The sequence below is a fragment of the Peromyscus eremicus genome, chromosome 18 (genome assembly GCF_949786415.1).
Source record: "Peromyscus eremicus chromosome 18, PerEre_H2_v1, whole genome shotgun sequence".
Taxonomy (NCBI): domain Eukaryota; kingdom Metazoa; phylum Chordata; class Mammalia; order Rodentia; family Cricetidae; genus Peromyscus; species Peromyscus eremicus.
In genome coordinates, this window is record NC_081434.1 from 15,839,688 (window position 1) to 15,963,972 (window position 124,285).

At 36.0% G+C, this 124,285-nt stretch overlaps 1 protein-coding gene across 1 annotated transcript; it reads left to right on the plus strand.

Annotated features, from left to right (window-relative positions):
- Positions 1–20,352: 20,352 nt before the first annotated feature.
- On the plus strand, positions 20,353–110,468 carry LOC131895366 (serine/arginine repetitive matrix protein 2-like). Its single transcript, XM_059245800.1, has 2 exons — positions 20,353–20,551; positions 109,573–110,468. Exons 1-2 carry the CDS (start codon positions 20,353–20,355, stop codon positions 110,466–110,468), a joined length of 1,095 nt encoding a protein of 364 aa, XP_059101783.1.
- Positions 110,469–124,285: the final 13,817 nt, after the last annotated feature.

The following is a 124,285-nucleotide window of genomic DNA, read 5'->3' on the forward strand; positions in this document are numbered from 1 at the left end:
CAAGAAACTCCAAAGTGTCGAATTTACTGGACTGAAGTGGATGCTCATGTATTATTTCAGAATGTGGTAGTAGAAGATTATGTGATCAACATCTGAAAAGTTAATACACAAACTAAGAGAATGCACTTGTATTCACAATACATATTTATAATTAGTTTTGATAAAACAAAATTTTTTACTTATTGAAAAAAACTCTTTTATTCTCTCCAATTGCCCCACAGTGCAAAAAACATTGTCCTCCACTCTCATTTTACTTTAAACTTTTCATTCTGTATTGGAGCACCGTGCTCCTTTACACTTACACAAACATTTACAGACCTTCCTTACCCTGCCGGTGGATGTTCACCAGGGCTTCTCTGCTTGACAACAACACAAATTATTGATTTTTCTTTCTCTCTTTTAAGAAGCTGCTCAAAGTTCATCATAATTTCACCGTTTTGTTTTCCATTTATTTGAAGGTCATAACTTAAGAGATATAGAGATCATGGGTCTAATTTCTGTCCTATTCTCTTTCTTATGTTGGCCCTTAGCATCCTTGTTTACCTTGGTTGCTTCAATTCCCAAGTCAATATAGCATTGATACCTGTTCTCAAGAGGCATGTAATACTTTTCAACGTTTTTTGCTTTTTTCTTTTGATTGTAGTACATAATGCCATGTTTTTAACCAAGCCTTTCTCATCAATCATGTAAACAATTAAAACACTCTAATCTGATAATTGTGCTCTTGTGTCTACTTTACAATTACTCATTTCATTACTTATACTTTTCATCTTTAAATTCTTCATCTTTTCCCCTGCAAAAGAGCATGATAGTGGAAAGCATATTTGATAATATAGTTACACATGTATTGACTTTTAGTGATAATAAAATTATATTTATCTACTTTTAATGTTCTCTATTCTTTAAATACAGCACACTTAAATTTAGTGACAATACGTTAAATAGATGGAATAGTCAAAAGCACCAACCTGTGACAGCCATACCCCATTATAGCACCCAATGACTCTGTCCCCTAGTATTCCTCTTCTTGGATCGTCTTCCACTTTTAAATTTGAAGTGCACTTTGCCTCCAGCTTCTAAAGAACAGAATAAAACAGAAATAATAAATGTGTAATGGAAACTGTTCCAAAAAATCTGTTTGTCTTTCCAGGATCCTTCCTGAGATTGCTTACTAACAGGGAGCTAACTGCCACATTGTAGACATCACTGGAGAGATTTTGGGATGTTTTATTCCAAGCAAGTGGACATGGGCATGGCCTGTTGGGTAGTGAATTTTCATGTGACCACAGATTTGAAATTTTGTCTGTACCCTCAAGAAAATTACTAAACCAGAACCATGGAGTTTTAATGCCCACAGGTTTCATACCCTAAAACAAAAACAAACTCTTCTGAAATAATGAGTGCTTTCTCCTAAAATTTCAATTTTAAAGATAATTTATTATGTAATATATATATATATATATATATAAAATATATAGCAAACACAACATAAAATAGTCTTATATATGTTAATGGACTTAATTGTACAATAATGTGCAGAGATCTATCACATCTCTTCTGCTGAGAAAGAACTGAAAGTTCTCAGAAGAGGTTAAGGGACATCCAGTCTAGAATGTTTTTACCCAGTCTATTTAATCGCTGCATCTCCTATCAAGTAAAAGGAAAGACAACTGAAGGTAGGAAGGTAGATGTCAGGAGACAGTTGAGGCATCCTTAAGTCATTTTAATAGACCAGTTGTCTTTGTAGCTAAAAGTTTTCCTGTGTCCTATCTGGTCTGCAGCCGCTCAGACCCAAGTAAACAACCAGAGGCTTATATTAATTAAAACTGCTCAGCCACTAGCTCAGGCTAACTACTGACTAGCTCTTATATTTAAACTCAGCCCACTTCTGTTAATCTATATGTTGCCACATGTTCTGTGATTTTACCTGTGTGCTGTTACATGCTGCTCCCTGGATGGTGGGCTGACATCTCCTGACTCAGCCTTCTTCTTCCCAGAATTCTCCTTGTCCTTATCCTGTCCATACTTCCTGCCTGGCTACCGGTCAATCAGCATTTTACTAAAACAGTGTACAAAAGCATTATCCCACAGCATGTCTTAGTCACTGTTCTGTTGCTGTGTAGAGACACTATGACCAAAAGCAACGTAACTCTTATAAAAGAAAACATTTAGTTGGGGGCTTGCTTACAGTTTTAGAGAGCACTGGGGTAGTAGCTGGGAGCTTTACATTCTGAATCATTGGAAGCATACAGGGAAAAAGAGACTTAGGGCCTGGCCTGGAATTTTGAAATCTCAAAGCCCACCTCCAACAACAAACTTCCTCTAAGAAGAACATACCTACTCCAACAAAGTCACACTTGCTAATCCTTCCCAAACAGTTCCACTAACTGGATTCAAGTATTCAAACAGAAAAGTCTACAGGGGCATTTCTCATCCAAACCACCACATTAATCAAAAAATGTGCTAGCAGCACTCAACATCTAGCAGCTATGAGAATTCTTAACTTGTAAATCACTGTATTGATCATTTATTACAGAAGGACTTAGAAACTGCTTTTCAATATCCAGAGCTATACACAGGAACAAGATTTTATAGAATATGCATATTCAAAAATTACACTGTGAAAGAACATTCTTGATTTATCACAGAATTAAATGTAGATATAATAAGTTGTATTTGCATACAAAAAACAGCTTATTTTCATAAATGTATGAACACAAGAAATCATATTTATCCATATCTTTAAATTATGAATTCTGAACATTCATATAAATGTGAGCTAGTGCAAATCAATCAAATTCTCTTTGGGATGGCCATTCACTTGTAAAATGAAAGACCAGCCATGTAAATATACATAAAGAGTTATAAATCAGAGAGAAGCAGAACTTGCATGAATATGCAAATTGACAAAGAAACTTGAAACTCACACTATTCCACTAATCCAATTACCAAGAAGCTGATTGCCAATCTGATTCAAGCATGTGAGGATGGCGGCTTCATTAAGGCTAATGGCTCCCGCTGGCTAGAAATGAGTGGGATTACCAACTGTTAAATTTTGGTAGCCCAATTAAAAGCTTGCTAGCAGCCGTCTAAACATAAAACCCATTAGAAATCCAAGGATGATGAATAATTCTTTCCTATAACTAAGGTTCTGGAATGGAAGTTAGAAGGATAAGAAAATAGACTCTCTGAGGGGCAATAAATAGTATCAAAATATCTTCTGGCAGAAAAGGATAACAGGTAGAATATAAGACATCTTTATTTCATTGAACTACATGAAGCTGAGAAAAACTAAAGCTGAATGAAAGAGCAGGAAGGCATTTCCCATTTTTTTTTTTCAGTTTTTCAACGAATCTCTGATTTTTAGTGACTGTTATGGTGGATAGGATATAAAAATACAAATAGAAGAATAAGTATTCAATAAAACTGGCCAATCTTATAACATGCTTATTATTTTAAAATTGGTAACAGATCTTCTTAAGCTCCTGAAAATATTTACAAAACACAAACAATATTTCATGAAATAACGTTTAATAGCACAGCCATCCTTGTCAAAATGTTGGTATAATTTGGTGAATTAATTAAGTCTGTGTTCATTGAGATATCTGGGGAAAAGCTCACTTCATCTCATTCTTTTTCATTTAACTAACAGTTCTGTCTAAAACTACAAATAATGGGATGAGAATATCATGTTCAAGTACCACACAGGCCAAAATTATCCCTTCAAAATTCCAAGTACCATGTTACTATTTCAATTAGATGCATACAAATGACAAAGAAACACATAACCATCCAGGATATTTGCGGAGAGTATTTAGCTCTTTGGCTTCGTGTGGCATGTACGCAGCAAAGCAGTCCATGGATCTTTGTTTTCCAGTGACTACTTTGGACTCTGACTTTGAAAAGTTGTATAAAAACTATTAAGACAGAAAAATCTGTTTCAACCCTGTTGAATGCAGTGTGTTTGCTTAAGACCCCCCCCATCTCCCTCTCTCTCTTTCTCTCTCTGGCTCTTTAAATTAACATTTGTTGACTCAAACAATCAAGATGAAGTAAACAATAATTTTGTACTCTGGTGAGCAAAGCAGTTAAGGAGTCCACTGGTTTCAGTGACAGGAAAATTGCTGGGGTTCTGACAAACATATTACTAGAAAAAAAAGAGTTAAACTAAATTTTACATCAAAGCTCAAGTCAAAAAACACATTTTTATGTTAGGCTTTGATTGAGAGATGAAACCTTAAAAAATCAATAACCTGTTTGGAAGAGTAAAAGATATGTTTCTAAAGTGATACTTGGTATAGAAATGAATCCTGAGAATTTCATCTCACAAACAAGAAAAAGTTAGTCTGTAATTTTTTCATTTCTATGGTTTTCAGATTTTCATGTCATCATTAAAAACAGAATCTATGAATAGATCAGAAATGTGAAACTTTCTAATTTGAATTTTTTATACTAAAAGTTAATAGATATGTAGCAGAGCATTCACTGCATGCCTGCTTATCTTCCTAGTTTCTGATGGAGACATGAAGGAATGGAGACACCCTTAAACTGTACGTTCGTCTTGAAAAATCTACTATATTTCTTACGTGATTTTGTTCATAAATGTAAAAGTTAAAGGCAAAATAATTCATGCAATTATCTTATAAGAAAAGACCCACAAAACAGCATAAATAACAGAATCCGTTCTGGAAATAAACCAATATGGAATAGAACATTTTAGTTCATTTCTGTGTGGGCCACATCGATGGCTTTTCAATTACTGGTTTAGAAGGAAGGCTTGTAACCCAAACACCTGTGCAAAATTGGTGCTTTAGATCCTTAATTTGCTGTGCATGACATCCTTCGGAACAGATGCAGGGGGACAGAAGTCAGTAAAATCATTCTTCTGATAGCTGATGAAAGGCTGACATAATCAAGGAGTCAAGACAGAGGAGCATAGGTAAGAGCTACTACTCACTGTGGCAGTAGTCCATCAACAGCTACGATGTTCAGCACACAGTTCAAGAATCTTAGCAGTCTTGATATCTTCATGACTCCATGTTACAAATGAAATTCCAGCTGCACTATATTCTCCGGTGCTATCTATGGAGCAACATCAATTAAACTAAACCCACTATGTATTATAAATAGGAATTGCTTTATGAGATAACATTCAGTGTTGATCCATCTATATATCAGAATCAGCCTACTGTATTATCTTGTAATTTATTTCAGTAAGCAGTGTGATATAAGATTCCAAATTTAAGGCAGAGTGGGGAGAAATTAGTTTTTTAGAATCAGAGAGCTAAAAGTAGAGTATATATTCAATAATCTAAAAGTCAGAGATTCCATCAAGAGGTCTGCCATTATTCATGTTCAGTTCTTTATAAGACTCCCATTAAATTCCTGAAACCCTTTATAACATACACACACACACACAAACACACACACACACACACACACAAGTTTACATTATAAATAATTGGTAACATATTACCAATAATAATAGTAAATAGAAGCAATTATAACAATGTACTTCTAATAACATGCAAATATGGATCATCACCTTATGACATGTTTATACCTGGGGTCTTAATTAACAAATCGTGTCAACTCTGCATGGCATGTAGCAGTAGCCCCTTCATTAGGTGGATGTGGTTTCTCCAGTATGTAGTACTTTCCAATCAAATGGTGTTTATCCATCTGCTTGCCTTCTCAGATTTCTACCCACAGATTTAATGTATTTTCATTGTAACTAAGGACTTATCTTGCCCTGTGTCTATAATTTTTACACTGTGGGGTGCAAAAGCATACGCTTAGTTTTTTTCCTTCATTATAATTTCACAGATGGAAGATTTAGTGCTCATCAAGATCTTAGGTTCTGAATTGTCTTCGGCAGGTCTAAATTGCAGACTTCATGTCTCATGTATGAAATTTTCTATGTAATGTTTTGGGGCTGTAGTTGACCATTGTTAGCTGAAACTTGGAAATGAAATTTGTGGTAAGGTGGAAATAGTATGTAAATATTACATCTGCAATTGATTTTCTGACAATATTAAATCTAGCGTGGTATTCCAACATTTACTGAACAATTAGAAACCTTTACTTTAGACAATTTAATGCAGCCTGTGTTCAGTGTGTCCAACCACTCAAGAAGGGACAGGACAACCGCACTTCAGTGCACAGTGACTTTGTCACTAGAGATAAAAAGAAAAAAATAAAAAGGTGTCATATCAGTTCCCAATGTTTTTAAATCATCCTTTATCTAACTCAATTATGCTAACAAAAAGCAAATTTTATGATAGGAAAAATTGACAGTTTCTCTTAAAATGTGTTCACATTCATTAAGATGATTAGTGCATTTTATTTTCATTTACTAAAAAAAAAATGCTTTGACGATTTACACATAAAAATAATACCAAGTAGATAAGTATAAAAATATTCTCATTTGATCTGGAATTCTAAAGTTTAAATTGTCTGGAAGTTATTGGTGAAAGGCAGCCATGATTTACATGTCGCACATAATGATATCAATTGTACTTCTTACTGAGAAAGAAAAATAATTGTACTGCAGCACACAGTCTGTCAGAAAAAAACACTTGTCTATCCTTAGAACTGTTCAGAAAATTTAGTTAAGGAGGAGAAGTCTTTCAGCTACTGTTTACCTGATAGAAGTCGACTCTGGTGATGGGTAAGGTTATTGGTAGTTGTAATTTTTTATCTTACCCTGGTGAGAACTGATTCTGCAGTGTTCCACATATATAGCCCTCATCAATCAACCCTTTGGTTTGCATTAACTCTTCCGTTGGAAGATTTGTTTGTTTGTTTCTATTATTTGCAAGAACACGTGAGAAAAGCCTGGCATCCCTTAATCTGAATGCTGAGTTATAATTCAAATATAATTGTATTGGGAAAATATAATTTCTTAGTTTTGAATGACCTATTATCAATAAGATCTAACATGTGTAAATATCAAAGAAATAAAGATAAATTTTGTAACTAGAGAACGCAAGTCTTTTGAATGAATTTAAAATAAATACTTGAAGCATGGACTACCCTTCATTTATCTAAGTTCTATTTTGTGTATGCTTTGTAATTGATAGTAGTTTACAGGTATAAATAATATTTAATCATATATAATTTTATAAGTATAAGTAATATATGAGCACATATGTTTATATAAATAATAAACATATATAATCATAGTCTTGACTGATACATAGATGCAATGAAATGTTTAGATCTGTCACCTGTACCACAGATCTGTGAAAGCATAGTTGGTTTTTTTTTGGACTTTACCCACAAGGCTCTACCCTTCTGTCTAAGCTTAGCCCCACCCTTGCTATGATCATAACCACGTCAGTTCCTCCAGTATACCACACACCATTGGCGACGCTCAGACTTTGTGCCAACAGGTAATACTGTAATGAATCAGAATAAATTTCCCTTTGCTTTACTGAAACTGGTCTATAGCTTTAAAGACTTGATTTATATGAATTGAAAATTTATGAAAAATATTAGCATATTGAAAGAATGGTTTGCTGTCCTGTTGTCAAAACCAGTAATATATGTATGTATGCATATATAAATATGCATAGGCATACACATGTGCACAGAATTTCCAAGAATTGAAAATACTCAAAGTCCAACAAAATAAATATAATATACTATGTAATAAAAACTAATAAACATGAACAAAAATGTCATGGAAGTTTTATGAATCAACAAGACAAAATATAAAGCCAGATTATGCTTATAATCATTAAAAAGTTCACTTATGACAAAGGCAGTTTTTTTTTGTCTGGATATTTTACTTCCAGCATCTTAGTAATAGACTATATTGTGATTTACCTGATACATAATACAGTTACAGGATACCTGCTCCAGGCTCCTTTACAATGTTATGACCAGATTAATGAGTTGTATGAAATGACATAGTGATTATGCAGTTTAAGAGTAAAATTCTTATGAATAAATCACCCCTGCTGAATGCCTCTCAAGTAACCCTGTGCTATAACTTGAAGGTGGTTGTACTGTACAAATGTGAACTAAAAGAGCAATGGAAGAACACAACCTAAAACACTTATTTGACCTCATAATTTCTATCTCCAAAATCATTTATGATCTCTGATTCTGAAAAAAAAAATGTGTTGTACCTTTTAAATGGTCAGTATGGTTTAAGGCACAATTGCTATGTACGAGTAATACAAAGTGTATTTTGAATTCTTATGCATAACTAGTATTTAATAAAAGAATTGCAACAAAACTTAATGTTAGAGGTTTTGATTTTTATTCCAATACTATATTTTCTGACAATGGATTATTTATGCTCTGGAAAATGGTAAACTTTTGTTTTATTTTGTGTTTTGGAAAATAGGAAAGGATAGATAGATTCATATATATATGAATTTATTTTATTTCATATATATAGTGATAATTATATGAAATCAAATAAATCAAATTATGTCCTGAGGCTTGGAAATACATTGTTCCATTACTTTATATGCTCATATTATTAATATCAAATTATTTCCTATACTCTTAATATAAATTAAAGCTGTTATCATAAAACATGTGATATATGCTAGATCAGTGATGTTCTGAGAATTTGAACAACTGGTTGTTAACCTGCTGTATAGTTTATCCAACTGTTTATACTCAATAGTACCATCTGATTGACTTTATAATTAATAAAGAAGATTCAGAAGCCATGGCATGTGAACAGAACATTATGAATTTCTACAATATCACAAAACAGTCCTGCTGTTTCTAATTTAAGGAAATAAAAAACCACTTGTTGTTTTCTTGTATAATATGGAGACATCAAGTCACCCCTTTATCCACTTTTTGAAATGAAGAAATAATGACTTTTTCTAAAGACTCTTTAGTACTGATTGTTTTGTTTTGTTTTTTTACACAAACCATGCACACAGTATTTTTGTTTATAGTTTTGGTAAATAATTGCAGTAGATAAACTAAAGCTACTTTACAGTTTACAAAATAAATTGTTATGGCTGTAGAGATGGATAAACAGTTAAGAGCAATTACTGCTTTTGTAGAGAGTCTGGGTTTGGTTCTTAGCATCCACGTGGTAGTTCACAACATCCTGTAACTACAGTCCCAGAGGATCTAACACCCAATTCTAACCTTCATTGGAACTGCATGCATCTGATGCATTTATATACATCAGATACACACACACACACACACACACACACACACACACACACACACACACACGTGAGCATGCTATATAGAAGATTTGAAAAAGATTTCAAAATTAAAGCATTTAACAAGATGCAAAATACTGTAAAATTAGACCACAGTCAATTGATAGCCCTTGTTCAAACACTAGGAAATTTATATGAAGGATGAAATATTTTAATTCCCAATCAACGTGTGTAGAAATATGTGCTTTAGTTTTAAGACAGAAATGTTTTTAAATGGCAATATATTTTAATTATATTGATTTTCTTTGATAATACGTTCATCCCAAGAGATATTTACCTATTTATATACTAAACAGGGTGTTTGTGGACTCTTACTAACTTATTTCTCTCAAAAGAAGTGTTATTTTGAGATGATAGTAGGGCTCTTGATATAACTCTATAGTAGAGTACTTAGCCAGCATGTAAAAAGCCCTGGTTCCAAGCACAGAACTGAAAAAAAAAAACAAAAACAAAAAACAGAGTGCATCTACTGTATCTCTCATGTCTGCAAATTCTTTACAGTTGATTGAAATGAAAAGGAAGGGTAGTTCTCTTTTAAGTATCTAAGTAAGAGTCGTTAATTTAAAATTCCCATGCCCCTGATTTATCAACAAGTGGCTAATTCTGCATTACCTCATTGTTTGATGTGAACTGGAGTGGCTTGATGTCCAGATCTGGTTGTAAAAGTTGTTTACAACTACTGAACTGCAAAACTGTTTTATATAAAATTTGCTGTGGCCTGGGATGTGGACAAATCCTAATCTAGAAACATCTATGATTTTTTTGTTTTGTTTTATTTTGTTGTTTGTTTGTTTTTGCATACACCTATGCTGGTTTGCATTATCTATGGCTTCTTTGCATTTTCATCAAAGCTACAAGGTAGAGAAGAGAGTTTCACATATTATGAAAGAAAACTTCCTGTTTGCTGTAAGGTACTTATATGGACTGAATGTATTAATCAGGAAATTGAGAAAAGATTTATTCATCACAGCAAATAAAAGAACTCAGAAATAACTTAAATTGTCTTATATTGGATAGGTATATTGTACAGTGATGTGTTAAGAGTATTAGCAGACAAAGTCAAGATGAAACTCAAAACTCAAAAAAATCATTGTTTGTGTTAGCCTCTAGCACTATGAAGGAAAAATGTCAGCCTCACAGATGTTTGACAATAGTTTCTATGTAATACTATTGATACAAAATGTACTTTAAAACATCCATAGATTAATGTGTCCATTTCTTTTTACTTTCTGTAACATTTGAGAAATTGCATATTCTTTGTCTTCCCCCCTTTTTTCAGTCTTCTTTACCAACGTCAAGTGAAATAGACAATACAATAGTATATATTTAAGATATACATCATGATGTTTTCATTATATACTCTAAAAGAATTATGCCTCTGTCAAAGTCTTTTCTAATGGCATTGCCTTTTTTATTTTTATTTTTATTTTTTTTATTTATTTATTTATTTATTTATTTATTTATTTATTTATTTATTTATTGGTTTTTCGAGACAGGGTTTCTCTGTGTAGCTTTGCGCCTTTCCTGGAACTCACTTGGTAGCCCAGGCTGGCCTCAAACTCACAGAGATCCACCTGGCTCTGCCTCCCGAGTGCTGGGACTAAAGGCGTGCGCCACCACCGCCCGGCTTGCCTTTTTTTTAAATTTAACTTTTTTGTTTAGCTGAGAATACTTAAGATCTACTCTCTATTTTTGACTCATTTGACTTATATGAATATTCACGTAAGAGTCTCTCTTTTTCTCTCTCTCTTTCTCTCTCTCCCTCCCTCCTTTTCTCTCTATCTAGAGAGAGAGAAAGAGAGAGAGATAGATAGAGAGAGAGAGAGAGAGAGAGAGAGAGAGAGAGAGAGAGAGAGAGAGAGAGAGAGAGATCTGTGTTTGTATGTGTGCATATGCCACAGGAGTATGGGTGCCCATTGAGACTAGAAGTCACTAGATGTCCTGTAACTGGATTAAGGGGCAGTCCTGACCCTCTGATGTGAGTTCTAAGAACTGAACTCAGCCCCTCGGGAAGATCAGTGAGTGCTCTTAAGCCCTGAGGCATCTCTTTTCACATTCTTTTGTTCCTGTTTACTATAGAAACAGCCGTTCTGCTCTACATGGTTTACAGAACTGCCTATTTATTCCCTAAAGAGAAATGTGTGGCTTCCAATCAACATCTGCCCACTTCCGCCTGGCACTGTCCAGCTAACATCCTTACCTTTGTTTCTCAGAGCTCAACTTTTTATATTCAGTTTTTGTTCTCATCTCCGTGTGGATGATTGTATTCATCACACCCTTCATGTTCAACCTTATTGTAGGAAATCACATGATCCCCTTAACTTATAGTGTATATGTACGACATATAATGTTATATTTAACATATATAATGCTTGTATATACATATATATTTATATGTATAGATATAAAATACATGTGTATGTAACATTTTCAGCATGTTTTCATTTTTTATAAGCAAGTCCTTTTCCTATCCTGGATATTATGTGTAATGTTGCAACAAGGAGTACAGATATATCTTCTAGATGATGGTTATATTTTTGAGATGTATAGCCATTATGATCATATGATAATTATTTTCAGGGAATCAGCATGGTACTTCCTACAACGGATATACTAACTTTCATTTCTGCCAGCAGTTTCTTGCTGTGGATATCGCTCTGTATTCTGTGTATGTGTTGCTCTGGTTGGTTGATAAATAAAATGCTGATTGGCCAGTAGCCAGGCAGGAAGTATAGGCAGGATAAGAGGAGAAGGAGAATTGTGGGAAGAGGAAGGCTGAGTTAGTAGACACCAGCCCCCTCTCCGCCCTCCCCCTCTCCCCCCACCCCACCCCCCATCCAGGGAGCAGCATGTAACATGGCACACAGGTAAAGCCATAGAACACGTGGTAACATATAGATTAACAGAAATGGGCTGAGTTTAAATGTAAGAGCTAGTCAGTGGTAGGCCTGAGCTAATGGCCAAGCAGTTTTAATTAATATAAGCTTCTGAGTGATAGTTTTATAAGTGGCTGCAGGGCCCTTGGGGCTGTGCAGAACCAGAGAAAACTTCAGCTACAGTTTCTTCCCCATTCCTCACCAGCATTTGTTATCACTTAACTATAGTTGCTGATATGTGTAAAGTGGTTAGTCGTTGTGGTTCTGGCTTTCATTTTCCTGGTGATTTAAAGAGGCTGAACATAAGTCTTTTGTACCTGTCCTCCATGTGTATGTTTCCTCAGGAAATGCTGTTTAGGCATTTTGTATATTTTAATCCAGTTATTATTAATATCAGTTACTGAATATTTGTGTTCCTTACTTACTTTTCATATTATCTGTTTACAGGTTTTATGATTTACAAATATCTAATATCATTCCACATAACCTTTCCCATTTTCTTTGATTCTTTAAAAAAAATTAGCTGTGCAGAAAAAATCTAATTTGATGCAGTGCCTTGTGGTTTTTTTTTAATTACCTATGCTTTGGCATTATATCTGAACAATCACTTCAATATTACAGAACTTCCTTCCTGTTTGCCTTTGATGAAGATTAGTTAATTCTATGATCTATGTTTTTTTGTTGTTGTTGTTGTTTTTTATTTGTTTGTTTGTTTTTTGTCATGCTAGTAGCATGTTGCTTTGATTAATGTAGCAGGCAATCAAACTTGATGCCAGAGAATATGATGCATCAGAATTTCTTCTTTATTAAGCTTGCTTAACTAGCCAATGTCTTTCATCATTCTATATAATATTTAAAATTATTTTTCTCTATTTTTGTGATAGATATTTCAGCAAATCCATTGACTTAATTTAATGCTAAGGATTTGGACAATGTTGTCCCCTATTACACAGGAATTGTGCCTTCTTCAATTTTTCTCCCTGAGGATCTCTTTCTCTGGGTAGAATCTTTTCTCTCCCTTGGCAAGACTCACTCCTAAATAGTTGTTTTTATGGATGCTATCAAAAATGATCTAGTTTTGTTGTTTTAATGTTGGATAAACTGCTACTGCTATAGATAAATTCAGTTCTTTGTTTGAGATTTTTTTTTTGCTTGTTTGTTTTACACAGCTAGCTTAATATATTCATGTATAAGTTCTGGTAGTATTTGTAGTAAAGTCACTTGACATGTCAACATATAATATCATGTTACCTTTAAAAAAACACTTTACAGGAGTTGGAGAGATGGCTCAGCAGTTCAAAGCCCTGGCTACTCTTCCAAGGTTAAATGCGCCTCACAGAAATGACAGCTAACAGCCACCTGTAACTCCAGTACAAGAGGATCTGAGGTCCTCTTCTAAATTGTGAGGGTACCAGAGATGCATATGTTCTATAATCACACATGTAATAAGAATACCCATAGACATAATTAATGAAAATAAATAAAAAATTTACTTCATTGTATTTTAGGGTACATTTTATATATCTTTGCCAGCTAATGGTTCTGAATAGGATTTCAAACATTATGTTGAATAGAATATCTAGAGTAGATTTTCTGGATCTTTCTTAATATGTAAGCTAGACTTTGAAGTTCTCAGTATTACTAAGATGGTAGCATTGTGCTTGACATAGTTCTAAGAGCAATTTGTTTAGAGTTATTTTTGTCCTGAAGGGATGTTAGAATTGGCAAAAATTATTATTTTCATGCCACTATTAAAATTATCATGATTTTCTCATTTCTGTTATAATAGTGTGATACATTGATTAATTGTGTAGGTTAAACCATCTTGCATGCCAAGAGAGAGCTGGTTTGAAAGTGATGTATGATAGTTTTTACATACTAATGTTCAGATACTATGCGCTACTTTATTGTTGGGGACATTTGAATGAATGGTCAAAGGATATTGGTCTCAGTTACTTATTTGATTCTTGTAATATCGTTGTCTGATTTTGGTATTGTGTTAAGATTGGACTCACAGAGTGAACTAAAAGGAATGTGTTACTTTTTTCATTTTTTTGGGACAATTTGTAAAGTACTGCTGATGATTTTCTTTAAATAATAGGTAGAATTGATCCTTGATGCCATAGTATCCTGATTTTGTTTGTTTAGTGGAGTATGAGCAATTACTGATTATTGATGTAGTCTTACTACCCATTTAAGCATATTCATACGTCTGATACCTTCATTGTCTTTTATAGGTTGTTTCCAAGAATTTATCTGGTTTTTTTTCTAGGTTATTTGATTTGGTGATATGTTGCTATTTATAGTATTCTTTTACAATCCTTCATATTTCTGTGATATTATTTGCAAATCTACACTCTTATTTCTAATTGCATTTATTGATTATTTTATTATTCTTGAATTAAATAGTTAAGGGTGGAGAAATTTAACCCTAAAGAAAACCATTTTTATTGTTTATTTTTGTTTTCTTGTCTGTTTTACTTATTTCTCCAAGAAACACTATTATTTCTATGACTTACTAAGTTTGAGCTTAATTTAATGTTTTTCTTTCAGCTGCAGGTTAATGGGGTAATTATTTAATATTATTATTTTATAAGACTTTATTCTATTGTTAATCCTCTGTGTGTGTGTGTGTGTGTGTGTGTGCGCGCGCGCGCGCACATGAATTGGAATATGTACTTGAGTATAGGTTCCTTCAGCAATCTGAAAATGACATTGAATTTCCTGAAGCTGGAGTTACAGGCATTTGTTAGTTTTCCAACATTAGTGTCATTTTCAAGATCAGAACATATTCTTAACCATTTGGCTATTTCTCCATCCCAGTAGTCTTTTTCTTTGGGTATACATTCATCATTAATAGCATCCCACTTACAACTGGTTTTATTAAGCCCATGCATTTTTTGAATTTATTTATTTTTTTAAAAAGCCGTTTTTTTTTTTCATTTTACATACCAATCCCAGTACCCCATCCCTCCCATTCTTCCTCCCACCCCATCTTCCCCATCCTAACCCCTATCTACTCTTCAGAGAGGGTAAGGCCTCCCTTGGGGAGTCAACTAAGTCTGGCATACTAAGTTGAAGCAGGACCAAGCCCCCTCCTGCTGTGTCAAGGCTGAGCAAGTTATCCCACCCTAGAGAATGTGTTCCAAGAAGCCATTTCATGCATCTAGGCTAAGTCCTAGTCTAACTGTCATTAGGGAGTTAGGGAGAAACCTGGTGCTAAGGAAATCCCCAGGAATCCAAAAGGATGACACCAACTATGACTCTTAGCGATAATAGAGAGGGTATAAATTCCTAAGGTTATAAAGGTCCACTCAGATTAACAAAAGCTTACTTAGAGATGTATGTCTAACCACTTATGTTTTTTCTAAGTGTGTTAAACATCAAGCTTCTTGAAAAATCATAGAGAAGAAACAACAAATGTTTGATAAATAAAGTATGTTTGATAGAAGTTCCTAAGGTCTGCTCAGGTTAACAATAATTGACTTGAAGATGTATGTCTAGCCTTTTGGTCCTTGCTAACTTTGGTAAGCTTTAGCTGTTTGAATAAACTGAGTCATACAAGAAAAAAAAATAGAGAGGGTGCCTGAACCTACCTTCCCCTATAATCAATCAGATTAGTGACTTCCCCTAATTTTCACCACAGAGCCCATGCATTTTTAAGGAATGTTTTCTTATGTGTTTTCACAAGGTTTATTTGACTCATCAGTTGTTAAGGCATATGTTTTTTGATATACATGTGTGTGTTTGTGTATGTAAAAATATATAATTATTTTTTTCATTTTTTGATATTACTTATTTTTAATTTCATACATCTATGGTCAGAGAAATACTTAGTGCCGTGAAAACTTTTACATGAGTTAAGACTTGCTTGTGGCCTTCCTTTTGATCTATTGTAGAGACTTGTCCATGTGTAAGTGATGAATATGTATGTCACTACAGTTCAATAGCAGGTCCACTATATGTTCACAAAGGCCACATACTTTCAGGTTCATCTTTGAAATTTGTGGCAAAGATAACAATATGCTATCCAAGATTTGTATTTTGTATTCATATTGTTAATTAACAGCCTTCGACATCCATAGCTTCAATAAAGTGCAGTTCATAAAATATTTGATAGCAAATGCATCTGTCCTATTACATGGATACAATAATTTATTGCCTAAAGAAAATAACCTAAAACAATTGTCACCTACGTTGTATTACAATTCTAAGAAATCTAGGTATGGTTTACAATATGCAATAGGAAGCTCATGAGTTACATGAAAATCCTATGTTATTTTACTTAAACACACAGCTTTAAATGTGTATATCCAATCTAGATGGTTCTGCTGTCTCTCATCTTTCTTTACTTAATGCATTATTCAGAGGTCAAATTTGTTTGTGCCTCTCTCACATTTTTAAGGCACTATATATCTCTGAAATATTTATTATTCATCATAGATTTGTTTCTTGTTAAAAACAGTCATCGATTTTGGCCAGTGTCAGCTTATGTACACACTGCATACACGTGTTCACACACACTTTATTTTTTCTATAATCTCATACTTTATGATAAAGCCCTTGTTGTAAATATCTATGTTAATTTACCAAGGTATAGGCTTCATTTAAAATTTGACATAGTTACAGGTGCTGTATCTTTCTAACTTTCATTTCTCTGTCATCTTTGATTTGGGGTTTTCCTAAGTATTCCTTCTTAAAGAGACTCTGTATCTTAGAGTTTCTTCATCACAATCTGTGATATCACCCATAATTTTTTATTTATTTTTTTGTACAGTAGAAAATGTGGCAGAGAGGAAGAAGCCCAGAGTCTTTGGATTAAATATTATTATGTTAAAGAAACCCTCTCACAATTTGAAGATGAAGGCATTCCTGGAAATTAAACCCACAGAAACTTACATTTGACATATTCTCCGGGATTTCTTCATGTGTAACCTAAACTCCAGAAACAACCTGAAATAGTTCTTACACACACTTTCCTATTTTTCTCTCTAGTGTCTTGTGTCACTGGCATCTGCTCAGGTGATCACATCTCTACCATGTTTCCGGTTGAAGGTATTGTTACAGATTTTTACCTGTCCTTGGTCTAGATAGGCTTAATGATTTTAAACTTTCCATCTTTATTTTCTTTCATTTTTTTAAGTTTCATTTCTAATTTTATTTTATGGGCAAGGGTGTTTGGTCTGCATTTATGTCTGTGCACCCTGTCAATGCTTGGTGCTCAAAGAGGAAAGAATAGGGCATTGGATGCCCCAGAACTGGAATTAAAGATGGTTGTTAGCCTCCATGTGGGTGCTGGAAATCACACCCTGGACTCCTGGAAGAGTAGCCAGTGCTGTAAACTGCTCAGCCACACACCTATTTTTTTTTTCTTGTAATGATAAAGACGCAAGTTTACACATTCATTCCATGTCAGATCTGAATCTGGAAAGATTCCTTAGAAAACTTAAAATATTTTCATTTTACCACAAGATCTACTTGTAGATTATAGTGGAAAAATCCCATTTTACCAAATACCAAACAATCCATTAAGATACTTTTTTTAATGTACAAAGCTTTAGATATCACTTTGAAATGTATTTAATAAGATGATATTCTTAGCTTAGCAGCTATCGATGGATTCTCAATCCTTGTTATCTTACTGTGGTCCTCAACTGAATGTACATGGGTCATGTGCCTGCTCCTGAGTGGCTGAAGTAATTGGATAACACAGACTAAAGCTGTTTACTTTTTTCCTCCAGATCTAGAGCCCCATCTCTGACAAAAAAAAAAAAAAGAAAAGAAAAGAAAGAAAGAAAGAAAGACCAGACAAATAACAAAAATGGGAAGAATTCAGTATTTTGTGAGTTTTCTAGATACTTAACATTTTTATAAGGCAATATGTAGTTGCTTGCCTTTATAATTCACACATTCTGGAGAATGAACAAAAGGATGACAAGAAAAGTGAATCTGGTCTGCATAGTAAGTTTGAGGCCAACCTAAGCTACACTGGAAGCCTCTAACTAGAAAATTAAAGCCCATATTATGAAACCATTGGCCTATACTTGCAATTTCTGCTCCAGAAAGTCTTATAAACTCCTAGATATTTTTTAATCCTATTGATGGGTTAGCAAAGGCAAGGCAGATTTTATAGTTGCTTTTCCTTCCAAATGCTAATCATGACATTTGCTTCTCTTCTACAGACATATTTAGTGATAAATATGATATTTTTTGCAGAGAGCATTTTGAGTTCCTTGTGAAATTTTTCATGATGTTATCGGTGTTATTTCAGTTCAGTCATAAAGCAAGACTCTGCCTGGCTTAAGATTCGAAAGCAGTTCTCTTAGAAGTCAGTAGTGAAAAAAGTTAAGGAGGAGAAATATTAATTTGGAAATGTGTGTTTGCCATAATATAGAAAATTAAATACTTTAGTAAAGCAAGATGATACATGATGTTCTTTAGTAGTAATGAGAGGTGACTGCTTATGGCAATACAGAGATGCAGCAGGAAACAGCAATACCAACAACCCAAGTTGGCCATGTTAGAGAGGAGATGGTGTGTTCTTCTGGTTGCGTACTTATGAATCTAGTTAGCGTCTTTGCAAACACTTCCCAGACCAGTCACTTGTTCTTTTAGCTATGGAGGACTCAAAGAGCAGGAACTCATCAGACACTGAATCCCTAGTGTCTCAGTATTAGAAATCCTGCTCTTCAGAACTGTGAGCCATAATGCCTCTTAAAAAAAAGAATGTAAGATATACAATTTATGGTATTTTGCTTTAGCCACCATGTGGACTGTGATGGGAGATAACACATTTAAATTTTGTAAAAAATGGGAAATAGAGTGATCAAGTTTAGTATTTTATAAATGGGTAGTGGTTACCTATGGCATATTTGATAGCAATAGCATAGTACTTATAGTAAAGCCTGTGAGCATCACTGGTAGGAAACAACTAAGGAAAAAAAAACTCAACAAGCATCAGTATTTAAGCCATAGAAAAAGAGGAACCCAGGGACAAGGGAATAATCTTGTCTAAATGGATGAGAAATCAGGACAAATAGTGTCATAGATCCCCAGGAGCCAACTTAATTTTTTATTTAAAAATAAGTTATAGGATAGCATACAAAGTAATGGATTTAATTATGACATTTTAATACCCATGTGCTGATATCCTTGTTCTTATTCATCCCCTTCCTCGTTACCTCAGCTTTCTTATTGCAGGCCATTTTCTCTCTCAAATGTACAATCTTTCCAATTTTATATCACATGTAGACCTTTACACTTTCCTGCATTATTCCTTACCATCTTAAAGTCTGTCAATTCTCTTGTTCCTTATTTTAGCTAATGACCAACAAACACAAACATGTAAATGTACACACACACACACACACACACATATATATATATATACATATATATATATACATATATATATATGTATAAATATATATGTATATATATATGCAGTTTTCAGATCCAAGGTTGATGAGATAGAATAGGAGAAGAAAGTGCTAAATACCAAGACACTTCTACAGACTTGCTAACTGGTTAGCTCTGTGTGCATCGGCACTATAGAAGGTTAATTGAATTTCAAATGTCATACTCAGTAATTTCATATCTTTCTTGTCCTAAATTCGAAGTAGAATTTCCAGGGTCTTCATTTTCATCTGCAAATAGTTGGAGGTGTTTGTCAGAGTAGCATTAGTCTTCATCCTTTACATAAGGATGTTGTTAGTACCCATCCATGATATATATTGTTTTATTTGTTTTGAGACAGGATTTTACTCAGCTAGGCTGGTCTCAAGCTTGCTAAACAGTAAGGATGACTTTGAACTTCTGATCTGCCTACATCCATCTCTAAGTGCTAAGATCAGAGGGGTGTAGCACTGTTTTCAGTTATTATGGTTATAAGGATATATCCCATGGCTTCATGCATCCTAGATGGGCACTCTATACACTGAGCCATATCCCCAGCCCTAAAATCAAATTTAAAACAAACAACAAAAGGAGACCTGTGTTCTCATGTGTAGTCTATTGAAAATAAATCCTGTATCCTTTGGAACAATATGATACATTTGGGAACTACAACACTTTTTTGCAACTAGACACACATGAGCTTTTTGAATAACTTAATCTGGGAAATGCTCATAATTTTTGGTTGTAAAGAGACAGGGCATAATCTCCCTGGAACATAAGTTTTCGTATTTCCTGTGCTCTCTATTTCTTCTCCCCCATCTAGTCTAGACTCAGGTAAATGGCTGCAGCTGCTCTGGATGAGCCACAGCAGCATGGGCACAAGCACTTCTTACCCATTGCGAGTGAAATTGACTGGAATCACACAATCTTCATCAATTTCCCACTTGGTAGAAATCGGTCCTTCTAGGCAAGGGGCCTGCACCACATTTGTTTTGCAGCTGGCCGTCCCTTGGAGTCGAGATGCAGGGACAGGAGGAGACGACCCGCTGCTAGTGAATGAATGTGCCCCGGGTAGGTGTGCTCACCTGATTTTCTGATTTTGAGATTGAAATCTGCCTCCTGCTTACTGAGAGAGCAGTGGAGGATCCGGCTAAACTGCAGAAAATGAGGAGTTTCTTGTGTGAAGCCTCAAGCTCCAGTCTAACTCGTAACTAACGAAGGAGCATCACGCACAGCGGTATCCTCTTCCACAGGCAGCAATTATATAAGAATAGCATTCCAAACGTGGTCGTTCTGTGACTGGCTGGCATACAGGCTGTTAGTGTGGGAAGAAGATTTTCACGCAGATGTTAGCTAGAAAATAGATGGGGAAAGTGACTGTGACTTACTGGGATCACAATAGCAGAGGACAAAGTTTTAAAGTAAAAAAAAAAAATCTTTAAATGAACTCACCAGATGATTCATACTTAAGATTTTATTTTTTGCTTCTTGTGAGACTGCGAAATGAGTGGATTCAGCTAAATGCACAAATCGGAGTAATCTTATTAACCAGCCAGGGTGTAGTTTCCCAATAACCTGAATAAGAATTCCCTGTGAAACTTAAGCCAAAGCAACACTCTCTACCTCTGTGATCTCTGACAGTAATTATGGGTGAGGAACCAGAGTCAGGCATTTGTAAGAGCTCCCAGGAGATGCTCATGCACAATAAAGTTTAAGAACTCCCAGCATGCACTGACCTTGGTAAGTGGCAGTTAGATAACATCACTACAAATGTGGAATTTAAAGCATTTTCAGTTCCAATTTTATCTCTCTTTTTAGATATAGAACCAGTTAAAATTTAATGTGAGGGAAGAAAGAGAAAAATTGCACGGATAAAGAACAACTACCTAATTTAGCTGTCCTTTAATACAGGAATTGAGTTTCTTTTTCCGTCGATGATGTAATTGAGCCAAGTGTTTGAAGATATTTGTAATTTAAACAAAACTCAGGTTCTAGAGGAACATGACAAGCATGAACATAAGAGAAGGCTCAAGAGAGCTATGGGATAACGCTCTTATACACTGTGAGGATGTATTACTCCCATTGGTTTAGTAAAACGCTGACTGGCCAGTAGCCAGCCAGGAAGTGTAGGCAGGGTGACCAGATTAGGAGAAGGCTGGGAAAGGGAAAGGCAGAGACAGAGTTGCCAGCCAGATGCAGAGGAAGTAAGATGAGAATATTGAACTGAGAAAAGGTACCAAGCCAGGTGGCTAAACAATGACAAGAATTATGGATTAATTTAAGTGTAAGAGCTAGTTAGTCATAAGCCTGACCAATAGGCCAAACAGTTTATAATGAATATAAGCCTTTGTGTGTTTATTTGGGACTGAATGGCCATGGGACCTGGCAGGACAGAAGCTTCCATCTACACAAGAGTCCTCTGAAACTATGGAGCTACCCTACCTTTTGTGGACTCACATCTTATGTCATTAGTTCAGCAACATGGCAAATTAATTATTTATCCATTAATTATTCTTTCATGTAATGGATTAATGGTATCTGCTTAATTATACTGTGTACCTACTCTCCACCCAGTTTCTAACAGTGTCTCAGAATCAATGTTAACATCACTTCAATTTCCTGTTACCCAACTGACAACTGCTATAATTTGAATGCATCCCCAAATTCATGTGGTAAGAACTTCATTCCGAATACAATAGTGTTGGAGAGTAGGGCCTAATCACTGATGATTAAGTCAGGGGGGAAGATGTGATGGTGTGGAACCCTATCCCTACCTGCAGTCCTAATGAATGAAGGAAGAGTTTATATGTTTGTAATACATTAATATTGTCCTGTCCTTAGTCAACTTTCTGAAGTGATAAGCAGGATACTCATGGGTAACTAAGCCACTAGAAATCAAGCTTTCTTTTTTAAGGTTTTTGGTTTTTTTCTTTTTTTTTTTTTTTTTTTTTGATATCCAATACTTGCAAGTCTCATCCAGCATCCTCTTCCTGCTTTCTCATGATCAGAATCCTTCTGTTCTCACTGGAGTGGTTTAGGCTTTGGAGCATGTGCTATATCGTAAAATTGAGTTAAGCCTTTCTTCCTCTTTCGCTCTTTATAACTGGCCTTCTTTTCTTCATCATGAGAGACATACATTCTTGTCATTGTCAGATACCAGTGCTCTGCCCCTGAGCTTCTCACACGACAGATCTGTGAGCAAAAGAATAAATTTCTATTCAACGTAAGTGTTCAACTATGCCATATCCTATTACAGCAGCATTAAATGACTACAGCACCAGATAACCACAGTTCAATAAACATTCTTCTGAAAATGTTTTTCATTTTGGGTTATGAATATGTATTAAATAAAATAATAGTTAATGTTCCAAAGCAGAATTTGATACAATAGAAAGACAATAACCTTTATTGACCTAATTTGCAAAAGTTAGATGTAGCCTAATATCTTGTCTTATAGAATAGGGATACCTATGCCCTTTTCTCTATTACCTTATAAGTAAAAAGTTTATGATTTTAATATGTTATATATATATATATATATATATATTCATGGAAGCAAGGATAGTGTCAAAACTATATCCATTGTTTCAATTTCTAGAAAATTGATTCATCAAAGTTATTCAGCAATATTGAGTATAAGATTTATAATCTAATCAATTTAAGAGAGTTGTTGGAATTTAATTAGCCTTGCTAGAAAAATAATACATGATAAGAGTTTACCTTTAAGATATTCATATATGTGTTGGTTTACTAATACTGCTTTATTGAAGACTGTATTTCGATGCTCATTCTAAGTATAGCACACTTTAACTAAGTTTGCTATGTTCTTCTCAAACTTTCTGTATCACTGAACAGGAAAACAATGTGTAAATAATGAATTAGTCATCACTCTTTCTTTTTTAGGGAACATTTTATTGATATGACATATTGCAAATATTTGCATGCCATGTACATAATAGATTCATTGTGAGCATAGAAAGATAGAGAAGTTTTTCATGTACTGTTTTTATGCCTTGTGAAACTGCTAGCCTAATTTACATATCCCTGAAGGCCTCAGGAGCAGAAAATATGAAATCAAATGAAAAAGAAGTAACAAAGATAGTATCTTAATTCATTTTTTACACTTAAATTAAAATTTTTTAGCCCTAAAGTAAGTACAAGTTTTCTAAATGAAGAAACCATATTCCATGATACTGTTGTATGTTGAAGGCTCTGTAAGGATTCAGACTTTACCAAGGTTGAGCCGTCCTCCACCTTCCAACCTAGTTTCTTATTACTGTTCAACATTTGTACAATAGCATGTGCACACTTGTACTTTACTACCCAGTGCTTATTTCATTGAGAATCAAATTTTGTTTCTTTGTCATCCTCCTTGGCTAAAGCACAGTTTGTTTGGGTTTTTTGTTTGTTTGTTTTTTATAAATCAGACACATCACAAAATTTTTCTTGAAGGAATAACAATGATTTGAAAAGATACTGAATATCAACATGGCATATACCTTCCGAACAATATATATGTTAAGCTCTAAGCAAGGTTCTCCAGAAGAACTGTACTGATAGACCATGTATGGGAGTGATTTATTGGACTGGCCACGTGATAGCTAATAAATAGGTTAGCAATGTATGTCCACACACCAAAAAGACTGACAACCCGGTAGAGACCCGGTCTACAATGCAGATTCCTTGGAATTCAAGGAACCTTGGGATTCAATCACTGCAATTCTAGAAGATTTCCTGAAAAGTAGTATGAGGTGTACTGTGTATTGCTGTGTATTGTTCATATGTGAAGGCCAACGAAGCTAGAGTCACAGATGAGTGGAGAAGGGCAGCAGCAGTCAGGGATGCATACTGTCACATAGGAAAACCTGAAAATGGAGAGGTGCAATGGCTTTTCTGTAGATCTATGGATATCTGGTGCCAACTTTTCTGAGGACTGATTTTCTCGATCAGTTAACCCACTCTAAAAACATCCTCAGAAGCAAGCATCACTTATGTCTCCATCGTGAGACAAATAATCTTTCCTTTAGCTGTGCTCTGTGTGGACTGTGATGAATCTGCACTTGCTTCACTTACCATGAGCCTTTCTGTAGCTAGTTATTTGCATCCAAATTAAAGGGCATTAATGGGTGGATAATTTTAATTAAAAACACAAATATTATCAAAGGAATTGTAACTTATTAAGACTACAGGAATAATTTGAAGTTTAGTATTTGTTTGGGAGCTACTAAGAAGAGGAGACAAGAAGTCCACTAAAGTGAAAATATCAGTTCAGAAATTTTTCTAGGTGAGGGATATATTTCTTAATAGGAAATACTGTTCACCGTTGCTATCTAGGTCTCAAAAAATACTTTCAAAGAGTTCCAACATTTTTTAAAGTTCTTTGAACAAGAGGCAGACAAGATAAAAAACAAACATGGATGTAACTTGACTTCAGTGTGCAGTCTTTTCTACGTTAGTTTGGAAATGCACTTGCCTCCCAGTTTAACACCAGATAACTCCCATTAATCCTACTCAGCCATTATCAGACCTGAAAGAGTGCCATGCCAAGTTTTAGTCTATGAATTTTTTTTTATTTTAGCTCATCACTGTATCACTTAAATTTTTCATGGTGGAGGTGAGATTTTTGGATATCTGCTCATTCCCGAGGCTTGCATTCCCCATCTCGGCAGCCTCACCTGCCTCACATTAAAATTACAGAAAAGAATGGATCCTGTAGTGATGAAAGGAATCAGCCAAGCATTTTCTGGTGACCTAAAATAGAAAAAGGATGCTGTGTTCAGTCTAACGGGAGGATACTCTATTTTTTTTAGAAGAAGAATTTTACTTGCAATAAAACACCAATTTCAAGTTTTGCTTCTTTCACCGATTATGATCAAAGAATTAGAAGCAGGAATAATTAAGTCTATATAAAGCTATTCTACACAAAGAATAATTCATAAAGAGACAGTTTACCTTCAAAAAGAAAAATGCATCAAGGGCTAAGGTGACCATTTTCTCATGTAAGAGTGAAAATAAATGATGTAGTAAAGTTGCTGGGGTGAGTGTGACACAGAAGTCCTTTGCTTCTTGTCATTGCTTGAGAATGTACATTTATTTAGTGGGACTTATGAAACTGAAACTTGCATGAACTTCCCTACTAGGAAAAGACAGCAACTGAGGGTTTTATGGCTGTGAATGGGGCCAGAAAATGAAACCACATCTTAAAATTTTCCTCAGGAGGAGGTGGGTGGGATGGGACAAGAGTTTAGTGGGTAAGCGAGACTGAAGTTTGGATCCTCAGCACTCACCCAAATGCCGTACATGCTGAGCAGATATGCCAGCCTGCTACAATTCCAGGACCCTGGAGTCTGGTATCTGAGATCCCCTGAGGAAAGTGAATAGCTAGACTAGCATAATTAGCTAGACAAGACTCTAGGTTCATGTGAATGACCCTGGCTCCAAATGTACACTGGGAAGCGATTGCGGGAAAAAAAGACACACGTGTTCACACTCACACTAGCAAGTCTGCACACACACACACACACACACACACATACACACACACACATGCACACACTCACACACGGTGAAGACATACTCTATACACATACATGTGCAAAAATAAAAGTAAAACATTTAACAGAGAAGCTTTGAGGTTTTAGAACAGATGATGAACGACATTTTAGTAAAGTAGTCTGGGTAATCAAGTTGCCAATTAATTGTGGGATTTTAACCTACCAAACAAGATGGGCCCATTATTCTGAACAGTAGTAGCCAGGAAGATGAAAGGAAAGGGCTCAACAGGAAGTGATCACAGTGTTCTAAGCCATCCTTATTTTGTCTGAGAGATGGATGAATGTGCTGATGAGACAAAGATTTTTCTCTAAATTTGCTTTATCTCTATCACCTACTACCTCAACACTGTGGCTTAAAACAGTGTATATCTACTAGGTCTTGTGACTCTAGGAATATACTGAGAATGCATCTTCTAGGTAGGTTTGACAGGATGTAGAAAGCGGACTTTCTCCTTCATAAGTCTAGAGCCACATCAGTGTGAAAGCTTGCCTCATACCCCAGAATGTAAGTACTTTTCAAGTCTTTCTGGTAATTCACTTATTATAATAAAAAGACCCCCAAACTTATTCTTTATCAACTTGTGTCACTGCTTAAGAGATTCTATAGAAATGAACCAGAAAATGAAGATCGCTCACTAGTAAAAATTACAATTAAAAAATAGTAATATACTTTTTAACCAATTGATTATAATATAACAAACAAAATAAGATCTCAAATATATCTTTCATACAAATTGGGGGAGAAATGGCAAAAATAACAATACTCCTTTAAATTAAAAAATATGGAAAGAATATTAAGGAAAAAGGAATGGAAAAAGAATGCACAAAAATCACACATATTATTTCAAAGGCATTGCACTCAAGTGTAAATATTTTGTCATTTGGATTTAATGTTATTGGATTAAAAGAATTTTTTTTTCTTTCCAGAGAACCATATATCATATATCATGATATGCTTGCAATTTAGAACTAGAAAGTTTACAACAAGCATTGACATAAAAGATACAAGTTTGTTAGTACCATGTTCAGCAAATCAGATGTTAGATAAGTTCTTTAATAATGCACAGAGAGTTCATATACATGGTGGCAAATGAAAGGCTATGTTCCAACAGCAGTAATAAAGCAATATCTAAAGCCACAATAGCTAAAGCCACGAAAGCAAACAAAACTCTCTGATTACATGAGGCTAATTTAGGATGCTAATATCTGATCACAGAACAAAACAAAGGCTCCCAAAAACCTAGCACACCAGGTAGAAACAAAAATAAAGCAATGCTATAAAGATTTTAAGAAAAATAAATCAATGAATTGATTAAAATCAGGCAAGTGTAGCCCACGGATGGCAGTGTCAATACACCAACTGCTAAACACCCTGTGGAATAAACGGGGAAAATTGGAGAGTCGTTATCCCATGAGATAGGTAATAGTGATGCCAGGAAAATCCTAGCTTCAGCAACAGAAAGGGAATTAGAAGTTTGGGCAGAAAAACAGAAGGGAAAAGAGTCCAAGTGCTGTCCCAGAGCTCCCAAGCCTGTTCTCAGTGCAGAGTAAGGAAAACTGCCATGGGTTGGAGCCAATGCCTAGGACAAGACAAGGGCCTCTGAAAATGTAAATTATGCTCTCAATATGGATAGGACAGACTGACAGGGAGAGAGTGAGAGGGGAGGAGAAAGGGGAGAAATGTCCCTTGGTAGTGTATGAGTCAGCACAGGGAGGGGTGGAGACCAATAGGAAAAAGGAAAAACAGGTTCAAAATCACAGCCAACAGTGAGTCCATCACTGTGCAGATGCTGGCATTCCACATAGGCACTACAGAAATCATTCATTCCTGTTTGCATCAGCAAACAGACCTTTAAAAATATCTCTTATGATTCAGCTACAAAGTGACTTCAAGAGGTGAACTTTCCTCTGCACTCAACCTACTCAGAAAACCCAGTTCAAGCAGCAGAGGACTATCTCTGTGTCCTGACTTCGATGTTCTGTCTGGATTTCTTGATGCTTTCACATTGCACAACAACATTGAAACAGCACAATCAAGTTATAAATAATAATAATGAATAATAGTAATAATAATAAATCACCAAACAATCTCTTAATACTTTAAGCAGCCTTAACATTTTTATGTTGGGCTGAATTTTGACCTACTCTGGACACATGCATATATATAGGTATAATATTCAAATAAAACATATAAAAGAAAAATCAGAGGAATATCAAAGATCTTAGAAAAACAAGATTTAAACAAACACCAAACCAGAAAATGGCAATAATAAAGATCAATGCAGAAATTAATAAAATTAAAATGAATAGAACAATTCAAAGAACTAACTAAACACAGATTTTTGGTTCTTTGAAAAGAAAAATAAATTGGTAAATGCTTAGGTGAAATATCCAAAAGAAAGACAGAGAGGACCCATATTTATAAAATAAATGTTGAGAAGGAAGATGTTCCACCAGACACCAAATGATGTTTAAGGGATCATTAATGTAAACCTTGAAAACCTATAGTCCAATAGATAGGAAAAATCTAGTGGAAAAAGATACATTTCTAGACACATGAGGAACCAAAATTTAATCAAAAGACTATAAACACAGGTAATTAATCGGTAACAAGCCGTGATGCTGAAGTAAATGATAATCCCCAAACAAAAATATTCTAGCCCATATGGATTTCTTTCCGAATTCTATCAGAGCTTTAACGAACTATGACTTATTTTATAGCTAGAAAGTGAAAGAGTACTCCAGATCTATTATTTGAGGCCACAGATTTCCCTGATACTAAAACCAGAAAAAGACACAACACAAAAGTGCAGGCCAATCTCTTGGAGGAACATGTGTGCAAAACTTTCAAGTCTTACAACTAGAATTCAACAATATATCACTTATGTCATGAACCATGTTCAAGTGTGCTTCATTCCATCAATAAAAGGATTATTCAATATAAAGAAATTAATAAATGCAATGTATTACATTAATGATTCTACTATATAAACTACATAAGGCATCTTTGACAGAGTCCAACATCCCTTCATGTTAAAAATCTCTGAAAAAAATGGAAGAAGAATCAACACACATTTATATAATCAAGGGGGTAAATGACAAATTCATAGTAAACATCCTATTAAATGCAGAAAACGCATAGTATTTCTCCTAAAATGAGGAATAAGATAAGGGTGTCTACTCCTTCATTCTTAAGCTTTGTAGTCCTCAAAGTCTTACTTACTACAAGATAAAAAATATTATAAATTGGAAAATAAGTCAAAATAATCCATTTCAGGTGATATGTTCCTGTATATAAGAAACACTAAAGAGTGCAATCCCATACACACACACACACACACACACACACACACACACACACACACAATTTTTACATCTAACCCTTACAATGTAGTAGTAGAATTCAAACTGAACATACAGCAACTTTCTTATAGGCCTTCAAAAATGTGCTGAAGAATTAACATGGAAAATAATCCCTTTAACAACAGCCTCAAGAAATAAAATAAAAACATCTTGCTATTCAAGAAGGTGTATGATCTCTACAATAAATATTTTTTAAACACTGAAAAAAGAAAAAAGAAAGACAATAGGTGGTGGAAAGGTCTTTCATCCTCAAAGATCAGACAAAGTTAAATGTAAGAAAACTGTTTATACTATCTACTGAAATCTATAGATTCATCTCAATCTCAGCAGTTGCAGTCTTGATATCTTTAACACTCACTCTGTGATCATGTGTATGAAACTTTAACCTGAGAAAAGATGTCAGTAATTAATGAACTAATTATATCCCTATGAATAATTGTACTCTCCATTGAGGATGTGGTAAAAACAATCAACCTTGAGTTGGAACCACATATCAAATTGTAGGTGGCTGTCAGATTTCATAAAGTATTTTTTCTTTTTTCTGAAAATTGAGCTGATAATTGCAATGTTGTTTGCAGGCTCATAGGATTCCCAGTAACACATGAATTACAGTAATTATCTCTAATAGGAATGGTAGGAGAAGAAGCATGCAGTAGTTCAGAAATAATTTTTAGTGCATGAATAAACTTGTTCCTTTGGTTCACACCAACAGGTCTCCTATTATACAACCATTTACAAAATGAACTGAAAATGGGAATTGTCACTTCTAGAAAGTTTCTATCATGAAAAACCTTCAAATTTTCATTATGTTAACCTGATTTTGTCTGAAACACATCCTTATTAGTTGAAGTCTGAGCATGTATAAAAATAGTTATTTTAAATAAAAAGTGATACAAATTAATATTTTATTTTATGGTTAAATAATCACTGTTTACTGAGTATTTATGGACAGGATAAATTAAGGATAAATTAATCTTTTCTTTACATGAATTAACCACTTTAACTTTTCATTCAAATAAGAATATTCATAGTTCAATAATATTTGTAAGGTCTTTCACTAACATAATTTTTTTCCTCTTTTCCTCTCTCAAAATAAAGTGACCTGTATTTAAATATAACATTTCATCTCAGTTTGTACCTAAGTGGTTTCTGATTTCAAAACCTTAGGATTGTTGGAAAGTTAAAATTTTGTGTCTTATTACTTACAATGTCAAATGGTAAAGCCATATTGAAAAACAACATAGTAGATTCTCCAAATGTTAAGCACAGAACTTTCACATGACCTGGTGATTTCAATTCAAGATATTATCTAAGAAATAAAAAGGTATACTCTCACAACATATGGTGCATGGATGCTCACAGCAGTGGTACTCATAATAGTGCAGAAGTAAAAACAGAGTTAAACCAAACAATGGGGTATCATGTAGCAGTGAAATCTAATGAAATCATAAGCATTCTTCAATGTCTATGACCTTTAAAGGTGACTTTCACTTGAGATATTTACAAAGAACCACCTTTTGTAGGATTCTACTTTATGAAATAAACCGAATAAGTAAATATTCACAGAAAATGGGCTGTTAGTTGTCAGAGGTATCTGAGGAACAGTTGGAGAGCGTGAGGGGGTACATGCTGTTGAGAACAGGGTTTCATGTTGAAGTGAAGATAATTTTCCAAAATTACATAGTTAGGCTGTTTGAACAACTGTGATTATAGGAAGAATAGTATTCTGTGCTTTCAATGATATATTTAGTACATGTAGGTTACATCTTAATAGAACTGCCATCAGAAAGTATCCTGCTGAGTACGTACACTAATTTGTGTGAAACTGGTCGTTTCTGTTATGAAATCTAAGCAGCCCTAAATATGTAGGGCTCTACATTCAGAAAGCCCTCCTTAGTTTTCTCAGGTTTTAGTTGTTGATGATATATAGTATGTGCAAACTGTTACATGTCAACCTGAATATCATCCTCATTTTGACACTATTTAAAAATGAGAATTTCTTCTAATACTTGCCTCTCTTTGCTACTAACACATAGAGCATGTTTTATGATTCAATCATACTAATTTACCTATACACCTTAGGGGATTTTACATTTATCATGTATTATTTTATTTATTCCCCACTTTCCACAAGACAGTCCTGTTTGAAGAACACGGACAATTTTACAGTTGCTTTTCTAGTCACTAAACTCCTTTTACTCTCCGTTTCCATGCATGGGCATGATAATCCAGGGTAAGGCTGAGGAAGTCATATTTGCCTTGGTGCCAAGTGTCAGGGAAAACATTTGACTTTCTACCCTGACTGTAACACAATCTATTCTTCATAAGTGTTCTTTATTACATCTATTGTATTAATTAACTTTCGAATAATAAATTACATAACAAATCACTGTTTGTTAAATGCTTCTTGTATTTTCTTAACTTCCTTCTTCTCTCTCTTTTTTTAAGTCTGTTTTTGTTTTATGACACAGTATCATTCAGCAAGTTTAGCCTCAAACTCTATATAAAAGAGGCTGACTTTCTCCACTTGATCATCCTGCCTTCAATTGCTAAGTTCTGGGACTGCAGTAGTCAGCTACAAAGCTCAACATTTTTTTTTTTTTTTTTGTGTGTGTGTGTGTGTGTGTATCTGACTTTATTTTTTATTTTTACTTTTATTTTTTGGTCTGTTCTAAGTCTGTGAGGAGACACCATGACCAAGGCAGCTCTTATAAATGTACACATTTAATTGGGGGGTGTTGCTTAGAGTTTCAGAGGCTTTGTCCACCATCATCATGCTAGGGAACATGGTAGCCAGCAGTTCTGCTTCTGGAGAAGTAGCCGAAAGTTTCATCTCAGTCCACAGACACTGAAAGAGACTGGACCTAGCACTGGCTTTTGAGACTTTAAAGTCCACCCCCAGTGACACACTTCTTCCAACAAAGCCACATCTCCTAGTCCTTCTAATCCTATGGAACAGTTCCACTCCCTGGTGACAAAGCATTCAAATATATGAGTCTATGGAGGCGATTATTATTCAAACCAACATAATCTTAAAAAGAAAGGTTTTGGTTTTTGACTTCTCATATTTTCAGTGGCTTACTCTTTCCTTAGTCATTTTGTATTATGTTTTTTGTGATAAGCAAATTCATTTACTTTCACACTTCCTCTTTAATTCCTTTCCAATTAAACACTATGCTTTTTCAAATTGTGTATTATACTGTATGATTCCTGCATTCTGTAGAATGAATGTCTCATGATCTTCAAAATATAACCATTATTATCACCAAAATACAAGTACCTAGACTCTCTTTTTTAATAGTTTTGGGAAATTACATATATGAGTGAAGTATAATTTCCCTCTTTTTCCTCTCTTCAACTCTTCCTTTTCCTACCTGCACCCAATACATGTCTTGTCTTCTCAGATTTATGGCCTCTTATTCTTCTTATTTATAAGCTGCTGAGTTCATTTAGTGTTGAACATATATGATTAGGGCTGATTGAATGGGGTTGGATAACACATCAGAGGCCTCATGCCCAGAGAAGACTGATTCTCCCTCTCTCAGCAACCAATAATTGCCTGAAACCCTTAATCTAGGCTCAGAGCCTTTGGGGAACCCTTCCAATCATATATATTTTTAATTAATTACTTTTTAATTCATTTATTTTGTGTGAATCTGTACATATACCAAGGCACCAGTAGTGCATGAAAGTTTCTTCTTTCACACAACTTTGTTAACCTTATCTTCTGTTTTTATATATATATATATATATATATATATATATATATATATATAATAAACACCTTAAGCAATGTGAAAAACCATTCTCTCTCTCTCTCTCTCTCTCTCTCTCATGTGTGTGTATGTGTGTGTGTGTGTGTGTGTGTGTGTGTGTGTGTGTATGTATGTATGTAAAAGAGAGAGAGGAGAAAGAGAAAAAGAGGTAGAGAATTTTGTATGTGTCAGTTCAATTTAGCAAACATGAGCACTTTGGATTTTTACCTGACTTTTAACTGATTTCATTTCTGTTAGTAACAGTTTGATTGAGATATATGAGTTTTAAAAGGTTTTCATTTCTTTTTATTTTCTTCTCATATTGTCCTTTTCTGTTTGCACTATGATTTTTAAAAATCAGTTTAAGCAGTGATCCATCTATTAGTTTTCATTTTGACTATGAAAATATATATTTTGCCATGTTACCAAAGATTAAAAAGACAGCACCACGTGTTTGCACTTAGTTTTATCCTGTCTACATCATTGTAAACTCCTAGTATGTTCATATAATTTTTGTTTGAGAGGATACTAATAGAAGGAAAAGGTAAAGTATTTCTTGTTAGCCCACACATTTAATATTATATTTTCTCATGATCTCACATCGACATTTTTACAATAATAAAAATAAAAGAAAATCCTAGGAAGCAGTAATCATATACATTGTGAAAATACTCTGTAAATTTGAAGTCACCATAAGAAATTTAAAACAAAAATAAATTACAAATACTAAGCACGGAAGGGCTGGCCTGGTAGTATTTATACTATTGTGGCCAGGTGGTCAGATGTGGGAAAATAACTCTTATGTTGTGCTTGATTTCCCCTTAGCCTATAGTGCAAAAGTCTCTGGCTCAAAGGTCTGTCTCTCATAGTAGAAAACATAGCAATTCTAAAGGAGTATAAAGTCTGTGTTAAAGGAGTATAAAGTCTGTGTGGTGTATGATGACACTTACCTGGAGTCTCAGAACTTGGAATATATTGTCAAGAAGATCAGGAATTTAAGGGCTTGCTCAACTACAGGCCTAGCCAGTCTTGGCTACATGAGGTCTTGCCTCCTAAAATCAAACACAAAACTAAACAAACAAATGAATAAAGCGAATTTTAAAATGTAATACTAAAGCAGATCTTATGAAAGACTCATAAATTAATATATTTTATTTATTGTTTTGCTTTTTTCTTAAACTTTCTTTAATTTGGAGAACTTAGTGTGTGGTTTGTCTGCACATTTAGTTGTCTTTGTGTGTATGGTATGTGTGGGTGTATCTGTACATGGATTATACATTCCTCTGTATGATTGCAGTAACATATGTCGATATCAGAGAGTAGATTACAGAGACTTGTTGCCATGGCTGGCTTTAGGATGTGTTCTAGGGATTCAGATTCAGTTCTCCAGGCTCACACCAGAGCTTTGAACACTGGGATACATCGGCGACAACGTATGGCTTTAAGCTTGTTATTCATTTGAAATGCAAATTTTCTAGTTCTTTAGGGAAAAAAACCACAAGTCTCTCATTAGAATTTCATATATAATGTTAATAGAATCTTGAAATACCAGATGGTGGGGGCGTCCCTGAAGACTTTCTAGACAAAAGGGAAGCAGTCCACAAAGAGACAAGAATGAAACTCAGTTCAGCCCAACTTTATACTGGTGCTGGACCAAAACTCAGGGAGTCTACCAGTTCATTTCTTTTAGCCATAATTAAGCACAAGGCATAATTTTGGAAAAAGGTTTTCTGATAACAATTAACTCAGTCCTAAGAGTACAACAAAGCTTAAGACAAGTTTACATTGAAGCTCTTTACAATAAACACATGTACATATGGCTTCATCTGATAATATGAGTTCTGTTGACTTAGCTACAATGCTCAAAATAAGGGTCTAGGGAGAATGACTGATATAAACATAATGCTTGTGGGAGTCAGAATTTGCCTGCCGGGCAATGAGATATCATGGATGTCACTTAGGCTATTAAAAAAAACATGTTACATCACTCCAAAGGGTGAGCTTTGTGGCATAGAAGAAATCCTCAAGGATTTAGGGGAAGGGAGTCTGGGATAAACAAACATAATATCCTGGGGGTTATAGGCAGAGCCTGGCCCAAAAAGGGGCAAAGGATTACAGGGTTGTAAACTGCGTTCATCCCCAGCATTCCAGTAGGAAGACAGGTTAAACATACCCTCCCGTTGGGGATGCCTCTGTTCTATTTTCCTGGATTCTCCAGTGCTTATCTATGTGCACAAGCTCTTTCACATTGCTCCCTCTTTGAACTACTTAGGAAACTCAGTTTGTTATTAAACTTAAGGCCTTTGCACCTAGTTACAGTTTGACAGCTTTTCTCAGTGAAAGACAATGCAGAAGTGTTCATTTAAGCCAGTTAATGATAATAGAAAGGAAGTAATTAAAAAAGCAATGGGAGAAGTTTTTGGAAACCATGTCTATTTCCATGTATTTTTATTTTAGGACTTACCAACTTCAGCTACCCCTTAACACTTCATCTATTTGAAATGATGTAATACAGTCTTTGAAACCATTTCCTGCTGTCTCGTAACGGAAGCCCTAGGTAATAGTTTATAAATTCAGTGGAAGCAATATGTACGATGAAATTATGCTTATGGACATAGTATCTTATGTAGCATTTATATAAGATCTGGGTTACTGATAAAGTATTTTATTTCCTTTATTATATAAATCAAGGTAATTTTGAGTCCTATTGAGTTTGCAAAAATATTATCTCATTCTTAAAAATATAATTTAGAAATAAACGAAAGGCATTATGTACACAGGTTTTCAGAAACTTAAAGTTCAGATAAATTAGATACATAAGAAAATAAATGATAAATTAGATACATAAGAAAATAATAGTGACTGCTATGTGAATAGACAAAAGATGGATGGATAGATAGATAGATAGATAGATAGATAAATACATACATACATAAATACATACATACATACATACATACATACATGGAGAGAGACAGAGATATGATAGATAACAAACAATATATCTATTATCTATGTATGTTACTTTTTTAAAAGCAAAGTTATTATTTTTTTCTCAAATTCCCTAATAATATAACATATTTTTATGTTTTTATTTGAATTTTATTCAAACATATCTTATTTGAATCTCTTGACTTATGTTTTCATGTAATAAATAATAAAATGATCCTAGTGTAATCTGAAGTTAAGAGGTTAAACATCATGTTTTATTTTCATTCTCTTATCTCTACAACTTAACCTGATATATTATTTACAAATAAACATGATAAACTTTAATAACAGTTAAAATGATCTTTCACTTTAGCTCTGGAATGGAGGTTTAAGAAGCTACATACACTGTGTATAGTGGCTGATGCCTGCCCCAGCATTACAGAGCCTGAGTAAGAGAATGAAATATTCTGAGTCATTCTTGGCTGTATAGCAAGTTTAATGATAGACTGATGTACATAAGGAGTTAAGGTAAGTCAGAGTAATGAAGTGAGACCCTTGTAAAATACCAATAACTAAAGAGAGTTACCTAATTGCTTTTACCCTCTAAATGATCATGGACCACTTTCCTTCACACTGGCATTTTCAAGTAGTTTTCTGTTCAAAATCTTATAGATTTTTCCACTTGTGAAGATACTGTCATAACTATACAACAGTGGCTTAAAGATTCAGAAAATGGGTTGTCATATACTTTCTGTATATTTAAAGTCATAAAAATTTGGGCATGGCATCAATTCATCACAATCTTTTGATGCTCTCATATTTAATGTCATAAAATATAAGATGAGGTGGTTATTAACATGTATACTTTGACTCATAAATCTTCCTAAAATGAGATAAAAATATTAAAATTTATCTAAAATTATTTCAAGTCACTATAGAATTTGGATGTTTTCATTGTGAATTTATCAATCTATTTTGACATTGGGTTGACATAGCCTTAGGCTGTTTTCTCATTTTTCTTATAAGCTGGATACAAGGCTGCAGTAGAAGAATACAACTGAGTTTTTTTTTTTTTAGTTCCATGTATAAAGATAAATTACTTTGCACAGTTGAATGCATTTTGTTCCTCCAGAACCCACAGAGTCCTACAATCTACCCCACAATAATTTTATTACTAGCTGAAAAGATAAAATATAATTGAGAGCTAGGCCTTTATATGGCATGCCTGCAGCAACCTTCATGAAAATTTCATTTGTTAAGAATGACTTACATAAACAGGGAGTCACGTGAGATAAAGACACATTGCATTGGTGTCCTGAAATATCAAGATTTCGCCCATCAGTTCCTCACTCCTAGAAAAAGATTGTAGCTGCTGATAAATCATGGGAAGCTGGTTAATCTTAGAAATCGGCTCCATTTTTGTTCTCCTGTCTTTACCCTGAATCTGTACCTTCATCCTTAGAGTCCTTTGTTTCTTGAGAAAAACTTCCACATTCATATCTCTAGTCCTGACAACAAATGTGTGACTGGCATGAGCTAAGGTTGTCACCACTTAGAGGCTATGCTTGTCATCTGAGACTCAGAATATGCAAAATTTAAATTCTCCACATCATTGCCCAAAGTGCATTCACTTTCTAGCTAACCCAATTCTGTCACTAAGATTTTTCTAGATGACTTTCTAGAGTCCCTGTTCATAATACTGTGACTTTTATTAGATATATCCATTTATTAAATGTTATTTACGTGACTGAATCATTTAATTTTTTTTCAAATAAGTTGAAATTTGATTTGTCTCTATGTCTGCCAGAGGTATGACTAGCAATTCCTTCTACTTCATCATAGCAGACTAAAATTTATTTCTTCTCTTTTATTTTAATTGTGTTAATAATGTATTCAATACATAATAGCTATAACAAATCATCAGAGCCAAACAATGATTTCGAAAGAAATAAAATTCTCGATGATTTAAACAGTCATTAAAGAAATACCCACTTTTGGCTTGGAGAGGTGAATCAGTGGGTTGTTCTGTCTGTGCAAGCATGAGGATCAAAATTCAGTTCTCCACTATAATTCTAGCATTCCTTTGGTGAGTCGGCAAGAAGAGGCAGGATCATCTCAAGAAGCTTGAAGGCAATATATTTTACCACACTCAAGAGTGCAAAAGAAGCTGCTTAAACAAGGTAAAACATGGCAACAGACACCCAAGTTTGTCCTCTGACCACCAAGTTACGATTCATGAAGCCTGCATGTAATTACTCACACATGTACACTTACACACATCATATTTCATATCATATTTTGTGCCATCATGCCCAAAATCTGTTCAAGCCCAAGTCAGACTAAATTCAGCATAGAAATTGGAGTTAGGCTGGGTGGTGGTGGTGGTGGCGCATGCCTTTAATCCCAGCACTCAGGAGGCAGAGGCAGGCAGATCTCTGTGAGTTCGAGGCCAGCCTGGGCTACAGAGTGTGATCCAGGAAAGGTGCAAAGCTACAAAGAGAAACCCTGTCTGGAAAAAACAAAAAAAAAAAAAAATTGGAGTTGTTAGCTACAGAAAGAGGAAGAAACTTTTTTAATCTCAGAGTGTAGGTCCTAGCAATTGACAATACTCAGGTGTAAGACTCCACATCCAAGAATGCATGAGCAAAAGAAATTGGTCTTAAACGGTAAAACACAAAAAGCAAAAGCAAATTAACAAAAGGACACAAAGCAAGGAAGGTAGAGAAGTGAGCTGGATCTGGGAAGAGTTGAGAGACAGGGGTGAACATCATCAAAACTGGTTTTAGGTGACTCAAGAAACTAATACGAATTTCTAAAAAATATTAAGTAGTGAAGTATTGTAACGTTTAACTCACTCTAATAATTCTTAAAACTATAATATGTACAAAGAGAAAATATTACATGATAAAAATCAGTATCTGTTTAAATATATGAACAACTTAAATATTTATAATTGGGAATGTTACTCTTACTACAGTGTTAAAGCAGCACCAATGGGAAATGATCTTCAGTTATTATATGGCACTCATTAATATCTGGGCATAGTTTGACTAAATATAATGTATTGGCTTCATTTTCTTTGCCTAAGCAATTTAAATAGAAATTCCCATTTCATATAACATTAAGGATCATGACTTGGTAATTATTCCTGTGAAATTCAACCTCAGCCATTTGTAAGTGATATTACTATTTCTATTGTTTTTAGGAGATAATTATTGTCCAATTGTGGTGATTTGAAGATGGCCCCATAGGTATATATATTTTAATGCTTGGTCCCAAGGTGGTAGAACTGTTTTAGAAAGAATTAGGAGATGTGGCTTTGTTGGAGGAGGTGTATAACTGGGGGTGGGTTTTGAGGCTTCATAAGCCAATTCTTGGACCAGTCTCTCTCTCTCTCTCTCTCTCTCTCTCTCTCTCTCTCTCTCTCTCTCTCTCTCTCTCTCTCTCTCTCCCTCCCTCCCTCTTCCTCTGCATCTCTCTCTGTCTCTCTATCTCTTTCTCCCTCTGTGTATGTGTGTGTGTGTCTGTCTGTGTGTGTGTCTATCTGTCTGTCTGTTTCCACATTTTAGATAAGGTGTGAGCTCTCATCTCCAGGGTCAGGCCTATCTATCTATCTGCTGCCGTGAATCCTGTCATGATGATCATGGATTTAACCTCTGAAACTGTAAGCAAGTCACCAGTTAAATGCTTTCCTTTTCTTACACTTTTTATACTTCTTGCATATATTACAACCATAGTTTCTCCCCACTCATCCCCCAGTCTCTCTTTCCCCCACCTCCCCTCTCAACCCAAATCCACTCCCCTTCCATCTTTCCTCAGAAAAGAGCTGAACTCCCTAAGACAACAACCAAACATGACATAACATACTATAAAAATACCAAGCACATACCATCATATCAAGGCTGGATCAGAGGAACCAGGGGGGACAAAGACACAATGAGAACACAACCCACAGAATCAAATGCCTTCTTTCATAAACTGCCTGAGTTATGGTATCTCTTCATAGCAATAGAACCATAATCCAATCAACCCAAATTATATAACCTATATCCACATGCTTTATGAAACACCTCTCTTCTGAACTTCTTATTCTCTGCTTGTGAATCTCTTCTTTGCTCACTTCTATCATATTTTGAGTTCCTGTGCTCTAGAGAATGGCATTGTACAAATAAACCTTAGACTCTTCGTGGTTGATGTATTGTGCACACCAATAAACTTATCTGGGGGTCAGAGAACAGAACAGCCACTGTATTAAACATAGAGGTTAGGCAGTGGTAGCACACGCCTTTAATCCTAGCCTTCCAAAGGCAGAGATCCATCTGGATCTCTGTGAGTTCAAGGCCACACTGAAAACAACCAGGCATGGTGACACACACCTTTAATCCCCAGAAGTGATGGCAGGAAGCAAAAAGGATATAAGGCATAAGGACTAGAAACTAGAGGCTTTCAGTCTGAAGAAACAGGATCAGCTGATAAGTTGGCAAGACCATTTAAGATTCATGTTATAACTCTTTGGTTCAAGATTTCCGGAAGTCCAGACCAATTCCTTCTTATTCTAACAATCTTCTAGTCATCACTCCTCATCATTGCTAGACGCTGCCTCTCAGTTTCAGGTTATTTTCTAAGCTGGAGCTGTGACACCTGGAAGATACTCTGGCATGTGGAATTCACTAATTCCAGAGCTCAAGTTCCTGCTTGCTGTTCTTATAAATCTCTTCCTGCAGTTTGTGAGTCCATTTTTTTTTCAAGTGATAGAATCTCCAGAATTATTTATAAGTGTTTATCTTTGGTTTGTGATTGCTTTAAATGACAACTTTCATGTTCTTGTTCATTCGAAGTTTGCAGTGCATACTGACTACTGAGTGAAATCGAATAATGCAAGGAATTTCCACTTCTGCAAATTTCTATTAAGTGTAATGCCATTTATTCTAGTATAGATCCTGATTTTTACTGTAAATAACTTCATTCTCATCTTTTATAGTCAATTCACATAAAGTTAAATCATTACCTTATCTTGACCAGATCCTCTCAATATATATTCACATCAAATGTTTTGATTTGAATGTAAAACGTCCCCAGAGGTCCCTGGGTTCAAACCTTGGTTTCAAGTTTGTAGCACTGTTCAGGAAGCCTTTGCAGCCATTAGCAGGTGGGTCCTGAGGGACTGAAGCAGGTCACTATGGGCAGAGCCTTTGAGGACTGTACTCAGTGCTGACTTAGTTCTGAGTGCACTCCTCCTTGATCTGCTTCAAGGTGAGGAGCCCTAGCTATATGCTTATTCTTCTGTGAATGCTAGAATACCTTCTACACTATGGGGGATGAACATTTTCTCTGACTTGCAGCCAAACTAAATCTCTGTTCAGTGAAGTTGTTTCTGGCAGGTGTTTTGGTCACAGAGACAAACAAGTGGCTAGCACGTGATTGCACACATATTCATGTTTAACCATGTAAGCTAAAATGATTTAATTCATGGCAAAATACTATAGTTTGAAAAAAAAACCTGTTATCTAACTCAAAGAACTACTGGTGATTAATGCTTTTTTCCCCTCCTTCTACTCTTGCCAATGCTCTCAAAAAAAGCATCAGCTAAAGCATCCCAGCCTTTTGTTCAAAATCATTCAGTCAGTGCTCATTTCCACTTCAACGTTCAAATTAAAGCACAAGATTCAGCCACTTCACATCTCTAGTTTTCACTCCTTTCTCCTACTCATTGACTCTGGCATCAGAACCAGTTTTACAGGACTGCTGAAATTCATGTCTGGTGCTGAAGAATACTCTGTTCATGTTTAATTTTCTCTTGTCAGATTCTTTCAAAACAACGTGTGTATTTATATAAATCATATAACCTCTCCTTATGCATTTACTTATATAACTTATATAATGTATTCCTTTAACATGGCCATATCAGTCCTTCTGATCTTAAAGAACTCTTTCGTTGTTGTTTTAGTTTTATTGTTTGTTTTATTTTTTGAGCAAAATTTCCATAAAGTTTAGGCTGGTCTAGACTTTACTATGTAATCCAGGCTAGGCTTGAATGCCTGATCTTCTTGCTTCAGTATCCCAAGAGATGGGATGATAGGAGTGAGCCACTATGCTGGGATCTGAGTTCTCTACTGATTTTCCTGTTTCCTTTTTGTTTTGCTTTTTGAGTATTTTATTCCTGTCAATTTCTTACTTTTTATTTCCTTCAAATTACAATTCTTACATGAACAATTGATTTAAAAAAAAAAAACATTGGTCCATCACTACCAGCCACTTAGTATTTCAAATTCTTTCTTAATCTGCCTTAATATCATTACTTAATAATTTATGTTCATCACGGCTTTGTTTTGCTTTTCCAAATATATGCATATCTTCCAGTTGCTAATCTGTAAACTCCATGAAGGCAGAGAACTTGCTTTGTGCACTGGTGCATATTTACCTGTAGACAAGTACATGATATTGCTAGAAATGCAGTAGATCTTTGCAAGATAAATTAATCTATCAGTCCACTTACTAGGATTTAGCTTCTGTGAGTTGGCTCATACATATCATGTACCCATAACTTCATAATTTCTCACTTCAAAATTTACTAGTATTCGGTGCTGTTTTCCTGCTTGGAATCTCCTTAATCAAATGAATTAGATCCTTCTAAAAATTAAAGCATCTCACTAAATTTGAGAAAAACACTCACCTAATTGTTATTCAAAACATTACAATGCAACATTAAGCTTTGTAATCTGACATAAATTAAAAGCAAATGACAAAATATTCAAAACATACTCATATTTTTTAGTGTTTGTATAACTGTGAAAAAGCATGTTTTAATGAATCCTTACCTTCCCTATTCTTTATACGAGGAATAATATGGTATAAATGTGGAGCTAGTTTGCCAAGGTTTCATTTTACCTGACATACTGAAAAGTTGTTTCTAATATTTGGTTTCTTTATTAATGTGAGTTGGAGATGATAATGATGCCTCTTTATAGTGTTTTTAAAGACCAAAGGGTTCATCAATATGGCAACCATTGAATGTACATGCCAAACATATATTAAATTGGAAAATACTGAACAACACTTGACAGAAATATGCTAGCATTACATGAAAAGTGGTGACATTGTATATAATATACTCATTTGGTCTTTGTCACATCAAACAGTAGAACTCAAACTAAAATTATGCAAAAACACACAGAATTATTTCTCTATGTATTCACTGCTCTGGGTGAAATGAACACTTGCCAAATGATTTTGAAGAAAAGGATAGAATGTTTTAGCTGATGCTTTTTTTTTGAGAACATTGGCAAGAGTAGAAGGAGAAAAAAATTAATCACCAGTAATTCTTTAATTTGGATAACATCTTTTTAAACTATAGTATTTTGCCATGAATGAAATCATTTTAGCTTACATGGTTAAACATGAATGTGCATGCAGTCATGCTTGTTTGTCTCTGTGTCCAAAATACCTGCCAGAAACAACTTCACTGACGAATACCATTGCGCAATAGTATTTCTTACGGAAACATAATCTTGGAATTAAGAAACATGTCTTTACTACATTTTCTTTCTTTTTTTCTATGTCATTTATGTTTATCTCTAAACATGTTTGATGCCTCTTTACTAGAAGGATAAGAAATGATTAAACTGTGGTTTCTATCATGCAAGATAATAAATAAGGTCATTGTTAAAAACACAAATCAGGCAAAGAAGATTATAGGTTGGATATTGGTAAATTTAGAAATAAGATCCAAGTTTGGTTAAGAAATATGATTCACTATAATAACGTGTATAAACATTGCCATCATGGTGGTATGCACAAGAGCATTTGTTAGAATTGGTAATGAAAAGAACCTCCTAAACTTCACATTATGGAGATGTTTGTCAATACAGACTATTTAATTTTAAGACAGCGTTTACTCTAATCTTTCCACTTTCTTCTTTGTTTTTCCTTTTTCTTTGCATTTCTAGTAACACTCATCATCAAACATTTAATTGCAACTTATTCACTGTTTTTTTTTGGATCTAGAAATTTAACTTTTCCCAAGATCTCAGTGCTGTGAACATGCTGACTGATAACTGAGCACAGAATTAAGAAGAAAATCCCCTTAGTTACTCTTCCAAAGAGTCTGCTTCTATGACTTTATGTGGCTGTGGGAACTTATAAAGTATCAAGACAAACACTAAAAATGAAATTCCATCAAGAGAATGGAGAATCATCAGAAATTAAATTTCTGAAATCAGGTTGCTGACATACACATTCTCACATTTCCTAAGAATCAAGACAGTTCCAACTTTGCTAAATACCCATCTGCCTCACATGAGACGGAAAAAAACTTGTTTTAAGTTCAGCTTAATTCACAGCTGTAGAATACTAACATCTGATTGGCCATAAACAGAAAGTTACTTGGAAACTAAGCCATGGAAATAATTCTAATCTGAATGGATCCAGATTTCACAGGAGAAGAACAAGTCAAGCAGATCTAAACCAGAAGAAATGGTGATTTTGCTGTTCTTTTTTTTTTTTTTTTTTTTTTGGTTTTTCGAGACAGGGTTTCTCTGTGTAGCTTTGCGCCTTTCCTGGAACTCACTTGGTAGCCCAGGCTGGCCTCGAACTCACAGAGATCCGCCTGGCTCTGCCTCCCGAGTGCTGGGATTAAAGGCGTGCGCCACCACCGCCCGGCTGATTTTGCTGTTCTTGTTGTTTGTGTTTTAGTTTTATTTTATCTGTGTATTACTCAGGATTCTCTACAGCAACAGAATTTGTAGAATGTTTATATATACATATGTGAGTGCATGTGCATGCACGTGTGTGTATAGAATTTATTATATATGTGTAATACATAATATATAATGTAATGTAATATATGATGTAATATATGTTATATAATATATAAAGAGATTTATTAGAACGATTTACAGGCTGCAGTCCAGCTAATCCAAGAATATGTGTGAACAGAAAGTCCAAGAATCTAGTAATTGCTCAGTCCACGAGGCTGGATGTCTCAGCTGGTCAGTACATGCTGGAATACTAAAAAGTAGATTCAAATGCCAGTGAAGGAATGGACTTGTTAGCAAGGCAAGAACAAACAGGCAAGGAGCAAAAGCTTCCTTCTTCCATGGCCATATATAGACTTACAGCAGAAGGTACGGCCCAGTTTAGAAGTGTATCTTCCTGTCTCAAGACAGGGATTGGAAGTAGGTCTTCCTATTTCAAATTAAGCAAAAAATCTCTAATTGGTATGACTTCCATTCGGGAATTTTATTTAATTCAAGATGTAGTTAAGTGGACAAGGAGGAATAGCCATCACACTCTATCCCTCTTCATCTCTCGTTATCTTTTTCTATCTTTCTCTTTTTCTTTCTGTGTGTCTTTCTCTGTCTCCATCTCTCTTTGTGTCTCTGTGAATGTGTGAGTCTTTCTCTCTCTCAATTTCTCTCTCTCTCACTAGTGTGTGTAGGATGGTTAGATCTGGTGTTCTCCTCTTCTGGAAGACAAAGAGATGTGTGCTCACCATAAGCATCTCACTAATCAACTTTACAATTAACATGCAGATATGTTTAACCACGACACATCATCTGTGTATCCTAAATGGGACTTTGGAAATGAGCACTGTTTGACTCCCTGTTCTGCACCCTTTGTTTATCCACCTTGTGAACTTTATCTAGGGCAGAAAACTGGTTTAAAACCAAGGGTTCTACCAGTTATTCACAGATAAATGTCTAGTATCATATGACATAATGGAACCTAATTTATATATTTTTTTATAAATCAATAATCAGTTGTATTTAATACACAAAATAAAACAGAAATAAACTATGTTTAATTAATCTAAAGACATATGAAAAATAAGGAAGACATTCACTACTCTGCACTACTACTTGTGTATAACTGATGTTTTGACAAGAATTTTTTTTTCTTTTTTTTTTTTAATTTTTATTTTGCAATACAATTCAGTTCTACATATCAGCCACGGATTCCCTTGTTCTTCCCCCTCCAGCCCCCCTCACCTTCCCCTCAGCCCACCCCCCATTCCCATCTTCTCCAGGGCAAAGCCTTCCCCGCAGACTGAGATCAACCTGGTAGACTCAGTCCAGGTAGGCCCAGTCCCCTCCTCCCAGGCCGAGCCAAGTGACCATGCATAGGCCCCAGGTTTCAAACAGCCGACTCATGCAATGAGCACAGGACCCGGTGCCACTGCCTGGATGCCTCCCAAACAGATCAGGCCAATCAACTGTCTCACCCACTCAGAGGGCCTGATACAGTTGGTGACCCCTCAGCCATTGGTTCATATTTCATGTGTTTCGGTTCGTTTGGCTATTTGTCTCTGTGCTTTATCCAACCTTGGTCTCAACAATTCTCGCTCATATAAACCCTCCTCATTCTCGCTAATTGAACTCCCAGAGATCCACCCGGGGCCTAGTCATGGATCTCTGCATCCAGATCCCTCAGTAGTTGGATGAGGTTTCTAGCTTGACAATTAGGGTGTTTGGCCATCCCATCACCAGAGTAGGTCAGTTCGGGCTGTCTCTCGACCATTGCCAGCAGTCTGTTGTGGGGGTATCTTTGTGGATTTTTGTGGGCCTCTCTAGCACTTTGCTTCTTCCTCATGTGGTCTTCATTTACCATGGTCTCCTATTCCTTGTTCTCCCTCTCTGTTCTTGATCCAGCTGGGATCTCCCGCTCCCCCAAGCTCTCTTTCCCTCGACCCTCGCCCTTCACTATCCCCACTCATGTCCAGGCTGTTCATGTAGATCTCATTCCATTTCTCTGTCATTGGGCGATCCCCGTGTCTTTCTTAGGGTCCTGTTTTCCAGGTAGCCTCCCTGGTGATGTGAGTAGCAGTCCAGTCATCCTTGTTCCACATCTAGTATCCTGCTATGAGTGAGTACATACCATGTTTGTCTTTCTGAGTCTGGGTTACCTCACTCAGGATGATTTTTTTCTAGATCCATCCATTTGTCTGCAAACCTCATGATGTCATTGTTTTTCTCTGCTGAGTAGTATTCCATTGTGTATATGTACCACATTTTGTTTATCCATTCTTCAGTTGAAGGGCATCTAGGTTGTTTCCATGTTCTGGCTATTACAAACAATGCTGATATGAACATAGCTGAACAAGTGCTCTTGTGGTGTGGTTGAGCATTCCTTGGGTATATGCCCAAGAGTAGTATAGCTGGATCTTGGGGGAGATGGATTCCCAATTTTCTAAGAAAGCGCCATATTGCTATCCAAAGTGGTTGTACAAGCTTGCATTCCCACCAGCAATGGAGGAGAGTTCCCATAGCTCCACATCCTCTCCAGCATAAGGTGTCTTCAGTGTTTTTGATCTTAGCCATTCTGACAGGCGTAAGGTGGTATCTCAGAGTTGTTTTGATTTGCATTTCCCTGATGATTAGGGATGTTGAGCAATTCCTTAAATGTCTTTCAGCCATTTAAGTTTCCTCTGTTGAGAATTCTCTGTTTAGTTCTATAGCCCATTTCTTAATTGGACTGTTGGGCATTTTGATGTCTAATTTCTTGAGTTCCTTATATATTCTGGATATCAGACCTCTGTCAGATGTGGGGTTGGTGAAGATCTTTTTCCATTCTGTAGGCTGTCGCTTTGCCTTGTTGACCGTATCCTTTGCTCTACAAAAGCTTCTCAGTTTCAAGAGGTCCCATTGATTGATTGTTTCTCTCAGTGTCTGTGCTACTGGTGTTCTATTTAGGAAGTGGTCTCCTATGCCAATGTGTTCAAGACTACTTCCTACCTTCTCTTCTAGCAGGTTCAGAGTAGCTGGATTTATGTTGAGGTCCTTGATCCACTTGGACTTAAGTTTTGTGCACGGTGATAGATATGGATCTATTTGCAGCCTTCTACATGTTGATATCCAGTTTTGCCAGCACCATTTGTTGAAGATGCTTTCTTTTTTCCATTGTGCACTTTTGGCTTCTTTGTCAAAAATTATATGTTCATAGGTGTGCAGATTAATGTCAGGGTCTTCAATTCGATTCCATTGGTCTATTGTATATAGGAGGGCTACTGATTTTTTTGAGTTGATCTTGTATCCTGCTATGTTGCTGAAGGTGTTTATAAGCTGTATCAGTTCCTTGGTGGAATCTTTGGGGTTGCTCAAGTATACTATCATGTCATTTGCAAATAGGGAAAGCTTGACTTCTTCCTTTCCAATTTGTATCCCCTTAATCTCCTTATGTTGTCTTATTGCTCTGGCTAGAACTTCAAGTACTATATTGAATAAGTATGGGGAGAGCGGACAGCCTTGCCTCGTTCCTGATTTTAGTGGAACCTAATTTATATTTATAGAAGTTTAAGGGGAAAGGTGTGATGCTTCAGTCTAAACAATTAACCTGCTCATGGGAGAATTGTTTTATACTAGAAAACTTAATTTATGATAAAAGCCGAATTTTGGAAATGTCACTTATTCAGTTTATGGCAATAAATTAGTCATACAGAATATCAGACTGAATATTTAAAGAAATCCATCCCAGAATGGTATCAATTAAGACTGATGGCTGAACTTTCCATTGAATGAAAGGAGACTAGCTGACAATATAACCATTGAATTAATAATCCAACATAGTGTCTCAAAAGAGGAGGCTAGAGAGATATTGATGAGAGAGAATCCATTTATGAAAACCTATATTGAAGTGTCACGGTGCTTAAGAATTCTTTTGTGCTTTTTTGAAATGCTTTAAATTTTACTAAAAGGCAAGTATCTGAGGGGCTAGTATGTGGAATATGACAGTTCATTGGCATATGAACTCCCCAAATAGCTGATACATCTATGCAGCAGGACACTGGGGATGAAGATGTTCTTTAGGATGACATTCTTGTAGTCATTTATATTATAATGAAATGGGTCTATAATGTATCAAGAAGACCAGAGGAAAAAAATTGATTTTTTAAAGAATATCTTCCTTTTATCTCTTACGCTCTCCCCCTCTTGGTTTATACGCTTTGCCACTTCAATAATTAGTTCCAGTCTCCTGTTGTGCTGGGCTCAGTGAATGCTTAGTAAGATCAGCAAATTAAACACACGTGAGCCATCTTTACAAAGAAAGCAGCAGAGCTAGAGATCTGGCTGGGTGGTTAACAACACTTGGTGATCTTCTAGAGAACTTTGGTTTTATTCCCAGCACCCACATAGCAGCTTACAATGATCTGGAACTCCAGTTCTAGGAGATCCTTGACCTTATTCTGGCCTCTATGGGCATCAGGAAAACATGTGTACTGACATACTTTTAGGCAAACCATCCATATACATGAAATAAAATGAAGTAAAATAAAATGGGGAGAATGCATTTTGAAAAGAGGAGAAATATTGGAAAGACTTACAATTATGTTTAGTCTATGATCGTATTTTTCAAAATCTGCTTTATATATAATTAACCTTACAAAATATTTTATCTTGGGATAACTTATTTAAAATTCATATATGTAAGCAACTGTGGGAAGTTTCCACACATCATCAGATTCTAAAATATATTTGCACATTCAATGTTTTCACTCATAAGATGTGTAGTTATTTCTGAAATGTGTTTTACCACTGAAATTCTTTCTATAATCCCTATTGTTTTGCAAATAAAATTCATAGAAGATTTAACTAGCATTACATACACATGTATAGATAATCCTCTTTCAAATTGAAAATATTTTGATAATCTATTAAAGTGAAAATACAGTTAAATCATTTCCCATTCCATTTACTCCATCCAATTCCTTCCATGTCCACATCCCACAAAAAAAATGCATGACCTCATTTTCTTCAATTACTATTATTATATTGCCATAAATATTTATAACATAAATATATAAATATAACCTTCTGAATCTATTTAGTGTTTTTTTTGTAAATATGTGTGATCCCAATGCTGACTACATGGTATTGGATAATCAATTAAAATCCACATATGAATATGTATAGATGCACATTTATTTATGTAACCATGTGTCTCCATTGTTTCTTTGTACATGCTTATATAGACCTTAATGTGGCCTAGCACTCCTCTCAGTGCCAAAGGTCCACATCACTCACAGGTTACACAGCTACCAAATCAGTGGCAAAATGCTCCTTCGCCTCTTGCTGGAGACCCTAAACTGGCGTCTTTCCATGTCTCCCTCAAGACAAAGCTGGCAGAGGTGATGTCGCGTTGGTCAGATATGCTCCCCTATGCAGTCTGGGGAAGAGTCGGCAATCATGGGAAGGTCACGGTTGCCGCCATATTGTTAGAGGAACCGATATATTAAAGGGAAAACATTATATATCTGCCTTTCCCCTGTACATATTTATTCACAGCAGACGTAAAACATGCTGCTTCTGGGCCTTTAAGCTAAGATCAAATGTACTATTGAGATTAGCATAAAACCTGTGTCAGTGAATGAACACTGGTCAGACTGTAGTTCTTGCTGCTCCATGGATTTAACAGCGTTTTCATCTTTTGAGTGAATATAAAAACAGATTTAAAAAAAGTACAGTTTCCCTCTACCAAATATGCACACAACAAATCTAGTATACTCATGTCTCCTTTGCTGTTCCTGTTCTCTTAATGGGGGCCGCTGAGTCTTCATAGAACCAGAAGCAGTCGCGGTTCACAGGGAAGGGGCTGAAAAAATGGTTTTCCACTGATGGGGACAACTTTTGTGAATTCAATTGTTTAACCTCACCAACAGCATGAGAAAGTATTCGGACACCCTTATGATTTTTCAGAGCAGAAATCCGGGAACTGTTGATACCTCCAGTCATAAATGTCAGATTTGATTTAGAATTGGAAGAGAGGATTTTTCCCAGTTCCTTATATAGAAATGAGAAAAGCAAACTGGCGTGATTTCCAAACAAGAAAGTATCTTTTTAGGTATTTGTTTTTTATGTAACTTTTCTACTACTTACTTTTTAATTTGTTTATTTACCATGCCTGTGCATGTGCACGTGTGTGTGTGTATGTGCATGTGCTGTGCTGTACTGTGTGTGTGTGTGTGTGTGTGTGTGTGCTTATGTGTGTGTAGGTTAGAGGACTACCCTTAAATGTCACTTATGACTTACTGCCATGTGGGCTCCAGCTCCAGAGACAGACCTCAAATATCCAGGCCTGGGGATAAGTGCTTTCAGCCCAAGCCATATCACTGGCCCAGATATGTATTGTAATTCTAACCCACGGTCTGTTTTCAGAAAAGGATCACTGATCTAGTTTCTCATATCATAGCAACAAACCTTTGTTTATACCATCTTGTTCCCATGACATGGCATAAGTAGGACAGTCATGATGAGCAGGGACTAGATGCAGATACCATACAATAGAAAAATGGGAAAATCGAACACACAACTATGAGCAAATTGGACAAAGGGGAATAGATATGTTTGTATAAGAGATGAGGGGGTATGGGTTGCAGACATGTGAGCTGTTTTGAGAAAGTGATGAAAACATAGGAATAGAGACAAGACATGGCAGCCTAATATATGAAGAGATCTGTAAATGTTTGTATCCAAGGATACATAGTGCCTAGAAGTGAATTATAAGATTTACAATGTCAAGGATACCACAAGGTTCTTAGTCCAGGGACTTAAATCTGGTACTGCAGCATAATGTGGAGCATGTACACATAATTTGGAACTCATTGTGGGGGTTCTGCTTAGAAGCATCCCATCAACCTCTAGACAGTGAAGAAGTAGACAGTAGAAGAGATGTCTGGCCTAAGTATACTAAATTTCTTTTATTCATATAGGAAAATACTAAAAATATGAGTTCAAAGTAGATAGCAAACATAAACCATAAACATGATTCAGTGCTAATGCCTTGTCTAAATATATATTTTTACTATTATTTTAATATTTTGCTTCCCTAATTGTAATATTTACCTTCTTAAAATATGTTTGTGTGCACAAAAGTACAGAGTCTCTTAATGTACCCAAATAGTTTAAGTTTTTACAGAAAAAGAAACCATTTTTCAAATAGTTATCAGTATGACTATTGAGCCTATGAAGTGTCAATGTAAGAAAATCCTACTGCTTTGTTTGGAATTCAGTAGGAAAAGGGATACTGAAAATTTTATATGTAAAATTTCTTCTATTTAAAGTGATGCTTTATGAAGAATATTTGGTGAGTTATACTGAATTGTTGCCTCTATACAAGTACAATTTTTAGTATTATTAACATTTTTGAAACATAAAATTAGCTCTATATGACACTATTTATTTTGGAAGGAAAACAGGACATAATAGGGACTACCATGGATATTGAAATATGAAAAACAAGAGCAAAAAAGAATAAGGGACTATGGGGCTAGAAATCATACCTACTAAGTGTTAATCAAATCCACATTTAAGCACAATTGAAGTTTAGCACTCCAGGACAATTCACTATCTGGCACCCTAAGTCAGATATTTTTCAAAATGTCCAAAATTTCTTTCATTTTCCTTTCAAAACATGTCATCAGAAGCTCCTAATTCTTTGAACCATTCTAGGTATCTGTTATAGATTTTATAATCAACAATTAGTTATTCAAATTCATATAAATGTATTGATAGTCTACACCAGCTTTTGTACTCCATTTATTTTGATCCACAATGAATTTAAAAATGTTATTCTGTTTATCAAGACCTCATTCCTTTTTAGTAGGTATAAATATTTCTTGACTGTAATAACATACATGTAACTCCCTCTGGATAATCATTGGGATAGTTTCCTATTGGGAAATACTCAGAATAAACCTAATATAATCAATAGTTTTGGGGTATGCAGTAGCAGTTGATTCCCTGAGCTGTAGAATGAGCATGTGTGCTAATATAGTGTGTATAGGCAGATCATTTACAAGTCTGTCAAACCATGTTTATGTGCACCAAGGGTCAATGAGCATTGCATTTCCACTCTATTCTTCACAATAATTAACAGTACTAAGCTACCTAAAGTTATCCATCATAGAAAAATTCATTTTTTTTTACCTGAAGACATAAGGTGGTACATTTAATATGCTTATTTGAGATTTTGTATTTTGTGTTATAAATTTTCTGATAAATATTAAATTCACCTATGGTTGTCTCTAAGTTCTCTTCATTTCTGAAGGATATTATCATGAACATAGTATTCTGGGTAGGACTATCCTTTTGTTTGTTTTTCCTTTTTCTTCTTCTGGCCTTTGTGATTTCTCATTAGAAACTTACTACACATGAAAATTAATTTTGATTGTTAATTGACATGTTTTATCTCATTCCATTTCCAAGACTGTTTTTTGCCCTTAGTTTCCAAGAGCTTGTATGCAGTAACTCTTGCTGTGACTTGCTGCCTGCTTTATACCTAGGACTTTGTTCAGCTGTTTTAAACTGTGTTTTTGTCTTCTGATAAATTTGAAATGTTGTAAAATGCATCTCTGAATCATCTATCTCAGGGATGGCATGTGCTTTTCTTTCTCACACAGTTTGAGACCTATCAGGTTCTTAGTCTCAAGAATAACTTTCTACTGACTCCTAGACATTCTGACTACCATCAGCTTTGATATTATATTAAAACTGCTTTAGCCAACCTGCTATGATCCTTCTGGATACATACATTATATATACATACACACACATTTGTTCTTTTAAAATGTATCATGGAAAAGTTACTCTAACCTTGAGTAAACAGTACATATTTAATATTATCAGATTTAAATGAGTGACAATTATCCTGTTATGAATATGATTTGATAAATCAAAATATGTATATCTATTAAAATACATAATGACATTATCACAATAGGACAAATTCTCCATATTTGCAAATAACACATGTCAGAAGGCACTTTGGAGTACACCATTCCATTTCTGAAAATATTGAAAGGAGACTCATAATTAATAAATTTCCTAAATAAGAAAACAGTTTGAGTCAGTTTATGTTGATGGTAATTGATATCCTTGGTCATAATTTGTAGTAAAACCCAAGATTGCCATTTTGAGGTCAGTGGTGAGAGCAGAGGGATGGGAATGCGCAGTTGAGTTCTCAGCACACAGACTTATCTGATACATGAAGATCAGCAAAAAAACAAAAATAAAAACTTCTCATGAGATATGCATTTGGGTATGCCATAACAAATCCTCACTTAGAAAAATCAAGAAAACAATTAGCTAGAAACTACTATTGTACTCTTTTAAGGAAAAATTTTTGTATGAATGTTTGTTATGTTTGAATGTAAAATGACTTCACAGACTCATTGGTTTGAACACTCGGCTGGCAGCTGGTAGCACTATCTTAGAAATTGATAAACCTTTAGGACATTGGGCCTACCTAGAAAACCTGGGGCTATAGTATCAAGGCTTAAAGTCTGGCTCCATTTCTGGCCTGTGTTCTCTATTTCATCATCAGCCAACAAGTCATAAGGGTGATGGGGGAATGTCCTTTTGTATGCTGTGAAAATATGTTGCTCTGATTGGTTGACAAATAAAGCTATTGGGCCAATGTTGAGGCAGAATGGGGTTAGGCAGGACATTCTAACTAGAGAGGAGGAAGAAGAAAGGCAGAGCAGAGAGAAGATGCTACCAGCTGCTGTGAGGAGAAGCAAGATGTAAAGATACTGGTAAGCCATGAGCCACGTGGCAAGGTATAGATTTATAGAAATGGGTTAATTTAAGAAGTAAGATCTAGCTAGCAAGAAGCTGGAGCCATTAGGCCATACAGTTCATAATCAATATAAGCCTCTGTGTGTTTACTTGGGTCTGAGCAGCTGCAGGACTAGCAGAGGAGAGAGATTTGTCCTGACCGCAGGCCAGGTAGGATACAGGAAAACTTCAATAAAGGAGTCATACTTCAGGCCCCCACAGCTGTCAATACAATTGGCCACCATCATTACTTAGGCACCATGATGGACTTTATCCCTTGAATCATGAGTCAAAATAAAACCTCTCTACCTTTAAATTTTAGTCCTCTTTCTTATTTTATGAGAAAATAAGAAATGATAATACTCCTGTAGATAAACCTGTCCATGTGGTTCATAGGTCATTGTAGCTGATTTGTATGTATAATGTAGGAGAATTGAGATCCACAGGTTAGATAAGCCCTAGAATTTTATAAGCACAGTGGATTTTGAGTAGGAATTCAGAAGAATTGAAGTATGACTAGTAGACTTGATTCATGAAGCTTGAAAGGGAAATAATACTGTCAGAAACTGAACTGGAGGCCATTCATGTCACCTTCTGGTGTAGGCTTCATTTGGGTTCATATCATCAGAATTTGAAGGAGGTTGTTTTTAAAAGTAAAGGAATATTTTGTTTAGTGGAGCCAATTTCAAGACAGAAAAACATTCAGGCTGTGCCAGAAGCAGAGAGATGTAGAAAAGAACACATTTGGGTGACAAAGAGTGTGAGTGAGTTTATAGTTGTGGTTCAAGTCGTTATAAATAAAGTAGCATAGGACAATGTGATGATATCATGAGAAAAGTCACCACAATTAAAGAAAAGCTTTACCCTTTGCTATGGGACAATAGGAAAGAAGATTTGAGGGGTAGAGTATCTATTATTTATCTATCTACACACACACATACACACACACACACGTCTATCTATCTATGTCTATCTGTCTATCTAGTATCTGTCATCTATTAGCTAGCTAGCTAGATATCTTTTATCTATAATCTTTCTCTTTTTAAGTGTGTTTGTGTGTGTGTGTGTGTGTGTTTGTGTGTTTCTATGAAGGAATAAAACTAGGAAAGGGGGATGTTATTCAATTGGTTTCCATGGAAAGGCACGTGTAATCCAACAATTCTCTTCTTCAGGCTGGAGAAGCAGAGAATAAAGCCCCTATTTCAGGAAGTGAGAAACTCTAGCAGTACAGTTTAGTATTGAAAACCTGGAGGATGCCTAAAGAACTTCAGGAAACTAAGAAATGCTGAGAGATGGAAAAATAGCCTTCCCCAAGAAAGAGCATACCATTTAGCTATTCAATACCAAAAGGTCAGCCCTGAAAAATATGCATACTAATAACATTATACAAATGGAGCAGGTAATATTTAGGAATATATATATGTATGTATACATATATTCTTATTTGTATAAATATATATATGTATTTGTATATATGTATATATGCATTTTTATATATCTAAATTTTTTCTAGATATATTCATATATACATACACACATACATACATACATATTCATGTAACAACAATAAATGAACAAAGTAGCCTTGCTATGAATGGAAAAAGAACAAGGAAAGACATATGGGAGGATTTGCCCAGAGGAAAGGGAAGGGGGAAATTATGAAAAATTGATTAAAAAATTAAGAAAATAAAAAGAGACTGAACCTGAGCACAAGGATACCTTACTGGCATCTTCCTGACTGTGAACACAATCTGAGAAGCAACCTTCTGCTTGAGATATTTTGCCTTTCTCATTATGAATGACAGAGTCCCCATGAAAAATGAGACAATATTTACTATTTTTTCAGTATATTTGATCACATCAATAGAAATGTAGCTACTATATCAACCATGACAAATTGATTCAGACTGCAACAATTAAATAATTTGGGATATATCTTTTATTCTGAGGTAAAATGTCCTCACTGCTTAATAACTCAGCTTGTGGTGGCAGATTCTTTTGTACTGTTTGAGACTGAATATTAGGAGTGAAAGGACACACTTACTTTTTCTCTGATGACTATTGCTATTCTTCGTGAGATCTCACATAATAAAATGATGCCAGAGTGGCAAAAATCAGGCTGAAATATTGCCGTTGCTGGTGGCCACTGTCAGTGCCCCATTTGAATCAGTGATGAGCAGCCTGCCCTCACAGGTTGTTGATGGCCTATTCTCCCCACCCTCATCTTCTTAGCCTGCCTTTGAAGTATGCATATAATTTCTGTGATGCCTAGTCCCTCTCACAGGGTTACCTTGCAGGTGCCAGTGTCAGAAGTGACTGCTTTGCAGGTTGAGTGTGTGGCCCATAAAGCTCTGCCACACGGTTAAGTTGAACAACAGTCAATGAGATCTTTGACATTTATGTCTGCTAGTCAAAAATGCTCATGGAAGATTCGTTCCCCTTCTCTTCTCGCATAGAATTAACTTTTAAGACGTGTCTATATTTAAGCAATATAATTGATGTTTGAAACAAATTAAGCGGAGCCCAGCTGTAGTGTTTAGACAAAGGGAAACAGTCATGTTAAGCTATTCTTGGCATGTAGTGAGGAAGTGTCAAATTGCAGGTGCTCTGATTGAAAAAAACAGCCACTGAACCCTGGAATATTTACATTGATGAGAGTCTCTGGGATGCTGTGCTATTTCTTCTTCTGTCTGAAATGTGTAAGGGTGTATGTATAAGGATGGATAGCTCTACAGCCTGTATACTCCACCACAAGATACATAGCCACCAGCCATGCTACATTTTCTCTGAATTTTTGTAACTCTTCTCCCTCAACAATTGCATTTTGGAGCCTGTTAATTGATACCTTAAATGGAATAAAAAAAAAAAAGGGCTGCAGATTGCATTTTAGGATTCCATAAGGGAGTAAGAAATAGAGATCAGGCCCTTGAGAGTACTCTGTGAATGACACATGACCACAATTATTGCCTCAGACTGACCACTGGGAATCCACGAACCCAAGGGTTGAATGTAAAAAGATTTGGTGCCCTTGTCCTGAGAGAGTGTCGGCTCTTCTTCTAAATTCATGGACAGTACACATAGAACAAAGAAAGACAAGCATTCCCAGTGAGTGTGTAACCAGTTCAGAGGAAGAGAGGTTAATTAACAGCAGCGATGGGACAGTAGCACAGAAATCCAAGAAAAAAAGGCCCTCGTGCTGAAAGCAGAGCATGAAAGGATCTGAAAGGGCAGTGCATACCCTTGTGCAGACAAAGATTTTGTTAGATGATGATAGTCTAAATGTTCCGCCTACTACTAAGAAATAATCACAAAATGTGCACAGATCTTTTGAGCCACAGAGCTTGTCCCTTCCCTTCAGGACAATATTATGAATTTGAAATGAAAAAAAATGCTGGGATAACTTAATTTTATTCTAGGATTTTGGGCTTATAGCTGTAATCCCAGCTCTCTTGAAGGTGAGGGAGGCATATCAACATGAATTCAAGTCCAGCTTGAGCCACATAGTAAATTACAGGACAACCATGCCTCTGTGAGACCTTTCTTTAAAAATTACAAGTTAAAAAAACTCCTCTATTTATTGTTTCAGGTTAAAATAATTTCAAATATTTTTGTCTAGTATTATAATTATTATTCGCCTCTTCTTTGATCCAAAGAGTATTTTTGTTGATTATCGTATTATTTTCTTTGCAACATTCCTGTTAGATGATATAAACAACATAATTTAATGTTTTGGTCACAGTGAATGGTTTTACATGCAGTTTTCTTGCATGCAGAATATGTAATATTTTAAGCTGAAAATTTATTGAAATATTGGAATGTCTCTCCTGAACTTTAAATTCAGTCAATTGTTTTGATATTAATATTCTATTCCTCATTGCCTTTATCACCATATTTCTATAACATAGCTAATACCACACAGGGCCTTTTAATACTATTAGAGAATCATCTTCAGTATACATATTTGTATTTTTACTAAGTAGAAATTATATACATGTATACTAACTTCACAGAAAACGTAATTACCCCATTAGATATTATCTAACGAAAGCAAAGAGATCAAGGAAAATTGTAGGGACAAATGTATTAACTGTTCTAATGAAAATGTGTGAGAAAAAAATTGCTGAATACCATGCTAATATTGTAGTAGAACTGTAGAAGTCAAATTCTGCATGGGTAAAAGAATAGAAGTGATGGCCTTAGCATTACAAAGTAGCATCCTGGCAAAAACTGTCACAGTGATATTTTTCTTCCCCCAGAATATGTTTTAAAAATCAACAAGTACATAGAGTGACAAAGAAATAAGGCTATTTAACATTATTACACACTTAGCTATTGGTCATATAATTAGCAACTACATTTTGTGGGCTTATATATATAAAATGTGTACAGTTGATTTATACATTATAAATACATTCTGTATAAATAGTTGGATGAAAAAAAGTGGCTTTGTTTTAAATTTCCTGACAAAGGTAAGGAAAACAGGAGTTTAGGCTAGATCAAATTTTTGAAACTGTAGGAAGATCATCAAAGGGTCTATATAACTGAGTATATCTTTATATACATGCTGAATTGGACTCAGAGCCAGCTCAAAATGAGAGAACTCATGACAAGTACAGTAAATCTAGACAACATTCACTAGCTAGTGAGGCCATGGACCCCAGAGAAGAACCTATCATTGTCACTTTCCTAAACCAGGGTTCTTACTACATTCTAATTGCTTGTCTTTATACTCACAGATAAGTATATCCAGCTCTCACTCTTCATCAATTAAGCTTCTCTTTACAGTAGACAGAGACCATCACAGTAATTCATAAGCATTCAAAATGCAGAGAATAATTCATAATGGGCTGCCAGCCTCAACTGATATATCTTCAGCAAAATATATACACCTAAAGTTATGGCTGCTAAGAGACAGAGAATAATATTTCTCTAGAGACTAAACCCTGATACAATCCTAAGAGGTCAGTTCCAAATAAACAAATATAGGAGAAACCCTAAAAGGACACATCAGGCTGTGTGCACACATACACAAAACTAAACAAACAAGCAAACACAAAAATTAATAATAATTAAAGAATCAGATTCATGAATTTGAGCATGGATGAGGGAACATTGGAGGATCTCCATTTGCCCAGCTCAAAATGAGAGAACTCATGCCCAGTACTGTAAATCTAGACAACTATCATTAGCTAGTGAGGCCACGGACCTCAGAGAAGAACCTATCACTGAGGGAGAGGGAGAGAGAGAGGGAGAGGGATGGGTGTAATTGATACAAGTAGAATAGTCATATATGAAAGTCTTAAAAATTATAAATTAAGAGCAAACATGTAGGATCAACAATCAGGAGAGTAGCGACATGTGAGGAGGAGGAGGAAGATGTTATGTGAGGAGAAGGAAGATGTTATGTGAGGAGGGGGAAGATGTTATGTGAGGAGGGGGAAGAGGTTATGTGAGGAGGGAGAAGATGTTAGGAAGGACTGGATAACAAGGACACTACATTATCAATGCTCTGGGTGAAGTTTCATTGGTGTCTCCTGTATTCTTATTGCTACAATGATTATATATGTATGCATATATATATATATATATATATATATATATATATATATAAATTAAAAATCTATTTTTAAGTGTTTCTGTATTTTTTTATCAATTTATCAATTTGGAATTCTTTAGATTAAAACCAAGAATCGATGTAAACTGGCTCACAGAATTCTTTGACTACCGAAGAGAAATAAGAAAAACAGTACTTTTTTTTCCCAGAATGTTGCTTATTTATAATTTATTTATGATTATTTATTTATCTAGTCAGACCTATTCATGAGCTTATCAAGATGTATTATCTTGTGGTGAAGAAGATCAGTATACACCCTTTAATGAAACACACGACTTAATTTTTGATCTGTGTCCAGTGCTTAAATGATATTACCTATGTCTTTTCTCCTTTTATCCATCAATGTTTAGTTTTGAAATCTGAATTGCGTATTCAATGACAAAGTGAACCAGTATCCATTGCCTGTATTGGCTTTACAAGCTAATCTGTTGTTTTGAAACACACACACATAAATGGCACCACTATGTAGGCATAATAGAGAAAAAGCTACTAGGACATAGGGTGAATAAATGAATGAACTGCATCCAAGTGAGTTCACTATATAACTCTTGGTAATTATTTTGAGACAAATAAGGTATGCAGTAGAAGTATACATTAATCCAACACTGAACGGCCCTTTCCCAAATGGTAAAATTAAGTAAACATTAAGGCCTGACAAAATATTTAGCATATAATTATGTCTTTTGGTACACTTACAAAGCTCATGACTAAAACTTTACTAAATTACATTTAGTGTATATAGAACAGTAAGTAGAAGAATAATTCATGAGGATAATATTTATGACCATAATTCTAAATATAACACTCTGAGTTCTCGATAAATCCCAAACCTATCTCATTTTGTTAATTATTTGAATATGAAATAAAACTAACTGTCAATATAACTTCATCTTTAAATGCTTAATTATCTGTAGGACACATAGAAATTAAGAAATTTTATTTTAATTTAATTTTTTATAATGTCCCCAAGGAAACAGAATAAGCTACAGGCTATATTAGGTTTCATTACCCACATAAATACTTTATTAAGTTTGTGATGTTGAAGAGCAACACAATTACAATCTCCAAAATAGTGAGTTCTGATTATTAGCCTTAGTTCCACATGTTAATTGAGAAACACTACTTTACCTTCCTATACTTTCACTTTCTGCTTAATTTGTGTCACAAGGCTTTTCATAGAAAACTCACATTGAGAACACACTACCTCCCACTTCATAAGCAATTCAAAATATCCCATTTCATGGACTTACATCTTTTGGATTTTCGCATCTAAGGACATTCACAGTATTTTATACCATTTGTACACATGCTGATGTTGTTGAACCACTAAACATGCACATGTTGTAAAGTCTGCTGACTTATTCACTCTCTTAGCTTCAGGAAATTCTGTGGGCCAGTATGTTTAATTTTCTAAGAAATCAATGTATTCTTTCAGTTCTTCATATTGAGCCTAGCCACTGCCATCTTCTGCCTTTCATATGTTCCTATAGACTTATAAATCAAAACATCTCTATCTAATTGCCTTGAAAATGTGTACAATTTTACCTCTCTATATTTTTACAATAGTGGCACTTCATAAAATAAAGCACGTTTTTTCTATAAAACTGTTGTCTTCAGTTAAATTGAAAATATAAGAATAAGGGAAATTATATGAAATTTTAAACTCAGTTGTGCCAGGCATTTGGTTCGTGGCTATCATTTAGAACCATATAGAGATATCCCCGTGATTACATTGGAATTAAAATGAAACCATGTATGCTATCCTCTTGACCCCTTCCAAGGGTACTAGTACTACAATAATATCTCCAGAAATCTCTAGGCTATGGTAACAAGAATATGACAGTGTGAGTGTCTAGCGTCTGTGAGCTCCTATGAGCCCAGGTTAGTTGTTTTTGTGGGTTTCTTTGTGATGACCTTGACCCACCTGGCTTGTGCAATCTTTCCTCCATCTTGTCAACATGATTGCCCTATCCAGACCCAGTGCTTAGCTGTGAATCTTTGCATCTGTTTCCATCAGTCACTGGATTAAGGCTCTTTGATGGCAATTGGGATAGTCACCACACTGATTACAGGAGATGCCCAGTTCAAGCTATCTAGTTTTTAAGGAATGTCAATTTTTTTGGGTGCCAAAGCAAGATATTTCAGGTGCCCATTGTCATAGAGAACTGAGACTATTCACAATACTAGAATGGATAGAGAGATGCATAAGCAATGTTACTTTTGAATGTTGGTTGCTTTCCTATAACAATTGCCAGTAGCTTTGTTGGCTGAAACACTTCCAAAAGTATCTCCCCTGCCTTCTTCCCCAATAAACAAAGGAATCCCAGTATGCAAAGACACAAAATCAGAATTATCCAGGCTCAAATGGAGGGTAAACAAACAGGAACATTTTATACATCTTCTATGATAAAAGAACTACAGAGTTAATTTTTCAACAGGTTATTCTGCCACATTAAATTCTAAATAAATCACCTTGCCATGTAATGTAATAGCTTTTGCTTAGAGTCTCCACTGAATGCACAAAGGTTTGCACTGAATGAAATAAAAGAAAAATGAAGGTAGAGTGCCATGTTCACTGGAATATATGTTAACAGATATCCCCATATGCACCATAGGATAAGTGAAGTGAGGTGTTCATAAATGCAATTTTAAGACCCCCAGAGTAGAGAGGTTGCATTCTAAACTAATATAATGAACATTAAAATCTAATGTTTATCTGGCTACACAAAGCAGATCTTCAATTTTATATTTACAGTAACAACCAATCTGGGATTACACCTTCATAGAAGGAAAGTGTTTATAAATACAATAAAGACTGTTTTGCATTTTCAAATTTATGCAAAGTTTGAGCTCCACAATCCCACACCCCATGACTCGTGTATTATATTAAATATCAATTGTATAAATGGAGTATCAAAGAGAGAGCACAGTGGTAAATGGGTCTTTTCATCTCTTTTCAAAGACAATAGAAGGAAGTTGGTTCCCTTTGTAAAATAGAGACCTCACTCAACTATTACCATAGGTCTCCACTTTATTGTTAAGAGAGTGAATAGTCAAACTAATGTTTAACCCTCACTTTTAGCAACAAGTTGTTTTATGCAAATCTGGTGGGCTTTGGCACAAGAAGGAAGTGTGCTCACGTAGGCAGGCCTAGCTGGGAATCTACATGGAGCTCACGGGACAGGACACATTTGCAAAGGAGCAGCTCATCATGACTGCTTCAGCTCAGATGCTTCAAAAACTTCAGAACCTACTAGTGCCAACCTCACTCCTCAAGTGGAAGGAATATGGGAGGTATGTTTTGAGAAACTGACATTTTCTCCCTCAATCATTTGTGTGTGTGTGTGTGTGTGTTGTGTGTGTGTGTGTGTGTGTGTGCTGTGAGGACTTTTTGAAGACTTTCAAAGTCAAAGACTAGAAAGTGCCTGAGTGAGAAAAGCAGGCCCAAGTACTTACAATGCTAGGTTAAGCAGATGTCACTGAAAGAGGCATACAAATATTAAGACACAGACTGCACACTCTGAGGATATGAAGGGGCAACTACTCCAGGAGAAAGTCATGATTCCTATCTGGGCTTGGTGGCATTCATTCCAACAATCGGAAAACAGTGCAAAAAATTGAGGTGTTGAAGGCATCTTTGATACATAGCCAGTTCAAGGCTAGCCTGGACTACATAAGACCCTTCCTCAAGTAAATAAATAGATATATGATAGATAGATAGATAGATAGTAGATAGATAGATGATAGATAGATAGATAGATAGATAGATAGATAGATAGATAGATAGATAGATAGATAGATAGATGATGGATGGATAGATGGATGATAGATATGCTGATAATGAAGATAAATAGACAGACTGATAAATAGACAGATGATAGAGATAGATGATGATGGTAGATAGATAGATAGATAGATAGATAGATAGATAGATAGATAGATAGATGATAGATAGATGATAGATAGACAGACAAACAAAGAAGTAAACAAGAAAATAAATAAATAAATAAATACTCAAGTGTTGGTTTCTGTTGAATTGCTGTGAAATTCAGTATGAATTCCAAGAGACACACACCGAAGGAGACTATGAACTATTTCAAAATGAAAATGTTTGGTGTAGAATAATTTAAATAATTTGTATTATAAAACTTAATTTCATAGAAAATTGATACTATTTTTGAAAAATCATCTAAATCTCCAATTCAGTTACTGCACATATTTATTAAAGTATTAAGAAATTATCCCAATTTAACATTCAAAATGACTAAAGATGTACAAGTGAGAACAGGAATCTCTCTCTCTCTCTCTCTCTCTCTCTCTCTCTCTCTCTCTCTCTCTCTCTCTCTCTCCCTCTCTCTCTCACCTAGAATATTGCCTAATTTCGAACTTTTACTTTTAGTGCTTAAAGCATAACACTAATTTTTTCTGTTCAATTATCTTTTTCTGATTAGAAGTTCTATGAAATGTGTATGTTCTATCTGTTTCTTAGCATTAACATTTCTACAGTGTTATATTTTAGTACATTTTTCTGTCATCAAATTAAATACCTTGTTCTACATTAGTCTTTGATAAATGCCCCAGACATGTGTATACTTTAAGTGTCTAAAAATATGGAAGTATTTTTCTCAGTTATTCAATAGCAACAGAGTTCTGTATCCTGTTTGTTAAAGCACATTAACTCCTTCAGTTAAACACAATTTCAGTGGCTATTTAAGAGTATTATAAAAATGTGACAGTCATAAAATACAGGAAGAAGTTAGTCATGGACCTTGAGGCCACTATCTTCCTCTTGGAAGATCCTATGGAACTGGAGCCTGTAGCATTTATGGCAATGCTTCTCAACCTTCCTAACGCTGCGAGCCCTTAATACAGTTCTTCATGTTGTGTGACCCCAAAGCATAAAATTATTTCCATTGCTTCTTCACAACTGTATTTTTGCTACTGTTATGAATCGTACTATAAATATCTGTGTTTTTTGATGGTTACAGTCATATGGGGAGTTTTTACCATCACTTGGGCAGTTCTGACACATTATTTAGGAGTGAAGCACTACATATCTGAAGTTACTTAGAATATTGTATTTGGAGTTTATTGATCTAAACTGCAGGTGAATTGATGATGCTCCCTACCAGAAAGCCATAAATTTGGTACCAATGCTAACCAAACTAATGATGATCAAACTATTGATAATTATTCTTGAAACCAATATATTGATTAAAGAATTAGGCAAGCAAAGAGAAAACTATTTTCCTAACATGGGTTTATTCATGTTTGAAAAACAACATAAGTGAATAAACCTACAACCTCAGGGTATGAAATGTCAAATCTGGTTATTGAGGGTATATTTTCAGAAAGGATAAAAAGAACATAGACCAATATGGATTAGTTTTATCAAAAGAACTTGAAAGTTTTACTTATTTATATGGTTACTGGACAGGATGGATGCCACTCAACTGATATTGGGATATTTTCTTATAATGTCATCAGTTAGAAGTAGAGGGGATATCTATATTTTTGAAGGTTTAATGAAAAAATGACAAAATTAAAACCAATTTCTCTTTTTGTGATTAGTTTCTATTCAGTTTCCACAATTTTAGATCATTGTTAAAAGCCAGTCTAACTAATTAAAAGTCTAATGACACACATGGCCTAACTTATTGTACAACTCTTTTAAAAAATAAAGGTATTTCAGAAAGGATTTACTCCCAGAATATAACATAATCTATTTTTAAATACTGTATTTCATATATTAATGAATACATTTTAGAAAATTAGTTTTGGAATAAATGCATAGCTTATGATAATATATTGGAAATCATTCAGGTATTATCTGAAGGACTATGCTGAGCACAAAAGGCAGAGAACATTCTAAATGTAAGCATTTTATTCAAGAATAAGTTTATATAGGTTACAGTCAGTTTCTACTACATTAAAAAAGATTATCCCAGTTTGTTTTTATCTTATTTTATTATTTATTTTTGAAACAAACATTTTTCTTAAGTGTAGAATTTTTTTCAAAGTTTATTTATTTTATTATTTTATTGTATGTATAAGTGTTTTGCCTACAGGTATTTATACCCACCACATACATTCCTCGTGCCTGTGGAGGCCAGAAGAAAGCATCAGACGTACTGGGACTGGAGTTAAAAATACTTGTGAACCATCATGTGGGTGCTGGGAATTGAACCTGAGCCCTCTGTAAGAGCAACAAGTGCTCATAACCACTGAGACAGCCACCATGAGTGTTTGATAAGTTAAAAAAAGATCAAACTGGTTAGAGCCTCAGAGGTTTGGAGAGAAAAAGATTCAAAGATTCCAATGTGGTTTGCAATAAAATAGAGAAATGTATTTTAGGGAAATGGAAAAGTAAGTATTTTGTGTAGTTGAAGTAAAGAAATGTGCTTAAATTATGGGAGTGATTTTTCAACATCAAAGAACATATTACTCCTGTAATTATGTTCATTACATCCCAGCAGCATCAGTGTATAGACTCCCACATTATTATCATAATTATAAACTAGACTTTCAACATACAGATTTTAAAAACATTTCCCAAATAATTATATATTATAATAAAGAGTGGCAGCTATGGGCTTTTAAAAGAAATATTGGTCAATAATTTAAATATTTTCTGTATGTTTATGATAACAATGTTTTTATAGACTTTTTAAGTAGATATTTTCAAATTTGATAACATATGTCATTTACTCTTTATGAAAAAAATAAAGATTGGTACATTTTGGTTATTCTAAATGAAAACATAGATAACAATATATCCTACATCTGCCAATTCTCAGCCTATATTAGAAGGTTAAGACCTTTTATGGACTGCCTCCTCTTCTAAATTCATTAGATCTCTCCTCCACAGTGTGGTTTTCTGTGGAGATGACTACACTGTGTAATTAGTTAAGCTTCAATGAAGACATAAGTTTAAGAATGATGTCTTGTTAAGGGGGATGTTTTTATAAAAGGAGACATCAAAATGTTTTTGGCCACACTCCCTCATCCTACACCCAACACACGTTCACCAAGGACAGGCCTAAGGAAGTTGTAACCAGAAAACATCCACCTACAAACCAAAAACAGGCTTCATGTAAACATGATCAGCTAGAAGCTTGATCTGGGATTTCTAGTCCCTAAAACTGTGAGAAAGTAAGTGTCTTTTGTTGACTTCAGTGGTGTCTTAGAATGGCATCTCTAAGCAGATTAATAGAACATCCAAAGGTACAAAACCCAATTCAACTCATATGGTCAAGTATTTGTTGCAGGTTTACACTATCATACCTATGTTCTATTGGGATAGTTCAGTGACAATGGGGATAGACAAAACTCAAAATATTTCAGGTAGAGATCGTTATAAGATTGGAAAGGGTAATGCATTATTATCTTTGTATGCATTATCTTTGTATGCATTGGTTTCCTATAAAATGTTTACTTTAGTTTTTCTTGAATTTCCTATAGATTTATGGACTTACAGAGTCTGTACTATCATTGTAAAAATTCATAAGATGGTAGAAAATATAGGAAAGGGATGATCTGACTATCTTGAGATATAGAAGACTTATGAAAAACTAGCTACAAGGAAAAGTCAGAGGTTATAGACAGTTCTAGATTACATGGCAGGAAAGAAGATAATAGATGGTAGGTAGATAGACTATGGATAGATGGATATATAGGTAGATAGATGGTAGATTAGGATACACAGACAGACAGACAGACAAATGACAGACAGACAGATAGATAGATAGATAGATAGATAGATAGATAGATAGATAGATAGATAGATAGGTAGGTAGGTAGGTAGGTAGATAGGTAATAGATGTTTGACAGGGAGAAAGAAAGGTAACATCATTAATTTAAAATCCAATTTTAAATCCTGTTAATTTTGCCTGTTTTGCAATTTTAACAATATAATATCAGTGTTAATTTAAGCATAGAATGAAATCACTTTTGCATGGGTATCTATGTGTGGTATGCATGTTTGTGTTCACTTGTGTGAGAGTACACACATTGAGAGTGCATGTATGTGTTCATGTATTAGTGTGCTTAAGATCATATGTGTAGCAGGAATCTTAACAGGTTTTATTAATAAAATCAAACCTGAGGCCAGTTATTGGGGTGAATGCTGGAAGATCAGAGAAGTAGAACAAGCCACAGCTACCTCACCTTGCCAGTTCCTCAGCTGATCCTGTTTCCTCAGACTGGAAGCTTCTGAGTCCTCATCCAGAATGAATCTCAACTGAACTGCTGCTCGAAAGCCTAAAAGCTTAACCAGCCAAATGCTTCTAGTTTCTGGTCTTCACGCCTTATATATCTTTTTGCTTTCTGCCATCACTCCCTGGGATTAAAGGCTCACTTCTTGGGACTAAAGCCATGAGTCAACATGCCTGGCTATTTCCAGTGTGGCCTTGAACTCACAGAGATCCATGCCTCCAGAAAGCTAGGATTAAAGGTGCGAGTGCCACTATTTTCTAGCCTCTGTATCTAGTGGCTGTTCTGTTCTCTGACCCCAGATAAGTTTATTAGGGTGCACAATATTTTGGGTAACACAATACCACCGAACACACGCACTTGTGCATGCAAGTGCAAGCATTTGTGTGCATGTAAAGACCTAAAGTAGGCATCAAGAGTTTTCCATCATTGTTCTTCACCTTATTAACCAAGGCAGGGTCTCTCAACTGAAACTAGAGCTTGCTGCTACTGCCTGTCTAACTAACCAACTGGCTTGAGATTCACTGTCTCCACCTTTTGAGCCATGCAGATGGACTGCAACACCTGTCTGATATTTACACACTTCTGAGGAATCCAATATCCATTCCTCAGGCTTGCACAGCAAACTTGTTATTTGCTAAGCCATGGATCCGGCCCCTGAAATTCAAAAAAGTATTTATAGTCAAGTACCTCGATACTTTAGAGTTTCATCTCTAACTTGCAAGAAAACTTTATTTTGAAATATATTTGTTTTTAAAAATTAATACACTCATTAAAATATAATTTCTTGATCAAATTGGACCAATTTTAAAATTTTTTCATGTCTTCTGAATCCATGAGCTGTTTAAAATTTTCCTCATTTACGTAATTTCTTTAGTTTTAAATTGTATTTCTGTTTTATAGTTACATTTTAATGAGCATTGTCATTATATCAAGAAATTAAATTTATGCCCTTTCAGATCATACAATAATTTGTTAATTTTCCTGTCTGCTTCTGTCTTTCCTCATGGGATATAGTATAATCACCAGCTATTGTGATTAAAGAATCCTACATTAAAATTAACAGTGTGCTGTTGTTATTTGGCAGCTCAAATTGATTTATTAAAGATAGATGTTCCGTAAACTATCACTTCACCTAGTATGATAATTTAAAATGTAGGTTAGATTTGCAATGAATGATTGTCTAACTGATGGACACTAGCAATGGGATAGATGAGTTTCAAGACTCCCCAACTCTTTTCTAACCACGCCATCATCCTGAGTCTTCCAAGGGTTTCCTTCATACTCATGCTGTTCTTTTTAGTGACTGGAGAAAAAAATTTACAGTGTCCTGCAGATATCCTTTCACTTACAGTTTTTAGATCATTTTGAATGGCCTAATAAATTTCCTTCCATGCTTCCTTACTCAGCTCTGCTCTACCCTAAAGGGCTCAGATTTTGTTCATTTCATTCCTCAGGTGTTGACAATATTTTGATGGAAGGAATTCACATTTCTGTTAAACAACTTAACTTACTTTGCAGATCGACTTCTGGAGAACATTCGTCACTCTTTATAACCTGTTTACTGAGTAATTTCATGTCTTTTTTTCGTATGTCCCTGCTGTAGTGATTTAATTTTCCTTGTTGATTTCACTCTACCTTGGCTTCCAATTCTAGATTTATTCTGACCCATCTCACTCACTCAAGTGAAGTATAGCTTAGAAAAATTTTAAGTGAGTTGTTTCGAATGTTATTTTTTTCCAAATTCCTTGAATACTCTGAAACTTCTTTTTTTGATTAAGATCATGATGAAAGAGTTAATGTTTTCTATTTTTAACAGATTTTAGTTAGCTCAATTAATTACAGTCTCAGAGTAACTTTCTCACCGACAAATACTACTCCTAAAATCAATCATTTTATAAATAAATGGTATAATTCATTTCTCATCCTGGCATATATTTATGAACTGAAAACTGAATATGGTCATTTGACAGTTTTTCATGTGATAGCCATTCTGGAATGTTTCCTCATAAAAGTCTTCTGTTGACCTCCTACCTTTAATGATGACACCATCTAGTCTCTAAGATGGAAGTAATCTTGAAAACACCAAGCAAGCATTTTAGTTAGGACAATCAGAAATCATTGTTAAAAGAATATCTTCCAAACATACAGATTTGTACAAATGTGCATGAAAGAAATGCAAACACTGGGTAATGCAACTGTATTACAAAATAAAGCTCTGATCTCTAGACTAAATATAATATTCTTAAGGTGGTTAGTCTTTAAAATTTAAAGATACATAGCTATAAAGAGAGAGATACATGCCACTCGACACACAAAAATGCTATTACAAAACTAGTTTGCATGTTTTCAGCTGCCTATTTTTATGGCATGGTATGCATTTCCATTCCTTTATACATTATGAATAAGTTGGAAAAGTTATTATATTTTATTTGAAAATCTCACACTTGATAATACATTTGTTTTCAGTTATCTTACCAATACAAGTAACAATAAGTAAGATCGTAAATATTTGAAAGTAATATATAAAAATTCAAATCAGTACACTGATAAATATGTATTTAGTGTCTGACCTTCCTGGACATAGTTAATTAAACCTCTGTAGATTACTGGTGAATGAATTTAGTCTACAGTTGCACCATTGATCAATGAACTGCATCCTAAACATTATCATTAGCTCCAAACAAAGTAATGAAGGGAGAAAGTCAGTGATTCACATATGAGTCTGTGGGAGGGGTAATAAATAGGAAATTCATTCTGTATTGGACACATAGACCTTGCATTTCTTTACATGCCCTGAATGATATGTGATTGGCAAAAGTGGATACACAATCCTATGAAACAGTAAAATATGCAGTTGAAGTATTCTGCTTAAAAATGTGGTTAATGAATGACTTTGAGAAGAAAAGAAATAAAAATATTGAGCTTGGACACATTCAAAATGAAATTGGAGAAGATATGAAAGCGTCAAATAACAAAGACAAGGAACTATGACCCTCAAATAAGTTTTGTATCTTTTCTGTCATCTAGAAATTAATGTATTTTGTCTTTCACCAGTGTAAGTTGAGGTTTACTATGTTTAATTTCCAGGTGAATTTGGATTATGTATATAATTTCACAAAAAATATTACTTTTATATTATTTCAAAAATTCAAAAGAATGCTCTTAGAGTGAAAATATCTGTAATTAGTAAAATCACCAAAATAAGGAAGAAAATACCCGATTTTATTCCTAAAAATAAAACATAGAGAGCTGTACACTAAAGTAACCATGATATAGCTCAGGGGTCCATTAAAGAATCTGCAGAAACAATCTGATTGAGGTAACACAGACCCAGAAAGACAAAGCTCACCCTTTATCCCACTCATAGATGTTAGATTTGAATCTTTAGAGATGTGTGTGTGTGTGTGTGTGTGTGTGTGTGTGTGTGTGTGTGTGTTGTGGTGTTTCACTCAGAACACTCTTAGAGATCAGGAAATTACTAAAGCACCATGAGAAGAGACTTTCAAAGGAGGTGAAATGAAACACACTGGTATGTACAAAGGGTTAAAAAATGGAGTAGGCAGTGTTAAAACGGAGTAGGTGGGAGGGCAGAGCATAACATAGAATACAAGGAGGGATAAGTGCTTTAAATACCATTTTTAAAAAGTCATAGGAAAGACTACCATTAAAAAGCTGCACATTTGAGGTTGTAATGTCATTACATCATAACGCCCCTCTCTTCCTACTGTCACACTGTCCAGTATGCTCCTCCTTGGTCTTTCAAATCCCTGGCCTGTGTTTAGCACCTCAGCATAAGCTGAACAATGACCACAGTAAGCCTGCTAACATGGACTGGGAAAATCCCAAGAGACCTCAACTCTACACAGAAGATTCGAAGTTACTAAGTGATGCTGGGGTCCAGAGAAACAGTCATCCCCAGGGAAGAGCATGCCCATTGGCCTACATTTTCAAGGAGTTCTGGGACTGAATTTAGGTCCTTAAGATGGCAGAGAAAGTACTTTTCTGAATAAACCATCTCTCCAGCCCCAATTTTTAACAACTTTTGTGCTAGTCATCCATAAATATGTATTCAATCTTTATAAAACTGTAAGATAAATATTCTGTGCTTTGCTTGTTTCTCTAAACTCTACATGTACACACATTCATATATTCATATATGTTCATATATATATACATATATATACATATATAAAGAAAGACAAAACATTGAAGCAAGAAAAATTGAAGCAAAGTAAGAATACAGAATTAAAAATATTTTCCATATTAAATTAGAACAGTTACTTGTTCCACATTAAATGAGAAATAAGGACTTATTTGTCATTACTCATGTCCAAAGAAAATACTCAGAAATACATCAGCTAACAAAGAAACACATTAACTATTATTAAATAATGGCATGAAATCAAACTACAGAGTTAAATAATACAATTGTTAATTGCAATTACTTATATTTTTTGTATTTTCTTATTATATTATTATGTATTTTTTTAAAATGTGCTTGAAGTTACTTATTTCTCCTTCCAGAGAAAGAGCACTACAATTAATTCTGGAAAATCAGATCTCTGAAACTTATTACCTGTAATATTAGCAAATAACTTACAATGTTTGAATCATACCATATTTACTTTCAATCTAAAGGTGGAATGCATATCTGAATTAGCATCTTCTCCCACTTCTATCAAATGTGTGTATGGGTCTGTTTTTACATTTTATGATATTAGGCTAAAATTAAAAATAGATTCTTCTATCATACAACATATCCAGACCACATTTTCCTTCTTCCATTCCTACTAGCTCCTCTCCCACCTTCCCTATCCCCCAGGTTTACTCCCCTTCCATTCTTTTTTAGAAATCATCAAGCCTCCAAGAGACAACAACCATGCATGACAAAAAAAAAAAAAGACATAAGGCAAGACAAAAGCTCTCATATCAAGGCTGTACAAGGCAACTCAAGAGGAGGAAAAGAGTCCCAAGAGCAAGCAAAAGAATCAGAGACATACCTGCTCCCACTGTTAGGAGTCCCACAAAAATGTCAAGCTAACAGGCATAACATATATGCAGAGCACATAGTGCAGACCCATGCAGGACCTATGCTTGCTTTTCAGTCACTGTGAGCCCGTGTGAGCCCTGCTTAGTTGACTCAGTCAGCCATATTCTCCTGGTGTCCTCCATCCCCTCTGATTCCTGTAGTATTTCCTCTGCCTCTTCAGCCAGGTTACCAATCTCTGACCAGATGGACTGGATGGAGATGTCCAGTTTGTACTCTCCACCTCAAATTGAACCAGATATCAGTTGGCCACTCCCGCAAGTTCTATGCCACCATTGCCCCAGAACAACTTGCGGAAGGATAGAGTGTGTGTAGTAGGTCCATGGTTTGGGGCCTGGGTTTTATCCAGGTTTCTCTTTCTGTAGCCTCCAGAGCATTTTCTCATGCCAGTCAGGGCCCCATTGTGGAGGCTCATTGAACATAGAGAGGTGGAGCTAGGGTCTGCCTGGAGCCTTCACTCCTATGTTCTAGACTGATATTTCATACATATAAACATATATAATAATTCATAATTGACCAATGCTGAATTTCATTTTATTTTGTGGCATACGCATTTAAAATATGAATTTTCTCTTTTTCATGTTTTGTTAAAATGTATAATTGTTGAAAGTTTTACTCTGAGTAGTAGCCTACGTGATGTATCCATTGTAAAAATTTAAAGCAAACTAGTGTTTTTTGGTAATGAAGACATAAAACCTACTATCTTACCAGTGGTGCAGTATATAATGCAATGTTAACTATTTTGACCATACTAAGAGGTACCGCTCTAGAAATTATTGATCCATAGCACAAAAAATGCTTTTACCAACATCTCTTTATCTCCACCCTCCTGCCTTAGCTCTTGACAAGTACTGTCCTTTATATTCATCTGGGTTTGACTTACTTTAGAGTCCCTCTCTAGGTATGCATGGCATTTGTCTTTCTGTGCATGGATTATTTGATAATGCCTTCCAAATTCATGCATTTTATTGACATTGACAATATTTCTTTCACTTCTGTTTTTTAAATCTGAAATTTATCAATTGTGTATTCATACTGTATTTTCTTTATTGACTCCTCCATTATAGAGAGTGAAGTGGGCTTGATTTGTTTGATATTGTATATACTATGGCAAGGGATATAGCAATATGCTTATATTTGTCAACACACTAATTTCCCTCATTAAGATAGATACCCAGAAATAACGCTTTGAAATAACTTTTAGCTTATATCCTACACAAAATTTAATCAAATGTATTTGAAGTGTAAACATACACTTGAAATAATAAAACTACAGAAAGAAGATAAAGGGAAAAGGTAACTTTCCTTTCTCCCTCCCTCCCTCCCTCCCTTCCTCCCTCCCACCTTCCCTCCCTCCCTTCCTTCCTTCCTTCCTTCCTTCCTTCCTTCCTTCCTTCCTTCCTTCCTTCCTTCCTTCCTCCCTTCCTACCCTCCTCTTTAATTTGTAGCACAGGATCTACTACATGTCCCTGGCTGGTCTGGATTTCTACCGTGTAAGCCAGAAGTCCCCAAAATTCGTAATTCTTTTTCCTCCACACCCTGAGAGTTGGAATTACAAGAGTGTGCCACCATACCAACTTTGGGGAAAAATTTTTGTATTTGCCATTGACAGAAATTTTGTTTTATTTTGAGGTTGTGCTATCATTGAAAATATAAGACAACTGAAGCATTTCTTGATATAACAGTCAAAGAAGAAGCAAGAAAAAAAAAGAACAAACAGGATTTCATTGAAAGTAAAATAGTGTACAACAAAGTAACAATGAAGTGAATAGATAATCTATGAAGTAGAAGAAAATAGTGTAGTTGTGTTTCTCACACAGTATTTATGATGAGGAGTTAATGTTCAAAATATGTAAGAAACTTAACTCTAATAAGACAGTAAGTAATCCAACTGAAAAGCACACGTTACTCAAAAGAAAACAAACTACCGGCCAATGAATGTACAGAAAATGCTCAATAACAATAATCACCACAGACAAGAAAGTGAAGACCATAGGAGATAGAGCATTTTGTCTCTTGGGACTGCTTGATCTAAATAAATCAAGAATGATTGTCAGAGGTGGCAATGATGTGTACATTGATGATGGAAATGTAACTAGACCAAGGACAGGAAACATACAGAGACTTCTCCAAAAATCAAAACTATCCATTATCATTTTGATTTTTCATACAGCAAGTGTAATGAAATATTATTGTCACTAATGTCCAAGAGATTTGTCTGTTGCCATAAATATCCAAGTAAAGGCTATATAATATTAAAGAAAAAAGAATTTTCTAATCATTCAGTAATTATGCAATCAGGTTAGAAGACAATTGACGGTGTGTACATGGTGCACATACGTGCACACACAGACATATAAAATAAATAAATAAACCTAACAGAGATTTTTAGAAAATTGATTGACTCTATGTTACTAAAATACTATTATTTTTTTATTATTATTAGTTAGTCTACCATATAAGTTTTCTTATGATTTTTGAAAATATCATGAAATAGAAGTTGTAGTAAGTATTCACTGACTGATATCTGATACACAGATTAACATATATATCTTTTTCAGTGCATTTCAATCACACAATCTTTAACTTTTATTCCCAAAGTCTCTGGTTAACAAGGTTGTAACTAGAAAGTCAAAATGAACAGCTGTTTCTGGGGCTCCTGATTTCTCATGATTTTTATTTATTTTAACTGCAAGCCAGAATGTGTGAGCTTATCGAATTTGAGGAGAATTTCTTCATGTAACCAAAAAATGGAGTGGTAGACCTCAAAGGACTTAAAAATCAATCATGCCATTCAAGAATATGACAAGAAAGCAGCTCCTTGGTGTTTATGAACAAATCAGTTAAACAGCTTGAAGATCAGTAGTGCAAATTTTCCATTCAAAAGCAAAAAATAATTATTTCATGCCAAGGCACTGACCATTGTGGCAAATCCTTTAAGGTATATGTAATATGAAGGATATCACGAGGGAAACATGATGAAAAATATTGTCTGAAAAGGAAAGATTTCTAAGAGATACAAACCCTACACACACTTAAATTATTCCTCTTCCTTTAATCTATTTCCATTTTTTTTTAATTTTAGCACTCCCATAGATAATTCATTTAACTGATGCTTTAAATTATACCTCATGTCTCTCTTTGCTGATATGAGAGGTGAGATAAATCATGACAAATAACCATTAGCACATTGCGTTTCCCAGATAATGTGATAATACAGTTCTTGCAAAATGCTGATGGCAGTAGTCATCTTCATGTATTTTAGATGTGGATCTTCTTTTGAAATTTTTATGTTACACAAATGTCACCTATCAGAGAGATGTGGAATTTCAAAAATCAAAAGAAGTCCCTTAATGGTGTTTGCCAATACCTTTGTGTAAGTCACTACTTTGTGTGCAACCAACTTTTAACTTCATAGTTATAAATGGAATCATAATAACATAACACCAAATTTAAGATTCAGTTTCAACACCTTGACCTTGAATGAGACACATACCACTATGAATCACAGCTTATATTTTAAAAAATTATGAGTAGTATTGTTGCTGTTGCTGTCCTTTATTATTTCATGTATTTAAGTGTTCTGCCTACATGTATACCTTTGTAACACACACATGACTGGTGCCTGTTGTGTCATGAAGGGCATGTTGGATTATCTGAAACTAGAGTTATAAACACTTGTGACTTGCCATGCTGGTGCTGAACCAAGGTTCTCTGTAAGAACAACAATTGCTCTCAAATACGGAACTGTCACTCGATCTCACTCAGGTGACATGGAAGGAGGGTGGGGATTGTAAAATCCAGAATACCCTGAAGTCTGGTGTGAAACAGTCTCTTATAAAAATGGCTGCATAACAAGATACGAATTATGGTCAATAGACATGCTAACTTGGGACAGAGGGTGGGGGAGTCTTATAAGGTCATGCCCCTGCATAGGGAAATAGAGAGACATAATGCCTGCTGAGAGAGAGAAAGTTAGCTTATTCTGGGGATGAACCTCCTAACTGATTGTCAAATGTTAAGTGACCAGCACTAAAATCATATACACACAAACAACAAAAATGGATTAGGCAGACTATGTTAAAATATTTGTGAATATACATTTGTATCATTATTAATTTGGGAAGAAGAGACAATTAGTTTGAGACAGGGGCATACAAAGATTCAGAGGGAGGGGGCTTGAGAAGAACTAATTTGAGAAAAGGGTGTGGGGAAGTTGATTTAATTATATTTTAATTGAAAATACAGTTCTTATCTTTGTAGAAATTAAGGCATATTAGAGTAGTACTTGTATAATTATTAGCAGGTGCAAAATAAAATTGTCCTATAGATTCTGGTCCACAACTTGAATAAATTAAGGATTTAAAATTTTAACTTAGAGCTAGTGAGAATATTCAGTGGTTAAAAGGGCTTTCTGCTTTTGCAGGAGACCAGAGTTCAGTTGCCAGAACTCAAACCAGGCAGCTCATTAACTATTTAGTTATTTATATGTAAGTATAAGTGAAAAACATAAAAATTACCCACCAATTTTGTGTGAACATTTCCAGCCAAGGAACACAGAACATAAGGAATCCAAAACTAGAGTAATCATCACCTTATATTTATTTATGTATTCTGGGACAGGAATCACTCTGAAATAAGTACAGCTCTTCTCAAGGCTGCATATCCAGTTAAACTGAAAATCTCTCCCAACTAGAAGATGTCTTATATCAGAGATGCCGTGGTGAATTATAGAAGATGGACTTCACATGTGAGCTGCCGCTCACAACTGTTTGCAGGTCGAGCTCCAGGATACGTGACGCTTTTTGGTTGATTTTGGTACCTGCTCACATGTGGCATATACTCACACAAATGTAAACATGATAAAAGGGTCTCAGTTGAAGACTGGGTTATAAGTCTCTTGTCAAATTTTAACCTAGAAGCCACAAGACTATGAGGTCTATCCCCAACACTACTGAATTAAGTAAAACAGAAAATAAATAAATAATTCATCTTGTTACTACTTTAATCTTACTTTGTGATGTTTTCATAATATGCAGAATATTGTGGAGCAGTCACATCAATAACTAGCTGGAAGTGTTTACATTTCATTCTTATTAAGTAAACAGCAGTTATAATATTGAACTGATACTGTATTTTTAGAATACTCAGGACTGTCTCAGAATAATTTAGTAATAAGATTTCAGGGCAATGCTCAACAACAAACAATTTCTTCAAGTATTTTTAAAATGAGTTTTACTGTAAATTCCATAAAGGGCAGACTTAAAATAGACATGGATACTTTCATAAGGTTAATTAGAAATTTCAGAACTGTCCAAATAAATCTCAAATATCACTAGTAGGGAAGATTAGACTTTTAGAAATGGAAGAGATATAGGTATGTTCTTAACCCAGATGAAAATGAGTGAGCCATGATGTAGTCAGGCTGTCAATGAGAAACCCATAGGATTCATGAAAGAATCAGTGGGATCAAACCAGGATTAGTTCATTAACTATTTAGTTATTTATATGTAAGTATAAGTGAAAAACATAAAAATTACCCACCAATTTTGTGTGAACATTTCCAGCCAAGGAACACAGAACACAAGGAATCCAAAACTAGAGTAATCATCACCTTATATTTATTTATGTATTCTGGGACAGCAATCACTCTGAAATAAGTACAGCTCTTCTCAAGGCTGCGTATCCAGTTAAACTGAAAATCTCTCCCAAGTAGAAGGTGTCTTAGATCAGAGATGCCGTGGTGAATTATAGAAGATGGACTTCAAAGGGAAGTGCAGGAGCGATCAGTGCACCTGGCCTGTTTTCATCTCTTGAAGGTACAAATGAAATCTACAGGGGAAAACAAGCTTTGTAGAACCTGAAGTGGAGTTTTGTGTACCACAGACCTCTTCCATTTGAGGAAAATACTGTGTCATAAGTGATCACTTGCTTTGAAACTTCAAGATCAGATGTATAAGGATATTAGACATTGATTGCAGTACATACACAGGTTTGAATCTGCCACCACACAGAGAACTGTCTTACAATCTTGGATTAATTAAGCAGAGCTTTATTCTAGTTTTGAAATATAATGGGAAGCCTGAGACAAAGAGAAGCAATTGTACATTCTTACGGAAAAGGCTCTCTCTCCTCTCTCTCTCTCTCTCTCTCCTTTCTCTGTCTCTGTTCATCTCTCTCCTTTCCCCATTTGTTCCTAGACAACTTATTTCACAATAATTTTTTGTTCTATTTGACTATGTGATGTTTTAATGTATGTTTTATGCTTCTTTCCTAGTCATTTCATGTATAGTACAGATGCACAATTAGCTATCATTTTCTATTTTTCACTACTACCAAACAGTTCACAAAATGTTCCACTGAAATCTTAATACTCTTCTTTGGCATGCTTGCCTTCCTAGTACTCAGAGGTTAAGGTAAAAGGATCGTGAGTTCAATGTCAGCCAGGGCACTTTAGAGAGAGCCTATCTGAAGAAAATAATAATAATCATCATCTCATTAGGTCAGTTTTACTTATCATTGATTCTATTTCCTGGTTCTGATTTTCTATTTCACCAGTTAAACTATTTGAGAATTTTGGTTGTCTAGGAGAATATATATGTATTTGCTATTTTTTTTTCATTTAATGAGTTTTCTTTTAAAAAAATCTACTCCTTTTAATCATGTCTTGTTTATGGATTTCTATCCCAGCAAAACAGGATGTTCAACTTCTTCCAAATGTTCTGTCATCACTCTTTTTTGTTTTAATGATAGTAAATGAAAACTCTGGGCTTTCCATGGCTTCTGATATTTTCTCTTACTGGAAGTTTCCAAATGCTTGGTGTTCTTCCCTAGTTCCCCATACCCAGCTCCCGCAGTACCGCAGTTTTCATGACTCCTGGACCAGTAGCACTCTCCTTTATCAATGAACTTTACTTTTCTGAATTACAATTACTCATTGTGTGATGGATCAAACACACCAAACAATTTCCATCCTGCAGAAGCTCACAATTAACTTAAAACAACCTTAGGCTTACATGTGTCTTCAGCTACTCCTTCACAAGTCTGCTAATTTTCATAGAAAACAACTTTTAAAAAGATGTTTTGTGGACCAGTGAGGTGATTCAGTGGTTGAAGCTGTTTCAAATAAGTGTGATGCCCTCTTCTTGATCTCCATAGACTATGGTAGAAAGAGATCGCCAACTTTTAAAAGCTGTCCTCTGACCTCCACCGCCATAGCATGGTACACACACACACACACACACACACACACACACACGAGAGAGAGAGAGAGAGAGAGAGAGAGAGAGAGAGAGAGAGAGAGAGAGAGAGAGAGAGAGAGAGAAAGAGAGAGAGAGAGACTGACAATAATAAAATGAAATATATACGTATATAAATTAAAAACTCACTTTTGCCTTAATTCTCTCTTGAAATTACTACAATCTTAATAAGTCATTCCTTTCCACAAAACTAAAACAGAATAATCTTCATTTTATCAAATCAATTAGTAAAGTCCAAGGTCTCAATCTGTTCCTCTAATTATGGACTGAAAGTAATACAATTGGACATTACCTTCTTTTGTTTGAATTCATCAACATACATTTTTAATGCTGTTACGAATTTGTTATATATGTTCATTCTGACTCTCTTCCCAGTCTTCTCATACATTCAATACTGGTGCATCTCAGGGGGTAAGCCTTGTGTCTCAGCAGAACTGATACCCTATTCTTTGCCTATCTCATTTAGTCCCCTTACTTTAAGTATCAATTACATGTAAGCAATCTCAATCATTCTTATAAGAAAGTTATCTTAGCCCTTGCATTTTTTAGGTCTAAGTATCTCCCTCATTTAATCTGCATGAAATTGTTGAACGATTACATCAATAAATGAATGAATAAATAAATTACTCAAAACATTCTAAGTGTTTACTTGATTTTAATGTTCTCTTCTAATTCAGAATTTTTTAAACATCATAAAGGACATCATCTTATTACTCACGATTGAAAACCGATATGAGAAAACATAATCAACACACTCTCTTCCTCTGCATGAGTCATGCTTTGACCATGTATAAATATTTTCCATATTTTCTTTTAATTTTGTCTACTTGACACACCTTTTGAAGACTTATGAAGGTTCTGGTAGAAAGATAGGTGAGGACAACACAATCACAAGAAGAGAATTCAGAATAGGATATCAAAACAAAGTTTTCACAGTGATCCACATGTTTAGGAAATACAGAGAAATAGGAAGCATTTTTCTTTCCATAATGAGAAAGACAGCTAAAAGTACAGTGGCAACTCCCCCAACATCTTATCGTCTTGCCACACAGTAGGTGTATGGTAGGAGTAGAGAGGAGGCAGAGACCCGTCTGTACCAGGGCCTCCATTATCAGCTAAATTATCAATATTGACGCAACTTATTCAAATTTTTTTCACATATCTATCTAATCACTTGTTTGGACACACAACTGTCCATCATCCACCCATCATTCATCTGGGCCCTGCCATTCCCTTTGCCCCTACAGCCTCTATGACTAAGCACCAGCAGTGTAGCTGGACTGTCAACACTGGCTGGAGTGCTTTGAGAAGATCACTTAGAGGGTTAGTTCTTTGACATCCACCCTCAGAGACACATTTTGATTCTCTACTAGATTTTCATTTTGTCTTTTTGACCAATTTAAAACTCTTTACTTTACTGCAGCCCTTGGTAGGCAGAGGCAGAGAGAGAGAGAGAGAGAGAGAGAGAGAGAGAGAGAGAGAGAGAGAGAGAGAATGTATAATCTGAAAGTCAATATTAGTAATTAAGATTGGAATAAAAGAACCTCTGTTTCCCTTTATAAACTATCCATGAAATCAGTACTTGTGGCAAATAATTGCAAACAAAAAATAACTTGTAAATTCATTGTTGTTCAACACATTCTGATATTGTGTGAGGAATGACATAAATGTGTTCATCTCTGTTTCTGATGGCATACTCATGAGAAAGGCAGATGGGTATGTTTCCTTTCCATATTAAAACTAGGAAACAATCTCATAGAATCCAAGAGTTGAATTCTGGTCTCAAGAGAGTAGAACATATGTGGGTAGCAAGCTATAGGGAAGTTGAATAACATGTATCAAAATACAATTACATAAAACTAACCAGTTCTAATTCTCTGCAACATGAGAAGGTGACTGTAGTTTATGACACTCTTAAATATTTTGTAGAGTTCATTGTTTTCAAAATAAAGAAACTGCAATGTTTAAGGTGAGAGGAATGTTAATTGACCTGCCTTAGTTTGATTATTATATTTGTACATATGTATTTTATTATCAAAATGTATCTCAAAAATGTATACAATTGTGGAATGCTATTTTTTATTTTGAAAAGTAAAACAAATAAAAACAAGAAGAATCCATATTTCTTGGAAAGTCTACAAAAGTTTTTCTCCAAGATTGAGGCTTGGATCAGTGCACTGAGAAAAGAAGGTGGCCTTCACTAATGTGAGGGGACATCACCCAGTTCATTGAGTATCTGAGTAGAGCAAAAAGGCAAAGAGAAAGAAAATTCCCTCCTGGGTTAATCCATCTTCTCTTGCCCTCAAACATCACAGATCATAGTTCTGAGAATTTAGCCTACAGGACAGAGTGTTACATCAGTCTCTCCACCATTTCTCAAGACTTCAGTTTCAGTTATGCTATCAGATCTTCTGCTTCTCAGTCCACTGGACGCAGCAAATTGCTAATCACTGATTTCTCTGCTTCTTTAGTTCACAGACAGACAGTATATCATGGAGTTCCTCAACCTCTGTAATCACATGAGCCGATTCCTGAAATAAGTATCTGGTTCTCACTCTTGTTTAGTTTTCAGAATCAGATTTAGGGTTTCTTGAATTGTCATACTAATAATGGCTTTCAATTTAATTAGATTCAAAATTTATGATTGTTTTTCTATATAAAGTAAATAAGTATTGATAAGCCACAGTGTAAACCATTTACAAAAACATACAGCATATATGCCTTGGATTTTTCTATTCAATAAACTACAAAAAATAAATAACTATGCAAATCTGAATTTGATACACTAAAATATTTTCAGGGAAATTCAGGAATAGAACAACTTACACTGATTATCTTGATTGCTATGCAATGTGGTGAAAAAGAAAGATAAGCTCAGTTATTTGAGAATGCAGGATCAGAGTTGTATTTATCGTTAACAGGAACTGTGTCCTGAAGGAAAATAATAACTGTTAAAAATAAAACAGAGAACTTAGGTATAGTGCAAGTTGGACTACTTATCACAAAGGATATGGATTGTTGAACTGGTAAAGAATAGAGTCCTTTAAACTGAGGTGGAGATGGGTAGAAAGTCCCTCCTGAGGGGGGAGATTGAGTTCTTCCCTAGACTCTAAGTTGTGTTTCCAAGTAAAAAAGTGTCCCCAATCCCAGTAGAAGTTGTCTCACCAGCTGTAATGGTGAGACATTCTTCTCAGCAAAAGTGAGCTCCTCGTTTTTCCTGACAGAACATGTTCCTTCACCTCTAGGAAATTTGGCCTCTGCACTCACCTTGGGTTATACTTTACAATGCTATACAAAAGAATTAATTCTTCATTTCCTGGACAAACTATAATAACTGTCCCTGAATGACAGTTTTTACCCTCTTCAGAATGAACTTCTGTACCTATTTTGTTCTAACCTTACAAGATTCAACTCCCTGTATGCCCCTGAAAGTTAGAGAAGAAATCCATGGACTATGTGAGGAAATAGATAGTAGTATCAATGACAGATAGGATGGAGGAACTGCTCTACACTGCTGCCTGCAACAGCCTGAGGAATCCCAGGCTCTTGGAAGGATCTCTGCTCAACCAGAGCCAGGATTCATGACATCACTGCAGAGGAGCAAATACAAAGCCAAGGTTAGGTTTAATAACCTTTTCTTAATTAAAACTATTTTTCCCATACAATGTCTTCTGATTATGGCTTTCCCTCTGCCAACTCCTCCTTGATCCTCCCCATTTCCCACCCATCCAAACCCCCCACCTCTCTCTCTCTCTCTCTCTCTCTCTCTCTCTCTCTCTCTCTCTCTCTCTCTCTCTCTCTCTCCTGCTTCCCCCTCTCTCTTTCTCATTAGACTACAAAGTGTTATCTAACCAAATATAAAAGAAAAGAAAAGAAGATTAAAAATACAAGAATGGGACAACAAACAGACAGACTGAAGAAAAAGTCCAAGAGATAACACAATAAACATATGCAGATGCAGAGATATTCACAGTGTCATACACAGAAAGCCCATGAAACCACAAAGCAGGAAAGCAGGATACAGATGAAAGGGATAGTAAGCATGCCATGGGGATCTCAGGAGACATAAGACATATTAAAATCTAGAAATGGGTTTCTTAAAGTAGACTCAAATCTCATTGTCTTTTTAACAATGGCTGTGTAAATCCTAAGGTTTTCTAAGTTAACACTGTCAGACAGTAGAACCTACAACAATGTTTGAAAGTTAAGAAATTTTCTTCTTGAAATGAAGTGGTAAGGTATATTGATGATAGATAATTCTTGCATTTAAGAATGGAATAGAAGTGTTAAGGAAACTCAATTTACAAATAATCCGGGATTTAAACACAAACACGGGTGGTTTTATTGTCTTTAGCATTCTTATGTGAGCTGTCTTTAGGAAAATACATATTGTGTCTGTGAGGAATTTTGCTTTATCAGTGGTATCTAAAGTTTCTTGACTCCTTCAGCCAGAAAGGTAAACTAGAACCTTCCCATGACCTCTTACTTGTCTGCCCTTCTACCCTACATCAGTAAAGGTACAGAAGAATAATTGAAGGAAGGTCTGAGTTGCTTCTGATGCTGTAAGTGTTTTTAAATGTTCATTGTATGTACTTCCTGCATGTGGAATGACTGTAAGGTTATTTTTGCACAAGTATGCATTGTACATTGAACATACTCCCCACCCTATATCGATCCTCATTATCATCACCCTTATGGGCCTATTAAGCAAAGGTACTGCACTGATTATAAAGCTTGCAGAATTAGAGAAAGTTCAAAAAGTTTGATTGCTTGATTAGCTAAAACAGAGATCAAAAGATTGCTCACTATGAACAGGCTGAAAATGTCCAGTGTTCCTCATGAAAGAAAAGATTCAAAGACTGAGAGAGATGAGAATGTTAAAGTATACTGGTCATTAAAACCCTTATTACCAGAGACTTGAGAGTTGACTTAGTGGTTGAGAGCACTTGCTGTTTTTGCAGAGGACTTGATTTAATTCCCAGCACTATCATAGTACTTCAGACCCACCCATTTCTTGAAACTGTGATGCCCTCTTCTTAAGTATCAGACACATACACACTCTGCACATGTTTACATACACACAGGCCAAGCATACCTGTACACACACACCAAATAAAACTATCTAAAAAAAAAATAGAACTGCTTACCCATTCTGTGATGGTCTATAAAATGCACCTGTCACCAATACTTCACAATAAAATTTGGAAGGTAAATGTAAGCATGTTTGAAAAGTTCATTTTTATCTGTAGACCAGTTCTAACAGTGAAAACCATTGCCATTCAATTGGAAAACTTACATACAATGGAAGAATTGGATAGCAGAGCAGCAGCCTCCTAATAGGAGCCATCAACCAAGGGCAAGGTGAAAGTAATTCATGTTAATGGGCAACAGGATCAAAGGATCGATCTACATCATCTGTCCTACACAAACCTATGCCATTACCAAGTTAGTCGTTGTGTTCATAGAAGTAAAGTCAATAGGAAGACTACTAAATCCTCACTTGAGCTATTGAAGAAAAGCTCTGGGACAAATGGACAAAATTCTCATGTCAATCATAAATCCAGAGAGGATAGTCACTTGTTCAACTTCACAGCATTAACCAATTTACAGCCACAGAACCCATTGAATGAAATGAATAATAGCCACAAGGATCTGTAGACATTACTGGAAATTTATGCTGTTTGTCCCTATATTAGATTTCTCAAAAGAAACCTATGACCTTTATCAAGCCAGCTGTGCATTGAGAAGAGGAAAAGCTAAGAAATTACTGGACACTGGTAATGACCTAGCATTGATTCCAGGAAACTCAAAATACTTCTACAGCCCTTCCATGGGAGAAGGTGCTTATGGTGAAGAGAAGATCAATGGAATGTTAACACAGTTCCACTCATGCTGGGTTGAATTTTCCCTAACCTTATCCTGTGGATATGTCTCCAGTTTCAGAATGAATATTTGAAAAAAATGTATTTATCCATTGACAGAATTCTCATACTGATTCCATGACCTGTAGAGTGAGGACTATTATAACAGAAGAGACAATATGGAAGCAATTAGACTGACTCGATCTAGGAGAACAGTAAATCAAAAGCAATACAAAAGTCCTGGAGGGATTGTGGAGATGAGTGTCATCAGAAATGACTTGAAAGATGTAACAGTGGCAATTCCCAGCACAGCCTCTTTCAACACTATTTGCCCTATGCAGAAACAGATAAACATTGGAGAATCAAAGTAGATTAGGAACTGAGTGGTGATTCCACCTGCAGCTGTTTCGCCAGATGTGTTTCCCTTGGTTGAGCAAATTAACATGTCCCTGGTGTGTGTGAGGCAGCTACTGATCTGGAAAAATACCTTTTACTCAATACTTATCTAGAAGCCCACCAGAAGTATATTTTCTCTAGCTGGTTAGTCTATAAATATACCTCACTATCCCTCCTCAAAAGTATATCAACTTTCTAATACTGTGTCATAATTTAATTCAGAGAGACTGGCTCATTTATTAGTAGCATTTTGTTAACTGGGCCTGGCAAGTGTGGTGTATAGCAACTACTCCAGATATCTGAGAACAGCATTATATTAAAAAACATATCCAGCTAAAATTCAAGGTTTTATATTTTACACAGGACTCTGGACCTGCTAAAAAGACTCGTCTTGTTCCAGACTGCCTCAAATCTAGTCTCTTTGGAAGTGACCTAGAGAAACCTAAATGAGGAACTGTCTCCAAAACACAAACAGATTCAACAGCTTGTTCTTGATTGTGTGTGGGGTCCTGATACATGGACTTCTTTTTATCTTAGAGAGGATGCATCCCATGTAAGTATTTCTGCCACTTAGCCATATGATCCAGCACATCTAGTTATTTGGGGATTGTTGATTATTGAAATACTACTAGCAGATAAAAATGTTGATGTTGTTAAAGTGACTCTACAGCCCCATATGAAAACTGCAGTCCAAGTTTTAGGATTTTTGATTGAGGACTTGTCATCATTGTAAATAGCTATCCTTGTTTGGAAAGACAGATCTTGATCTGCTACTGGACTTTGGTAGAAATGGAATGCTAGGCCACGTATCAAAAACCTGCTCTGAGAACTGATCTGTCAACCATAGACTGAGTGTTGTAATTTTCTCAAACCACAAATTGGAGGATGAGCAACACAACACCATTATTAAACATAACTGGTGTAAATGCAGTTCCACTGAGCAGATGCTGAAGGCACAAATAAGTGACATGAGGAAGCAGTACAAATACTCATGGTTTTCACTTCTACTATACTACCTTCATTTGAATATGATGACCTTTCTTATACAGTCATGTGACAGAGATTCCTGGGCAGTATATGATGGTTATGACTTGCTTCCATATGAGCAGCCAATTCCAGGAAGTAGACAGCTATATCACTGCTGCCTCCTCTTGACATAGCCATAGGTGATGTTGTGAAGGGGTAGCACATTATGCTTTGAATCTGCTCTTTCATTTTGCTTGAAAGATAAATAACAAAACATGTCATTGTACACAAATTGATAGGCTGTAACTATGGTTTCCTGGGTGAATTGGATCATGAAAGGACCACTCATGGAACATGAAGTACAAAGCTACTTTGAAGAAGAGGTATATGAGAAAGGACATGCTATTAAAAGAAGAACTCACCCAGGACATACATTGAAAATAAAGTGGATAGAATGATCTATTCAGTTCACATCAGTCAGTTATTTAAAGCCACCCTGTCGTCACACAATAGGATAGAGAACAAAATGGCTATGGCAGCCATGAGTGAGGATCTGCATGTACTTAGCAACATGGACCTCTACTCCGGATAGTGAACTTGGCTACACTTCTGATTGTCCAATCTGTCAGCAGTAGAGACCACACGGAGCCCTCAATATGTCACATTCCCTGGAGTGATTATCCGGCTTGCTTCTAGGCAGATTGATTGCACTGGACCACTTCCATCATAGAAGGGTAGCATTTTGTCTTTACTGGAGAAGATAACTGTGATGTGTATAGATTTGCTTTCTCCACACACAGTGCTTCTGTCCAAAGTAAAATATCTGTGAACTTACAAAAGTCCTTTGTTCAACATAACAGTATTTCCCTATAGCATTGGTTCTGAAAAATGAACTCATATCACAACTAAATAGTGTGGCATGGACTCTTATTTGTGGAATTCACTCTTCCTAACCATTGAGTGTAACATCCTGAAGTAGTTAGCATTTTAAACACTAGAATGTCCTTTTGAAGCCTCAGTTACTGTGTGATGTAGGTAGCAATATCTTACAAGGTTTGGATAAATTGCTCCAAAAGGCATCATATGGCTATATAACAAACTGCACATTACTGTTTCTTTGATAGATAGGATCATCATTCTGGGAATCAACAGGCATGTATGAAAATGTCTTCGTTCATCAATTCCCTTACTCATTCACCAACATTTTTGTTTCCTTCTATAAACTCTTTTCTGCAGACCTGCAGTTCTTTGCTCTAACTGAATAAATGCTTCTCTGAAAAGACTTAGCAAAAATTTTGCTGAATGAGAAGGTAAGACTGCCTCCTAGACCTTTTGCTCCTCATGCCCCTGAGTCAACAGTACTAAAAGGAAAGTGTTAGCTGGGATAACTGATCTGAAGTTGAAAAGTAACTGGAATATTATTTCTTGATCATTAACAAGAGGAATATGTTTGGAAATAAAGATTTCCCTCAGCATTTATCTTAGTATTTTTAGCTTTTATAATAAAAGTCTACAGAAAGCAACAGCCCAATTAAGAATGGCTAGGTTTGGCCTAAACCATTTAGCTATGAAAGTTACATTCTCTTTAGCAGATCAAAATAACTCATTGGGGATAGGAAAAATGAAGAAAAGTCAAAAGATTGAGAAGGTGATTATAGAGGAGTTAAGGGAATAGAGATGAATATACTTGAAATATATTATATGAAGTTATCAAAGAATAAATAAAAATATTATAAAATGAAAGCAAAAGAAATACTTGTTTTATGTATTGGTTGACAGCAAAACAAACTCAGAATGGATAGCAAACAAAGGAAGTTATAAAGAATAATTGTGGCCAGACGGTGGTTGTGCACGCCTTTAATCCCAGCACTCAGGAGGCAGAGGCAAGTGGATCTTTGTGAGTTCGAGGCCAGCCTGGTATACAGAGTGAGATCCAGGAAAGGCGCAAAGCTACACAGAGAAACCCTGTCTCAAAAAACAAACAAACAAACAAACAAAAAAAAGAATAATTGTGACCACATGGCTAATTAGAAATTATCATGTACTTGTTATCAATACTTTCTGATTAGGGTCATTTATGCATGTCTACCTTTACATGAATCCTTAATAGGCTCTCAGAACCCATGAATCCTATATCCATGAAACAAACATATATTTTTAAAATTAGAATAACTATGAGTGTATAGATCACATATAAATATTTTTCTTGTAATCTTTACTAAATAATACAACATAACAAATATCAATGTAGCACTTACATTGTATTAAATATAAGGAATCTGCAGGGAATATGAGTATCACAGAGTATGAAAGGACACACATAAGCAGCATGCCACTACACCATTTAGTATAATGGGTTTAGCATCCATAGATCTTAATGTCTATGAGAATTCTAAAGACAAAACCCTTCATATATTGAACAATGCTTCATTGAGCAAATATCTTAACTTTCTGTTCTCTTGTTTAAATGTCATGATGCCTATTTCCGTACTTAAGGTTGTTAATTTTTCAACATAGTATTTAACACTAGACTGTAACAGGAAAAGAGTATCATTATTTAAGGAGTTAACTCTTCTGAGAAAATATTAAAGAATTATTTATGTAGAATAGTCATACCATGTTAGGTAGACTTAGTATCATGTTTGATTATTGCTATTTGGATACTAAGTTGGTTTTTGAATATGCATATAAAGGCAAGTGGACAAGATGCATGGAGGTAAACTTTTATGTAATGGTCAAATGGCTAAGAGTTCTAGACATCTGGTTGTCTCAGTTAGGGTTACTATTGTTGTAATGAAATGCTATGACCAAAAGCAAGTTTGGGAGGAAAGGGCTTATTTAGTTTATGCTACTAAATCTCTGTTCATCACTGAACCAATTCAGGAAAGAAACACCAACAGGGCAGGAACTTGGAGGCATAAGCCAATGCAGAGGCGATGGAGGAGTGTTGCTCACTGTCTTGCTCAGCTGCTTTCTTGTAGAATCCAAGACCACCAGCCCAGGGGTGGCTCCACCCACAATGGACTCAGCCCTCCCACGTTAAACACTAATTAAGAAAATACCCCATGGGTTTGCCTACAGTTCAGTCCTATAGAGGCATTTTCTCAGTAGAAGTTCCCTCATCTGATGAGTCTATCTTGTGTCAAGTTGACAGAATCCTAGCCAGAACACTGAAAAATATTATTTCTATTATTTCTGACCTTAAAATACTTGAGGACTTTCAAAGAGATTTCAGAGATATTATGATTTGAATTAACAGAGTAAAAGTGATCTAACCATATGAGCCAGCATAATCTAATACATTTTGAATAGAGATCACAGGAATGATGAGTTCTAGCTCTTTCTCCTGTCTCTTTCTTCCTCTGTCTTCCACCTCTTCCACTCTCTTCTGCCCTCCAACTCTGGTCCTTAGGAGCAGCATTCATATTATCTTGCCCTGGACTTAAGAGGTTGTGATTTAGAGCCTTCAAACTATGGGGTTTGGTCTCCTAAAGATCTCAGGCTGTATACTCAGATTTGTTTACACTGTCTTCTTTCCTGGTTTCCACGTGCACATATGAAAGATTTGGGAACTTTCTGATCTCCATAACTATATGATCCAATTCCCATAAGAATCTCCTCATATATCTACATCTCAATATTCACATGTATCTTACTATTTTTGTTTCTCTGGAGTTATTAATAATATAAGTAACTCTGAAGTCACTTGAATGATAAGGTTTAGATGGAAGGGTAGACATACAGATTGTTTCCATATTGATATGATGGAGAGTCTGTGAAAGGAGTAGGATTGAAAAAGCGTATGAGTTCACTTTTATAGGTATTACAATGGTGAGGCCCCTGTGAAAGGGCTGTGTTTTGGAATGGAAGTGAAAAACTCATCAAGATGCCAATATATCTATTGTTAGATCATGTCCCTTAGGCATAAGAGGGATAATGCACCCTTGAAATCTCATCAATATGGTTGCCTGAACAAGACAATCATAATGATAACATCACTTGACATGGCAGAGTGGAAAGGGGAAATTCCATGTGTTCCCATCCTTAGGTGAAATACTACAACTGGTCAATGGCCACTAAAGAGAAGGGAATTAATGTCCTCCAGGGACAATATTAAGCATAGACTATCCAATTTCAAGTGGTTAGCCATATTTATAGGTACATATGAGTAATCTAAATGGACACAGAAGCCATGAACTTGGGAAGAGGGCATGTGAGGAGTTTGAGGATAAAAGAGAAAGTGAAAATGGTATAGATTCACTGCTCATATATTAAGTTATCAAAAACTTAAACTTAAAAATGATGCCATGAATATTAAGACAATCCTAGAGTTTTTAATTCAATGTGAATCAAAGCATAGAACTGGTCATACATATTATTGTTCTTAGTAAAATAACATTTAGATTATAAAAATCCTGGTGCAGGAAGATAAAATAAAGAATCCTTCTTTGAGTAACAAATATTAGGTTTCCAAAAAATATTGTGGAAGCCTTGTATTCAGATGATCTGAATTATCAGAATGAAATGACTGGGATAGAATGTGCAAAGTAAGAAGATTCGATGGAATGGATGCAAACTGCTGTCTGTCTACTATACTATAAGACCTAGTATCCATCTACTGTATTGCTATAAGACGTACTATAGTCTTATAGCAATACAGTATCCATCTATTGGACCTAGTATATATCTACTGTATTGCTATAAGACTTACTATCATTTAACAGGAACTGCATGAGCGAAAGGGAGTTGGTGGCTGAAGGAAGAAATAGTCAAAAATTAATAATGATTAAATACATGTTATTGAGTTGAACATATCCCTGAACTTAATCTGAATTTGTACTCTTCGTTAACATTATATAGGGAGAAGTTAGTTTTCTCTATCTAACAAAATACTCTATAATGTTATTCATAATATTAAAGATTAAAATGTGTTTTGAGTATTTAGAATATTCTGAATTCATAAATTGTAGCTGAAGTTTTCCTGTGCCTACCCAACTCTCATGTCCTCATGGTCCCTTACTTAAACACAAATTAATATATATATTATATATATATAAATATAATTTAACACATTACATTAATGACGAACTGTATGGCCTATTGGCTCAGGCTTCTCACTAGCTAGATCTTACATTTAAACTCAGCCCATTTTTGTTAATCTATATGTCACCACATTTTCCATGGCTTTACCTGTGTGCCATTACATGCTGCTCCCTGGACAGCGGGCTGGCATCTCCCAACTCAGCCTTCCAGCCTTCCCACAATTCTCCTTGTCTGCTTATCCTGCCTATACTTACTCCCTGGCTACTGGCCAATCAGCATTTTAATTATCAACCAATCAGAGCAACACATTCACGGCATACAGAGCCATATCCACAGCAATAAATGCCTAGTTAGCAGTAACTATAATAATATAAGGAGGACAAAAAGAGAATACAGAGGCATGTGAAAAGGTCATGTCAAGAAAATCACAGAGTACCCTTTGAAGAAATGTACTTTTCATGTTTCTTACATATGCCAACACTAGATTACCCTCCATCTTGTGAAAAACCCATGTTTACACCCTAAATGAGTGACTTAAAAAAAAAAGTGAGGCAGCGTGTACTGACCATTATTATGGCTTTATTAGTGGACACTCACACAGGATTATATTCTTCTTGTCTTATTTAAGAATTGTACTCATCTACTCTCTACACGATGTATGTTTTTTATCAACAACCATGAGGATATTTGTCACATGAGCACATTTACCTATAAAAATTTCAAGAACATTTACTGTAACTATACATTATGAGTATGATGGCACTTAAGATAATAATCGTGATGTAGTTGCTAACAAATACAACATCACTTGAGACAGTTAAAATCCTATCAGCAGGGTTGCTAGTATTTTCATGATAAAAATTCTATAATTATCTACAAAAGAATTCTATAGTTAGTTATTTACAAAAGAAAAAAGAAAATATTGAGAAAAACTGAAAAATCATTGTAATACTCTGATCTAAATTTGCACAAAAAATCTTTGTCTATGTATATCTTACTCTTCATTTGAACAGAGAAGCAAGATAAGAAAAACAACAATTATCTATTATGTAATAGTATTAATCATGGGCTTAGGAAAGCAATGACACATATTTTTAAATGTCTGATTTTAATAGTACTAAAAATCCCACACTAATTGTAATTCAATAAAATAATTTTATAAGTTTATATTACCCAAAAAACTCTGTTAGAGAACACTGCCTTTTTTCCTTTGTGCATGGTTGTTAACTGAAGATAGATGGATGCAAAAATAGATAGAAAGATAAATGGTAGATAGATAGATACATAGATACATAGATAGATACATAGATAAATAGATACATACATACATACATAGGTAGATACATAGATAGATACATAGATACATAGATAAATACATAGATATATACATAGATACATAGACATATACATAGCTAGATACATAGATAGATCTTGTGTCCACTTTTCCTCTCATTTCTAGGACTTTATATGTGCATCCACCCAGCAGCATCTAGAAAGACCTTGTTAGTATAGTGTCTTCTACTGCCACTGGCTCTTATAACTTTCTACCTTCTCTTCTGAAAGGCTCCCTGAGCCCTGGGAAGAAGGGATTGATGAAGTCATCCCATTTGGGACTGAGTGTTCCAAGGTCTTTCACTCTGCACATTGTCCAAATAAGCAGAAAGGGGTAATAAAAACACCCTCGAAATAGACTACATAATGGTCTAATACCTTTAAATTTCCTCGGTGCTAATGAGAAAGGAACAACAGCTGCAGAGACATTGGATAATAGAAAAAAAACTACAGAATTAAATTAGCCTATATACTTTAAAGATGTGCTGACCTCAGCACATATGGAAAACAGGATATGTGTTACATTGGGGACAAGGTTTTGTTTTTGTTTCTACAGGAGAAGAAAAGCTATGGATACCATCAAAATTGATAATGGTTTGATTTGAACAAGAGAGACCACTTAATTTAAAAGAGGTTCATCAGCCAGCATGACCATCCAATTTAAATTAACTTATACCACTAACAAATGCTTTTCATTTAATCAGATATAACTTGCCAAAAGGGAACCTCCCCAAAGTTCGGGTTGGGTAAGGGTTTTTGATTTTGTCTTTCAGCATGAAGGCTAAGGAATCTGAAGAACACTGGACAAATGAGACATCTGAAGAAAAAGGGCAAATCATCCAGAAAAAAAGATCCCCCCAAAAAAAGAGTAAATTGGCCTATTGGTATATCACATATGAAATTTTATAAGTCTTCCTAATTGTTTGTTTCTGCTCTTCTCTACAGACAGTTAACACAAATGGTCTTTATGTAGCCCAGTTCAATTAAAAATTAAAGCTGGTTTTGGAGTTGGAGCTTGGCTCTCTCCTTCTCTAAACCCAAGCATGCTTGTTTAAAGGAAAATCCAAAATCTCTGTATCGTGTTAGAAGAGCCATCTGATATGGGACAGAAGAAAACCAAAATTAAGGAACTATTCTATTGCCACTAATCTCATAATTCTTTGATTCTATTTTGATTCTTTAAATCTTTTCTTAAGGTATAAATTTTATATCAAAATTTATAAGATTAATATGTATTGCCTGTACATGTTTTGGTGTTTGAGTCTCTATCAGTTTTCTGCAAGGAATCATGACCAGGCCTAATAGCAAATTTGAAGTCTCCAAAAAGATGATGGGGCCCCACAACAATGATTCCACATGGACAATAATCATACCTCTAAGCTGACAAACAAAGATCAGCTTTGGACCACAAACTCCTTGAGACAATTTCAAGATATCTAGCTGAGATGATCCAGCCTCATAGACTACTCGAGCAAGGATTTGAGATAAGCCCTGCACTTTCGCATTATGCGGAGACTGGACAGCAAATGATACAGCTACCTCTCCCACAACTTGACAATTAACCCAACATTTTTCTTTTCTGGATCCCCTAAAGATACCTTCAGCCCCAGACCGCAGGAAGTAATTTTAAGAACAAGATGCCCATAATCTCAAGAGATGGGGTGGGTGGTTTTTGGCCATTCTATAGATTTTGGATAATTGTCATTGTTTAGGATGGTTGGTTACAAGTTGTTTTTGTTAATGGTTAGAAAAAAAGTTAAACAAAGGACATTAGATTCAGGATTCTTATTGGCAAAAAAAAGAGGATATAGTTAAGAGGTAGATTATTGAATCTACTACAGGAAAAAAAAGAAAGAATATGGATATAAAAAGATTAAAAGGGTAGATTATTGAATCTACTCTGAAAACAAAAAAGAGAGGATATAGTTATGATAAGATAATAAGGGTAGATTATAGAATCTACTTTTAGAAGGCAAGTACTAGTTTTAAGTATTTTACATTGGATTGGATTTTTGTATATTGTATACAAAATATATATTGTTACAAATTTGAGATTGATTTATATAGATATGATAAGATAAAAGGGTAGATTATTAAATATACTTTTAAAAGGCAACTACTAGTGGAATTTTGTGTATTGTATAAAAATTTTGAATATTGATACAAATTTGAGATTATTTTTGTTAGAATATATTTTACATATATTTTTAATCTTGTTCAAGATATTGTACCTATACAGTTGATTTAACAATGTAATGAAATTTGCTAATTCTTGAAAGTTATTATTACCAACTAATTAGAATATGAAGAAATCAAAGTTAGTAGTTAGTCATTACAATTGAACTTATAGTCATATTAGGTATGTTTTCAAGGTCAAGCAGAGATTTATTTTAGATAGACAGATCATCTTCAAACACTTCAGAGATCTACAGAATATGGCATTTAAGATGTTTTAATAACATAGATTTTTTTTCTCTTTTATAACTATGAGGTAAATCTGCTCCTCGCAGCACTAATCTACTTCAGAGAAGATGGGTGCTATGGAATAGCATTCTGTATGCTATGAATGTGTGTTGATAAATAAAATGCTGATTGGCTAGTAGCCAGGCAGGAAGTATAGGCAGGATAAGCAGACAAAGAGAGTTCTGAGAAGAGGAAACGTGAGTCAGGAGTCACCAGTTACACACAGAGGAAGCAAAATGACAAGACAAAACTGAGAAAAGGTACCAAGCCACATGGCTAAACATAGATAAGAATTTTTGGTTAATTTAAGTGTAAGAACTAGTCAGTCATAAGCCTGAGCTAATGGCTGAGTAGTTGTAATTAATATAAGCCTCTGTGTGTTTATTTGGGTCTGAGTAGCTGTGGAATGGGTAGGACACAGGAAAAAATTTAGCTACAGATGGGCATTGAAGAAACTCCATATGGAGTTTACTTTCATTGTGGCAAAAGTTAGCCACTGGGCAAGAAAGTGCCCTTGCATCAACTGCTGACAGTATGCTGTCCAAAATGGACAAGCAGGAAACAAAACAAAGTGGAAAGGGTCTTAGAAAATCCTGCTTCACAGAGGAGTCTGTTAGATATGCTAAGCCTGTAGGCCAAAGAGGATGCCCCAATGTTGCAGGGAAACCTCAGTTGACTGTCCAGGCAGCTGGCTATTTCTGTCATAACTCACATTTTTTGGAAGCCACTTGTTTGCACTTCCTGTTTTCTAGGTAACATTTCCTTCTTGGGTCTCTGAGGGAGTTGAAGATTAGGTAGTTACAGTTTTCCTTGTTAACAGTTTCAGAAAAGAAACTCACTAAGAGGTGTGAAGTGTGTAAGTTTGAAAGATATAAAAGATAGTTTTCAGTTGGTAATACAAGTTAGGATAGAAAGTGAATTAGGTACATTTTGGACTCACCAAAATAGGATAGATAATGGAATATTTTCTCTGAATTTGTCAAATGCAAATGGACTAGACATTGTTGATGTATTTATTGCTTGTATTTATTATATAGTTATTGTATATAGTTTTTTATATTAGTTATAACATTTTTTATTTTAGACAAAAAACGGGAAAATGTGTTGACATTTTATTTGTGCACCCCAATAAAGCTTATCTGAAGATCAGAGGAAAAAGCCAGCCACTATATTAAACATAGATGTCAGGCAATGGTAGCACATGCCTTTTATCCTAGCATTTGGGAGGCAGAGCTCCACCCAGATCTCTGTGAGTTCAAAGCCACACTGGGGAACAGAGCCAGGCATGGTTACACACACCTTTAATCCTAGCACTAACCATAGAAGTCTGGGGGTCTGTAGAGACAGACAGGAAGTGATGTAGCTGCCCAGAGAGAGGAAATGAGATGGCAGAACTGAAAGGCATATAGACATGGGTATACATGGGTATATATAAGAAAGTAGGTTTGGAGGCTGAGGTCTGGTAAGAATGTAGCTGGCTTCTTTCTGCTCTTCTGATCTTTCAGGCTTCAGATTTTTTATTAATAAGACCGTTTAGCAATTTGCGTTACAGGGCCTCTGTATTAGTTCCTATTTGCTGCGGAAGGAAGCTTCTCTCATGATAGAAGAGCAATATACTCACCTCTGTCCTTCCTCCATCCAATCCTCCTCATGTTCTATTCAGAAAATGGCAGGCCTCCCATGGATGTCAACAAAACATGTCAACTAATCACCTCATTTTGTATTAAGGCTAGGCAGGGCAACCCAGTATGAGGAGTAGGGTCCCAATAGTCATTAAAGGAGTCAAAGACTGCCCCTGCTCCCACTGTTAGGAGTCCCAGAAGAGGACCAAGCTACACAACTGTCACATATATGCAGAGAACCTATATCAGTCCCATACAGACTCCCTGGTTGTTGGTTCAGTCTCTGTGAGCTCCTATGAGCCCAGGGTAGTTGATTGTGATGTCCTTGACCCCTCTGACTCCTACAATCCTTCCTTCCTCTCTTCAGCAGGATTTCCCAAGCTCAGCCTGATGTTTTGACTGTGGGTCTGTGCATCTGTTTCTGTCAGTTGCTGGATGAAGTCTCTCTGGTAACAACTGGGCTAGGCAGCAATCTATGAGTATAGCAGAATATTGTTAGGCATCATTATATTATCTTTTTTGTTTTTGCCAATTGTGTTTGGTTCTATTCTAGGCCTCTGGGCTATTCAGCCTCTTGGACCTAGCACTGTAGGTAGTGCCAGGCATGGGCTCACTCTCTTGGCATGGGTCTCAGGCTGGTCCAACATTGGTTCATCACTCCTAAATCTCTGCACCATCCTTACCCCAGTACATCCCATAGATAGGACAGACTGTAGGTCAAAGGTTATGTGGCTGGGTTGGTGTCCCAGTCCCTCCACTGGAAGTCTTGCCTGTTTGCAGGAGATGGTCTGTTCAGGCTACATATCCCCTGTTGCTAGGAGTCTTAGCCGGGATCATCCTTGTAGATGCCTGGGAGATTCTCTTGCACCAGGTTTCTGCCTGACCCCCAAATGCCTGCACTTCCGGTTGTCTCTTTCAGTACTCTCCCCCTTAATCCCCACCACCACCTGATCCCTTAGAGAAAATCTAATTCTAAGGAGTCTAATGATGTTAGTTTTGTCATTAACATGTTAATTCTTGGTTGTATAGTAGAGGTTATTAGATTTATAAAGACAATATTGTAGATATTCCATGAAAACTATAAGAAATAATTACCTGGTAGAATATTGAGTTCTAACATCATCTTCTAATATATCTAATTAGATAGTAAATTAAAATAAATGACAATTATAAGACACACTAAGCACATGTTTATATACACAAATATTAACATACACTTATAAATACGTAAACATTAATAAAACTAGAAATTTCAAGTGCATGTAGAAGTATTAAGACTAACCTGTATATCCAAACCATAATACCATTGACCCATTGTAATAGAAAATCAATAGTATCATATTTCTTTTTGAATGGTTTACAGTAATATATCTTCCCACTTAAAATTTGTTCAAATTAGAGCTATAGTCATGATGTCTTAAAGATAGTATAAATATATTGCTCAGCAGATTTATTGTTGTGTTCATGTGTCTATTAAAAATAATGTTATTGTCTCCTCTCTATACTTAAAATATAAACTTGACATAATCTTCCTCATAATACAAACATTAATTAACTGTTGCCTGCCTGGTGCAAATGCACTGGTCATTACTGGACAGTCAGGATTAATTTCATCCCAGAATTTTGTATGCTACCCTGTATACTGTCTTCTGGATATATGTGTCAAGGAGACATGGGGAATTAGAATGAAAACAAGACATCGTGAACAGGCTACAAAGTATTTCCAGAATTGAGCAGTCAAAGGCACGTGCATGTCAGTGCATTTTATAGTCAAGGATCAAGACAAGCACATAATTAAGATGAAGATCAAGGGGAGTAGCCGTGGGATCCTTGTGTCCTGACTAGGTGATGATTTACTAACTTAATTATTCCAGGCTCTTCCAAGGAAAACGAGGGTGTCTGTGCTTTAATGGAGGTTGTCCTCACATATGCCACCAGGCATTAGCTGACATACACAAATAATTATATCTTATTCAGTTTGAAAATATGTCAAGACCAAGGATGGAAGGTTAGAGCTAATGCCTTTGATTCTCTTGGCTTAATTATAAATTTACATAAAATGCATTTCTTGTGTGTTCTTCATGTTTTGGCTGACAGTCAGATATCCAAGCTTTTGGACTGAGACAACTGGGCTATGGTAAGATATTTAATATTAGAAACATGCAAGATATTTGAAATGGAAGCACTTCAGGTGTTTCCATAGAATTCTGTTTGTATTATATTTTTAGAAACAATGAATATCACATCCTGTATAAAATGATTGAATAGCCTACTTTTGATCAGCAAAAGAGAATTCAATGGCAATAGTTTATAAGCGTATTTGCAGAAACATAAACATATTTTTAGAAACATCAGCATTTTCCAAATTTTTGGACAGGGAAGGTACTACTTTCACTTCAAACTTACAGTATTTAGGTATGTGAGAATTCATGTCTTATTAAGAAAATTAATGAAAAGTGTATAAGTCAAAGATTTCTTAGCAAATATTAATTTCTACAAAAGAAATGCATAGTTTTGTGTTGTCTTCATTTTATCAATTAATTCTCTTCTTTAGAGAAGGGATGCTATGGCTTCCTTCTCTCTATGCCTCTGCATATAGCTCTCGTTAGACAGATATCTTGTAAATTTGGGAACATTTCAAGTCAGTGATTATAAAATTGGCACAACAGTAACCAAAAAGATTGAGTGCATGTTCACTTAAAACAACTTGCCATTTAACAGAGTTCATGGAACTTCCAACTTACCATTATTTCAAACTCTAGTTGAGTTTATCGTGGCCTTTCATGTTGTCTTAGTGATGGGGTCAGAAGGGGTCTTTCTTAATGCCAGTCTTTTTGAGTCAAGAAATTTCTTTCCTCTTGTCTTTTTTTGATTGTTTGCTTTTTATACACTTTATCAAGATCTATAGCTGTATCAAAAAATAAATTTAATAGACAGTAAACTAATTGGTTTGTACATTTTAAATATTTTAGTGACATTTTGAAACTCAGAAAAGAATACAATCTTAGTATTAAGGTATTTGAAAAACACCAATGGGCAGAGTGACTTTCTTGGCTAGCCTGGCTTGTGATTCTGATTTGGTTCCTTATTCCTTTTATAGTCCTAAGCTCTCTTCACACTGTATTCCTTCTGGTAACCATAGAAACAATATCTTGCAGTTTCTTGAAGTAGAAGAATAGCTAGTGCCTGAAGACATCTATGAGAAAATATATGAACATAATTACACCCTAATTATTATATATGATACCTAACATTGTATATTCAATGTTAATGTCTTTTGTGCCTGAATGAAGGATAGAATCTGTGACCTTTCCTCCTCAAATGACGCTGATAGATGATATCAAAAGAAAGTTCATGAGATTTGGGGAGAAGAAAACTAATGAAGGCAATAAAGCCTTTTAATTTTACTCATGATGAAGCTTGTGAGTAAAAAGTTTTTAACAATTTCTGTCTCCTGGTCTTTCAGATATATCAGGTGTTGAGTGAAATTTCATGTACTGATTTTTGCTTCTGTAACTTGGCATTACATTTTAGAACACTTTACAGTACGCTTTTGATGTGACATCAGTCATTTTGCAAGCAACATCATAACCTATTTGATCTATAAATATTTGTCTGTTAGTTGCTAGTAAGTATATATGTACTTACTGTAGTATGTACAGTTATGAGAAAAGTACTAACAGACATACTAACATATCTGTTAGTACTTTCTTCATAACTGTACTTATTCTGTGCATAAAAATGTTATAGCTTCTCACAAACAAGCACTATTAAGTGATAATGAATATTTTAGCCATAGATAAAATAAAATTACATAGCAATAAAATCTTCATTGCTTTTTATTTAATTAATATTCATGAATTACATTGTTCATTGATTTATCTACCTAAGGGATCTAAAAGTAATTTTATCAATTTTTATAGCATTGCCTAATAGGTGTAGTATAAATTTATTGTTTATAAATTAAAAATTGTGAAATGTACAAGAATTTGGTTAATATTATATGCTAAATTTCTTACAAGTGTTCCAACAAAGTAAGAATCATACTCCATAAATCGAGTTTACCCAATATTCACTTAAATAATAAATGAAGGTAAATGTGTTTCTTAAAAAATGAAATTATAAAGTAAATGATCATGTTTATTTGAAGGAAATTTTATAATATCTTCTATAAGGAGTTTCCTACTTTGAAAGTTGATCTATGGTGTGGTGATACTGTGTTCCCCAAAATATTGTGCATCCTAATAAACTTATCTGGGGTCAGAGAACAGAACAGCCACTAGACATAGAGACCAGAAAATTGTGGCATACATACCTTTAATCCTAGCATTCCAGAGGTGGAGATCCATCTGGATCTTTGTGAGTTCAAAGCCACACTGGAAATAGCCAGGCATGGTGACACACACCTTTAACCCCAGGAAGTGATGGCAGAAAGCAGAAGGGTATATAAGGCATGAAAACCAGGAACTAGTGCTGGTTAAGCTTTTAGGCTTTTGAGCAATAGTTCAGCTGAGATTCATTCTGGATGAGGACTCAGAGGCTTCCAGACTGAGGAAACAGGATCAGCTGAGGAATTGGCAAGGTGAGGTGGCTGTGGCTTGTTCTGCTTCTCTGATCTTCCAGCATTGACCCCAGTACCTGGCTCTAGGTTTGATTTTTATTAATAAAACCTTTAAGATTCGTGCTACACTATGGTCTTTTAGAAAGCTGCCTGTGTTCCTCCACAGGTCCAACAATGAGGAAGCATTAATTTCCCATCAACCAAAGTGCACCCTCTGAAATCATTTTGTGGTTTTGTTTCCGTAACGTGGATCTTAACTGCCTCCAAAAGCCATCAGCTAAATTTTTGCTCCTCACTTGGTAGCAGTATTGTAATGTGGTATACATGTTAGAAATGAGAACTTGGTTGGAGGAATAGGTCACAGGGATATGCCCTTGAAGGGACTCAGTTTCTCTACTACTCTTACCTTGTGTACCATGAGGTCATCAGCTTAGCAGTATCACAGGCTCCCTGCTAGGAATTCCCCACCTTGACTCAGGCACAAAACAATAGGGTCCAGTGGCCATGGAGTGACCATAGATAGACATCTCTCTCTGAAATTATGAGCCAACGTGAATCAATATCCTGATTATGTTTATTGCATCCGACATTGGATAACAGCAACAGAAAGCTGGTTAACAAGCACATCTACCCTATTGCTTGTGGTTGAAACAGCCTACCCGTTGCTCAATTTAAATAATAACAAGCCAGCTGGTCGTCAGTGGCACATGCCTTTCATCCCAGCACTCAGGAAGCAGAGTCAGGCAGATCCCTTTGTGCTCGAGATCAGCCTGGTCTACACAGAGCAAGATCCAGGACAGGTACCAAAACTACACAGAGAAACCCTGTCTCAAAAATAATAATAATAATAATAATAATAATAATAATAATAATAATAATAGCATGTCTCGGGTGTTCCTCTATGAGGCTGGGAAGCTCCACGGTCATCACGAGAATCACTTGACCCCAAAAGAACCAACTCACAAAGACACTAAGAGCAGACAGCTACAACACTGGGTCCTCTGCCCTTCAGATTTCTGAACAGATAGACAATGGGGGAAAGATGAAGCTTCCACTTAAAGAAGATCTCTCCTTTGCACAAGAAGTGAGGCATGCTATGTTTAGACATTAGCCACAATGAAGGCTGGGTACTCAGCTCTAAACTCCAGCAATTGAAATATCAATCTAAGTTTTTCTTTTAGCTTATTTTTGTGCAATCACATCTCTGCATTGCTACAATCCAACTTACCTGATCCTAAGCACATTCTCTATCTCACACCAAAGATATTCACACCAAAATGAGGATGACTGCTTAAGTGTAATCATCTAGAAAGTCTAGGACACTAAAGGTAGGTTTGATTTGAGCAACTGTTTCTTTAGATATATTTAGACTTGGAAGACAACAGAGCTCAGTGATGTTTAGTGAACCATATTCCATCAAGAGATTCTTAGAATCTCTTGAATCCATTAATAAGGAAGTCACTCCTCCAATGTACCCTTTTATTGTCATGTAATATTAATTTTGTTGTAGTAAACATTTTTAACATACTTTATGGTTTCAATACTAATTTTCCTACAAATTTTTATTTTTTGGGGACAACTTTATGAATTGAATTATAATATTTATATACAATGAAATATGAGGTCTAGATATAACCATTGATTTCTACAATTGATTTTCAAACAGTTTATAAGGGACAAAGTTAAGTTTCATGGTAAAAAATGATATATAAAAATAGGAAGTAGATTTCAGCCCCAGCAACAGACCAACAGGTAAGAGTCCTGTGGGCAGGCAGCTACCACCATTGCCTCCCATTGGACCCTGTAACCTACAAGACCCACTCCATTGCCCAAACACACCAAACCCATCATTCACCACCACCACCAACCCCAGTCAACCATTTACCACAAAATCATCAACCCCTAGAGGCACAAGCACCACCTGCAACATTTGGAGAGAGACATGAGTGACTGGTCTCCCAGCTTAAGGGCCCCAGTCCCTAGGCCCTAAGGGCTGGATCTGTCCCATGCCCCTCCCCCTGCCATCTCAGCTTCAGCAGCCAGCTAACAGGTAAGAGTCCTGCAGGCAGGTTGTGCCACCACTGCTGCCACTCACTGGACTCTGTAACCTGTAAGACCCACTCCACTGCCCAAGCCCACTGAGGCTATCATCCTCCCCTTGGCCAAGCATCTGCCGAAAAGTCAGAAGACCCTGAAGGCATAAGCACCACCTGTACCAATTGGAAGGAGAGGGTCAGCAGCTCCTAGAGGCCCAAGCACCACCTCCACCAATTGGAAGAAGAGCAGCCCCCCTGTGAACAGCCCTCTGCAGCAACATCAGCAGATCCTGTAGACACAAGTGCCACCCACCCCAGTTGGAAGAACAGGCACAGGCAAAACCTACACCAGTTGGAAGTACAGACTCCATAGGCACAGGCACAACTCATACCATTTGGAAGAACAGAGCCCGTAGGAACAATAAAAGCCCACACCAGCCAGAAGAACTGGACAATACACTGGATCTAGGCATCCAAACACCCCCCAATCTCAACTGACCTGAGTCAACACTACTTGATTTGACAAGCAGCCAGTCACCAGAACTCTTGGCCACTCAGGACAAAAGACAATAAGGGAAACAGACAATATAGGAACAAAAGACCCATCAACAAAGACATCACAAGAATCAACACCTGTTCTTATAATTATCCAAAACCCAGGTGGGTAACAGCAATGTGAGAATACATTCAACAACAGCACCACCAGAACCTAGTGATTCTACAACAGCAAGACCTAAACATCCCAATGCAGATTAAACAGAAGAAAAATGACCTTAAAGATAACTTTATGAAGATGATAGAGGCCCTTAAAAGGAAATAAAAAATTCCATTAAAGAAGTGGAGGAAAAAACAAACAAAAAATTGGAAGAAATCAATAAATCCCTTTAAGAAAGTCAAGAAAAAACAATCAAACAGATGAAGGAAACAGTTCAAGACTTGAAAATTAAAATAGAGGCAATAAAGAAAGCACAAACCAAGGGAATGCTGGAAATGGACAATCTGGGTAAATGAACAGGAACTACAGATGCAGGCATAACCAATAACATTCATGAAATGGAAGAGGGAATCTCAGGCATTGAAGATATGATAAAGGAAATAGATTCATTAGTCAAAGAAAAATATTAAATCCAACAAATTCTTAACACAAAACATCCAGTAAATCTGGGACACCATGAAAAGACCAAAACTAAGAACAACAGGAATAGAAGGAGGCGAAGAATTCCATCCCAAGGCACAGAAAATATATTCAACAAAATCATAGAAGAAAACTTTTCCCAACTTAAAGGACATGCCTATGAAGATACAAGAAGCTTACTGAACATCAAATAGATTGGACCAGAAGAAAAAGTCCCCTCGTCACATAATAATCAAAACACTAAACATACAGAATAAAGAAAGAATATTAAGAGGAGCAAAGGAAAAAGTCCAAGTGACTTATAAAGGCAGACCCATCAGAATTACACCCAACTTCTCAACAGAGACCCTGAAAGCCAGAAGGTCCAGTACAGACGTTTTGCAAAACCTAAGAGACTGTGGATACCAGCCCAGACTCCTAAAGCCAGCAAAACTTTTAATCACAAAAGATGGAGAAAACAAAATATTCCAAGAAAAAAACCAGACTTAAACAATACCTATCCACAAATCCAGACCTACAGAAAGTACTAGAAGGAAAACTTCAACAGGAGGAAGTTAGCTGCACCCACAAAAACACAGTTAATAGATAATCTCAAACCAGAAAGTCCCAAAGAAGGAAAACACACACACACACACACACACACACACACACACACACACACTACCACCACCAACAATAAAATCAAAAGATGGCAGGTGCCTTGGGATGTCTTTATGTATGCTGTGAATATGTGCTAATAAAGCTGCCTTGGCCTATAACAGGGCAGGATGGAGCCAGGTAAGAAAACTCAAGAGAGATAGTGAGAGGAGAAAGTAGAGTAAGGGGAGAATCCAAACCACTGTTTAAGGAGCAACATGTATTGGGACACAGGTAAAGTCACAGAACGTGTCAATATATAGATTAATAGTTATGGGTTGAGTTAAGTTATAAGAGCTAGCTACTAAGAAGCCTGAGCCATAGGCAATACAATTTGCAATTAATATCAAGCCTCTGAATGATTATTTTATAAGTGGCTGTGGGACCATGGGGCCAGGTGGGACCAGAGAAACTTCCCTCTACAGACAGGAATTAACAATCACTTGTAGTGGGTAGCTGTTCCAGCTTTGACCTTGAAGCATCACCTCAGAGGGGCAGCTGGTAACTGCCACACCTACATATGACATGCCCCTGGGGCGTGGCTGAGATAGGAACCCTTAAGACCCCAGATCCATCCTTGATCCAGCTCCTCATGATCCTGGATACTGGATGGCAGACTGAGTCAGTGTTCTCCAGAGAACTCCATTGGACTGCACCTCACCTCTTCTGGATCCTGTAACCAACCCATTTACTGGCTATAAGTTACCCCAAAATAAACCTCCTTTTAACCACGTGGAGTTGCCTTTTTTGGGTTTTTTTTGTTTTGTTTTGTTTTGTTTTGTTTTTGTTTTTGTTTTGTTTTGTTTTTTTTTTTGAGACAGGGTTTCTCTGTGTAGCTTTGCGCCTTTCCTGGAACTCGCTTTGGAGACCAGGCTGGCCTCGAACTCACAGAGATCTGCCTGCCTCTGCCTCCCGAGTGCTGGGTTTAAGGCGTGCCCCACCACCGCCCAGCAGGAGTTGCCTTTTTAAATCCCCGCATTATCTGGTTCCCAACATGGAGCAAACTCCAGTCGCCTCTACCCTCAGCCTCTTCTCTCTTGTATTGTACCTATACAGGTAATCTTGCAATTAATGTAAATTTCTGGTCTTTGAATGTTATTATTACAAACTATTTATGATAGTAAAGAAATGCAGGTTAGTAGTTAGTCACCTATTACAATCAAACTTGTAGTCATGTTATCTATCTATCTATATATATGTATATATATATGTTTCAAGGTCAAACAGTGATATATTTTAGATAGACAGGTGGTCTTCAAACACTTCCGAGATCTACAGAATATGGCATTTAAGATGGTTTAACAACATAAAGTTTTTTGTTTTGTTTTGTTTTGTTTTGTTTTGTTTTAATGACAATGAGAAATGTCTGTTCCTGGAAGCACCAATCAACTTCAAGGAAGATGATGGGCTTTGAAGAAACTCCATATGGAATTTACTCTCTCTGTAGCAAAAGTTAGCCACTGGGCAAGAAAGTGCCCTTGCCTCTACTGCTGACAGTATGCTGTTCAAATTGGGCAAGCAAGACAGAAAAGAAAGTGACTGCAGAACTTTCCCAAGACAAGAAGACAAGATTTTCCTTCAAAAATCCTGCTTCACAGATAAGTCCGTCAGATATTCTAGGCCTGTAGGGCAAAGATGGATGCTCCAACTTTGCAGAGGAACCTTGGTTGACTATCCGGGCAGCCAGCTATTTCTGTCATTGGTAGTTATTTGTTCTACACTTCCTGTTTACTGGGGTAGTATTATATCCTTCTCAGCTCTCTGACGGAGTTGAAGACTAGATAGCTATAGTTATAGTTTTCCTTTTTACCAGACTCAGAAGAGAAACTTACTAAAGAGGTGTAAAGTGTATAAAGTTGAGAGACATAAAAAAGACAGTTTAGGGTTAGTAATGCAAGTTAGAGTAGAAAGTGAATTAGGTACAGCACTTTGGACTCACCAAGACTAGATAGATAATGGAGTATTTTCTCTGAATTTGTCAAATGCTAATGGACCAGACATAATGTAATTCTTGCCTCTCTGTATATTTGTATATAGTTATTGTACTTATTGTATATAGTTTTCCTGTTAGACAAAAACCTTTGCTTGCTCTTCGTTTAGATTTTTTTTTTTAAAAAAAGCAGAAATAATGTATTTCATTTGTTTTCTGACAAATTAAGCTTGCCTGGAGATCAGAGGGTGAAGCTAGCCACTACTTACCCATAGAAGTCAGGCAGTGGTGGCACACACCTTTAATCCCAGCACTTGGGAGGAGGGAGCAGGAAGATCAGGAGTTCAAGGCCACACCAGTCTAAAAGAGAAACAGCGCCAGGTGGTGTTGGTACACGCCTTTAATCCCAGCGCTAGGGAGGTGGACACAGGAATATAAGGTGAATGGAGACAAGATTTGGGCCTTTTAGGTATGAGGATTCAGAGAGATCACTGTTGGCTGCTCCTTTGCTTCTCAGTTCTTCAGATTATTAACAGGGAATTTGACTCTTGGTTTTTATTGATAAAACTAAATAGGATCACGCTTCAGGGAGGAGCTTGATCCTGCCTCAATTTGGTATGCTATGAATTATTGACACCATGGGAGGCCTTACCCTTTCTGAGGAGTGGAATGGGCTGGGGTGTAGAAAGGAGGTGGGGGAAGGGAATAGGAGGAGAGGAGGGAGGGAAAACTGTGGTTGGTATGTAAAATAAATTTTTAAAAAATGTAATATTTTTTTTTTGGAAAAACAAAGAACATCTAACACATAATCCTGTTTAATGGAATTTAGCGCCTCCCTGGAGGCGTGGCCTGTTGGTGGGTGTGGCCAAAGCTCCTGGAAAACTCTGCAGGGTGTCCTCAAAGCCAGTCAGCTCTGAAATCAGAATCACTTCCCAGAGACCTCACAGGAAGACTGAGGCAGAGCTGAGGCTCTGGGCGCTGACAGACATGGCTAACACAGAAGTCGGGAAGGCTGGATCTGCGAATTCTGAGGAGCTCAGCCCTTCTTCAGAGAGAAAGCAGCCTCTAGACCAGAAGGGCGAAGATGAAGAGCCTTCGCCTTTGGAAAGTGGGGGAAACAGCGGGAAGAGCTCCCTGGAGGCCTCTCCCGTGAGACGAGGGAGCAGCAGGCAGAGTCGTAGGGAGGCCAAGAACTCCAGGCAGACAAGATCCAGGCACAGCTCGGGTGGCTCCCGCCTTGAAGAGAAGAGGAGTTCGAGCCCACCTCCCGCCAGAAAGAGAGGAAGGGACAAGCCTGAGTCTACCAGAGCGAAACAACACCGGGCAAGAGATTCCCGGCACTCAAAACACCCTGTCAAGGACAGAAGGGCCCACCCTAGATCAACTGGGAGGACTGTCCAGCGTAGGCATCGCAGAGACACACTCGCTGCTCCTCCATACAACTCTCTCAAGAGGGGCAGACAACATTCTCCAAAAGCCTGCTCATCCAGGTCGCTCTCACCGCTGTCCAGAGTCATCACCCACGTGAGTGCCTTGGAGGTGGTCCTGGAAAACCTGCAGGTCCCTGGAGGGGCCTTCCTGCGTGTGCCCTCCAGCAGCAGGGAGCCCACCGTCTCGCAGCGCGCCTGGCTCACATGGCAGCTGTCCCATGCTGGGGCCGCGCTGCACTGGGCGCTTTACATAGTCAATTACATCTTGGCTGTGCAGGTCTGGATGCCGAGGTAGACCTAGCTCCATGCTGACTCCTCCATGGCCCTAGACCAGAGCCCACCTCCTGTCTTCTCCTCCTCTCTCCTCCTCCCCTTCCCTCCTCCCCTTCCTTCTCCTCCCTTCCCCTCTTCTCTCCTCTCCTCTCCCTCTCCCAAGACCCACGCCAAGCTGCCAAGGAACCAGGCGCCCCCGCCCTTCATCTCCCAGTACTTCATTGAATGGAAGGAAGCATGCTGGACCTGAGCAGAGCAGAGAAACCCGCAGTGTCTTGAGCCCACCTGAGTACCAAACTGTCTCCCTCTCCTGAGGAACTCCACCCTAGAGCCTTGAGACTACATCAATGACATATGACCTGACTCTGCAGAAGACTCACTGGGGACTTGGATTGTGGAGTGAAAGCCTTCTCCCATGTTGTCCACCTTTCCATCTGCAGGTGCCTTGGGGATCATCTGAAAAAGGACTGCCTCTTAGAATGAAATCAGCAAATGCAGGTTGGGTCATTGTGCAGACACGCTCCCACTCTTTTAGACAGGGTCACTCAAGCCAATTGAGTGTTGAACTTGATTTCTTTCTGCTGGGCCCTTAGACACTGACAGAAATCCTGACTTTGCAACAGATTGGCAAACTTGGATTGTAAACTTGTCTACGTTTTGGGTTTGTGATGAAATTCAGGCCACCACTCACCCACAGTTGATTAGATTTTCTTTGTGAGAGAGTCGGTCAATCAATTTTTAAATCTGTGATGGGTTAAGTTTAATCTATTTTCTGTAACAGGGTTGTTTTTTTTTTAAAAATCATTTAATAAAACTGTAAACCTAGTATGGCAGAATGTCTTTTTTTTATTTTTACTTTTTTCCCCCATTTTACATAACAACCACTGTTCCTCCTTCCTCCCCTCTGTCATTCGCCCCTTACATCCTCTCATCCCACACCCCATTCACTCCTCATGGGGGTAAGGCCTTCCTTGGGTAGTCAACACAGGCTGGCATACCAAGTTGAGGCAGGACTAATCCTTGCGCCTGATCAAGGTTGAGTAAGGCATCCTACCATGGGGAATGGGCTCTAAAATGCCAGTTCATGGATGCAGGATAGGTCCTGGTCCCATTGCCAGGGGCCCCACAAACAGATCTATTCACACCATTTTTCACCCACATTCAGAGGCCTAGTTTGGTCCCATGCAGGCTCTCCAGCTGTCAGTCCAAAATGTGTCTTTAAAACAGGAAAAGAGCTTGAGGTGACACCAGACAATACCTCAGAAATTCAAGTCCAGCTTGGTTTACCAGGGCTCATATAGTAAGACCCTTTCTCAAAAAAAATCAAAGCAACAACATATGAGTAATTTGAAGTAAAATATACTTGTTTTTCTTTATCTGAAGAATTGATTTTAGCTGAAATGATTGGCAAACAATATTATAGCTGATATCATGAAGCTCTCTCACTTATGAATTCAGGAAAATTAACAGGCAGAAGCAATTTTTTGTGGTGATATTTTATTTGTGCATCCCAATAAAACTTATCTGGGGATCAAAGGGAAAAGCTAGCCACTAAGTAAACATAGAGGTCAGACAGTGGTAGCACACGCCTTTAATCCTAGCATTGGGAGGCAGAGATCCACCTGTGAGTTCAAGGCCCCACTGGGAACACAGCCAGGTGTAGTGGCACATGCCTTTAATTCTAGCACTAACCATGGAGGTCTGGAGGTCTGTACAGACAGACAGGAAGTGATGTAGCTGGGCGGAGAGAGGAAGTAAGAGGGCAGGGACAGAAAGGATATAGGCATGAGTATACAGGAAGTAGGTCTCTTTGGCTGAGGATTTCCAAAGGTAAGAACATGGCTGGCTTCTTCCTGCTTCCCTGATCTCTCAGTTTTTACCTCAATATCTGGCTCCGGGTTTTTTGGTTGTTTTTTGTTTGTTTGTTTGTTTGTTTGTTTGTTTTTATTAATAAGACCATTTAGCAATTCATCTTACAAATTTTCAACTCTTAAGCTAATGTGTCATAAACAGTATTTTGTAAGATAGTATAGTTTCCACTTTAGGTCATCTGAACAATAAAGTAGGACAGAGGGTATGCATAAAATAACATGGAATGCTAGCAATTTATTTACCAAAAAAAAGGATGATATTGCTTAAAGGTGTACATATTAAACACTTGGAATTAAAATGAATCATAAATGAGATGTGATCCAATTAAAACCATTTAATTATGGAAGGGCAGGGAATAAATTATATGAGCATAACATCCAGCTTGAGGCAATGGGTTCATATAAGAGACAAGCTATAAAAGTCAAAGCAAATCTAGTCATAAACAATGCTCTTCTGCACAGACCTCAAATAGCTCAGGAAACAACAAAATCTGACAAGTGGGAATGTATCAAAAATTAAACCTTTTCTGAATAAAAAAAGAAAAGTCACCTGAGTAACCAGACAGACTATTGAATGGGAAAAGGGTCCTTCCCAACTATTTGGTTAATATCCAGGCAATACAAAAAAAGTTAAACATCAAAATCCACATACAAGCCAGTCAATAAACAGGCATATGGATTAAACAGGTAGTATTCAAAAGATGAAATTCAAGCAGATAATAAACACATGAAGAAAATGTTCAACATCTGTAGCCCCATCAGGGAAATGCAAATCAAAACTAAGATTTCATCACACTGAATTAGAATGGCTATCAGGAAAATACACAACAAATGGTGATTATCTGGGGAAAAGAGAACCTTTATCAACGTTGGCAGGCATGCAAATCAGTACTAGTGCAGATACTGGAAATCTGCATGAAGTTTTTGAGAGAGAAAGATAGATGGGGTGGAGAGAGAAGGGTTTAGATATATATGTGAAAGAGTTAAAGTCTTCATACAGTAGAGATAACTGTAAAATAATTTCTATTGTGAGACTATTTTTAATAACCATCTTACAGAATCAGCCTAGATTTCCAACAAAAGATAAATGACTAAACAAAGTATGGCATCTATACCTAATAGAGTTTTATTCAACCATAAAGAATAACAGAACTGTGTCATAGATAGAGTCAGAGATCATTATCTCAGATAAAGTAGGAAATTACACTCAGACCAATATCAGTTTTTCACTTATATAAAGACATAAAAGTGTAAGCTCCCCCCTCCCTTGGAGATGAGGATTGGGATCAGGAGAATGGGAAGAACAACAGAGAGGTTCATGAAGGATTTTCTACATTCAGTGATGTGATGAGTGTGTGGAACCTTCATAGTCAATCTTATCGTAAAACACAGTTCTGTTGGTCTGTCTTGTCAAACTTGGATGTGATAAAAAACATATTCAGATTTCTGATTTGCACAATCAAAACGTATTTCATAGTCTTTGCTTACTAAGGAGATATATCATTAAAACAAATCTACCAATCAAAAACATATCAAAAAGGTTAGGAATTTGTGTTTGAAATCATGTGACCATCTTGAGCTGAATAGAAATTTATTGAAACGTTAACTAAGAAGTTACTACTATCTACTGCATTTTGAGAAAAGTAATTATGTGCCTTCAGCCTCTATGGGCAGCTTTACCGTGAGCCCTTACACATAAGCACAAACACACACACACACACACACACACACACACACACACACACACAAAAAAAAAAAACATAATTGGAAACAATAAAAATAAATCCTTAAAAAACATTAACTATGCATTGCTATGAAAAATCATTTGTTTTCAAACATACCTCATCTTCTCTACTTTCTCACACCTGTGCTACGCTTTCATTTCTGTCCAGATGGTGAACTTAGGAGTGTGTCTTCCTGTTTGTAGAAATGTAGGGCAGCAAAAATTCACACGCTGCATCTCTGAGAAATAACAGGCATGAAGAGTGTTCTAGGGGAATAAACTTGAGATCTTCCTGCTTTTCCTGTGTGTGTGTGTGTGTGTGTGTGTGTGTGTGTGTGTGTGTGTGTGACAAGGAGAGCATGAATGCCACACTACACATGTGGTAATCAGTGAACAACCTGGAGTCAGTTCTTTTCTTTCACCTTTGCGTGGGTTCTGGTGAGTGAACTCAGATCAGGACTTGGATACAAGTACCTTTTTCCACTGGGCCATCAGCCCTTCTCCTGCTGTTTGATACTTGGGATGCACTGAATGTTAGGAGTGACCCTTGGGAGGGCGTGGGGAGAAACTATTTATTTTATAGCATTTTTTTCTTTTTGAGATTGAAATTTAATTACATTATTTCTCCCTTCTTTATCCTCTCTCCAAACTCTCCCATATACCCCTCCCTGCGAAACTTAAAGTACACGGCCTCTTTTTTCACTAGTTGTTATTGTCTGTTATTCCCAAATATAAAGTGTTGGGTCCATATGCTGTTACAGACATGTTTTTAAGGCTAACCATTTGGCAGTGGACAGACCAATGATACGCTCTTCCCCAGGGAGGACCACTTCCTCTGCTCCCAGTTTAGTCTGCTGCATAAAGCTAGTTCTTTGTGGATGGTCGAAGTCTTGTAAGCTTTTTCCTGTCCAATTTGGCATATCCCTTGGTGTCATCCTTGTTCAGATCATGGTTGGGTAGTCATGTTGGTAAGACTTCATGGGTGTAGCTCCTGGTATTACAAGGAGACACAATCCCACAGCAAAGTCCGTGATCCTCTGGCTCTTACATTCTGTCCATCCTGTCTTCAGCAATGTTCCCCGAGCCTGAGATGTAGGAGATTTTTGTAGATGTAACCACTGACACTTAGCTCTATAACTCTGCCTTTTGTTTTGCTGTAATTTTCTATAATGGTCTCTTCTCCCTGTTGAAAAGAGAAATTTCCTTGATGAGTAAAAACTAAACTTATTTGTGGGTATAAGTCCAAATGTTTGTAGCTTACTTTTAGGGGTTATGCTGGTTTAGTAATTTGGGGTTGTTGATTCACCTCCAATAGTCATGACTTCACTCACCTGGGCTATTTTTTAGTTTTCCAGTACCAAGCAGAGTTTTCCTCTTGTTGAGAGGGTCTTCAATCCAAAAACAGAGCTGTTTGGTATCTCTAAGGTCACTACTGCACACATAGAGTTACTATGCCATCCTGGCCATTAATGAGGTTCATAAGCAGCATCGTTGGATAGAACCGTTGGTTCCCTCCTCTTTCCAAAGCTTGCATGGCACCTATTATTACCATTCAGGACAGTCTTCCGGGAGGGAGAATTACACTCAGTTCCAGCTTAGGGGTCTAGAGGACCTGTTTCTGAAGTGTACAGTGTTTTCAGCAGCAATCAGGGTTTACCTTCCATCTCTTGGGAATAACCAAGAGCAACAGCAATAAGTAGACTGTATGTTTTGTGAGTCTCTTAGACAGTGCTGACCAATAACTCAAAAGAGGACTTCTCTTGTCTGGTATCAGGGTTTTTGTTAGGTGGTCTTTGTTTCTTGGAAGGAGCACCATGAGCCTAGATAAGAAAAGTTAATTAAAACTATATGTGTATTTTTATACACTACATTATATACACTATAGGATTCTTTATAAGTAAATAGTTAATAATCAGATTACTTATGGCTTTTTCAGACATCCACATTGCTGTTTTACCCCCTCACACATTCTTCTGTATTTACTGCCCATCATTCCCTAAGGATCCTACCTTTTCCCATTATCCTGATCAGATTATTTGTACCCAGATATTCCCCTCGCTATTGCTCCCCAACACCCCTATCCTGGCATGTTTTTAATCCCCTGTTTTCTGTAGTTCCTACAGGCAACATGCTCTCATCTGAAGACTTAGATTTGGAGCATCCAATAACAGAGAACATGCAATGTTTGTCTTTCTGGGTTTGGGTTACCTCACTCAATATGGTCTGTTCTACTTGTGTCTATTTACTTGCAACATCCATGATTTCATTTTTCTCTATAAATGAATAGTATTCCATAGTGAATGTGTACCATATTTTAACTATACATTCATTAATTGTAGGACATTTAGGTTATTCCCACTTCCTGTCTATTGTGAATAGGACCACTATGAATGTCACTGAGCAAGTATCTCTGGAGGATGATGTTGAGTCCTTTGGGCATATGCCAAGGAGTAGTATAGCTGGGTCATATAGTAGATTTATTTTTAGCTTTGTCAGAATTATCCATGCTGATTTCCATAGTGGTGACACCAGTTCGCAATCTTACCAATTAGTGAATGAGGCGTTCCTTTTCCCCACACTACTCCAGAATTTGTTCTGGGTTGTTCCATTGATCTTTGCAATTCTTACTGGAATAAAATGAAATCTCAGTTATTTTGATTTTCAGTTTTCTTTTTTTATTGAAAATAGATTTTTCTCTCATCCAATACATCCCCACCACAGTATCGCCCCCCCAATTCCTCCCAGCTCCCCCAACTATAGCTTTATTCATTGCAAAGCTCCTCCATTGTTGTGGGATGGTCTGTATGTCAAATTGCTCTGATTGGTCAATAAATAAAACACTGATTGGCCAGTGGCTAGGCAGGAAGTATAGGCGGGACTAACAGAGAGGAGAAAAGAAAGAACAGGAAGGCAGAAGGAGTCACTGCCAGCCGCCGCCATGACAAGTAGCATGTGAAGATGCCGGTAAGCAACGAGCCATGTGGCAAGGTATAGATTTATAGAAATGGATTAATTTAAGCTAGAAGAACAGTTAGCAAGAAGCCTGCCATGGCCATACAGTTTGTAAGCAATATAAGTCTCTGTGTTTACTTGGTTGGGTCTGAGCGACTGTGGACTGGCAGGTGACAAAGATTTGTCCTGACTGTGGGCAAGGCAGGAAAACTCTAGCTACACTCCACTGCAGCTTTATTCATAATAGCCAGAAACTTGAAAAAAACTGGAACAAACTGGATATCCCTCAAATGAATAATGGATAAAGAAAATCGGATACATTTACACAATGGAGTATTACCCAGCTGTTTAAAAAATGAGATCATGAAATTTTCAGACAAATGGATGCAACTAGAAAAAAACTCATCCCGAGTGAGGCAACCGGGACTCAGAAAGACAAATATAGTATGTATTTACTTGTAAGTGGGTATTAGCTGTGAAGTAAATGATAACAAAGCTACAATCCACAGGCCCAGAGTAGTTAGGTAAACTGTGGGGCTCTAGAGGGACAGAACACATAGACCTCCCTGGGAAGGGGAAACAGAATAGATTTTGCAGGTGGACTGAGGGAGGGTAGGAAAGGGAGCAGGAGTGATTTATATTTTTCTAATTGCTAGGGATGGTAAACATTTTTGGAGATTTTTTTTTTGTCACTGTTTTTTCTTCTTTGGAGAACTCTGTATGCAGGACCCAGGCCCATTTTTCAAATGGTCCATTTTATTTCATTCTTTGTTGTTTCTGAGTTCTTTGTGTAGCCTGGATGTTAAACCTCTGTCAGGTGCACAGTGGACAAAGAGTCCCTGTCCTATACTCTGGGCTTCCTCTTTAGCCAATTGATTATTTCTCTAGCTGTGCAAAAGATTTTTACTTTTATGAAATGCCCTACATTGGCAGAGGTGTAAAAATGAACTTCCTCGGTAAAGATTTTATTCTTTAACTTTGTGACTAAAATTTTATACAGGCTTAACTTAATTTTTTTTTAATAATTGAATCAGGCCTTGCCCTATGACTTCTCAGAATTAATTATAATTGCCCTGTGTCATTTATATCTGCCCTCAAATGCATGGCTATTCATGAGTGTCATGTGAATAAAAATGTGTAGTTCCATTTATAAAGTATTTTATAACATCAAATAATCCTCTCTGGAATTATTTTCAATTCATTCAATTTTCTGAAGAAGAAATTTTTTTAAAAGGAATAAAATATGTTTTCTTTTTATCTGGGGGAAACTGGGAAAGCATAGACTACTGCTAGGAAGAAACAAAAATAACCTTCTTTTTTCTCTTTATTGATTTTTTTGTCTACTGGTGAAGCATCAACACACTTTCCAAATAACACCTGGGTATACAATCAGTCAAACTACTGAATATTGTGAATAAATAACTATTACAAAAAGAGTCAAAATAAGTGAAGACAATTGCAATTCTTGAAACATCTATTTTAAGGATATGTCAATAATATACCAAACATTGTAATGTCACAGTTTTCATATAGCATGTGCATTCCTAGGAAAAGGGACCCATGAAATCCAATGAAGATGGTCAGTGAGACATGAGAGATTAGCAGCAAGCTTTACCCGGCTGCCCCGTGTGACACTGTCCACAGATGTTCTTCTCTTTCAAAAGCTCCAAAAACAAAGCTTTGCTTGTATCTGCACATCATTATCCCTTCTTTTCTGACTATCTTTGTTCATAAAACCCAAACATTACTGGATTTGTTTACTTGACTATGTGTTTGAATTACTTTTGACTAGGACCTGGGGATTTCTAATCCTCCTAATCCAAATTATTTTTCTTCTCAACTCTGCGCGAACGCTCCCAGGATTTCCTGTTGATGCTATAGCATGCTTTCCAATCGGCACTTTCACTCATACAGTGAGGTTTATGCACTTCCAGCGTTGTGTTTGCTTGAACTCCCCTCCAGGTATGACTGATGAGGGCCATCAGTGTGCAACACAGAGTGGAAAAGTAGGCCAGTGTGCATTTGAAATTCTGACATTTTTTTTTTCCTTCTGTGAAAGAAAAATCTTCCTTTATATCTTTTACGGAATTAACCAATAACCACAGTCTCATCTGATTAAAGAAACTGACAGCATCAAATCTATTTCTAAGTCCATTTGAAGCCCACTTCATTCACTGGTTATATTAGACATGAGCCTGAGCTTTAGATTTATGTAAAAAGATGAGACAAAGACCATGACGGCAAAAATCAGCATTCAAGTACATAAAGGCCTTTTTCAAAAGCTTAAGTATAAAGAGAAAAACCTCAGTCTCTTCTATACTTTATGTCAAGGTTTTCCCTTTTTTTTTTTTTTTTTTCAGGGATTTTGTTTCATTGTACAACAGTATTTTGGCATTTTATCTTCTATTGATTATATTACAAATATAAATGAATATTCTACACTAAACATTGCACATTATGAATTCTGGAACATAAAGTAAGACACTTTAATATTTACCTCATATACACATGCGTGTGTATTTAAATTTGAAATGAGAAAAAATTAAAGATAGAGTTTGTTGGTTTAAATAAGCAGCACTGTTAGTGTGCAAGAAAGGTCACGAGGCATGACAAAACCCAGCATCAGAGCTTTATTAGGAGGAGGGAGGGACAGAAGAGAGTGTGGGCAGGCCTGTGAAAGAGACACGTGTGAAGACATGGGGGAGAAGGAGAGAGCAGAAGGGAAGGGAGGAGTCTGTGGCCGGCTTTTTAAGGATTCTACTGCACATGCACTTGTGGGCTTATGCAGCTACAACATGCATGCAGAGACTGTGTGACCACACTGTGTGCATTGTGCAATCATGCAGCACACAGATGACATAAGACATAAGACCCCTTGCTTGTCTACTGAACTGCGCATGTACAATCACATAGCTGGAGGAGTGGCCAGAATCCTAACAGAGTCCAAAAACTATAAGAGTACTAAATGAAAGAATACTTACTAATATTGTTGATTATTTTATATGAAAGAAATTAAAGCAAAACCAGAAATTTTTGGCCTTTAAATGTAAAATATATTGTCCCAATTACAAGTTAAGGAGATTTAAAAATGCTTATGATACACAATATGAAATGTTAAATAATTTTAATTCCTTTAAAATTACTCACTATGATTTATAAATTATTTTAGTTTTAATATTGTTACTATAGTTACATAGAAAATCATTTTCTCTGAATTTTGTTATAAAATACTTTTGAATATTTTTTAACATCAAAAATAATTTCAACAAACAATTATAACACACAATTTCAAAAGCAATGTTTCACATTTTAAAAAAAATATATGGAATTACTTTTAGAATAAAATGTCTATAATATACTTGAAATAAATAGTTACATAATAAATGTTCCCATGCATTAGTCAAAGTAACAATTCCTTTAATCATAGCTCAATCTTATTAATTACTACAGCATTCCACAGAATAGTTAGTATTCAATATTCCTCATTGTGTTCAAAACTAGTTCTTGGTTTCATAATATCTGTATTAGTTATGGCAAACTTTCAAGTCTGTACAAAATATCTTTTCATTTGTTAAGATACCAGAAGAAAGCACCAAGCCTACATTAGCTTGCATTGCTATAAAAAAATATGGTAGCCTCATTGGCTGTACTTCTTATAATTATATAGGCTGGAATCCTCAAGATGAAGTCATTGGCAGACACAATGTCTGAGGAAGGCCCTTCCTGTTTTGCAGATAATAACCCCTCACAGTGGTATAGCATGACCAAGAGTAGAGAAAATTATGTGAAGTTTTCCCTGTACTTTTCTATAACAGCACCAATCCTTAGATGAGATTTTGCTCTGCTCTCATAATTAACTCCCAAGGCTCCATCTCCAAGTAAGATCACCCTAGAGATTAATTCCAAGAAATTAATTTAGGGAGGTACAATAATTCAATTCATAATGTTCTGCTGGGGTACTCCAAAGTGCATGCTTTAATTATTTCAACATTAACTCACAAATCTAAAATCAAATGTCTGATATGGCAAGAAGACTTAGCAAGTATAGGTGTTTGCCATGGAGCCTGAGACTTGAATTTGAATCCTGTGCCCAAGTGGTAGGAGAGAATCTATAAGATGAATTGCTAAGCAGTCTTATTAGTAAAAAACCTGGAGCCAGATATTGGGGTAAAAACTGAGAGATCAGAAAAGCAGAAAGAAGCCAGTCACATTCTCACCACTTGGAAATCCTCAGGCAAAGAGACCTACTTCCTGTATACCCATGCCTATGTGTCTTTTTGTTCTGCAATCTCATGTCCTCTCTCTGCCCAGCTACATCACTTCCTGTGTTTCTGTATAGACCTCTAGACCTCTATGGTTAGTGCCTGGATTAAAGGTGTATGTCACCATGCCTGGCTCTGTTCCCCAGTGGCCTTAAACTCACATAGATCCAGATGGATCTCTGCCTCCCAAATGCTTGGATTAAAGGCATATGCTACCATTGCCTGACTTCTATGTTTAATATAGTGGCTGGATTTTTCCTCTGGTTCCCAGATAAGCTTTATTAGGGTGCACAATATATTGGGGGACACAATATATCACCCCAAGAATCCAGGTAAGATGTCCTATGACCCCCACTTGTGAATATGGCTACATCTGCACATGAACACACACACACACACACACACACACACACACATGCATGTGTGCACACACCTACAAAATAAATAAATAAATAAATAAAATTTCAATCCAATGTCTAATCTAAATATCATATAACTCAGTTATAATTAATTGACATTCGATTCATTTTGAATTCACTTTCACCAATGAACCTTAAAATAAAACAAACTGTGTACTTCAAAAATATGGTGGGACAGCCAGGAAATAGGCATCAACAGTCTAGCAAAAGAAATAGGGAAATACAGGAAGAAAGGAGTGACATTCCTCAAATACATGAAAAACCTATCAAGGATATTATGTGTTTTAAGTTTCAAAGGAAATTCTTTTTGACCTGGCCTTAGGCTGCTCTCTATTTTCGCTGATAAGGCACCACCAACCCAACACATAGAAATAGTAATTTCAGTGCTAGCTTCCTGATCTCAGGCATTCAGTGCACAGTCATGTGGGGTTGAGTGTTTTCTGTTGGTTGTACATTGGTGGGATTTTTCTGAATCCAGCTGAGCAAAGAGTACTTCATGTTGAAATCAGAGAACTGGTCAGACAAATCCAAGTGAATGAGAGAATTTGCATATGAATAAAGAGAAAGAAAACATAAAATTTAAAGTTGATAATATTCTTAAAACCTCAGGACATAAGATCAATTTCCCAAGGAAATCTCTATCACTTACTTTTGTAACAAATTAAAACAGCACAAAATAGGTTTACTATTTCTGGTAATGAAACCCATATTATAATGAATATATTATATACATATTCTTTGACTCTCTCTTGAAAGAATCCTCTTTGTGTCCACTTATACATAGTCACCAAATTTCACACGTACTGATAAACTCAAAATATATTGAAAATAAAGAGTCCTCTTGGGCTTTTCCCCTCATTTTTTCAGAAGAAACTGCTAGGGGAAATATCTCAACCAATACCATCAACAGCTTTGTAACAAACTCATGTGAAACTACAGAACAGAATAGAAAAGGAAAATACTGTAGAAGTTAAGCATATCCAAACATAATGGGGTACTCAAAGAACAACAGTCCCTTAAAATGAATAGACTGTGGCAGACTTTGCAACAGGCTTCTGCTGCTCACCATGCTGAGTTTGATGAGTACATTATGACAAGGGATATTCTTATGAAAACAATAGGAACTAAGTCACAGTGTGCCAATTTGGGGACCATCCTGTTTGCAGAGCTGTTTGAGAAAGAATTGTTTTTTAATTGGTACAGGTAAGAAAAGACATACCTCTTCGTTTCGACAGCGACAAAAGCAATTAAGCTTTTTGTTTTGTTTTGTTTTCTAGCTACACAGCAGTAAGCATGAGAAGGGAGAAAAGGCTTTTAAAGGGAGGGAAAAAATCTGTATGACACGTAAGGGAAGTTAGATGCTGTCTCAATGGTTACTCTTTATCATTTACCACTTTATAATTGTTTTCCTGTGTTGGTAAGAATAGACACAGAGTTGTAAACTTAGAAACTAGAGCAGATACTGTAGGGCTCATGACAGACATCAGCCTGTCATCTGACTCTAATAACATCCAGAACACCAAACAAAAGTTATAAATATTAGGCAGATTGCTTTGGTCACACCTGTTTTATCACTAATGACCAAGTAGAAAGAGAACTAAACCTTCATTTTTTTAAACATATGTATGTTAAATATTAAAAGCCCAGTAACTGTTTAAACACATTAAATGTTTGATGTAGGGATCTGTATAAGTGCAATTTCATTACATTTAAAGAGAAGTGGCAAACAATAAATAAAATAAACAGCTTTATTTTATTTTTTATTAAGAAAATTTTTTCATTCATTTCACACACCACTCAAAGTTCCCCCTCTTCCCTCCTCCCTCCCTCTCCCAACCCACTCTCCACTCCCCTCCACAAGAAGGCAAGACCTCCCATGGGGAGGCACAGCCAGGAGAGGCAAGACCAAGCCCTTCCCCCTGCCTTAAGGATGTGCGAGGTGTCCCATTGACATCATGAAATTTGCAGGCAAATGGATGGAACTAGAAAATATCATCCTGAGTGAGGTAACCCAGACTCGGAAAGACAAACATGGTATGTACACACTCATAAGTGGATACTAGATGTAAAGCAAAGGATAATCAGACTGCCACCCACAGCCACAGAGATTCTATAAACAGCTTTTTAAAATCAGGATATTTTCTACCATCCTCCAACTAGCAATGACTCTAGCAATTGGAAATTTCTAGTTTCCTCTTTGATATGGAAAGAACTTGGGAGTCATTATTCCTATTCTTGAAAAGGAATAAAAAGGCAAATACACAAAATAAAATCATATTTTTGATCCAACAACAGACTCAAAGACATGGGAAAATACTAAAAATTCAGATCGAATTCCATAATGAAATTTGGGGTGAATCCAGAAAAAGCCACCCAGACCTTTGTGTCTATGGAGAAGCAAGTGGAGGCATTAACTGCGATAAAGACCAACAATAACTTTGAGAATTGCCAGATAGCCTGGGACTGGGGACTGCTGAATACTGCTATTTGGAAGGACCCTAAACTTTTGTGGATTCAAACCTCCAGGAACCTCACTTATTCTCTGCAGTAGAAAGAACCACAATCATCTTTTTCCTTGGCAAAAGGAAAGAGCTATGTTCTCACTATGGGTC

Excerpts from the sequence above, each read along its gene's own strand:
- LOC131895366 (XM_059245800.1), top strand. The coding sequence starts at position 20,353 with ATGGGCACAAGCACTTCTTACCCATTGCGAGTGAAATTGACTGGAATC. Across the intron at positions 20,552-109,572 it reads AGTGAATGAATGTGCCCCGG|CGCCTCCCTGGAGGCGTGGC; the intron begins GTAGGTGTGCTC and ends AATGGAATTTAG.